The 144,179-nt window shown below is 38.5% G+C and overlaps 1 protein-coding gene and 1 long non-coding RNA gene across 6 annotated transcripts; one reads left to right on the top strand and one right to left on the bottom strand.

The window, feature by feature from the left end:
• Window positions 1–85,656: 85,656 nt before the first annotated feature.
• Window positions 85,657–88,017, bottom strand: LOC122179560. The gene is made up of 3 exons (XR_006178740.1): window positions 87,955–88,017; window positions 86,960–87,046; window positions 85,657–85,936 (listed from the first exon to the last, which is right to left on the bottom strand). It is a non-coding gene; the product is annotated as an uncharacterized LOC122179560 (long non-coding RNA).
• Window positions 88,018–93,698: 5,681 nt separating this feature from the next.
• UGT8 (UDP glycosyltransferase 8) lies at window positions 93,699–139,138 on the top strand. 5 transcript variants are annotated; one of them, XM_042870443.1, is made up of 7 exons: window positions 93,699–93,838; window positions 111,092–111,147; window positions 112,072–112,895; window positions 130,410–130,552; window positions 132,880–132,956; window positions 135,063–135,282; window positions 136,841–139,138. In XM_042870443.1, the coding sequence occupies exons 3-7, from the start codon at window positions 112,074–112,076 to the stop codon at window positions 137,190–137,192; spliced, it is 1,614 nt and encodes a 537-aa protein (XP_042726377.1). In that variant the 5' UTR covers window positions 93,699–93,838; window positions 111,092–111,147; window positions 112,072–112,073; the 3' UTR covers window positions 137,193–139,138. The 5 variants fall into 5 exon arrangements, with proteins under 5 accessions (XP_042726377.1, XP_042726376.1, XP_042726380.1 ...); XM_042870442.1 differs by lacking the exon at window positions 111,092–111,147 and having other exon boundaries at window positions 93,700–93,838; XM_042870446.1 differs by lacking the exons at window positions 93,699–93,838; window positions 111,092–111,147 and adding an exon at window positions 94,372–94,453.
• The last annotated feature ends 5,041 nt before the right edge of the window (window positions 139,139–144,179 follow it).

Here is a 144,179-nt window from a genome sequence, read left to right as displayed (position 1 = left end):
AGCCTTCTATGATGGAGTGATGGTATTGGTGGACAGGGAAGGGCAACATATGTCATTTACCTGGACTTCTGCAAAGCTTTTGGCATGGACCCTCACCACATCCGTCTTCCTAAATTGGAGAGGTATGGCTTTGAAAGATGAACTGTTTGATGGATTAATAACCGGTTGGCTGATTGCAGCCAAAGGGTTGCAATCAATGGTTCTGTGTCTGGGTGGAGGCCAGTCACAAGTGGTGTCCCTCAGGGGTCAGTCTCAGGACTGGCGCTCTTTAACATCTTTATCAGTTACACAGACGATGGTGCCGAGTGCGCCCTCAACAAGTTTGCAGATAACACCAACTGAGCAGTGCAATCAATACACTGGAGGCAAAGTAAGCCATCCAGAAGGACCTGGACAGGCTGGAGAAGTAGACCCATAAGAACCTAATGAGGCTCAACAAGGCCAGGTACAAGGCATTGCACTTGGGCCAGGGCAATCCCAGGTATTTATACAGCTGGGAGAAGAACTTGAGAGCAGCCCTGCTGAGAAGTACTTGAGGGTCCTGGTGGATGAGAAGCTGGACGTGAGCCAGCAATGCGTGCTTGCAGCCTGGAAGACCAACTATATCCTGGGCAGCATTAAAAAAGGGATGGCCAGCAAAGAGAGGGAGGTGATTGTCCCCCTCTATTGAGCTCTTGTGAGGACCCATCTGGAGTACTGCATCCAGGCCTCGGGCCCCCAGGACAAGAAATATGCTCATCCAATCTTTTGAGCTTTTGGAAGGGGTTTAGAAGAGGCCTACTAAGATGATCAGAGGGCTGGAGCACCTCTGTTATGAAGAAAGGTTGAGGGTGTTAGGCTTGTTTAGCTTGGACAAGAGAAGGCTCCAGGGAGACGTCATTGTGGCCTTCCAATACTTGAGCATATAAACAGGAGGGGGAACAACAGTTTACATGGGTGAATACTGATAGGACTGCAGTGAATGGTTTCAACTAAGACAGGGGAGATTAAGGTTAGATATTAGGAGGAAGCTTTTCACACAGACGGTTGTGATGCACTGGAACAGGTTGCCCAAGGTTGTGAATGCCCCATCCCCGGAGGCATTCAAGGCCAGGATGGATGTGGCTCTGGGCCTGGCATGGTGGTTGGCAACCCTGCACATAGCAGAGGGGTTGAAACTTGATTATCTTTGAGGTCCTTTTCAGCCCAGGCCAAAACATCTCTTCTAGTTCCTATAAGAAACTTCTGATCTTCAGTAAAAAAAAAAAAAAAAAAAGACCAAAGATGATGAAAAGCTAAGTCTGTCCATCAGAGGTGGATACCAGAGAGGTAGAGAGCATTTCTCATGTACCTGCATTAACTTACTGGTGTTTTAAGGATTTTTAATTTAATTTAAGTTAGTATTCCACTAAATACATTATCTATCTTGTTGAAGAATGCGTCAATTGGCTGTTGCTAACTTAAAGCTTTACCACATCTAGGTTAAATGCTATACTTCTACAAAACCCATAATGCCAGAGCTTGCTGGAACAATGACACTTTTACTGAGTAAAGAGTTCCCTTACTGAGTTCTTTGCACCAACTGTTAACACAAGCTGTTCTTATCTGCTCAGTTTCTGAGCCCATTCGAAAAACTCCTGCAAAACCCAGTACGCTCTCAGCATTCAATATGACATGCTCATAATTCAGGCTGATGGAAACCATTTTTTTTCTAGAAAACTCTAAAGTCTTTCTTCTTGATGAGGGCAATTTCCATGCTGTATTTCAAGTTTCAACTCCCAGCAGTTTTGGCTGTAGAAGTGTTTAAATGTCACTCTCTATATAAATATGAATGCATACACATTACATACATATTTTGGTATATACTTTTACCCCTCGGTTTCATCAGATTCAAGAACAGCTGAACTGCCTTTGCTCAGAGTTTCCAGGCAAAATAAAAACACAGATAGTTTCAGGCAGAGGCAAGGCAGAACATTTGAGACTCAGAAAATTCAGGAAGTAATTAAACCTGAGAGACAAACAGCAATCTTAACTATTGTTTAGTTATTTCTTCTGCCATGTCCAAGAGGCAATGAAAAGCTTTCCCTTTTCAACACTTACATAAACATGGCAATGTTTATACGCTTTTTCAAAACGGTGTGAAAGAAAAATATTTTTGTAGATTAATTTTAGAAATAGCACATCATGTTTACATCATAATATACACTTCTGAAACCTATAGCACGCATATTACCTAAACTGTAATCTATATCCAGTCTCAAATATTCAATTTTAAATATATATAACTCTCCTTTAAAAACTGCTATGCAGTTACAATCTTTTTTTGCATTATTTTTGTTTCCTGTGATCTTCCTTTTATCCAAGCATTAACAATGAAGCAAGAGCTTTATTTGCAATGTAATGTCATACATCTACTGCACACTTTAAACAGGAAGCAGGAAAACATTTACTTTTAAATACTCCAAAAGACAACCTTTCTCAGCAGAATAGTTTCTATACTTCTTTGTGTACACACAATATGTATAAATATCTCCATGCTTCTTTAATTATTTTACAGTATCGTTTCAATTAGATTTACATTGTGTTCAGTGTGTTTTGTTCTAAGTCATAGCAGTTCTAAGCATTTACTCTTAAATTCTTCAGTCCTAGATGACATAAGTGATACGTATATTTTGTACTAGCTCATCAAACAAGAACACACTCGGGATGAAAAAAGGAAACAAGCCTTTGACTTGGTACACATGCAGATCTGGTTACTTGAGAAAGGCAATCATGACTGTAAGTGAAGTGCTTGGGTTGGAACTCAGACTTCTTATAAAATATTCAAATGACTGAAACAATGACCCCTAAGGAATGGCAAAGAAGAAGCAAAAACACTTGAGCAGATGAGGAACAACTTAAATCTCCAAAAAAAGTATAATGCAAATAATAGAACAATAAGAAGTACAAGAGTAAGAGGGAAAGAGGCACTGTGTGGTAGAAAAGAGATGACATTAAAACATTTGCAAAATCTCATGAAGACTTCAAGAGGAAAACCTCCTTTGACTTAGGTAGGAAAGGTTTCTTTCCTACCAGGACCATTGCACTGAAACACTGCCTTCTGCAGCAAATGTCCCTTGCTAGGACCATTTTTTTTTCCCTAAGCTAAGCTTATCTGGCTGTCAAGTTTGTAATCTATCACTGAATGTCTTATTGATTAGTTCCTACATCATTCAGCACTGAAAGCAGCACAGGACCGTGTTACACATCGCTCTCCTGCAAATTGGCAGAATGCAAGGAAAAGGTGAAAGAAGTGCAGCAGGTTACTGCAATACAGATCTGTAACAGGTCTGTCATAGAAGCAGTTACTTCCCAGCATACCTACATTAGTTTATCTTAGAATTTAGAGAGACTTTTTGATGGGGAGCAAATAAGACCAGAAAGAAATGGATGAACCTTTTAGACTACCCCCATACCTCAAAAGTGATGACAACAAATGCATAAAAGTATAGCCATGCAGGTGTTTGCAGACCAGTCTGGAGATCACAATAGATTAATTCAGTTTCTTGCCTTTTGAAAAATAAAATATTTTCATGAGAACTTTTTTCCATGGCAAATTTGAACTTTGTCATTTGTTTGCTACAACATCATCTGGAGGAGAGAACCATACAGATGTTATTTTCACTTTATGGCCTTCTCTAGGAACTAAATGCTACATCCATTTTACATGCTGACAGAGAATAAGAACAGTCTCATTGAGGTCAAGATTGTGAAAGTTACTAAACTGGACATGGTAACAGAATGACCATACAATCTATCACAATTTGACCCTGACAGTACCTTGATTCTTACTAAACACTAATCCAGATAAATGCACTGAACTTAAACACGTATCTCTTCAAACCAGGGTCAAATCAGCCTTTTGATTACTGAAAAATGAATGAAACCCCTTGAAAGCATGGGCTGTAAACACCTGCCAGTGACTGCAGAATAATGGATATATAGATGGAAGTAGAGCCTCTGCTTCACCTGCAGGTGCAGCAGATTGCTGTGTAGCTGAAAATGGTTGCAGGTCTCATCATACCAGCATACAGCAGCTTGCACTTGTGGCAGGGCTGGGGACTGTGGCCAGGGTGGGTCTTGGTACTCCCAGGGCCTCAGAACTATGGCTTGAGTAGGCAAACATCAAAGGCAGGAGTGCTTACCACTAGCACTGTGTATGTCTTTTGGTTTAGACTGCTCACATCAACAGGAATGCATATAGGACAGTAGAAACAAAAAAAAAAAGATTTTTGCTAACTGGATTTTACTCCCTGCTGTCAATATTTCATACAAGGAGCCCAATCACAGGGTACACATAAAAGGAGACTGTTCATTTGCCTTAGCTACTCCTGCATGAAGAGCCAGCTGTAGGGAGCAAGTGCCAGAATAATGTTCTTGGTTAGCAGCAGCCTAGATGGCAGTGCTTTCCCTTTTTGTGTTTGAAAATCTCTTTGTATAAGAAGGGAATGGCATGGGAAGTAACATCAATGTCTAGTGACTGCTTTGGCCACAGATACCTGAGGTACCTCTGCTCTCAGCACGATGAAATCTGGAGGTTTATTACCATGCCTCAATTTAATACCGTGGATTGCCTTTTCCTTTTACTATTCAGCTATTTCAGTTTGTCTTGACAGAAAACACTGCTACAAAGTTTGACAGTAGTATATGGTTAGCAGGAATAACTTCAATTTGTGTGCAGTGCTAGACACCACACAGCTGTGCTAGCAAAGCTATGTACTGTGCAAACATATCTGGCAGCACACAACTTGCAGACAGAGTACTAGATGCTGCTCTAATTCACAGAGTTTTCTGATGCTCTGTACAAGTGCAAAGATATCTGGTCTTCATTGTTATCCAGTAATAAAGTTCCTTCCCCATATTTGTCAATTTGCTGAAGATGTCTGGATCATTTCATTCAATAGAATTTATTTCCTCTTTCAGAACAAAAGCATTTCGCAAAGAAAGTGGTCAGATAAATAAAGTTATTTAAAAAAAATAGATATTTTTTTCTTCTATTTCATTTCAAGGATACTCTCTTCCTCTCTCCTGTCACCTAAGGAATATAATAGATCCTACTTCTGGACACAACCATACTTTGGTGTTTTTCTCCAAGTATGTTTATGCAGTCATAGATCAGAGCATAGGTGGAAGCAGGACGCTGCACTACATGCAGTGTGGGCCAAAAGTGAGAGAAAGCCACAGAAGGGCTGGGCTGCACCACCGGTGGGTATGCATATAATTCAACAGTTTAGTCATAAACAAACTTTAAGCCTCCAGCCTAATTTTTCTATGTTATAAATTAATAATGCAGTTTTTCTTATTTGTTTTGTGTTTGTATGGCAAGTTCTCAGTTCTTAAATGTTTCACTTACTTTGCCAGAATATTAAATGCTTTCACATCCTATGCTTCTTGTTTGCCTCCTTCCATTTTCAATATGCCCTTTAATTTTCTTGCTATCTTTTAGAAAGAGTTACATACACAGACAGACAAATGACTTAAAAGAACATTGCTTCATTTTTTGAAAAATAACAGAGCATAACTCTGTTGCCTATCTTACTGTAATAAACAAGAGCTGACAGAGAGATCCAACCCCACATGATTATTCCTGGTGACTAGAAACCACCTGGGAGTAGGAAGAAAAGCAGTTTCATTCTCTCCAGAGGTTTTGGAGAAAGAGAGGTGTTTTTCCACCTCCACTGGCTACAGAAAGGAGAAAAATCTCCAACTGCTGCACACTAAGTTCTCATCTTCTGAGTCATTTGAAATAATTTCAGCTTGAAATCCACCATTTTGAACATACTGCTGTTTTTGCTAAAACTTTACTAAAACTTCGAAATCTTTTGATTGAAAACAAGGAATTTCTCTGTATTATTTCAATTTCAGCTGCAACAAATAAATGCTTGAAAATTCTTGGTTAGTTAAAACTAAGTCAATAATGGTAGAGGAGAGCAGTTCCTGTGGCATCACCAGAGTTGGTGGTGTTGTTCCCACACACATCACTGTCTACATGAATTCCCTGTACAGTACAGGTGAAGATCTGGAAGCACTCGTTCAGCCATACTAAAACAAGAAGAGATAGATTAATAATTGAAAGTTCAGGACACCTTGTAAATACTGACTGCTCAGAGGTACGCACCCTGCTTGCTTCACTGTCTGCAAATTTCTAACACAAAGGCAAGCTTAGTCCTACCTATATTAGTGATGTTGATTTCTGTTTACTTGGAGATACGATTGTGTATTCTATTTTCAAGATTTTTTGAATCTTTTCTTATTAGTGAAAAAGAGCACAAGCTACACTTTCAATAAAATCAGCTACAGCAATAACCAGTGACAAATGGTAAAGAATAGCTCCTTACTAATTACATTTTAGCCCTAGAGCTCATTAACATGAAGCTGATATTCATAAAGCTCTCTTTTTGATTTGCCTTTACCATTAGCTGAACACACTCTAGTATAGATCAAAAATAAAAGTGCTAATAATGTTTTCTAATTAACATAAAGTGGTAATGTACCCAAAGAGTTTTTGATGATGCCTTGAAATAAAACAAAATATATTCATGATCTCAAATAAGTTGAGCAATAATGATAGAATGTCAACAGTATTATTTAAATAACTCCATTATTCCATTACTTGTAGCGCTCCGTTAGCCAGTCCAGTTCTTTCTTATAGGTAAGCGGTTGGAAAGAAACCAATGTTTCTGCAGTTCTAATTGGACAGGCAGGTACCTGTGAGGTAATTGTTGCAGTGCCATGTCCAGATCAAACACTCATCCCTATGTTGCAGAATACAGATTCTGTAGCAGTGGTTCCCTTGCAGTTAATTTTTTGATGCATTGGTATGAAGAGTGAAATAAAGAGAAAGCAGACTCCTGGAGAGTTCCTTCCTCTGTCGATTTAACAGATCCTTCACGTTAGTGCTGCTTCTTTTGCATTCAGTAAGAACTGCTACATGCAAACAGTAGGATAATGACCTGAATCACAATTTTACCTGTGAAAAGGGGAGGCAGGCATTCAGGAGGCATTCAGCTAAGCCTCATAAAGCTTAATTGCTTGGGGAAAAGTTAGAAATAACAACTTGGCTTACTGAGTCTTCAAATTTCTAGCAGAGTCTGTGGTCACTTTGAGAGTTCAGGAAACATCAGCGTAAGCAAAACTGGAACACATTACCACTTGTGTCTGAGCAAAATCAGAAATCAAGCAGGGAATAAGAAGGATGTGATTTCCTCAGAAGTTGTCATAATTTGGAAGTCAAAATACAGATTCTCAGCACAGGTAGAATTTACATTGGATCAAATTATTTTTTCGGTTTGAATGGAGTTTCATTGATGTGTAACATGAGGTTATTTGTGCCATTGATATTAGGCCCTCATAAGTTTCTTAATTACTCATATCTGAGTAACACTCTTAACCAAGTCAACCAGCTTGGTTATAACATCCTCATTTTGGAACCTTTCAATGAGACTTATTCTCCTGAAAACAAAACCATACAAGCAGCAACTACGTGCAGCAGAAGTTTCTTGCAAAGCATACGAGGCTAGAGACAGAGCTTACTGAAAATATGCTTCTCAGCTATGAAACCTTGCATTACAGCTGAAAATGAACGTTTCTCAAAGTCATAACTTCAGCATACTACAATAAACAGAAATAACTGCCATACTTGTAACAGTACCAAAACATTATCCCATGCATCACAAAGGAAAGCACAGCCATGACAGCAGGGCAGAAAGGTCCTAGGCTGCAGCAAGTGAGGGTTTGCTCAAATGCAGCAGCCATGGGCATAGAAATAAAAGAAAGAAGCTGCTTATCTTCAGAAGATGTCAGATAGGCAAGGATCTCCAACAAGTCACCCTTCCCTCCACTGCAAACCCTTAAATGAGGTCTAGGAAGGGGTGGATCCTGGCCCCATCCCTTCTGGTCACTCAGCATGCATGCAGCTGAGCTCTCCTGGGTAGGCCCTGCCTTCCCACCAGGTCTCAATCACTGGTTCAGGCCCTGACTTAGCATTTCTGCTACACATTCACCCTTTCTTACCGACTGGAAGAAAAAAATTCTGCATTTGAACTAACAGCATTTAGAATATGTTCAATCCAGAAACATAATAATGCGCATTCAAATCATTATTGAAGTGATACACAGATAGGAATACATTTTTGTACACATGCAATAATTATGTATGAGTGAGCTCCAATTAAAAAGCAAAGGAATACTGTACGTATGATAACATTTCATGCTGAAGCTGAGGCTTGTTGGTATATTCACCCACAGATTACCAGGCTACTACTGCTTGATTACATCAGCAACTCAGGGTCACACAGAACAAGCTCACTCACGTGTAATTTTTTAAAACTTTTTTTTTCCCCCTAGAGAGATACAACTGAAAGACGTCATCAGTGTGAGAATTTTAGATATAATCATGCCAAATCAGCAAGACTGGAGATAGATGAGGGAAAGAGATATCTCCACAACAGCACAAGAACTAAACATATGAGATCAGTGTAAAAAATAGACTGGAATTGCGTGTTAAAACTAACAAGATTCTAACATACAATTGCTTCAGAGATGTGCTTCTCTATCCAATGATGTGCTAGGAATTGTTCTTCCATATACTGTGCACTACAGCTGAAAAGTGATTTTCTTTTTTTCAGATGACAGCTGCTGTATATTCAGCTATGCTCAAAAATTACCTAGAACAATGCTTTCAAAAGCAGATCTCATCAACCTTTTACTGCAGTATTTTCACATGCAGCAGGCTAGGCACTAACTTTCTGAATTGTGATTTCAGAGAAGATTGCTAAACCTTCAGTTATTCTACACAGTTGCCTCTTGAAATAATCTTCACAGACTGGCAAACAAGCCTCACTTAACCAACAGTGCCAACTGACACTATCATCTTCGCTTTGAGAATAGCCTTTGCTAGTGTAACTGTTGTTGCAGATCCATAAAATCACTCAGAAAACACACAAATACTGAACAAGTCTCATCTCTGAAAACTTAGCAACTTGGAAAGAATCACAATATATAGTAAGCCATGAAGTGCAGTAACAACACAAGGCTTACTGCAGACTGATTTGGATAGTTTGTTAAAACTGACTGGTAAGTATGCCAAGTATTTTTCCCAGCATTTGACAAGCAGACAAGGTACACATTTCTTCATACATACTTAGAGTGTTTTTCTCATCAAGCAGGACATTCTGCTCTGAGTTTCAGCAATTGCCTTGTGTAAATCATAGATAGTTCTTACAGACCTAATGATAGTGTTTTAAATACGCAGGCTGGGGCTGAAAACACCTTCTCTTAGCTCATCTGCTATGGAGAGATTAAAGGAGCTGACATTTGTGAGCAGGAAGATAAAGCTGAAAGTCAACAGAAACAGATCAAAACATGCATCAGCAAATTATACAATGATAAATGTGTTTTCTTCATGCATACTGCTTTATTCTTTGTCCAGAACTGCAGATTTGTATGAGATATCAGGGTAATTTTTATAGCAAAACTGACTTGGGAGGAATATGGCACTAGCAATCACATACTAGTCTGTAAGTGCATGAAAAAAACAAAACTTTCTCTCCTTAATAAAATCATCTCTATTAGACAGCCAACCATTAGGACACAAAGCATCAAGCTAAATATACAAAAAAAAGAAGGTTAGCTAATAAGTTATCCATAAATAAACTTTCTGCACCACTGACAGCCAGTAAAAAAGCTCTCCCATAGACAGCCCAGGGAGGTCAGAAGCCAAGCAAGAAAACAGCAGAGGAGAACATGAAGTTATCTTCCTAAACAATTGGCATTGGCTCACTAAAAGTATTCTCAAAGTATTTTGAAACACATATATTAATATATATATATTTAATACAACAAAATGTTCTTTATTATCATTTCAAAGACTGATTTGCCTCAGTAAAATATTTTTAACTAATAGCATCTTTACTTTGAAATGGATTTTTGCAGTCTGCTTTGGTGGCTGATAGGCTCTTAGGTGTGTCTATTTGTTTTCTGTTTGCTTCTTACTTGCTCACACTAAAAGTTTCTCTTCCATTTATACACTTTTTATTAAACCAACAGTTTCAAAGCTCTGGGAGGTTAAGGATTACAAAAGTGAGCCAAAATGTGTGTGTTATGGGATGGGTTCTGGTCAAATACAAAAGTGTTCCATTTCAGGACATTTTCTTCCGTTTCAGCTGTGTTTCTCTTCAAATTTGTGCACTACAGAATGCTGAATTACTTTAAAAAACTGTAGGTTTCAAGATGGTCTCCATATTCTTAGAGAAAGAAGTTCAACAGAACTGCGTTAATCTGTTATTTCCTTATTTTCCTTGCTTCTAAGGTACCAGCTTTATTTCTCCTTGCATAACTATTGACATATTCTAACTCATGGAGTTTAGTGATGATTTTTGTGGGAGGTCCTGTGGTTTTGTATTCAGCTGCCAACTCTTTAAAGAAAAGCACACCTTGGGTTTTCATGTCATCGGTCAGGAGACATGCTTTGCAATCATCTGCTTCTAGAAAATGCTAAGCTTACAACAAGCATTATGGGGACATGAACAAACAAGTGGTTTAACGATGATTAAACATAGTGAGGAGAGGTGGGCACAAAATAAAAAATAAAAAAAATGAGAGAAACTAACAGAAGTGTGGTATTTATTTGAATAAAGTCAATGTATGGGAAGAGTTTAACATTTGTTTTAATACCATTCTAATCCTAGTTTTACCACAGAATCCATGAATTCTGGATGCATCACAGTTTTCGGGGGTGAAATATCCATCTTTGAAAAGTATTCAGAAGTCTCTTGAAAGTAGTTAAGAAACAGCTATAATTATTTATGGACAGGCTAAATATTTTATCACATATGAAACACATGATAAACAAAAACCAAGAGACTGCACAAGCTAGCTACTAAAATGTCACTTGAGAAACTAATACAGAAAGTGACTGTATGATGAAGCCTAGTGAAACCTGCATTCCACCTATACACTCATAGAAGGATGACCTCTACCAAATCCTTAACATTTTACGTATTTGGAGTTGGGACTGACAACTGTAAGCAGTCTGTAACAATAACCATCAATTAACAGAAAAGATTCAAGTTCGAGTTTAGGAGGGAATGCAAATGTTATTTCTACCCTGAATATATTTTGAAGTGTTTCCACTTGTTAATGGAAACTAGCATAAAGTACAATGCTTTCTGCTGGATAAAACACAGAAGTCATGATCTCTGACACTGAGTGTGCAACTTAAAAGCCAAATGTTTCAGCAGAATCCAAGTACTTTTATATAGGCTAAATATAAAACTGGTCTTGAGTTCAGTTATACCATTCACATGTACAGAGCTGGCATGCTATAAATGCTTTTAGAATGAAAACCCACTGAAGTCAGCATCAATATTACCATTGGTAACCAGTGAGGTTAGGTTAAAATTCCCCTGAAAAATACACACCTGCTTTTCTTTTGCCATCTTGTCATACTCTGATTAAATATTACTGCACTTAACAGAACACACCAGAATTTTAAATTGGTATCCTTGAGTGGTAAAATTTGTGTTTATAAAATTGCTGAACTGACAGATGTTCTAAAAATGTGATAAATAATAAATTAGTTCTATTTTGTTAACAGATCAGATGAATTAATTAAAATGCCCTAGGCTTTTAGAAATTCTTATGTATTTTGCATAATCTCTTTGGATGTGTTTTAGCAAATTAATAAATGTATGTTCACAGTGTCTTTTCTCCTGTGTCTAAAAAATTACTTATCTGTCAAACTCAGTAGTGGGAGAGAAAAGTGTTATTATCCTCAGTAGTGTTATATGGAGGACAAGATGTATTGAGAAGCTAAATGTCTGCTTGAAAACTCTACTGCGGATGAATTTGAGTTCACTCTTTCTAAGCTGCAAACCAACCAGCCAGAAACCACTTGTAACTGGAATCTATATAGCCCTCCAGAATTCTAGAGATCATTAGAGAGTGTGTAGCATCTTGACCAGAACACTAGGTTAATAAGATGGTAATCACAGCGTGGCCAGAAGTCCTGAAGTGAGTAAACACGGTTTCAGCAGATCACGAAAATGTACCCTAGGCTTACAGCAAGCCTGAGCAAACAGCAGGTCTGGGTCTCACAGATCCCAAACTCATCACAGAATTCCTACATCAACCTAACTCACCTATTTATTTCTTAGATTTAAAGACTTCTCATTTAATTTTGAATAAATACAGATGGTACTTAATTACACTTGGAACTTTCGTTACTGCCACTTACAGAACTGCCACTGTAGCCATACGATTAAAAACAGGGAATACTTTGATCTTGATATATTTCCTTTAAATGTCATTTATTAATTGATGGCATTTAAACATTACAACAACTCATTAAAAATACCTTTCATATTTTAATACACTTCATAAAAACATAAACTACTGCAGGTGTATCTCAAAATTTCTTGAGAAATCTGACGGCATGCGCAAAGCACTTAAGAACAAATTATCTGGCTTAATGAGATCGCTACTGAGGAGCTCCCAGTGTACCATTTTTAATAATTTTTTTTTTCTCTCACTACTGCAAGAAAAAAACAATTAATTTCCCTATTTCCTCTGGGAGGCTTTGTGTATTTACTCTTTCATCATTTTCTTCTTGAACTCCTTCTAACTCTCTTCTGCTGTTATGTAATGAAAACCTTTTATGTTCCAGAACTGTACAGTATCAGACATCATACAATTCACATTACCAGAAAAAGAATCTAGTAAGCAAACAGTACTGCAGTGCCATGTAAGAAATAAGTGTCCATTTTATTTGTACAGCATTACAAAAAAAAGATTCTGAAAAGGCATAATTCCAAGTTGTGAAGCTTATCTCCACACTCTTTTTTCTCTTACATGGCTCTCTTATACAGTGATTTGCACTAGATGCATATATTTCTCCTCACTGTCTAACTTCCTCTGTAATAATTTCTGTAGAAAAATCTCATGTTGATAATGAAGCTATTTTTGGACTCTGGCAATAAAAATCAGTGGTTTAAGGAGAAAAAGGACATGTATGCACTGTGTTGAGATCTATGTCAAGACCATACATTTATCTGCATACCTCCTGGGCAACATCATGTCACTAGATTTCTATAGCTCCTAAATATGATATTCATAGGTTAGCTAAAAATCTGACTGTTCTAAGTCTGCTGGCATTATCATTCTTGCTTAAAGACAGAAAAAATCCTTGCTACCTAAAGAAGGATTTCAGTACAGGAATTGTGATTTTAACTTTAAATATATAAACAGAAATAAAAGCTGAGTAATATGGGATTTGACTGAGGTCTCTTTAATATAAATTTTAATCCATACATAGGCAGTTCACAAATAGAAGGATAAATCCCTTAAAATAGTATTAATAATCTGTCCATTAAAATAGGTCCTTCTCTACTTTTCAAACTTAATTATCAGACATTCCTTATTAGTTAAATGTCATTCTCACAGATGATAAATCTCTCCATTGCCTGATATACCGGCTAAGCAGAGATATGTTACTTTCACATTCCAGACTTCAAAAGTAACTGTTTTCTACCAGTTAGGTCATCCAGAATCTGTTCAAAGCTTCTCACAGTCCAGTATGGCAATGGCATAATACATCTAACAAACTGTTCCTTCATTTTGTCTAAAGTACTTAGAATTTGATCTGTGAAATGCATGCACGTGCTGCTTTCTTCTCTATGGCAAAGAATTCAACTGGATGAAACCAGTTGGACATGCAGCCATTTCAGCCAGAACTCTGATACAGTCTTCAATTTTTTCTCTTTGCAAAATAAATGTCTAATCTCCATGGAGAGAAGATGTATTATACATATTTTTCCTGTTATAAAAGGAATTTAACAATTCAAACTCTGTGCACATGCACAGTCTGAGTGAGATGGATCTCCTGTTAGGATAAAACTCTACAGTTCTTCATGCTTTTAAATACAGCGAAAAGAAACTGACTTGAAGTTTAAATAACTCTAATTCTCAGTTAGTAACAGAAATCAGCAATTAGGCTCAGGAGATAAATATTCTGGGGAGTTCAGAAAGCCCTAACCTATTGTTTGTGAAATATATCTACACAGGCAAAGAAAAATTTCCAATGGTGATACTAGAAGGTGAATTTCAGACATAGATTGAAATATTACATGTTCTGAATGCACTTATTCTAAGAATTTAATAGGAAAATTTCTACATTATGAATATGGTCACCTTCCTCTTTAAGGAGAATCATTAGAATTGTGGGCTAGTGAGTGTGGTGAAGATGGGCTGACGGTTGAACTAGATGATACTTGATGTCTTTTCTGACTTTGCAGATTCTATGACCACTACTCCAAATACTGATCATTATTGTTCTTGATGAGGCTCTGAAAAGTTGAAACACTAAAAGCTTATTTGTGAAAAGAATCTAATGCTCAGAATGGCTATTTTCTAACATCAGATATAGTGGCTTACCATTTTTTCTTCGTAAAAGCCATTAACATTGTGTGCATGTCTTTGTATATGCATATGGTTATTGTGACCATTTCTATTGTTGAGCTGGAACATCCTCTACAGTTTGCTGTAAAATGTTACATCTTAAGCATGAAAAGTTCTGCAGCACTTCATTATCAGAAACCACTTTAAAGCATGGATGTTCAGTTCATTTCATAAGACACAAATTTAGTTCTGTCACTACCGGCACAGAATTTATCTCACATAAGCGTTTTATATCATCTAGTATTGAAAAATACATCCAGGACTACAGCTTGATATTTGTGAAAACTGCTTGATATGTCAGCAGAGTCTTGGCAGTGACCAGTACACCTACCCATAAGTAGTATGAACTAACACTTCTGTAGCCAAAGAAAAATATAAACTGTTTAGAAAGGTGTGATCCCCCTCCAAGAGGCATCACACACTCCCACGAAAATCCAATAATAAAAAATTAAGTAGTCACAAGGTTTGACTTTATTTATTTTTAACAGTGAAAACACAACAATTTGTTAAAGCACTTTACCTGTGACTGACAGATCACAGCACTACCATCAGACAACAGCAGCTGGCTGATGCCAAGAAATCCCATAGGAATTACTGTCATTCTCCAGAGAATGACAGCATTAATAGCTTGAAAAGAGATTAGGCAGAAGAGCTGACACAAAGAATTGAAGATCCAACAATTAATTGAAAGCTATCTATTTCTTGTAAGTTTGACAGAGGTTGAATTTGTTCCACTTTATCTTGTGGCTACCATACTAACTTGGAGACTTTAAGAGGTAAAGCTGAAAAATACTTTGCTTGCAGAATAACGGTATAAAAAGTCATAGACTAGGAAAACCAACCTCTAGAGAAATGTAACAAAGCATGTTGTCAGCACACTCCCACAAAAAGGAAAAAAAAAACAAGTAATGCTTTAAATTTTTGTTTTAAATTTAGACTTTAAAGAAACATCAATATTTTATGGGAATTTAGTTTTTGAAAACAGTCTAGAAAACTGCAAATAATGGATTGATCTGAAAATCCCATTTGTTCACGGTGGAAGAGAAGGCATTTTTCTTTCTAACTCACTTCCTAGTACGTTCTTTTCCTTCTTTCCCACTACCTCCCTGCAACTCTCTCCCTCCACCATCTCCTCCACCTATTTTTTAATTTTTTTTTTTTTTTTTGGCACTGCATGTAATATCAGGGAAAAATAACTAATTTTAGGGATGAAACAAGGTTCGTACATCTTATAAACAAGTCTCATGGAAAAAGTGTTAGCAAACCCGATGTGGACATTAAAGTCTCATTTATGGCTTTACACTTCAGCAGCATAGCATGCATTACTTTGTGGCTATAACTTTAAAAGATGATAGAAAAGACTGTGTTTCAAGATTATGCTTCAAGATGATGCAAGATAAAAAGATAGCTAGAAATGCAGATCATAGAATGGCCAGGGTTGGAAGGAACCTCATGGATCATGAATCTCCAACCCCCCTGCCACATGCAGGGTCACCAACCTCCCCATTTAATACTGGACCAGGCTGCCCAGGGCCCCATCCAACCTGGCCTTGAACACCTCCAGCAATGGAGCATCCACAACCTCTCTGGGCAGCCTGTTCCAGCACCTCCCCACTCTCTGTAAAGAACTTCCCCCTGACATCCAACCTAAATCTTCCCTCCTTCAACTTAAAACCATTTCCCCTGTTATCTACCCTCTCAAAGAGTTGATTCTCCTCCTGTTTGTAGGCTCCCTTTAGGTACTGAAGGGCTGCAATGAATTCACCCTGCAGCCTTCTCTTCTCCAGGCTGAAGAAGTCCAGCTCCCTCAGCCAGTCTTCATAGGGGAGGTGCTCCAGTCCTCTGACCATCTTTGTGGCTCTCCTCTGGACCCTCTCCAACAGCTCCGTGTCTTTCTTGTACTGAGGGCCCCAGACCTGGACACAGTACTCCAGATGGAGACTCACAAGAACTGAGTAGTGAGGGACAATCACCTCCCTGTCCCTGCTGACCACCCCTCTTTTAATGAGCCCAGGAGCCCATATATACGAGAAGAGCAGTAAGAAGGTGCATAGCAGTCCTAACAACCTTGTTCCTGCGTGCAGCAGGAACATGACCATTACTGGCACATGATTTTGGAAATTTGCAGTGTGTTCAAGAATCCTGTGAGCCCTTTCTTTAGCTGTCTATATGCGCACATAAACTAAACCAATTACGTTAACAAGGGAGGTATTGGTGAGACAGTAACATCTAAAGTTTCTTCATTTTCATTAATGAATTCTGAAAATTATCAGTATTTAATTTTTACACTATGATATCTTTAATATATTCTTGTTATCTCCCTTCTGCATTTCTATTTCCTCCCTCTTTCAAATTTTGATTATGGGTGCAATTTGTAAATTTGCTGTGAATATCATTTATACATCACTCCTGTGATTTACAATTGCTGCACTTTACTGTATTTATTAATGACAAGCTCATAAATCAACATGGATCAAATTGCTCTATTTCACATAGGTGCCAGTGTTCTCCATGCTAATTCCATTTAGCAAGTCTAAGTTGTTACACAAAAAGCTTTGAACGTATTTGTTTCTATTTTTAAATGCGTCATAGTTTGCAATGTGAGACTAATAAAAAAGAGAAAAGGATGACTGTGGGTTTTAAGGGTGAGATGGCAACTCTGTCTACTGCCTGGATATGAACTAGTTGGTAAATACTTCCTAACAGCAAATTTTATTTATTAGCATATAACGCCTTTAAGGACTTATTCTAATTATATACCACCCACAGCTGAGCTGAAGTCTGAACTTCATTGTCCTTCCAAAACTTCCAAATATTCATTTATATTCCTCAGGCTTCAACTAATTCTATAATTATTGATACCAATCAGTGAAGCTGTTGCTGTCTGTTACACTTCAAAAAGCTCATTATTATCATGTGCAGCAGAGGCATTTTTTAGCTTAGTTAGTCTAGATGCTGAAGTTTAAAATCTTTTAATATCCCCTAAATTTAATATTACACCTACTAGTAGTCATCAAGGAGCCATTCAAAACAGGCTTCAGAGGAGATAGCACAGGAAGAAGTTCTAGTTTTTTCTTCTTCAGTACCATAAGCCTTGGCCAAGAGAGAAGACAGAATGTCCTGAAAATAGAAACAACCAGATCTTCTGGTTAAGTACAAAAGCTTCTGTTCTCTTGCCTACTTTAGGCTGCAGAAACAAACTCACGAATTACTTTGAAAATTATATGAGGAGATGCTGAAGAGGTGAAAATAAGTTGGTCTCTTCACTGTCAGACATGCCAACCCTTCAGATATTAGAACCTATCATTAACCTCAATTATTTTCCTTTCGTATTTGAATAAAGTAAGTAGTGATTCAGTCACTGCAACCTGTGACCACAAGGAGGAAATAGCCTACTCTAGTTCCCCAAAGCCCTCATAAATTCACCATTACCATCCCTGGTGATACAACTTTCTCATCACACTTTCCTGATGGCTCAACAAAATCATTTTCCCACTGACATTTATAAAACGACTAAAAAAAAAAAAAAATCACAAATAAAGTTTAATTTCTAACATGCCAAATTTTGCCTATCTTAGGTGCTTTTTTCCCCCCAGTTCCTCAGTGTTATTACTCCTAATATTTATCCTTTCTTGTATTTAATCTTGTATAGCAAACGCAAGAAAAGACTGCTATTAATTAGCCAAGAGACCTATTGCTCAATTGAAATCGTTACACCAAAACGAACAAAAAAATACATTATTTGCTTAATATTCAGCACAGATTTCAAGACTCCTATTTCAGAACACATGAAAATACAGTTATTAGAGATAAAACTGGATTCACTTGATAAATGTTAGCTCATATACGGGCTTTGATTGATTAAAGAAATAAAGCAGAATTTGCTAATATTAGTTTGCATAGCAATATAAGCATTTTAGAATATAAATAGGCACTTATAAAGTGCCTGAAGACACATTGACGCATTCAAAATAATGTTAGTTTTAATTATGACACACTAGGGGATGCAGAAGAATTGGAAATAGAAAAACGTTTTAGTTGCTACATCTCCTACACAGACAGAAAGGAAGGACTCACAGTATGGGATTTAGTCAGAATTGTTCTTTAAAGGAAACACAAAGACAACAAGTTAGCTCAGACAGACCTACTTCTCCAGGTCCTTGCATTATTATTCTTTCTTTCTTTTATGTAATTGCGTATCAATGATTTTATTATGTACACAGGCCTGACAGCTTTAGATTTATCTGACAGCTCTTTTTTTCTAATTTCTAAAGATTGCTCTGGAATGTTCTAAGTGTTGCAAGACCTATTGAAGTAAATGTTAACAGCACAGGGCCAACTGCTTCAAAACTGTTGCATGAGAATTGCCTAGATTTAAGACAAATTAAAAAGAAACATCTTTTCATAATCTTCCCCATAAAAAAAGTGGGAGCGCGCATTTGTAACACCGTTCCATGTCTCTAAAAAGACCCAGTTCTGGAATAGTTTTTTTCTGGATACTTAAAACAATTTTGTGTGGGTTTTTTTTTTTGTTTTTTTTTTTTTTGTTTTTTTTTTGTTTTTTTTTTTTTGTTTTTTTTTTTTTAAATAATGCTGCCGTGACTTGAAAGAAGCATGAAGCAATATTGTAGTCAGACAAACTATAGTAAGTTTCCCATTTTGGATGCTGATGGGTGGATTCATACCTTTGAATCCAGAGGGACACAAACAATACATCATTCTTTGCCAAGCAGCTGGAAAAGTCATTAAATCCCAACAAAGCCTTGGCTAAATAATCATCTATTCCTCTGACTGTCCAATCATGTACTCAGTGAACCATAATTTATCCCTGTTAGGCCCTAAGCTCTCTGGGACAGTAATTCTTGGATATCAAATGGTTAGGACATGCTCCACAGCAGCAGAGCAGGAACCCCACAAACCAAGCAGGGATCACAGAAGATTTGATGGGCTCAGCTGCCAGCTCAGTGGTTTCACTGCAAGAAAGAGCACTCAGTGCTGCAGTCATTGTAGAATGATCAGCTTGCTCAGAACTGAGCAGCAGCTCTGTCAGTCATCACAAGGTGTAAGAGGGCCACAGAGCAAGGGAATCTTTGCTATAAACAATTTGTAGACCTGATCATCTCTGCTGCTTGCTTAGCCTTTTAGGTAAATGATAAAGTCATATTGTTCAAGGGTTGGCTGACGTTTTGAAGGAATTTACCTCCAGAGTGTTGCTGAAACAGTAGCTGAATATAGCTCTGATATGTTCACAGTCTTCTGGATGAAGTTACTACCATACGCATATAACATTGCTGCAGACCAAAGCTGGCTGAAGAGCTCTGCTTTAAAACACCGCCTCACTTTGTTGGTTTTGCAAGTTTTGTGAGATTAAAATGACAGCTGAGGTTTCTGGGTTTATTATCTGTTACATTTAATGTTTACATATTTATATCATACTTAAATCACTAAGAATTGTGAAGAACATTCCAACAATTACACTAGCACTTCATTTTTCATTTTTTTTTCTTCTGAGTAGTAGATTGTTTGCTTTTGAAAAAGTGCCTGATTTCATAAGTCTCAAGTCAATACATCAAAACTGATTTTTATTTTTACTTTTTTGTGTGTGTTCTCTTTCAAACTCAGCTGTTCCCAAGTAGAACAAAGATATCATTTTCTACTTTTACTGTGGAAGAAGCCCCCTGGAGTGAGTCTATTAGAAATTGTGGGTATTTTTAATTGCTATATTTTGATGGAATTTTTGAAGTGCAAAAGTCCATGGAGATTGTCATCAATGTAACAAAACTGTCTGGGAAGACTAAGAAGGGAAAGTGTTTCTAAACACTCCAATTGCAAAGTTTTTTTGTTTTTTTTTTTAATAGCAGTTTATAATTTTAACCATCCTCAGATGAGGGAATGCCTAGAGAAGAAACAGAAGCCTAACAGATACTTATTATTTCTTGCCAAATTAATGGTGTTATCAGCCTACCTTGTCATAAGATTTGAGTGTATTTTTGTTACAAACACTCTGCAAAAATGTTACTTTGTCTAGATTCTTTCCACTTCACTCAGTAAAATCATTTTCTTGATGGATTTTCAAATAAAGGGAGACGGGAGATATTGGAATCAAAAGTGCAAGAATTGGAAATATTGCAGAAATTTACATTATTGGCTTTATACAAAGTACTTCAATAACAACTGCAGTTTAATAGCAAAATTCTGCCTGTGGAAGTACATAAAGGTGGTATCTATACTTGTTCAAAAGACAAATTTGAAGCTTGTTTACCTTCTGTGAGGGATATGACATCATCTCTTCTCACCATATATTTTATAATCATATTTGCATAGTATAACATATGGCCATGGTGATTTATAAAAAAGAGATAACTAAAAACCACAGGTAATCAGTACCCAACAGTTACATCATGACTTCAGCAGTTACCTGGAAACCACCCATGAAAACATCTGCGCAGAAGTACAATGAACAAGTCATGTAAAAATTATATTTCAGTCTCCCCTAATTAGACTCTATCAGAGTCTCATCTCTTTTGCGGAATATAATAAAGTGTCAGCAGCCAAAGTGTTATTCTGTTTGACAGAACCTGTTGGTTGGTTGTTTTTTTTTCCCAGTGCATTTGGAAAAAGGCTTAGCCAAAAAAAAAAAAAAGGCTTAGATCAGATCAAGTAACTGCAGTTCCTGTGACATTAAATGAGAACAGAGAAGCGTGCTCGTGCTGTGTGCCCTTCCCTGGGGGTACAGACCATTCCTGCAGAACCTGGACTTCCCAGGAATGGAAGGAAAACAGGCGATGCAAAGCCACACCAACTGCATGGATATCAATTAACCTGTTGTCCTAGGTCTAGCTTTCTGATTACTTCTCCAACACTCCAGTCAACACCTTTTCAGACGTGGAGATCCTAGACAGATAGTTTAAGAAAATACTTCTGCCTGTGGATTGTTCTGCCACTATATCCTGTTTGTTGCCATAATAATCCTTCTTCCAAATCCAGAGATTCCAGCACATTTTTTTAAAAGCTACTGAACATTCCAATAAATGTGAGTGGTTCAAAGTTCTTTGTTTTGTCAGCAATTCAAGTTACTCAAGACCTAACGCCCAGGCCTCGCTGAAGCACAGATCAAATGTGGTTGCAAGCAGAGATGCAACAGTGAACGCCTGTAGGGCAGGTTCTCCTTTCACGTACTCTGTACTGGTAAGAGTAGGGAGGCTAGGCCACAAAGAAATGGTGGAAATAAGATAATAACATCTGACTTCACACATATAAATCTCAGGCTGTATTTATGACAAATTACTTCACCTGAAGTAAATATATTAGAAATCATACTGTGCACAAAATAGCCTGTGTCTACTCCACAAACGTTGTCTTCATACTATGAAGTGTACGGTGGAGAAGGGAAAAGAAGCTAATTAGCACATCATGAAAGGCTCAAATGCAGCCCACAAAATGAAAGTTAAGTGCATAACCCTGATTAAAGCAGAACAAAATTCAAAGGGCCATTATGCACTTCATACTCCCTTTTCTTAGTTTGTTTGACTATGTCAGTACTCCGGCTTGTGGCAGTATCTGCCATTGGGAAAAGTAACTGTAGTACTGCACTGCTCCCATCTGACACAAGAGATGTGACTACAGGTCGTAATCCTACAGAGGGCTGACACTATGAAAAAGTTGAATCTGGAGAATTTTGTATTTTCTTCTGTGAAATTCAGAAGGGAATTTGCTTAATAGGAATTCAGCAGCACTGTTGTATTGTAGATAGGAGTGCTGAATTAAGACAGGAGGTACAAAATCTGCAACATTAATTTAATTTATAAACTACTTATTAAAGAACAATATGAAATTACAACCAGGATGAGAGACTTCTGTAGGATTTGTAAGACACAGACTTGAGTAAGTTTTGAAGCTATTATTCCCACGTGAATAAAATATGTAAGAATTGCTGTGGAATGAAGGGTCTAAGTTGTATGCTGTTCCTCTGTCTTCACACAGTCTTTCACATCAACCACCTTATAAAACCAGCCAGAGAACTGCAAGGACACTTATTATCCAAACTGCTAATGTTGCTACATTTCCAAATGTTTAAATTTTAAGGCAGTTCAGTGCCCCCCTGTCCAGAAACAGATATTTAACAAAAGCTAAGATTTTAAAGCTCCAAATCCTAGGTTCTAAAAACTGAATTCCCACTTGACTTATTACATTAGTGGCATATGTGAAAATAGCATTATGAGACAAGAGGGAGGCAAACATCTAGGATTTCTCTTGTGGTCTTTGAGAGGTGATGATTTGAAAATACATTTAATTTACGCTGCTCTCTGCTGCCCTTGAGGAATACAGGACACACTGTCTGCATTTTTAGTGCTTTCTTTACTACTCCCATAAGCTTTTGTGCTGCTTTTAGATTGTTCTTGCTGTAGAATATAAGTACGCGTGGCAGAGAATGATGGCCTACGCTTGTTTGCCTTCTATATGTCTGCCTCAGGTAAAATTGTTATTACTTATCCACAATACAGAATTTACCATGTAAATTTTGTCAAGACAACAGAAGAATCTTATTATAAAGCTAACAAAACTGTTACATATTCATGTTTAACTTGTTGCATATGGTTTTACCTCCTTCCTCCCTCCCATCTATAGGTTTTCAGGGTGGTTTTTTTTTTTTTTTTTTTTTTGCCCCTGATCCAGGCCTTTCCTTTCCCCTTATTACAAACACTGGACTCAAACTGGGATGTACAAACCAAGAAACTAAAATGATTAGTCAGTTGTGAACTAATACCTTGATATAGGTACCTTGAAAGGTATTGCCTATGTGCCTATCTACATGCCTCCCTTAAACTGAGGAGGATGCCATTTTCATTGCATTCTCCAATTTATTTTCCTCTTTAGATGAAAAGCAAATGTGATGTGTTCAGAGTAATGATTATCGCAGCACCTGCATTCTCACCAATAAAGACCACTGGGTTATGTTATGTGGCTTAGTTATTCTAGGTATACCAGAGGCTTATTGGGTCTGAATGCTGAATAACTGCTTCTCTCCTGCAACTATTACAGCACAAAAGCACCTTAGCAGCTTTTCTTCTTCTGGAGGCAGATCCCTTTCATTTCTACAGAAAATGAAAGTACTTCTCAATTTTGTATAATCGCTCTTGTACCCACGTGAACAGATATAACCCTTTTTTTTTTTTGGCCTACCATTACCACAGTATTACATCTCTGAAATCAGACTAATCAACCTAATAAGGATTTTGTAGCAAGTACTTCATGGCTAAGCAAACTAAATAGATAGCAGTCTGCACAGACTTCACTCACAGCATAAGCACTAAGGCTGTAAAAATGGCTGATGTAGCACAGCAGAACAGGATCTCTAAGGATTTTAGTAGCAATTTCAGTATAATGCCAAACAGCATAAAATACTATGTGATTCAGAGTGTTCCTTCGATAGTGGAAGTGATAATTAATGAAAGCAGTTATTATGGAGGAACAGAGCCAGCTTCATTTGCATCAACACTACTCTGCCAAACTCTTTATATTTGCTATAATTCATAATTTCCAGGATATTTTGGAGTCCCTTTGCACAAACACTGTGAAGGACACAAAAAAAAAATAATGATTTACAATATTTCTCACAGCCTGAAAAATGAAGTAAAACCAGTGTTAACCAAGTTTGAATAAAAGTAGTGTGCCTAAGAAAATATTCATTAAGTGTCATATTGAGAAAGAAACAGTGAAAGACCCCCTGAAATTTTGTTCTGGTATGATTGTTATGTTCTATTTCGCACAAAATGACTCAAAATAGTTGATGTAAAGCTACTGAAGATACATCCAAAACATTGCATCAACTTTTCACTTTCTTGGAATTGCATATCAAAGTTAGTTAAATCATTAATCCTTCACATATAAGAAAATGCGTGAAACATCTGCTGGCAGCACACTGAAACCTACAGCTTTCATTTTATTCGCTAATAAAAGAAAAGATACTGAAGTCTAGTTCAAAAATCAAGTAAGATTAGTTAGCCTGTCCTATTAGCATCAGTGGATTTCTTTTTTCCCCCCCCAGCAGATTCCTAATATGTAAAAGATTCAAAAACCAATGAGCACGCTTAAGTCTTCTACATGCATTTTCTTTTCTTTCGCCATCTTCAGTGGTATGTACCAGATGCCCTCCTTCCTCTGAAGTGATCAAATACAAAATGAAGATTTACAGTGTTGCCAGAACTAGACAAGCAATTTTTCAAAAGATATAAGCAAACTTTGAAGATATTCTCTAAGTACATATCTATAAAGAGTAAATCTATTTTGCAATGCATAGAAGATGCACAATGCACAAGGTATACTGACAGAAGTGCTCCTTACAGAACACTTAAAAACATTTTTAAGCATTACCTAACAATCTCAAATTCTAGTGCTTTTAGTTTGTTTTGTTCTAAGCTTCAGCAGCCACTAGAATGGAAAGCAGGCCTGATTTGTTGCTGTTGCAGAAGGAAATTCAGCTTGAGATAAAAGATTTGTCAATTTATATCTTCTCTCCACATACACAGTGAAATGGAGTGATATTGCTATTTATGCATGGAAGTTGGGATTAATTGAAGCGTTCTTTCTTCAAATTTCAGCTTTCTGGATTGCTAATCTGAAATTAATTACCATCTGTACAAGAAGGAGTGAAAGGGTTAAGAAATTATTTCCAAACCACATCAAATTAAATATCCTGTGCACAATCTGTTGAATGATACTCTATGAGGTTTTGACTGAAAGGAATAGAACGCCTTGAACTGGGCATAGAAATTTATCAGCAAGCATGATAAGATAATCATTTAAATGATCATTTCAAGTTTAAATATGTTACTGTCAGGTAACAGGTACACACTGAGAACTGTTACTCTGACAGAAAGCAGAAGAAAGACAGCAACTAGTATGCATCCACCTAAAATTATCTGCCAGAAAGCTTCATCTAGAAGCAATCTGTCTTATGGTTTCTCATTCTTTTCCCTTGCAGAATCACAGAACCTTAGGGGCTCTAAGGGACCTCTGGAGATCATCTAGTTCAATCCCTCTGTCTAAAGCAGGCTCCTGGAGTAGGCTGCATCCTTAAGAGAATGTTTGGGGTATATCTTTTCCTTATTAAGGCTAGAACAAATAAATTTGCTAAGGCTGAGATACCAAAGCAGACGTAAGTGTTCTTGAAAGGCATAGTAAGTTCATCCGTGCCTACATCAAACACAGTGTTTCCTCACCAGTTGCATGCCATTTCTTTTCAGATCAAGCATCACAAACAGTTTCTGTTTACTGTAGAAACCTGAGTAGATTTCAAAAAATGAACAAAAGTGATACAAGTACTGGGCCAACAGAGAAGAATTTAAAAAACACGTGCTTGGGAAGTGACCTTTCACTAGATAGCTGCTATTTTTCCACATGGTTCTTTCTACAGAGGTACATTTACAATCAAAATCCCTTCAGCAGAAGCAGATGAGATCAAGTGCTGACAGCTCAAGATATTATAATAATAATTAATGTTCATGAAGGCAAATTGGAAATCTGATTTCCCTCTTTAACTGTATGTTTCTATATTGAGTTGCTATCTAGCTCACAATTCTAAATAATTTGTAGGATGTCTGCAGTTATTTTTAAAACTGAAGGATTTAAACTTTTTACATTAAGAGAAATATACAATCCCTCCCAACCATCTACAAAATCACTACAAATTGCCAATCCTCAACAAGCATCCAAGGACAAATTGAAGATCTTAGAGTCAGGGGCACAAAAACCATGAGAAACTTCAGTCCTTTCATTGGAATTTGTACAGAAAAGATTTTCACTGTTATTGTTAAGTGCTGAGTCAAGTGTCTAAGGAGAGGGTGAACAGTAGTCTTGAATGATACTCCATGCAATAAAAACTAGTAAAGAGTTGAGGAAGGAAAATACCTCCTAACATAGGTGAGGTGTTGCATAACCAATGAATATAAAGAGGTTATAATTACAAAATAAACAAGAGAGTTTGGCAAAGCAGGTTATAAAAACAAAAAGAGAATAGATAGACTGCTTACCTACACCCTGGGCTTACTACAAAACTCCAGAAGAGGAATCTCCAGAAGAGATCCTTCCCTACTGGTAGTCAGCTCTTAAATGGGATCTAAGAGAGGTGGAGCCAGGCTCCACCCCTTCCAGCAGCACAGGAGAATTGCCTTCACCTGTGCTCCCAAGGTTGACTCATTGCTTGCCTCAGGTGATCAATCAGAAGTTCAGGCAGTGATTCAGCAGTTCCCATACAGGTGTATAGTCCTAGCAACAATTACAAAACCTTAATGTTTTAGTTGACTTCACTTTACTATGCAATTTAAATCCCTGTATTTTCTCTTTTTGTTTGGAAAATTAACTGGCTTCACTAGACTGCTTTAAAGACTAGCAAAGATGCATAAAAATTTAGACAACCTTCAAGACTAAATGCATACATAGTTAGCAGACAGGATCCAAAAATCACTAGCATCAGTAATGCACGTGGATGATCTTGGATGAAGAGAGAAAGCACAAATGGTGAAGGACTTCTCTTTCACAGACTGCAAATTTGCTACAACACATGCACTTCCCTCTCCCCCACTCATAAATACAATGTTCTTCATGTAGATACTCTATCAGTTGGCAACCCTATCCGTGGCAGGGAGGTGGGAACACAACGATCCACGTCATTCTATGATTCTATACTTTCTTTTCTAGAAAAATAAAAAAGAATTGTGGAAACTACTAGGGAAAAATGTTACTTTTCAATCACTCAGACATGATTTTAGAAAACAGGGTCAAATATTGGTGAGGACCAATGTATGTGAGATGTATGTATGTGAGATGTAAAAACAATGTATGTATGTGAGATGTAAAAACAACAACCTCCACCAAACAAACCCAAGATTGTTATCTGAATTCTTTTATAACTGCCTGACCTGCATGAATTGAGAATAAGAAAGACTACATACAAAACATCAGACGCAGTATGACTGGGTTATCTGGCTGCCTGTGTTTCATTCCCAGCCCTAGCTCCACCTGGTTGAACTACCTGAGTCCCATGTTGAACTCTCACACTCTTTTAGGATGCTAGAGGATGTCCATCAACTGAGAATGGAGTGATGAAGAAATGCCAAAAAGAACAGTTAGAGCTAGGACCTACCCTTCAAAGTTGATTAAACAATTAATTCAGTAATAGCATCTAATGTCTGTCTTCATACAGGCATTTTATCTCTGAGTATCTCATAAAATTAGGCACTTCTTCAGTGTCAGTGCTTTGTCAGCACTCTGCAATCTTCTCCCCTTCAGTCTCAAATCACTTTGAATATTCCCAGGAGAACTTGCCTGATTGGAAGGCAAGGGCATATATACACATCTCAGGCAAACAGACTGCTGGAAAAAGCTAAAGAAGCTACAAAATGTTACAAAAAACAGAATACACATTGAAGTAAGGACATAAGTCAAACCCCTTCACACGTGACTGCAGAATTAAAATACTCAGTTCTGGTTTTCCTTCCTTCCCTGCCCCAACAACTGATTTCCTGTACAAAACATCACTGCTTGATAGAAGGCTTCCTTAAGACTCCTCGAGCACATTTTTATCAAAACTCTATTGCAAGTTGGTAATAGAAGATTTTTAAACATAAATCTATCACATTTCAAGTGAGCACACAAACCATTGTGCCAGTGGGAGTAAGGAAGATTCAATGCCCACCATCTTATGTTTCACTGATCACTAGCTACAGAAACAAAGCTTTATATTCTTTATTACATTTAATATATTTATAATGTAATTATTGTATACATTACAAGAAAGCATTTTTTCATGGGCTTTGTGTACACATCAGTTTTGGATCACATTTACTTCATATCAGTGAGCAGAGTATGGTCATCAAAAAACTACATTTGTGTTAAAGGGTTCAAAGCTACTATTCCAGAATCCCAAGTATACATACTTTAAACTCTATTCCCTTTATAAAATGTTATTTAAAATCACCAGATTTATCTCATCTACTATTTCATACTGTGAACATGGCTAGGTTGTTTTAACATGCCTTTCTAATTCTTCTCTGGTATGGCTGTGAAGAATCTCAGTCAGAATTAGTGGGCACACAACAGCATCTGACTGCAACAGGCTCATTTCTACTGAAGTCAGGTAAGTTTTAGTAAGAGAAGAGGCAAGTCTGCATGTTGTAAACTTGACTGCACACATCCTTTGTCAAATAAACACATCTTTCTACGTTTATGTTACTTCTCTTTGTAGTATTTCAAAAGACCTCCTCGATTTCACACATTAAAAGGAAGAAATAACACATACAATCTGAAAGAGAATTTCAAATGACTTTGCAGTACACAAAAAAAAAAAAAAAAGAAAAGAAAAGCAAAGACTGCTTCCCTACACCAAATTTGCTTTGACAATAAGTTGGTGAATTCTGCAAGCTACTGCTTTACCGTAGCACCAGAAATAATGACAAGAATGTTTATGAGTCTTTAACTCGTTGCAATCTTATTCCTATCTGCAAACAGGCTTAAAAACTTAATATGCTTAATACTGCTCTGTCTTCTTGCAAAAAGGCATGTAAAAGCAATGGAGCAATACATCCAGATGTTCCAATCAGCGTTTTCAATTTACTTCTGTTCATAAACCAAGTGTGAGTTGGAGTTGACTCACACATCATTATATGAGACTTTTTCTTGCTTTTACATATGACCTATTCTATGCAGATTTGCATCACATAAAGAATACTTTGCCAAGACGGTTACTCACAACATCAAAAATTCAAAATCAGTAATTTGGGCCTTTTATTTTTGTTTTCTTTTTACATACAGTGAGTACTGAGAAAGCAATGTAACTAGGCTTTTAGAGTAGCATGCAGTCAATTAATCATGTTTTTATTCTAGCAAATTGCCCTTTTTTTCTCCACTGAGAATTCTGCTGTATAACCAAGATGTTATAATTGCAATATAATCAAAAGAGTAAGGCAAAGTGTATAACCAAGATGTTATAATTGCAATATAATCAAAAGAGTAAGGCAAAGCAAACAGGGATCACAAAAGAGAATAAGTAGAAGAGCTTACCCTTGGGTTGAGCTCACTAGAAGATATCAAAGAGAAGGATCTCCAGAAGAGATCCTTCCCCTCTGGTAGCCAGCTCTTAAATAGGTCCAGGAGGGGTGGAGCCAGGCTCCACCCCTTCCGGTAGCACAGGTGAATTGCCTTCACCTGTGCTCCTCTGGCTGACTCATGGCTCACCTCAGGTGATCAATCAGAGGTTCAGGCCGTGACTCAGCAGTTGCCATACATCTGCCTAATTCTGTCTACCATCCTGCATTTGGACTTGGGGCAAAGAAAGCTTTCGAGATGATGACTAGACTTCTCCATCTCAGCCTATGATTAGGCATAACCTATTTTACATATTTACAACTTATGCAAAATCAGCATGTGCAGATTTTAAGTATGTAAAACTTCCTATGAGGTATTACAGAAATAATATAACATATATATCTATGGATTATATTATATTAGAAATGATAAAATAATATAATATATTGTGTGAGAACGAGGGCGTGTCACCTGAGGAGAAAACAGGAATGCTGTCCAGACTTGAAGAGAGGGAAATAGGAAAGCCAAGGCACCGATGGAACTGAACTTGGTGAGAGATGTTAAAAACAGCAAAAAGGGATTCTATAGGTATGTTGGCCAGATGAGGCAAGGCAAAAGAGAGTGTATCTCCTTTGGTAAATGAGAAAGGAGAACTGGCTGTGACAGATACGGAGAAGGCTGAGGTACTAAGTGAGTTCTTTGCCTTGGTCTTCATTGGCAGCCGGGATTCTTGCATTTCTCACAATGCTGAAGATCGCATCCCTGAGCCTCTAAGTGGGAACTGAGGAGTAAATCCCCCTCCCCCCCCCGCCGTAAGAGCAGAGCATGTCTGAGACCACCTCATGAGACTGAATGTATACAAGTCTATGGGGCCACATGAGATACATCCCAGGGTCCTAAAGGAGCTGGCTGATGTGGTTGCTGAGCCACTCTCCATCATATTTAAAAAGTCATGGCTTTGGGTGAACTCCCCAGGGACTGAGAAAAAGGAAACATTGCTCCCATTTACTAGAAAGGAAGGAAGGAGGACCCAGGGAACTACAGACTGGTGAACTCCACCTCTGTGCCTGTGAAGATCGTGGAAAAGATCATCCTAGAAGACATGTTAAGGCACATGAAGGATGAGCGGGTGATCTGAGACAGCTAGCACAGCTTTAACAAGGGAAGGTTGTGCCTAATCAATCTGGTGGCCTTCTAAGATGGAGCGACGACATCGGTGGACAAAGGGAAGGTGACCAATGTCACCTACCTGGAGTTAAGCAAAGCCTTTGACATGGTCCCCCACCACATCCTTCTCTCTAAATTGGAGAGACACGAATTTGAGGAGTGGATAATTTGGTGGATAAGGAACTGGTTGGAAGACTGTAGTCAGAGCATTGTGTTGAATGGCACTATGTTCAGTTGGAGGCCAGAGATGAATGATATCCCACAGGGGTCTGTCTTGGGACCTATGCTCTTCAACATCTTCATCAATGATATCGATGACAGGCTTGCCTGCACCCTCAGCAAATTTGCTGATGACACCAAGATGAGTTGTGCAGTGGACATGTTAGAAGGAAGGTCAACCAGAGGGACCTCAACAAACTTGAAAGGTGGGCCTGTGTGAACCTAATGAGGTTCAAGATAGCAAAGTGCAGGGTGTTGTGCTTTTGTGTCAGAATAATCCCAGATACATATACAGACTGGGGGAAGAAGAAAAGAAATTGAGAAAGACCTGGGAGTCCTGGTGGGTGAAAAACTGAACATGAGCCACCAGTGTGCTCTTGCAGATTGGAAAGCAAATGGTATCCTGGGCTCCATCACAAGAGAGGTGGCCAGCAGGGACAGGGAGGTGATTGTCCCTCTCTAATCTGCCCTCGTGAGGTCCCATCTAGAGTAATGCACCCAGGCCTGGGGCACCCAATACAGGAACAATGTGGAGCTGCTGGAAAGGGCCCAGAGGAGGGCCACAAAAATAAACAGAGGGCTGGAACACCTCTTCTACAGAGACAGTTTGAGGAGCTGGGCTTGCTCTGCCTGGGGAAGAGAAGGCTGCAAGGAGACCTCATTGCTGCCTTCCAGTATTTAAAAGATTATAACTGGAGGGGAATCAATTTTTAAGAAGGGTAGACAGTGATAGGACAAGTGGAAGTAGTTTTAAGCTCAAGGAGGGAAAGTTTAGATTGGATGTCAGGGGCAAGATTTTTACAGAGAAAATGGTGAGGTGCTGGAACAGGCTGCCCAGAGAGGCTGCCAATGCTCCATCCCTGGAGGTGTTCAAGATCAGGTTGAATGGGGCCCTGGGCAACCTGGTCTAGTACCGGCACTGGAAGTTGGTGACCCTGCCTGTAGCAGGGGTGTTGGAACTTGATGATGCTTGGGGTCCCTTCCAACCCAAGACATTCTATGATTCAGTGATTATAGGACTCAAGACCAGCAGCGAAGCAGTGGCTGAAAGTAGGAGGTGAAAAGCTCGAAGTAATGACTAAATTTGCCTTTTCTTGATCTTGACAGCATCTTGACTCGTTTGAGAATGAATCTATCCTCTCATTAAAGTTTAGAGATGCTCTGGGAAGGTACATTTTCACAAGACATTTCTGACTAACTGACATTAACCTAATTCCTCAAATTCTTGATGAGCTTTCATAGTTGCACTCCGACTTCTGACCAACATTGTTAACTGTCTGCATTTTGCTGTCTGCAAATATGTTGCTTCTTTGGTGGGCACTGATGTAGCAGGGAAAGGGAGTGAGGGGGAGAGCAGAGTCTGCAATATGTACTACTGGCATTTAAAAGCAACTCCCAAACCAGAAAAACAAAGGGGATGGAACTGCATCCAGGCCATCTGGGGATCAGAGAGAAAACAAATTCATTGTGTGAGAAAAAATAATTTTCAGAAGCAGTTCTGTGTGTTAGAATCAAAGGGACTGGTAAACTAAAGCCATTCCACAGTGATTAAATATATTTGCAGTTATATATAATGCAATTACATTTCCAAGTTTTGATTGTGCCAGCAGATCTCTCTGCATCACAGAGAATTCTGATAGAAAATATACATGGCTTTGTTCAAATATTAATGGTGTTTCTTTACAGATACTTCTATGCATAGGTAATATTATGTCACATGTATATCAATAACTGTAATTTAATCCATACAGTCACAGACCCCTTATTTACTGTGAGATGCATGTGACATGGTTTTGGGTGCTAGATAAAATATAAAACTTCCTATGTTACCTCACAGCTTGCAGTAGCCTTAGAGAATGTCCACAGTCTTCTCTGATAACAATTTTGAGCTTTCCATGCCTGAGATAAAGGCACCTTTATTTGTGTGGTCAGCCCCTCTGATATTTGCCTAGACTTCAAAAGAGTCACAGTTTTTGAGGATGAGAAGCTATAGGTAGCCTACAAAGGCTCTTTTTCTTTTGGAATAGATGGAACATTCCCCCGATGTGAATTCAGAAGTGAACTATCTTTCTAAATCCCTTGCTTCTCACTTTTATTTAGGCTGTCACTTGGATATTGAAGTAATCGAACAAAGTGCGGGGGTGAAACTTCAGTCTATACAATTAATGTGTCAGATTCTTTCTTTCTAAAACAGTGCAACTACAGTTAGCAAAAACATATTGCTTGGTGGCAAACACAGCATAGAGAAACATTTAGAAAGCTCGCAGATACACTGAGTATATTTTTACTGTTGATTACAGATACCTGGGTTGAAAGGTACCAGGTAGCTTGCCCAAATGGGGTTTGGCTCACTAAAGAAATTTCAAGGAACTACAATGAGTTAAACCTCTACACTTATGAAGTATATATCATGAGTCTTTTTCTTCATTGCTGTTGTCTGTTTCTTATAATGTTTGGCACATAAAAGCCAAGATTTTATGCCTGGAACAAAACTTAAAAGAAAAAACAATACAAGACCAAACAATCTTAATTAAAATGGCTGGCGTATTCTACACTAAGACATGAACCTTCTTACCACAATACATAGCCTGAATGAGCTGCTCAGAATCCCAAGGATTTCATACAGTGAAACAAAACACTGTGAGGGATTTCAGTACAACAAAAATATTATACTTTCTGGCTTTTCGTCTTGATTTGGGATTTTCTTGTTCAAAATGTGGCAGTACTATAACAGGCAGCCAGGTTTTCCAGTCAACTCTTTATGCAGAACCTCACATGGACCTAATTATCACGAAGAGGTAAAATAATCAAAACCCTATCTAAACCCAGGAAGTAGCTGCCACATCTTTTAGCTGCCACCCAGGTCCCTTTCCCTTTCCTAAACATGTTTTCTTTTCACAGACCACTGTCTGGAAAAATAACCTACATGAAGCACTCAAAAACGAGTAATGAGGGATACAAGCACTGACCAAGGAAAAGAGAATAATGTCATAAAACACTAAGCCAACTCTTGTGTTTTACGAGACTCAACTTCATTGGCACTCATCCAGCATTTTCCTTACAAAAGATGAATCTTATTCACAGCATTACAGTTGCTTCGTGTATGCTGAAAAAAACAAAGGATGCTGAACAAAAAGTTTATTCCATTAGCCTTTGTACCAAACAGAATGAATCACATTTACTTTAACGTACCTGAATCAGAGTTTATATCAAGGCACACATATATTAGTAAATTGTTTTTATTCCTATACACTCCAACGACAGCAGACATGTAGCCTGGTCAACTTTGTTCAGTATTTTATTGGTGTAAATCTAGAGTAATTTCACAAATATTCAAGCACTAGCACAGTCTGGTCCCTGAGGTCAGAACAGCAAAGATTTATGAAGAGCTTTTCTTCTGCGTACTGAAAGAGCAGCTAAGTCTTCTTACTCTCATAGTTCCATCCCATATAAGATTTGAAGCAAAACATCAAGTAGAAAATTAAATAGGTTTTGTTCCTGACACAGATGGCCTTTTGACCACAGCATGTACAAGATTTAAAGCAACTTTGTCTTTGGAAGTAAGCACAGCATAGCTAGGATTTTCTTGGAAAACTGCAGTTAAATAATAGGATCAAAACTACGTAAGGTATTTAAGGAACAGGATACTGTCCTTTTCTATCACAGATACGAGCCGGATCCAAAATGGATTTGAAAAGCAGTTGTTTTATTTTCTCGCACTTTCAATCTTGCATTTGTATTCCTGTTACGAAACTGCAACTCTTTATTTCTTGTACCTGATAGAGCATTCTGGGCTCAATGATCCATTAATTCTAGTTCTGCAAACACTTTCCATAGCAAACCACAAAGCAACTATGCTTTTTTTTTTCTTTTCTTTTTTTTTTAATTCTGCAAAGGAAAACTAAAAGCAAGAGAACTCTTAATGGGGTGCAGTTGGTTTTGATTTCCAAAACAAAGCTGAGAAGAAACATGACCACTTTCTGTGAATAACTCACTACGGAAACCACATGAAGAAGCCTGGAGAACAAAAAAAAGCAGACACAAGGAGAAATAATTTTTAAATGGCCATTATTATATTGAGGCTAGAAATGAGAAAAGTTTACCTCATTTAATCTGTGACACTCTGTATTAAGATTTCACAGTGATTCACTGGAGCTTGGGGAACAAAGAAGTCAGCCCATTAGGTACTAATCAACTCACACGGCAATGTTGCATGCTGTGAGATGAATTTAACCTTAATAATAATAATAATAATAATAATAATAATAATAATAAAATTATTATAAATTATAATAATAAAAATAATAATAACCTAATTCATAATATCTCTGTTGGTCCTCTATCTTACATTTCTCATTTGGGATTTTCCCTGTGATTGATTCAGCTATCTGATGAATCTCTGTTTTAAAATCTGTATTAAAAACTGTTTACAGTAATAAACTTTGATAGCTGTTTTCTTGTTGTATGCATTGTATCACATTTTTTCTTGATCTGACTTAGTTTTAAAGAATATGCTACTGCAAATGTGATCTTCAGGAAATAAACTGCATGACATAATAAAGAAAAGAATACTGTTCTTCAGTTCTTAAGGAAAATAAATGAAAGGTCAACTCCTAAATCAGTAATATCCTCCCTTGATTTTCAGTTTTCACAGTGATAAGATGAAGAAAATTCACTACATTATTTGATTTCCGTATGAAAATGTTGCAATGATTACCTAAGTGGACACGAAAAAAAAAAAAAAAAAAAAAAAAGGGAAAAAAAAGCAAAAGAAAAAGAAAAAAGAAAAAAAGAAAAAAAAAAAAAAAAGAAAAAAAAGGAAAAGGAAAAAGAAAAAAAAAAGAAAGACAAAGGAAAAAATGACATGCCTGGTAACTATTCTAAAAACAGAGCATGTGGACACAGAATCAAATAACTTAAAATTTTCCTTCTGGAATGATGCAGGACTTAACCATGATTATTTTTAATATTTTTTTAATATTATTTTTATATTATATTATTTTTATTTTTCACTACTGTGAAGTTGTATACCCATAACGTCTATGTACAACATCACACTACAATGATTTCTCTGTTTTAAAAGACAGGCTATCCAGGAATTGAAATTACATTATATGTACGATATGTTTCATAAATAGAAAGAAGAATAGATCGCTGAATGAAAACAAGTTTTCTTCGAAGTAAGCCTTAAATAGAAGAAATCAAGATTGTTTTTGCTCTCCATTTTCTACATCAGTGTACCCACTTACTTTTACCAAGTGACGTCTCAGCAAGGGAACAAGGTATTTGGCAGCTGACAACCTTCTGATATCTTTCATAAAATACATGATAGCAGCCTTTTAAATTTGCTTCTTTCCCAGCTTGTTTACTTTCACGTATTTTGCAGACTATCAAAGGTATTTAGCAGGTAATAAAAAATCCTGAATTGTTATTTTTAAACCTGAAGCTTACGCTAAAGTACGTTGGATATCAAAAACATAATCCTACAGCAAATTATTTAATCAACAAAATTGAAAAAAAAATATAGGAAATACAGTCAGGTCATTTTAAATGGCAGCAGATTTCTCATGAGAACAATTAAAATTATAAAGCATCAGGTCTTCATTTTACAATAACATTTTTTAGATTATACGTTTACGTATTTATTTCACTGGGGTTTACTTCAACAACTGTAAAATACTGACATCTTCAGGTGGAACAGCTACTGAAGTATGTAAATAATTGAATGAACTGAATATAAAACAAATTAGCAAGAATTCTTTAAATAGGAAAATTTCTTACATACTTTTAAAAATCTAAATCTTTTCCACTTTGAATGAGATGCATCTATTTCTATATACACTTAAACATTAGTGTTATAAAAATGCCTTTAGCCTTTTCAATGTGTTCTGAATAATGTTGTAATTGATGCAAAAAAGGGTGTGAAAAAAAAACTAGATATAAAATATCCTAGAATTTTTTTTTTTTTAATCAAAGAGTTATTTCTGATAATTTTTCAGAGAAGTTACTTTTTTATGGAAAAAATCCCCAACAAGCCAAGGATAGTTTTCCTTTAATTTCTTATTTGGTTTCTATTGGACATTTTTAATCTTGTGCTCTCTGAATATTAGGATGAGATTGAAATCAATTATGCAGAGTAATTCTGGATATCAACTGGTGATAAATAAAATCTGGCATTGAGGTACCGTTGTTTTCTTCAGTTTTGTGGTGTTTGTTGGAGTTCAATGCCAGAAGGGATAGCTCATATATTCTCTAAACTACTATTAATTTTTCATAAACCTGACTGACTGCAATCTCATGCTGGCTCCTCATCACTTAGATTGACTGCTGAAAGATATCTAACTCCTCTAGAAAAAAATCCATATGGTCTAATGTTACCTTAAGAAGAACTGTAGCAAAATCATAGAAAGAATCATGGTTTGAGTTGGATGGGACTTCTAAGATCATCTAGTTCCAGCTCCCTGCTGCAGACATGCAGACAGGAACATCTCTGAGTCGTCCATCCATCAAAGCCATTTTTCTCCAATTTAGCGATCAGGATGTCCTACGGGACAGCATCAAACACTTTACACAAGTCCAAGTAGATGATGTCAGTTGCTCTTCCTTTATCCACTGATGTTGCAAACAATCTCTAAAGTCTCAGCCTACTTGGAAAAAAATGTGTTTCATTCCAAAATTCCTATTTGTCCAGCAGCAGAGATTTCAGTACATCCACGCAAATTTTAATATTTTTGACAGATCTTTTTGTAGATGTGGCACTTAGGGACATGGTTGGTGGGCGTGATGGTGGTGGATAGATGGTTGGAGCATTTGATCATAGAGGTCTTTTCCAACCTTAACGATTTTATGACAGTGAGAGTACACAGGTGCTTATCTGATGCTTCTGGCATCAGACATTATTGATAGGAAAAAATAGGTTTTTCGTAATAAGGACTTTGAGTGAATTTCATTCTGGATTTTAAGGTATTAATTATATAAGAAAGTACATTAGAGATGGCTCTCATATAAGTAGTAGATGACTAAAGAAAACCTGTTCAAGAAGATCAAGAAAAGTTAACTTATGTCTTCTGGTCATTACGGCCCAACAGATTAAACAAATTCTGGTATTCCTTCTACTTTTTCCCTTTTGCAAAAATTAATGCTTGGAATTTCTTTCTTATTTTTCAGATATTTTTACTTTATAATATTAAAATGAAAAATAATACATAGTATCAGAAACAAGACTACACAGATTATAGACTATTCCCATCAGAGAGTTCAGCATCCACCAGAGGGTGGTGGTTAGCAGAGCACAGCAGTCTGTAAGGGGATACCTGAGACAGGAAGACACCACGAAAGAAGGACGGTTCCTGTGCAGAAGCAGTTAATGTGATATGGTGGGGCTTGCTTGAACAAACACTGCTCAAATTAATAAACCTCTTTAAAACTTATAACAGCTGTTGCTTTCTCCCTGCCGACAAATCAAGAGACCCATCGGCTTTCTTGTTTAGATGGTGTGACTCCTCATAATGAGGTCAGTGACCCCACAGATTCAGGTCACCTTTTAAAGCACTGGTTTGTTTGCACAGCATACCAGCTTCAGTGTTTCAGGAAGGTTCTGAATTCACACAACAAAAATGAATGATCATGAAGATAGCATGTGAAGATTCATCTGCTTATTTTTCAAAAGTTGACTATATAATAATCACTGACTATATAAAAACATTTCTGATCATTCATACTTCTCTGAATGTTTTACTTCCAATTTTAAATGTGCCAGATGGAAGGAGAAAAAAACAATGCAACTATTTTCACATCTGGAGTCAGTTTCACGCAAACATTTCAGAGCTCGGTTGTATGGTAGGACAACATGTTACAAGAGTACTAGTGTTATTTAGGGCTTGGAAGAAGGTCAGAAAAAAAGTCAAGTGCAAACTGTGACTGCTTGCAAAATTTATATGTAAACAGGTTTGGGCATATAAGCGTATATGCAACACAGTAAATCGCACTGCTGAGGATTCAGCAGAGATGCACCCTTCCTAATCCTCAGTGTTGTAACAACAACGAAAGCAACAATGGACTGATACATTATTAAATGCCAATTACAATTAGATGATAATGGTTACTGTGAGTTGTAAATTATCTTATGAGACCTTACGGTTTAGCAATACATGAAGGATAAGATTTAACTACCAATGCAAGAAGAGTATGCCAAAATGTTGGGCAATCTTAGTGTAAGTCAAGGGGGAAAGGTAACTTTTCTGCTCAGACAGATATTCTTCCTAATTTCAAAATGATTTTAAAATGTTCATGAATGCACAAACTATAAAAACCAGTCTTGGACAAAGCTCAACTACCACATGACTACAAAAAAGGCCTGCAATTCTTCAAGGCCTGCAAATTTATTTTCATAGTAGTACTGTACATCCTGACTCACTATTTTGTGTACTATACAATCACAGAACAAGACAGTATCACTCACTCTTTCTTGCTAGAGGGATGATAACACACCATTGCCCTCCAGAGGTCTTCCACAAGTTGCAACTGCCTCAACTGCAAGGTCCTGTAAGGACTTTTGCTGACAAATGGTATCAAGTGACCTGCAATTTTGTGCCTCAATATGCATAACTTAACATACCACCTCTCTTTCTGCACTTATATGAACAGTTGTTCATCATGTTTGCATTTTAACAAGGGACAATTTGTAAGAATATAGTGGCAATGACTACCATGAGTCATCACAGATACATCCCAAATTACCATTTATCACTAATACAGAAGACAATTTATTGTTTCAACAGTGGTATTCCTTCTCAGGAATGGCAGCACAAAGCACCCCCTGCTTGAATTAGCCTGACAGCATGGTCTACCACTGGGTAGAGTCTGTGATCCTATATTACAGTTGCTGATGAAAAAAGTTAGTTAAAAAATGAGGTTTTTCTGAATGAAATTTAACAGAAGTACTCAAGGCTAGATATTGACAAAAGGGGAACAAGAGGGGACATTGAGGGGAAATGGCCTCAAGTTGTGCCAGGGTAAGTTTAGGTTGGGTATTAAGAAAAGCTTCTTTACAGAAAGGGTTGTTAAGCACTGGAATAGGCTCCCCAGGGAAGTGGTTGAGTCACCATCCCTGGATGTGTTTAAAAACCATTTGGATGTGGTGCTCAGGAACATGATTAGTGGACTGTTATTGTTTTATCAGAGTCAGTTTTTCTTCTGGTACACATATGGGATGTAACCACCGGGCTTTATTGTGCCTACACAGTCTCTACAAACACCAAACCCAATACCATAGGAACTGAGAATGAACCAGCTATTTTAGTAGGAAATTTTCCACTAAAGCACAAGGATGTAGAAAAACATCATGGACACTGTAACATCCCTCTGTCAAACAGTCAATTATACTTTCCAGACTTTTTGTAAACATTCTGTTCTTCATCATCACTAATGAAGTAGAAACAAGTGACATGCAGTAGGCATTTTAAAAGAGACGCACAGCCCTATTAACTTAAATCTGCTCATTTAAAGGTCATATATACAACAAGATTGGGAGAAAAAAGATAGCATGAGAAAGTAAGGTTTAATTCATGTGGATGTTCCTGAGCTGTGAAAGTGCAATAATGATTTCAAACAACATATTTGACTCTGTCTGGAGTTTGAAATTTTAATCTCAATCTCTACACTATTTGTTCCCCACTGAGAAGTTTGCTTCATTCATAGCTACATAGCAGGAGTCCCACTTTAGATTGCGTAGTGCCAGTTCTGGCTAGACACTAGAGTTACTGTTCAGTGGTATGACATTTCTACTCTGCAGTAATAGAATGCAATCTCTACCTGAGAAACAGGAATCTTGAATGAGCAATAAACTCTGCTTTGGTCAGCTGGCAGACTTTCAGCATACAGGCAGGTTCCCTGTTTGTTGGGTGGAGGGGTTGACATTCCTCCAGCCTGTGTTTGCTAATAGCTGTGATAATTACAGCCTTTTGCTCTGTATGCAAGGGTAACCTAACTTGATCACACTGTCAATTGCTCTTATCCTCAATCTCATCATTCCCATCTATAATGTGTCATAGTTATACATCACTTTTAATTAGAAGGAAGGTACTTTAAGGGAGAGACCACATTTCTCCATGCACACTAGGGCCTCAGTTCTGATTTTTGGGTGTCACCACAATACAAATGATAATCTATATAACATAAATAACACAAAATTTAATCTCTTGTTAAAAGAGATTAATTAAATGTTTTGTTATATAGTATATCAGCAGAAACAGGTTTTTTTTTTTTCTTTTTTCTTTTTTAAGCAAATAACAATAGGCTTTTCATGACTTTTTTTTTTATTGTCAAGGGATACATAAAATATTTAATTAATCACTGACAAACTGATCAAAAAACATTCAAATCATGCAAACCATATCCAAACTGTGTTTCTTTCTCAATTACTACATAAACTTCAACTGTTAGACTAGCAGATTCTGGTCATAAAAATGACAACAAGAAATTTAAGTATAAAGTACAGGTTTTGTACCAAAAGTTTTAGAAACCTCAATGCAAGCACTTAATTCTGCATTACACCTAACTATAAACGTTCTTTAAAGGCTATTAGTAAAGTTTAGCTTTACTGGAAGTGCTACTCTTCCTGTTTACATATATCACCTAAAGAAAAAAAAAATCAAAGCAATTCCACAAGTAAAGATCTTTTTTCAAATCATCAGGATTTCTAATTTAAAAATAACTCAATTCATTGAAACTCCAAATATTTAATTTGGATGGGGAGTTGGAACAGTTGGAACATTTTCCTTCAACAAAATGCCATGGGAAAAAAAATTACACTGTCCTCACTTTGTATTCATTTCTTTGTTTTCACTCATGTATGAGCAAATCAGTGTGATGTAGCTCCACGCTGCTGCTCATATTTTCCTTGCCTGTGGAGGCATTCATGTTCTGCTTCTGATGTTCATCAAGCCACGGCCCCTCAGCTGAAAAGTGACTACCTTTATTTTCCATCTGGTTAGCTTTTAGAAGGATATGGGAAATTACCTGATCTAGCTTTCCCTGTAGCTGTACATGAGATGTTGACAAGAGCACCAATACTTATTCTTACAAGATTCAAGTATTGACTAAGGCCTGTGGAAACTTGTTCTGGCCATTCAGTGTTAATGATTGCATTATTAGGTTGAAATACTAGCCCCTGTAAACACTGCAGTCACGGAAGGCTGTGTTCAGTCTTCAAAAGGGTTTAATCAAATTGCTCAAAGTCATCACTTAGAATGTAGCTTGCTAGTTGTGCGAAGGCATAACAGACGATGCAGTAGAGAAAGTGAAAATGTACCAAGAGCGCTGGGCTTGCTGTCTCTTCTAGAAATGCACTGATACTAAAAGAAAAATATTAACTCTGAATAAATCTGTGTGCACTTATCTGATCATCTCCCTACAGATGCTGCAATTTTCAAAAGAGAGCCTAAGAAATGAACACAAAACAACCTACTATGATTGGCAGTGATTCTAGGATAGGTAATGATTCTTGGCTTGTATTTCCTCCTCTGTTCTAACAATGACTCAGACAAACAAAATAACACAGGGCACTGGCAGATCTCTAAAGCTAATTTGAGAAAAACATACATATTTTTTCATCTCTTACTGCCTCACATGACCAGAGTTACATGAAGCTTCTTTGTGAGATGTGAAGCATTTTGATGTATCTCTTTTCAGGAGCTGGCCCACACTGTTAGATGTTGCAGTGTTCTGTAACAAGAACTCACTGATAGATAGGACAATAAATACTCTTGTGTATCTGAATGTACATGGCACAACTTAAATACTGTGAAACCTGTTGAAACACCTATCTGACACATGTGAGAAACTACCTAAAAGCAGCCACAGTAATGAATTCTAAGCATTTTTTCTCATGTACTCTCAAAAGAAGCAGCTTCAGAGTCTCTCAAAATAGATCTAAAAGACACAGTTATCTTACATAATCAGTGTACAACAGAGCCAGAACCTCATTCCACACTCCTTAAAAGTTAATTATCCTTATTTCTATCAGAGCAGAAGTTTACTGGAAGACTTCTGATACCCCCAAGTGTTTTAACTTGCTAAATACAGAACATCTAAAACATTCCAAGAAACAGACTGTAAAATAGATCCACTTATTCTCACAAACAATTCTTCTCTTATGTTCTGTGGGGGTGTAGAATACTTGTAATGTTGACATTTGTAAAATCCCAAATGTATACTTTGTACCATACTAGCCTACTCTGCAAGAGTTCTCTGTATGTCCTCGGCTATTTTCAAGAAGACAAAAGCAGTAATCAGTTATCAGAATTGAAAAATTAAAGCAGGATAGGGCTGCTAAATCTGTATCTTCTACAGTACCCCAAGTAATGTGATTGTATAAGAAAACTTAGAAACAATAGTTCACACAGACTGATTTGAATTGGTTTTCAACTAAATGCAAATGAACACTAGATTAAAGTTTTGTTATAAATTTTAATAAGACTTCTTTTTATAATCCTGTAAAAAGCAGGATAATGGCCTGATGAAAAGACTCAATATGGTTGAAAAATAACACAGTGCTCTGAAACACTGGCCCTCAGTGCACTCTGGCATGACAGGACAGAAATGTGGCTTTGTACTCCTGCGCACACCTCAACTGTGCCCTGCATAAGGGCAGTGGAGGAAATGCAAAGAAATAATGTCTATGTAGGAAACTGACAAGAAGTTCTACTTCTATTCAACGTTTAATGGGTTTAAGGAAAAAAGAAAAAAAAAAATCAGTAAAGCTTTGATGACAGGATATAACCCATCATTTCTTTGAGCTTCAATGTCAGAATTTATTAAAGACCCCCTTCTTTTTTTTCCTCCACAAAAAAGAAAATGGAACAGAATAACACTTACTGTGCTATTTTGAAGAGAATGGGTAGGTCCATAATATAATCCCAATTATATTTTGCTTATACAGGCAAAAGTTAGGATGTACAAAATTTCATTTTGCCACCCTCATTAACAAATTCGTACTTTGATTAATGGGAAAACACTACATGAAAAGTGTTGCAGACAAATCTCATTTTGAATCTAGTTTTACAGATCAGTGGAAATCAAGAAGTACTGTAAAATAGGTGACTAAAAACACCAAACTTCTTAGACATCCATATCACAGCCATAATGATAATAATTAAAGACAGGTTGATTCAGATTTCATAACAAGTATGCATTTTAATTGCAAGTTATATAATTTTATGTATTCATTTTCTTCCTCCTCCTGTACTCCAAAATCACAGTCAAATTTGTAAAATATTTTCTACATTATATTCTACAATTGGACAACATATAGCATTCCTGTCTCTAATTCACACTACCATGATGTATGTGTATACATATATATAAATGTTCAAATATATCAAGCCTAACAGCTTCTTTAGAAGTAGGGTTGAATATTCTACCATAATTACAGAATCGTAGAATATCCCAAGTTGGAAGGCACACATAAGGATCACTGAGTCCAACCCTGGCTCCACAAAGGACCACCCAAACAAACAAACCCTCGGGCCCTGTCACCATCCCCAGAGAGCAGAGCTCCCTGTGAGGAACTACAGCTGCCATGAGGCTTCCCCTCAGCCTTCTCTACTCTGGGCAGAGCAAACCCAGGGGCCTCAGCACTCTTCATATGTCTTTCCCTCTAGATCCTTCGCCGTCTTCATACCCCTCTTTTGCACACTGCCTAATAGCTTTACATCCTTCTCAAACTATGGTACCCAAAACTGCTGACAGTGCTCGAGGTGAGGCTGCACAGTGCAGAGCATTACAATCCCTCCCCTCGCCTTGTGGCAGCGCTGTGCCTGATACGCCCCGGGGTACATTGACCCCTTTGGCTGCCAGGGCACATTGCTGATATTCAACTTGCCATTAATCAGAACCTCCAGATCCTTTTCCATAGGGCTGCTCTACAGTCTCTTATGCACCAGTCTGTACATACATCCAGAGTTGCCTCAGTCCAGGTGCATTTACCACTGTTAAATTTCATGTGATTGGCATTCATGCCTCTCCTCTGCTGGGTTCCCCAGACCTGGATGCATATGATGATGAAGGCTTAAAAAACACATTTTCAAATCTCGTATACATCCTTTCTATTTTAAGCAAGCTTATAGTAAAAAAAAAAACATAGTTCTGATGAGGAAGAAGTCACACGTGGTTTTCATTCACTGTGACATCAGCTTTTTATCTTGGACTGAACATTGCTTGATTATATTTGAATGTTCCAGAAAGGGGATTCTATGGATTTCCTATGATACCAGAAATGTTTTCAACAACTCATTACCACCACGGTCTGAGATACCTTTCATAGCATTCAATATTGCATTCAATATTTTCCTATAATCTACAATCCACGCTCCAGTACACCCATGTGAACTGGCCGTGCATAAAATACATCTGAGTTTACTCGTAACAAGTCAATAATTTATTGTTACAAAGAACGTGCCAGGTAAAAGGAACTTGGGGGAAAAAAAAGTTATTCATATGTCAATTTTCTTCTGCTTCTTCTGCTATTAAAACAAATGAGAGACAATAATTTTAATGTTGTCGAGTTTGTTTTTTTAAATAGTGAGTTATATGTCACTAAGGCAGGGTGAAATGGAAGGAAATGATGAAAAGGACTCAGCTACAACGCTGCACGACAAACACAACTTTGATCACTGAAGCTTCAAGTGGTTAAACTGCTCCTCAGCAGGAGTACCTCCCAAGTAAATATTTAACACAATGAAGGATTCTGTTACTGATAGCAGATACAATTTACTACAAAACAAATTTCATACCCAAAATTCACTGGGATACAATTATAGTTGCATAGCACTAACATCTACAGTACTGAGCTTATCTTTTATTTTTTTTCCTAATCCAATATTATATTCTCCAGAAATGTTAAAGAGTTGGCTTTGACCATTACACTCTGGAACAGAAGTTTTGCTTCATAAAGCATTAATTCAGGACAATGAAAGAATAGCTCCCACTTGGCACCGACATCAGAACTCCTGGATAAGGATTACCAATTACCTATGTGCAGAATGTTTTCCAAGATTCAGCTTGAATAGGGGCAAGAAAAAGATAAATAATTGAACACTGCTTTTTATCTAGAGAGCTGCTTGGTTAACAGAAACTCAGCAGCTTCAAAGCTGTTATCTATTGCAACGGTAGCAGATCTCATCTTGGACGGTGCTCAGTCTCTTGACATTCCCCAATGTTTTTGTTTTTATTTTTTAACTATTACAACTTTTGTGCAAATTGAACTCTTTCCTAAGTACTGCTTTCAAATGTCTTCTATCTACCTTTTTATATAGCAAGCCCCCTCTTAAATCAAAATGACAGTGTCAGTATGATTCATTCCTTTCCATTCACAATTGACATCCCAACTAGAAGAATACAAAAGTGCTGACTAAAAAGTACACAATACACTTAAGGCCACAAAAACACACATATTCAATCAGTCAGGCATAATTAGCACAATGTTTAAATAGTTTGAATTTTGCATGCCCCTTCCCAGCACAGGAAAGTTTGTAAGCAGATCTCATAAGCTCACAGAACTACACCTTATATGATTAAAGACTGTGCACAAAAAAATAGCGTAAAAAATCCTAAAATCTGCAAGAAAATGAATTTTCTGTTTCATCTGCAGGGTACCAAACTCATCACACGTACAGAATGTGTAATTACATCCTCCCTCCCAAGTCATGTAGGAGATAGCACACTTACATATTGAAGGAACTTTACAAGTAAGACTTTTAAATTTGTTTCTTCCCTGAGAAGGCAATACATGGAAAAAGTAGTGAATATGATGAATGAACATGATTTTAGCTATAACATCAAAAGATATTTCTGAAGCTCTCAGAGATCTCAAAGCCATCTTTTGAATAATGTGCAAGCATCTGGGATGAAACTGCTCTTTTATATCTATTTGGTAGAACATACTTCCGTATTTTAAAAAGCTTGCATGCAAATATTTGAAGCTTCTGTACAAACCTGTTCTTAAGTACTGTATAAACTGGCACACATTCAACAATGTTACCAGAGATTAATACGATCATTACACATTCTTCTTCTTTCCAGAAATACAAGAAAATAGGTGTAAAATAAGAGAATAAACAGATGAAGAAAAACAAATACACAAAGGAGAGCTTTTCCAAGTTTTCTTTTTTTTTTTCTCATAATCAATTTAGGATCTGACCTGCCTTCACCAGTGATAGCTTCAGGAATAATGACTTACTCTTTCCTGGGATGTAGCTGCAGGTCATTTTTTTTTTTTTTGTCACACACAATAGTGCTTTTCAAATTTTAGGATAGCTTATTACACATTTTGTAACGCTATCAGATGATCGTGTCACCTTTTAGCTCTTTTTGTTCTTGATACATTCATAAACCAATCTTTACTCTTGAGTCGACAGTGATTCTCATGATGGTCTAGGACACTCTGCCTTCTGACATCTGCATGTGTTGACAACCTTTCTGATACTCTACCCATTACTTGTTTGTCCACATCCCAGTCTGGTATACAGACAAGCACACCCACAGAGTATGTGCAAGTTCCTGGCACTTCCAGTAGCTTTTTCCAAAGGAAGAAAAAAACATCCTGGTTAAATTCTCACTGGGAGATCTTAGTCAATAACACAAGCAGCGTTAAATATATGGTAATTTGTTTTCTTGAGTTGCAACATGTTTGACGTGTGCCATTCCTTTCTTATGACATTACCCAGATTAGGGTATTTGGTAGTGCTTGCAGATTCTGGATACTGGATGCACACCCTGGCTGCATCCCCATTCTGTTGCAATATGACTTTGCAATATACTCTTTGCTGTGACCTTGGTGCAAACCAAACAAGCGAACAGCCCTCCAGCTAGGTACTGGCAGAAGGAAAGGTAGTCTCAGGTGAGCATCAGAGCTGGCTGACCTGGCTACCAGAGTACAGGGGTTTGCCAGATAGTGTTACCAGATAAGGGCTAATAAATCCTAGTCTCTGCCTGGAGCTCCTAGTACCACTGCAAGTTGCAGCCAGGGGAGGAGGAGAAAGATTGAGGGCACCAGTGCTTTTACATGACTGTTTTAATTCTTCCTTGGATGTCCATCCTGGGTGACAGGCTGTTATTCAGAAATTGCTTAAATCTGAAGTTATTATTTGCCATCTTCACTTAGGGCTATAGCATGCTAAACTGCGAGGTGTTTGGCATAATGACTATGGTGTTTGACTGCATGCTACAGGGCACGTTTGCTCTAGTGTTTATTTCCTTAAAATCTACTTTAAAAAGGGATTTGCTATCAGAAATTGAATTGTTTGTAACAATGCAGCAGAAACAGTAGCCGATCTCACTGACTGGTCAGCAAGGTGGGTCAAAACACAAAAGATCAGAAAAACTATCTTATTTAAATCTTATACTTGCCCCTATCATAACTTGCTTAACAACGGAGCTGTCTGAGGCCAAAACAAGTCACTGCTAGTTAAGCTGTGGCTCTTGTCTGGAGATGCAGTGGTGCATCAGAACATGAGCAGTTCAATAGAAGCCACAATTTAGAAGGACACTGCTGGGTCACTGAGTCACTGTTTAGGGTCCACAAACAGCGCACTGGAGAACAACAGCAAGATCTGCTTTATTTCTTTCTACCCCTCCTAAATGTATTTTTAAAGAAATATATAGTTTCAGTCAAAGGACATCAGTGTTAAATTTGATAAGTGGACTAATAACAATGACATCCCCCAGCCCCATGAGATGACAACTAGGGTGACAGCAAAGGATATTTCCAGCAATACAGTAACTACAGAGCTCCAGAAACTGCAGCAATATAAGCAGATAGGCAGATGTCCTAGAGGAATTTTCAAATTGTTGTAGAATTGTATGTATACAGAATGCTAAAGTAGGGTTCTTCCAGGTGAACAGGCTGGAATGCCTCTCTTTTCCCCTTTGCCTCTCTTTCCCTTGATTTTATGCAGTTAGCCTCTTGCTGTGCTTATCACTGCAAAATTTCTTAATCTGGTCTTCAAGAAGCAAACAGAATCTAATAAATGATGATTAAATCAGCTCTTCAGAAAATGCAATCCTGCTAACAGAACAACAATTTATCCCATGATACAGACAAGAAAGCAACATAAAAGGATGAAGAAAATTTAAATCAAATCGCCAGATAAACATGTGGCCTACTCACATTTTTTTTGAGTTCATTTGTTCCAGCCTGGACACTGGCACAGAGTTCTCTTCCAGGACACCTACTCATTTTTTTGTATGGTGGAACTAAAGAATTAGCTCAAACTCCACTACACATAACATCTGTTTTATTCAACAGAAGAAATCTTTCATAAACAGTTATTACTGAATAGCTTAGAACTTTACTCCTACAACTACAGTCCATACTATTCTTTTTTTGTTTTGTTTAGTTTTGTTTTAAAGTTAGGTTAAAAAAAAAATAAAAATCCTTCAGCCTACTTGCTTCAGTGGGCAGCCATTTCTGGCAACTAATGTCACTAAAAGGCATTTTAAACTGCTTCAAAGAATATAACACAAACAGTTGTTAAGGGTCCATACTCTAAATCTGTCAAAATATCAAACAATATTTGTCCATGGTATTAAAAAAATTATAAATGTTGAAAATACAATCACTCTTTCTCTAAAGTCCTAATTATGTGAGTTATCTCCAATACAGACATTGTGTACTCTGGAAGACAAAGTGGAGGAGGAGGAGGTCTGCACACATTCCTATTAAAGCCCACTGTCTCAGTGGGAATGCATGCTGCTAGGACATTCTTTTGGCTTCTGAGAGTCAGCATCATCTACAGCCTACTGCAGTAAACTGCAGAAGAATGACAAGAATCTAAGCAAAAGCCTCTATGTGTGCATGTATGCACATATGGGCGCATGTTTGTAGAAATGCAAAGGCAATCAGTCTGAAACTGTTTGAGCCTGAGTTCTTCACGTATTCATGATCGATCTGTTTTTCCTAGGGGTAAAATCTGCACAGAATTAGAAAGACAGCAGTGAAGATAGCACCTTTATATCCACAGCGTGCTGGCTATGGCCTCAGGATACAGGAGACCTAAATTCAGAGACTTGCTTTCTGAGGGGATATAAATCCACTCCTCGGGGCAAGAATGATTTTTACCAACTTTCTCTAAACATATTTGGTTTGATGAAAATGCTATGTAGACAACCAGAGAACTTTAGAACGTTAGAATCGCGCTCCACTGTTTTGATCATGCGACAACCCAGCAGGCCCTGCGTAACAGAATGTGGCATGGGACCTCAGAGTTGTTTGTAAACAACTCAGCACAGACATTTTACATTAAGTGCAAGCATTGGTTCACACTCAAGGAAATAGCTTTTGCAGAATGAGGACAGGGATGCAATGCAAATGCCAAAGAGTTCTGTCCTTTCTCTCAAGCATACTACCCACCTCACTGCAAAATGAAATTCTGAAGCCAAAATAAACTTTCCCTGATACATATGGAAATATATAAGACAAAAAGAAAGGAAATCAAATCTTCCTCACAAGCACTTAATTTACATCCTGATAAGATTTGCATATTCTTGTGAAGTTTTGCTTACCCATCAGCTACATTACAGATAACCACAAAAAAACCCAGAAAGCGCTATCCATCTTCAGAGCATTAAGGGTCTCCTTGGTGCTCAGTGAAACTAGATGGAGTCCACTATGGAAAGAACATAGGAAACTGATGTAGCAAACTTTTGCCAAAGGACAAGGAAATCTCTTGGCACAGTAGACTTGATGACTGTTGTGAGCAATGGTATCTGACACACATAGGGCATCAAGTTTATGATACCTTCCCCCTATTTTTAGCTAACCACTGAGGTAGGTGTGAATCACCAAACTTGCTGTAATTGTTGACAGTAGTTAATGAAGTGGGGAGGAATAGAATTTGCAATGAATTTGTTTGACTCACAATGTTTGTTCATGACCTGAGACATCTCTGAAAGATTCTGACTATAAAAAAAAGTTATAGGATATTAAGAGTTGTCCTGTGTTTTGCTTGGTGTATGAATTGATCTAATTGCATATGAGTATGACCAAACCGCAGCTTTGCCTACAGATTTGTGTTTGTCTCTTTTCAACACTGTCACCTCCATGCCTGCTTTGAGATGCAGTTTAGTTTCTGGAACTGAACTCTGTGTTTTGCAAAACCTCAGAAAACAACACATGCTGTGCTGGAAAAGGTAAGAAAGACTTCAAGCTGAATGATGAGCAAGTTTACCATGAAGTACACCTCCCTGTATTTCTTAAGAATATACCCCATTCCAGCTATACAAACACTAGACCTTATTTCTGTTGAAAAGTCCAAGAAGTTAATAAATCAAAGATCATTACTTTTTAATCATTGCTGGTTAGGACCTAACTAGAGTCCCACCATAAATAGGCTAACAAGACATACAAGGCCTGAGCATATGTCCAAATCATTTTCAGTATGATAAACTCCGTCATCTTTTCAGTATCAATGATAAGAAATCACCCCAAATACATCAGCAATAATCTCAAGTTATCATTTGATATATTTTTTTTTTCAAATCCTGAATTGATCTTACTATGACATTAAGGAGGGCAGGAACTACAAGACTGAAACTGTTTGAATACAATCAAATCCAAACATCATAATACGCTACAGCAACCAGTGTTCTATGGCTCCTGGGTAGATGACAAAATTCAGATATTACATTGATTCAGCAACACCTGAAATACCTCTGATATTACGTAAATAATATACCATAGGCCAATATGTTCATGGCTGAACTCAGAACTGTGTTCTCCTGAAATCAGTAAAGCTGTGGCTTGTAACAGCACCCAGACATAACATCCCTAACTGCGTATTCTCATGCAACATCAAGCATGTCAGCTTGGGTGAAGAATTTTAAAGCTGAGTAAGTCATCTGTCTACCTGCAAATGAAAACTGCGGATTAATTTCCCCCCCACCATCTCTCCTGCCCCTGTCCTCCCCACCTCTACTGGCAGCCATCACAAACAGCTCAGAGTGAGTTTCAGGTAAGCTCAGCTGTGCATGTATTCTGAGTTCTGTCTTCTTCCTTGAGGCACTGTTCAGCTGAAATGAAGTAGACCAATGCTAACCAACAATTATTTCAGCCTTAGTGCATTGCACAGCCCTTGCTTTGCCTCTCCCCTAATTCTTAAGGCAACTCTCTCTCCTTTGCTGCACTTCCAGGGAGGTTTGCCATCTCTCCTCTGAGTCTTGCAGTTCCATTAGTCTTTGCCTAATGGCACCCATTCTCACTATTTGTCCTTGTCCAGCGGCAGGAATCAGAACACAAGATCAAACTAGAATGGTAAGGTTTTTTGTACTTTTCTAACACACTGCTTTCCCAGAAGTCTCTGCTGGTCCCTGTCACACTCAATAGTTGTTTTCCTCCCTCCTCAGCATTGTAACGTATTTATTATGATAGCATTATGAAGCATTCCTGCTCTCAGAGAGCATTACCTAATTTAGTCACTGGAAACTGCTGATAGTTTATTCAAATCAGCAAATTTTTATTGTTCTGTATCAGTAAGTTTGGTGTTAAGGCCCCATATTATCCACAGCATCCCTTCCTCTCACAAAGGATGGACTGTGTAGTGTTTGATTGCGTCTGGCTTTAATCAGCTACTCTGCAGCAGTGCTTACATTTCCGAGATCTCTCCTGCTGATACACAAGAAGCAGGCACAGATTTACATAATGTATTCCATCAAGTTCAACTGGATACAATAGTGTAACAAAACACAATGTAGGGTAATATGGGGATACAAAAGAGAGCCACACATCACTCAGAGGAACAATTTCAATTATTTTGGTAGTTAAAGAAAAATAATGATTGTGCATGTATGTTTTCAGGTGATGATTATGTAAAGCTAACAATATGGATAACAATTATGTAGTAAACAGCAAATACACATGCAGAATCTGAATAAATCTGTAGCTCCCAAATGCTTTTGAAGGTCAGGTCAGTGTAAATGATACATTTTCTCAGAGTAACAAAACCAGACAAGTTTATGGATGAGGGCAATCTTTCAGCACTGTAAATGTATTAGATACTTCAATAGGGGAGGACGGAAGTACAAATATCTCCAGTATGTAATACACAAAAACCTCCATTTGGCTGTGCAATATAGTTGTACCCTAACACGAGTCCTATCTAGCTGTGTAGTTAATTGAGGAACACAGAGTTTTCCACATCCACTCTTACCTTGTGACACAGCAAGGAAGTAGCTTGAGGTAGCAAAGATATTCTTTTCCCTGTGTAATCATCCACTTAGGGCAGCACAATTTGTGAAGTCCACTTTCAAATTACAATGGCAGCTAGTATGCAAAACAAGCTTTTGTTCCTCTGCAGCTGCTGTAGACATTCATTATTTGCACTAGAGGTTGTTTTTTTTATTAATAAAATTGTATTACGTAAATGACTGTAAATGATACAGTCCCCATATTCTGTAATATCTTACTAGATTAATACATTCATACACTTGTAAACTCCAATTTCCATGCAATCTGCACATCTAAGTTGTGAATTTGGCTGAATTCCTAATGCTCTGTATGAACTCTCTTAGCATATCAGAGTGAATGGGACATAATTCTTACCTTAATTTTTATTGCCCTCACTCTTATTCATGGGTCTGGAAAAAAAATAGGTGTATAGCTACTGAATCTTGCAGAGGGACACCAAACCACATTTGAAGTTCAAGTAGTTTAAAGATTGACATTATCTGCAAATTCTGAAGGTATAGCAGAAAATCTATCTATACACTGGTGTGGTAAAATTCAAGTGCAGTAAAAAAAATTCAGCAACACGAGCATTTCATTTGTCTGGAAAAAATAACACTATGAACGGATCAATCCTACCAGCATATCTTCTGTTCTGTCTATAGAAACCACACTGGGATACGTCTTTTGTCTATACTTTCATCTCAAATGTTTGGAAGATGCTCCAATAGAAAGTCTCAATTCAAGTCCCCACCATAAAAGCAAGGATATTTAATATCTTTACACATGCTTTTCAACTTTTTATAACTTTACTTGTAACTGGAATTGTTGGGATTTGTAACATCGCACTGCATGCAAGCCTGTAGGGAACAGTACTGGAAACTATGGCCTAGCAGAGAGATCACTGTAACCCATTATGTTAGGGCACACCCTATAATTAAATTTCCTTAGAAAGATCTCATGAGAGATAATCTTACCACAAAAAATGACGACAAATCACACTTGACATGCCCACTTAACAATTTCCTTTTTGTTTCTCCATTTATCAAAAAGAACTTTCGGCAGTAACATCTTGATAATAGTCATGCTACAAAGTACCAGCAAGAAATTGATTGATACCCATAGTATCAGGGAAAAATTCCAGAATCTTTTCTTATGTTTTTCCTTTATTTTCAAACACATGCTGCTTTTCCATGAACTTCCTCATTTTCTCTCCATCACTTCCCTAAGTGTACTAATGGTACAGTAGAACACCAGAGAATAAAGATGCATTACCACAAAAGAATTTTAAAGTTGCAAAGACAAAGATGAATTGCAGAGCATTAAATTTTACTTTCCTTTACCCATACACTACAGCATAGCCTCCAGTTACCAGTAGGTTCCTGGGGTTCTCCGTTTCAAGAACAATCAGTTTCACTATCTCCTCCACCTATTAGGAGATTAAACTGCAAGAAAGAGCTTATTGAAGATTGCTCTCCTGGGCTATGGTACACACAGCACATACACATTCTTAGCAAAATTTAACTTCCAAAACCTAACAAGTCTCTTCTAAGCATGTACACACCTCTCATGTTTCTGATTTTTTTTTTCAATACACTATTCCTCTATCAAATACTAAATTCTTGCTTTTCAGGATAGAAACAGTAAAGTTTAATTGTACCCCTCACAATCTTTTCAAACTTCCTTGATACTGTAGCCAAACCTATAATATCATTAGCCACGGACAGGCGAAGGTACATGGAAAAATTCAGAGCAAGTTGTTAAGAAGAAAAGCCATTATGCACTACAAAGAACGTTATGATGCAAAGCATCATGCAATTATAACAATAGGCAGCACCATCTTGTTTTTCTGTAACTGATCCTTATGATCCATGTATATTTATTATAATCTATGCAGGACACAGATCTAGATTTTTTTATATGCTTAGCATTTTTCTCTCGCTACACAGAACATCACCTTCAATAAGTGACTGCACAGAGCTCACTTATATTTAGCTTAAATGAAGAAAGGAATGGAAAACCAATTTAATTGAATAAAAGTCTTTGTTTCTGGAAACAAATTGGTTTTGAACAGCACAAAACCAAGAACTGGACAGAAGATAATAAGATTGTGAAAACATTGAATATTCGATTAATTTTAATCTGATGAGGAGTCTGTTTTAAATTCTCAGTATTCACCTAGAGTGATTAAGCAATCTTTTCAGCACAAAAATAATGAAATGAAGGAAGAAAAACCAGACATGAAGTTGGGAGGTTGCACCTCTTCTAATTCAAGACTCACATTTCCTGTTCTACTGAAAGCAGCACCCTGAAGTAAATTCCTCTGCAGTGAAGTTACAAAATAGAAGTTGGCAGTGCTTTGGTGTATTAAACTAAAAATATAAATCTAGCAAACACACTGAAGAAGTATGAAAGAACTGCAAGTTGCAGAACCTTTCAGGAAATAAAATACTATGCACTGGGGAGTACTTCACAACAGTAACACAGAATGGCACAGTACATTCAGTACATTCAATGTTTGCAATAGATCTGCAGCACATGCTATGATGGCACTGCCATTAGTCAAAAAAGGATGCTCATGATATTTGATTTCAGATCAAATTCAGAAATTTAATCAAGATTTCCCAAATACCCTAAAACCCACTTAATTTTCTTCTGCTTCTTTATTAGAAAATAAGTGCACGCTCCTCAGCCATTGGAAGATCATCACTTGACTGCTCTCAGTTTTCCTTGATGCTGTTTCATAGGATAATTTCTTGTATCCTTCCTGCTCATGCATTTTTAACAATACCTGATATATCTGCCACTGTTTCTGTTACTTTGAATCTTTAAAAAAAAAAAAAACAACCAAAAACAAAACCACAAAAAAATTCCACAGATACCTACATAAAATAAAATTAGCTGTGGAGTTAACCTTCTTTCAAGCACTTATTTCTGAATTTTAAAATATATTATATATTCCTACAGTTCTATCATTTTATTAACTAGTTAGCAAGTAAATAACATGCCCAGAACAAACATAAAAAAAAAAAACCAACATACAAATAATGACATATTACAAAATGAAGGAATGCTCATTACAGAAGGAACATTACTTTGTTTTAGGGTTCATAGGAAAGTTCCTGTAACTAACTACTTGATCAACTTTTGTGTATTTCTGATCTGTGTATTTCTTGCTACTTCAGTATGCATCATGTCTCCTGAGATGGGATGCAACAGTCACTTCACCTACCCACTGAACCAATTCCTCTTCATCACCTGTTCTTCCCATTCTGTAACGGAGATTACTTCCAGACATGGCTGCTCCCACTGGTGTCCTGCCAGTTCAACCCAAGGCATGAAAAAGAAGTACCCCTAAACTCCTTCTAATGACAAGGCAATGAAAGGAACTCAAACAGTAGGACCAGAGACCAAGGCATGAACAGGCTCCCTGTGATGCCATCATGGAAAGTGCTTTCAAAAGGGCTTCAAACGCTGTTTTGGTAGTTGCAAAAGCTGCTCTGACAAAGGTCAGCAGCCAGCTGGAAAATGCTGCTGCAAAGACATATGTCAATTAGTGCTATTTACATTTATAGCAAGGAAGGATTTAGAAGTATGCTTTCCCCTCTTGTGTCTGACACCAGACTATGTGGACCAAAAAGCCTCTCACCCCTTAACACTTCAATCCTTTGCTTCTCAACACCATTCTCAGAACAGATTCTAGAGACTCACAGAGTAGACTTTTTTTGATCTATCAAATCAACAGCCTTAAGTGACCTGTAACATCTCTAGCCACTTTGCTTTTCTAAGCTGAATTTCACTCATCCTACTGCAGTCTGCTTCTTTGAGCCCCTTCTCAATATTGGCATTGTGAAGACAGCAAAAAACAAGTATGTTACATGCACATGTCTATTGCATTGTCCAGTACAGGAAGTACTAGGAAATCTACTCTGGCTTACAGTTCCATCTCCAACTAAATGTCAGAAACATTAATGAAAAATTTACCCAATAAGAACAAAAGAAGCATCAAAAACAGTTGAATGAATCTTCACATCTAAGTTACACCATCAGTTTGCATTAAACCATTTTTTATGTTGCTAATTTACACCAACACATACCTGAAATCTACTACCACAAAAAGCCCAGCCTTTCTTGAAAATTACTCTGCATACAAAACTAGAAAGTTACCATCATGTTGTTTCTCCTTTTGCATATTACCAGGTATCAAAAGCTCTGTGAAATGTAGCACCATGCCTACTTGTTGTAGCTTCAAATACATCAAAGTTTTCTCCAGATTCTCAACAAGGCACAAGCATCAGTAACACATCTTCCCCATATCATATATTTGAGAGCAGACAAGACAGTATACAAGACAAGGTATCACGGAAGCTTAGTAGTTTAGCTACCAGATCTAAATTCTTACTGTGACTCACTGCAGAAGAAAAAAGATCAGACAATCACGTAGGACAACACTGCTCCCTGTGACAGTGGCTTAGAATTCTGAAAATTTATTTAGGAAATCCACAGAAATTTGTGGATACTCAACTAAAGAAACTTCAATTTACTACAAGAATAGCAGAGATAAACTTGAATAGCACTATAGAAAAAAAGGAAAATAACAATTATGTCTTATTCTGTCCTGGCTATAACCTGAGATAAACTACTGTCCACTTTTTAAGAACGCAAAATGTAGTTATTGTCTAGAAAATTCAGGATGCGCGTTCTCGTAAGAGGCAGGAGAACAGCACAATACATCACAGCATTTCATTTTTTCCACTGGATAAGTTAATGATCAAAACAGGACTTCATTCAAGGCAACCATACAAACTGCAAAACCCATCAGCAACATCATACAGCATATGTGTAAACAATCACGGTTTAATTAACTCACAACTCACGCCATTGATGCCAAGGGTAAGGAACACAACTCTCATTCTTGCACCTATTTTACTGTTTCAATTCTGATTTCTAGGCTGAATCCTGTAAAAAGAATAGCAAGTAGACTTGTGTCCAAAAAAAAAATTTTACTCAAGTGCAACACTGCTTTTTGAAATTGTGCCACAGGACTCACATTGGAAGTGATGTATGAAGTCTGCTAGACATATGCTGACTGCACCACAGAATGGGAAATGTCAAGTTACGTCTACTTGTTTATGTAGTACTATCACTACGCAAAAGATGCTTTGATAGCTGACAAATGTATTCCACAATTTTTAGTATATAATCCCAAAGCAAGGAGCTAGAAGGAGTCAACTCTTCTTTGAGATGACTTGAAACTAAATAACTAAAATGCTTAATGCAAGGAGCCAGCATGAAAACAACAATTTATTTTGCAGTTTCTACACTATTCTGCAATTCAGGGATGTATACTAAGTGCATTCACCACTCCACACTCAGTAGTGCTCCTTTTTATGCATGTAAGAAATGTTAGATAAGTAAATCCCATTTAAAACTACATCAAGTGTCAGTGTTGAAGTATTCCTTAGGACACTGAGTTCTGCTATGATATATACATACATATAACACATAGATTACATATTCATATAAGAATCCATTGTAACTTGTCATTCAGCAATACCCACTCTGGGCAACCTGTTACGATACTGGATAACTAGAGCCTATTAACAGATAGATGATAATTACTTTCAAAGGAAGTTGCACCCAATTTTGCACAGCATACAAAACAGTCATTGTCAGTCACTCAGGAATTCTGCAAAACAACTGTTTACTTGTAAAACTTCCCTGTTTCTAGAGAAGACACCACATAGCAGCATTATCTCTCATAAGACTGCAAAACATTAACCTCAGTATTGCCCTGCATCTAGAAAAAGGTGTATTCATGAAAAATTCTTAGTTTCTGCCTCTTTCTTTCTATGCTTAAGTTAGCATTTATAATTTAGGACATACAGTTAGTTGTAAATAAACAACCAAACTCAGATGGAAAACACTTGTACACGACAACTCAATCAATGGGTTTGAACAAAAATTTGCTATCAGAACCAGTTTAGAACCATAAACAATTGTTTGGCTTGTGGATCTAGATTTTTTCCTTAAGCATCATTTAAATAAAAAATGGCTCAAAGATACCGAACATAACAGAGATTCCTGTGTATTTATTTCACTACTTAAATTCTCGTGCACTTGAACCAGGCAGTGATATTACAGGATCAACTTCTGAGATACAAGCTGTCATGTTTTCATTTATAATAGCTGATGACATCTGAACTGGACTGTATATTTTTGCATTTGCAATATGGCAGGGATTTATATGTTGCACCGATTTAGATTTTACATGCCAAACACCAACTGAGCATAAGAAATTAAAGCGGTTAGCCAGAGAAGGGACAGACTTAATGATTATTGAAACAAAACAAAACACATACATACACAAAAAAAAGCAAGTTGGAAATAAAAGAAAAAAAGGAGGAAAGAAGAAATCAACAACGCTGTATCACCTGTATCACTTTATGTTAAATCTGTTTTTTCACTCTTCTGAAGGGCTTCGATGCTTTGTACTGTTGTAATGCTCAGGCTATCATTTTCTGAAGCACTTGAATGAACACTGAAGGACAAAGGTATCATTCTGTTTGCAACAAGGTATCCCTGAGATCTTCATTCTGTTGATTCAGTGTCTCTTCAGATCAGATGAATGACAGAAGGTGCATCTGTCAGCAACTTTGCCACTTCCTCTTTATTGCATACTCCCATGCCAATGCTAGCAGGTCTTAGCAGAACCCCTTTAAAACCCATGTCTTCACCACCAAGGCTTCAATCAGAACAAGTTATATTATTTAATGAATAACTCATTCAGATCCTAAACATACATGCTGAAGTCTATTTTCTTCAATTTTGTCTTTGAAAGAAAACTGGAAGGAAATTTACTTCCTGACATTCAGCTGCTTTATTGTTTAGATGACCGAGATTACATTTTTAAACACATTTGTTCAGTTGAGCTATGAACTAGGTTCTTCAGGGAAAAAGAATTATGCAGAACACTAAGGCTGATTAGAAGATGCCTCTTTTCATTTCTGAATTCAGAGCAGACCTGCAATGTTCTAAGAAAGACTGGTTGGAAAGATCAAAGGAGAAGGGAAGGCAATTAATTAGCAGATTGGCACTTATTCCTCTTCAAAAGAAACAGTTTGCAGCTTTTGTTGATAAGAACTACTACCACTACCATATTTTAAGGGGCTCTTAGCAAAGTACCTTAAACTGCAGAGGCATCAGTGTAAGGTTTGTGAAAGATGTCTGCATATTTTAAAATGTAAGTTGGTGAGAAATATCTGATGAGGGAAAAGCCTCAATAGTCTCATTAACAGAGATAAAGAAAAATCAGCATAGAAGGACAACATAGACTGTACTGAGCAAGAGTTTGAAATACTGAAAAAGGATATACCATGTAGCCATGTATTAACTGCTATTTTTCAGTGAAATCCAAGGAAATAACGGTACCATTCCCTTCAAAGAGAGTCTGTTACAAACTGAGCATAAAAAAAAGCCTCATACTGAAGGTCTCACTCCTGACTGGCTAAAAATGGCTATGGGTAACACAAGAAGAGCTTACCTGATTTTATGAACTCTTTAAAGAAAAGCTCCCAGTCATCCTTTACATAGAAAAGAGGCTACAAAGACAATGCATTGACTAAGCACAGGGTTTACAAAATGACAAACCAGGGTGAGATGCACAATCAAGAGACACTTAGTGAAAAATCCTGGTTGGGCTACCAAGCATCAGATGGTGGACAACGCTTACTGTCCTATCCAGCCAACAGACACTGTTGCATACTGTATGAAGGCAGTCTGATGTGGATCAATGAGCCATCGGTCATTGGTTGTGTCCCTGCTGAATGAAAACACCACAGACAGGAAAAGGTCTTGGGTGAGTTTGGTTACTCTCTCCATTACTTGGCCAGATTTGCTATTTGTAAGAAGATCATTAATTTAAAGATTATTTTGGCTCACCACAGCTTTCAAAACTGTCAGGCTGAGAAACAGCAGGCTTTTCAAGAGAAACACTGAAAAGTCCGGGTTGACATAAAATACGTTTTTGTGTTGAGCTGTCCATGAGGAAGTATATTTGACACAGGAAATCCAGCAATAAATGTGCAAATAGACAATTAATTGGTCAGTATGCAGTCACTTTTGAATTCAAATGTTACCTTCTAGTTACTGTCAAAATTAAAACAACATTGGGTTCAGAAGCCTATGCTAGAACTGTCTAGATATGAAAGCTCATATGGGCAATAAAAAATTCAGTATCCCCCTTGCATTGTAGGGTCTGTACACCTACAGGATCCATATAATTTGCATCTGTTGCTGATAGTGGTCTTTTCAGTTTAGGTATCTAGTTTAAGGATCAGTAGACAATTAACAATTGATAACCAGCTCAAATAGCTCACTTGATATCTCTGTCTCTGAGGCACACTCCTGCACTGTCAGTGTCTCAGTTCACTCTCTCAGCTACGCTGAACAATAAATCAAAACAGTGGCAGCTGCACTAACAACATCAATAAGAAAAAGCCTTCACTGCTGCCTTAACAGAAATAAATCAGCATTTATTGGCCTGGTTTCTTTTAACATTGAAATCTTACAACATGTTCTTAGAAACAAATTATTAAAAGTAGATAATGTTCCATAATGGTTGTGAATTACTGCCTAAGTGGATTTTAATAATTGAAAAGGGAAAACTTTTATCATTGCACACCAGAACACTGTCAAGAAGAAATGTTGGGGAGCTGAAATTTCCTTTAGTTTGGCTTTGTATTTTCATTTCAGTAGGATTAGAGGGAATTCTGGCTCTTTTTTTTTCTTCTAAATAAATTATTTACACTACATATTGGGCTTCTTAAAACAAATAAATCACAAAATACAAGGTAAGAAGCAAATTGGTTAAAGAAAGGAGAAAAAAAGAGAAAAAAAGAAAAAAAAGAGCACCCAGACAGTCCAAGAGAAGAATCATGAAGAAATCAAAAGGCAACAAGCGCATCAGGTCCAGAGCTCCACTCCAGGAAGTGGCAGATTGCACTGAGTGCAGTGGCTTGGAGGCCGAGGCATACGTGTGCATGTCTTCCTCCCTACTGGATGGAATCAATATTCCTCAGTCATTAGAACAGACCAGCTTTAACTTTAGTGCCATATGGCCAGAGAAAACTTTTCAGAACCAGCTTTCCCAATTGTTAATGGGAAAACATGAACTGTCCCCAGCTATACAATTTTTTCTTCTTCACCCACCAATATTTTAACGTTTGTCAACATGTATTTCCAGTCTTTCAGGTTCTTTACATCCTTTTGGAATTTTGCCAGCTCCTGCACCAGAACCCTTGTCTGAACGACTCAAATTACAGGTTATTGCCACTGGACCAGCCCCACCAGCTGCAAAACGAAAGACTTGTGTCTAAACAACTTGGTATAATCACAGGCCAGTTAAAATGCAGATATGAGAATTAAAATGCAAGCAATATTGGTGTCACTGTTCATGAAGAAAATAAACATAACTGAAAGAATGCAACTTGGTCTGATTTAAAATTCCTCTGAACGCATGCCTCACTTTGCATCTCTCATTTATTTTCTCTCTGCAAGCCACTCATTTTCTTATGAATCTTTCTGTTTCACAAGACAAGAATCATCCCTTTTAGAAAAGAAATTTAAAAAAAAAAAAAGAAAAAAGCTTGGATTAACCAGGCTTTACTAGCCTTCCTTCATGAATAAACAATGAGCTTTTCCAGAACTGCAAAAGAAATTCATTATGCACAATGAATATGTTGCTTTGTTGTCAGACAAAAAACCTAGTGCCATATCAAAGCACTTTGTTCTATGCTGCTTTTACCTAGTGCATTTTTTAAATCTTGAAATTATGGAGGGAGAAATTATCCCGGGGCCCCCCCCCCCCCACCTCCGGGCAAATGACTGAAAATTCACCACATAGCTCTCTCAAAGATTACAGTGAAACAGACTACATGTAGCACATTTGCCTGGCTGAAGCTCTTGACACTGGTGTGGATTTGATCAAAATAGGAAGGTGCTTGCTTGTTGTTTTAGCTTTGGATCTTCAAAAGAGATGTTCTCAGATTCTTCATGACCTTTTCTTAGCTGACTAAAAAGGGTGAGGCTTAAAAATGTCAGTAATTTCAGTCAATCAAATGCTTTAAAAACAAGAAGCCATACTTCATTCTGAATGTTAATATCTGTCATTAAAATGTTCCCTTTCTGCTTTCAAAATATTTCTTAGCCAATAATAGGTTTCCACTTGATTGTCTCTTTGAAAGTCTGTAGAAATGTCAAATCTAATACAACCAGAATCTCACATGCCATTTGCAAAAAATTCTTCAGAAATTCGGAATGGGGAAAGAACAGAAAAATACAGCCATCCTGTTTTATCAGAACTCCATATTGCTGTTTTCCCACCCTACAGTATCTGAGGAGCAGAAGCCATAATCCTTGTTTATGTCCTAGAGCTTGAAATACAAATGTTAAATTCAAATGACTAGATAGCAGTTCAAGTGCATTGGTGAGACTTCAGACTTCTCAAAGAATTGATCTCCTATTTCATACATTGTATTCAGTGCTCAAGATGTCTTTCCTACTGATACATTAGTACTATTAACATGCCATGCTTCACAAAACCTCTTCTTATCATAACCAAATGCTTATGACAAAGGCAATGGAGAAAAAGAAGCTAACAGACTCAGTACTGTTGAATCATTTGCGATATAACCAAAGCTATAATAAAATGTGATTCTCCAAATCACAGGGGCAAAGCACATTCATAGTGATTCTTCAGTTAATAAGCTATTTCTGGGCTATGCAGATCAAAGTTACAGTATGGTTAAAGGAGGACTGAAATAAGACTGATTAGAAATCAATCAAATCAGATTAGAGTTACTGATAGCACAAATTTTACCAGAAAAGCCACACATCAGAAAACCTGCTTTTCTCTGTTACGTTTAACTAATAACTACTTCTACAGGGAAAAAACATACAGCTTTCCTTTATTATACTTTTACACTTCCTATTTTCTAGATCCATTTAGTCATGTACGATATCTGTACCTCTTCCTTGTTTCTCCTTTTGTCCTTACATAAACATTCGAAATTTGTGAGTACTGCCTTCTTTCAGATCAGTTACTTGTGTTCCTTAGTATACCTCCATAATAAAAGCAAGCAGTTTCCCATTTTATTTGTTTGTTCGTTTTTTGATGTGGCACTAAGCTTCTTCTTAAGTAGTATGTGTAAGATATATGCTAGAGATGCATGTGGTTTTCCTATTGATTGTTTGATTTAAAGCGGCTTGCATGAGTATTACTAAAGCTCTTCAAATCACATTTATGCCAATGCCACAAATCATTTCCAAATACACTTTAAGATGTTACAATATAACCAAACATCTTTCAGTGAATATGCCATTAAAAGTTTAAGCTGATCACTTTTATTGAAAGAACACAATCACCAGCTAAAGACAGAGTGAGTCGATTACTACTCCTTTCTGTGTATCAGCTGGCATGGTCAGCTTTCCTATTCAGTATATAATTCTGAGTTTCAGAGACTAAGGACAAGAATTCTTCACTGATGTGATGCTAAGCACACCTCAGCAGGATTTGGCTAATATTTATATTCTTGCAGCATTGTTACTAGAAAATGATTCCACGTTTTTAAATATCATTATGGACTCAGACTCTATACGATCAGTAAAGAATATGAATTAGACTGCATTGTATTCAGAGGAATACAAATAAGTTTGACTTGCAGTTCTGGTAATTTAATAATTGAAGATAATAGAAGACAATCCTGACTTAAAATTCCACAACAACAAGATACAACACAAACTAGACCCATCTCAGGCTTACGTGCAAATTTATTACCATATCACATCCATTCCCCACTACCTGATCAAATGCTAAAGCAAGAAAAATGTCCCAAATAAAAGAAATAAAAGATAATTAAATAAATATACATCTACAATATATTTCAGGTGTCAGATGAAATGCCGTGAGACTGTCTTTGCATCAAAAATACAGAATACAGAATAATTTTCTTTAATGAACTATGATTTCCAAAAATGGAACTCTGTACTTATACCTACGGTTGAGTTGTTTTTAGATTGGACTTTAGAAATGCAGCTACTGCATCGTAGCTCTAATTTTCTTGTGGAGTGCAGACACCATAGCTAGCATTTAAATTGTTTTTGGCATTTTGCTTCCTTCATTTACTGTAAAGACAACACATGTTGTACATAATACAACATAATGTGCATAATATAAGGAAGAATTATCTGTTTAACAGAAATAAAATCTGAGAGAATGCTCATGGTTTCCACCTGCACAAAATATTTAGCTTTCAGCAGCATGCTGTCTATAAGGATTGAAAGGTTTGGAAATATAGCGTCTCCATAGGACTGTAAAGCAATGCTATCATTGCAATGAAAGTATTTAAGGAGCAGAAAGAGCTGCATCTGGTATTCCTAAAAATATGTAAGTCTAAAATGCATGCTATGAAAGAAAATTAATACTTCTAAAAGTATTAAAAGACATCAAAAATTGAGAAGCGTTAGAAGAAAAGCTGATATTTGTGGTGTATTCTGCATACCTGCACCATGGTTGCACTTCTTCAGTTCTCTATTTCCTGTAAACGTACACTAGATCAACTCAGTGTTATTATTCAAATAACATTTCCTTTATTTACAGTCAAAGTAGAAAGACATCAATCAGATCCTGTTGTTTTTTTTTTCTATGACTAAGTAATTATGCTGTAATTTCCCATCATTTGCGTTCTCAGACACCTTCCAGAACCAAAATAATAAATATGCTTTGTATAAGTGCAGTGCTGAAAAAAATGCTTCTTTTTTAGGGTTCAACTTTTAATTATTAAAAAGTAATATTGCCCATTTAATTACACAGAAAACAATTTCCTTTTAATTGTTGCCTTGTGACTTCACACATCCTTAATACTACATAATTGTGATCGCTGCTGATATAGATAATTTATGCATTAATCACTGATGTAGTTTCATTTAATTAATTCTACATTTTGACCACTCATGTATCTGATACTGGACTACGACAAAAATCTGTAATGTAAAACAGAGAAAATCCTATTTCAAAAAAAAAACAACAGCCTGAAGATTGGATGCAGGCTAAGAGATATTTAATACTGATATTACACTTTAGACTCTACCTTTTTATATTTCACAGTGCTTCTCACAGACTTATTTCCCTCCAACCCCCATTCCCGCTACCAGCCTCTCTATGCACAAGAAGTGTTGATATACACTTCCCAGTATCAAAGAATGAAGGAAGCATCTCATCTGCATGCAAACCTGACTTTATGTACTGTAAAACTTTTCTGTAAATTTACAAGTGTAACTATAGCTGCCAAAAACCTTTACAAACTCTTTACTCCTCTTTCATCAGTCACTGCCTATTTTGAGCCTAGTGTCATTATCTTCAGCATTTCTATTATATAGATACTACATGTTATGCTGTCTAGTACAGAAAGTGGACTGTAGCCTTGGTCTAGGCAGAAATATTGTTGCTGGATAGAAATACAACAATCAGAAGTGATTTAGCTGAATGTAGATTGAATAATTATAATGAATTCTTGCATTTCTTCATTATTTTCAAAATGCCTCCTTCTTCCTCTTACTGAGCAGTGGGAAAATTTGTTTCATAATTGCTGTAGTTTTTAAAAGGACTCTAAGCTGACAGGTATTTTAAAATCAGTTTCTTAAGTGTTCTGAATACTATTAATTCAGACAACATAGAAAAACTAGACTACATTTCATAATTCCCTGGAAGAAAGAAAATGAAATGTCGTCATGAGACCTTGAGAAGACTGACCTACAGTCTGCTGCAATGCTGAGAGCAATCACGTTACTCAGACGTTCAGATTAGGCTCTTTCTGCTGTGACAGCGCTTCCAGAGTGCATGCACGACTGAACCTTCAGAATGGATTTTTAATTTTTTCTTTTAATGTGGACCATTTTGAAACAACTAGGATTTGACTTAAGAATTCACTATGCAGCATTTTTATTTCTGTTATAAACACTAGCACTTGTGCTTGGAACAGAAGTGAAACTACATCTATAATTTCATATTAACTTGATCAACAGTGCTTTTACAGTAACTGATCAGAAATAAGGAAGCTTTCTGGATCTTAAATTGAGGTGAATAGCTCCTCACACTGGAGGAAAATAAAGCACCTTTAAATATTCCTATCTGGGATTGTATAGCAATTTCACAAGTGATATGTTATATACTCCACCTAAGTCCATTTTTCTTTACTTCCCCTAGCTAATTAGTGATTAAATACACACCCCTGATAGGGCCCAAGCTTATTCCCATGGGAGCAAACTGTGGAATGGTGACATTTATACAAAGGACTCAATGATCCTTACAGGTCCCTTCCAACTTGTGATATTCCATTATTGTTTTGTAGGACCATAATGTAATACATTGTAGATAACCTCAGAGTTGGAACAAAATTCTGGAAGTGTGACCAAGAAAAGCACACAGCCGGAACTGAAGCCTAACTCCACCAAATGTCTGAATACCAATCTCTCATTGAAACCAGTTGGTGTTATGGCTGTGAACCAATTGCGGACCCCAAAGCTATTTTTAGGACTTCCCATCTGGTTTTTCTAGATTTCACTGTAGAAAAGCACACTCCTCTTCTAGAACTTGTATCAATCTGCCAACTCCACAGAATCATACAATCACTCAGGTTGGAAAAGACCTTAAAGATCATTGAGTCCAACCATGACCTAACCATACTATCCTAACTCTAACAATGACTTCAAGTGAAACTAGATGTTCTAGACAGATATAACTACAGAAATAAAGGCAATTATAATTTTGCATAAGCATTTTTCAAATGAGAAACACTTGTATTTTGGTTAAATACAAGAAAACTTCTACTCTGATCAAAGAAGTTTACAAGCCTGTAAAGAGACACATGGCTCCTATATACAAAATTATGAGCTGTCCTTTGGATTTTCACTAATAGGTTAATTGCTGATGATGATTGTCACATGTACAATAAGTTACTTATTGAAATGTGATCTTGTATCTCACTTGGTATGTACTTATTAGTTTCTGTGCACTGACACAAGTGGAAATACAAATAATCCAGACTTAACTATTACAGAAAGTAGTATCCAAAAGAAAACGAGGTAAGTTAAAACTGTTCTAGTTTTCCTATGATGAATCATCTTTAGAATTCCCTTAATTTCTCCTCTTCCTTAAAAAGTAAAAATAATTAAAAGAAAAATACAGTGAAAAATTTAAGTTTGCTAATGAAGGCAATGCAGATCATCACAAGAAAGAAAAATGCCTTGGTACAACTGACCTGCTTCCAGTACTGTATTACTAAAACCAGTACCTTTGTACCCTTTGGTTGCTTTCTTTATTTGTTCTTCTGTGCTAAAATAACTTAGCTCTAATTGAAGCCAAACAAGTGGCTTCTCTCATGGAAGAAAACTGCAGACATACCATGCCCCCCCATTGGGAAGATACCTGGAGTGCAGCAGCAGTGTTTTATACTAGTTCATCACCTGTAAGAAACCACTATTGTAGTCTTACTCCCCTTGCTCTACTGGATCTGCAGTGCCAATGAGCTTGAAATAAAAAAATACACATAGGTAGACCTTACATACATAGCCCTGGGCTAGGAGCATGCCCCAAGTCTGTTCTGGCAGCTTAATTTTGTACAGAATTGAATCTCTTGTTTTTTAATGCTCTCCCCTCCTCCCTCCCAGCTTAATTCTAAAGGATATTTTGTAGCATCTGGGGACTCACAGAAGCACATTAACACCTTAACAGCCACTCCAGGCCTTCAGTACAGTGTACATTCCTTGACAGGATTTGTTCCTATCTTCTGATAGCAGTAGGAGGCTTTGAAATTAGTTGTACAACCTAAACAGTGTTTCCACAGGAGCAAAACAGAAAATGAAAGGTATATTATTCAGACACCAAACCTTTAAGTACAGCTTGTTCTATTAGACATACCTATCTAGCTCATCAGATCAATACAACAATTTGTTTCGAGTTTTTAGGGCCACAGAATAAAATTAAAAAAAAAAAAAAAGCCTGGCAATTACAGGTGTAACAGCAAAACAGTGCAAGCTAAAAGCACATTCACCTTTTCAGCCAAACTGCATTAAAGTGAAATGCAATTGGTGTTTCATTAATTGCCACTGACTTGCTAAAATGTAAACTGAAGCACTCGACTCCATCATCTGTATACACCTTAACCATGCCGGTCACAACACAGTCCGTATAGCTGTCAATGCAGTTCTCAACAAGCACACTATACCAACACTCCCAAGAGTTTATGCTGCTTCACTGAACTCCACCAAAAAACACCTTTCTACAGGAACAATCCTACTAAAGCAAACTTTTGGCTTTGTAAAACTCAGGTTGGACTCCTGCAAGGATCTTTGCATAATCTCCCATAAAATCTTAGCAAGTGTAAAACCTCACAGTTTTTTCAGCTTGCTCTGTAGCCAGCTCGCTCTGGCTACAACGTATCCCACGTATTTGTGTTAAGACAAAGGACTACAGATAAAGGATACAACCTTTGGCCAAATCTAGAATTCTTAGTCTCGAAAAAGCTCATGTGACATGACATGATAGGATTTGCAAGGTAACAAGGACAGGCTGTTGATTACTCGGTAGAGAAGAAATAAAAAGCAGCAGAAAAGGGGCAATGTTCTGGATTACTGACTTTTTTACTGACTAAAGAAATGCTGAACTTTTTTAAAAAACGTAAATTAAAGTAACGTAAGTGGATTGTTACTGATATCTCCTTGTTAATCTTCAAAGCTGATTTCCAAAATGTTGTATCCTAAGCACTTCCAAAACAAGACTAGATAGAAAGTGTTGTAACATTTATAAAGATGATAAAAAGTCTAGCTGAGTGAAACAGAGATCGCTTTTCCTTACTCCTTCCTCCTCTGTTTACCTACCTGTTTTTGGATTTAAGGATTCACAGAATCACAGAATTGCAGGGGATGGAAGGGACCTCAAGAGATCATTGAGTTCAACTCCTCTGCTAGAGCAGGTATCCTAAAACAGTTGGCACAGGTAGGCTCTCTTCTTCCAAAGACACAAAACACCCATCTTCATATATAGTAATAGTCAAAGATGATAGCTTGTATTTTGCTGCGATCACTGCGATAAATGAATCTGTGCTAATGCAGGAAGGTGAACTTCCACCACAGATGCTACATTCCTGTCAATAATGCATCAGCCAGGAAGGCAGGTGACTTGGACTCCCCTTGTTTCCACTGCATGGGGAGTTATGATCTGTCTCTGAGCAGCTTAATTAACATTCCTTTTCTGACCATCTCTCTATTCCTTCATCTCATTTATAGACAATTATATAAGACATAATATTAATGTGGCAAAATTATTCGATGCTTTCTCCTACTCACAACAAGAGGCAATGGGTACAAGGTAAGTTGCACTGAGAGAGATTTCATCTTTATATGTGTGTGTGTATTTATATATTAATTTATTTTTACTGTAAAAACTATCAAGCATTGTAACCACCTCCCCAGTAGAGTCTGGAATCTACATTACTGGAGGTTTTCAAGATGCAACTGGACTGGGTATTGAAGAATCTCATCAAGGTTTCTATTTCCATAAAAGGCTGGAGATGATTTTCACCTGGCATGTTCCATGATTCTCTGTGACTATAGAAATGGAAATTTTAAACACAACTTAATGCCTCTCTCTCTCCAATTCTTTGCTGGTATAACTGACTCCTTCTGTATGCCTGGGAGCAAATGTACATCTGTGGGTTCAGCACCACTAGAGTAAATCCAAGTAGACTAAGTATTCTTCAAGGAAAGGAATTTGTTTTAATAAAAAAGACTGAAAGCATCAGGACACAAATTTTGCTGTCAAAAAGACTCTTCATAAACAAGAAAAGAAAAAAAAAAAGTAGTTAAGCCATCACAAGCAGAGCAGCTGGTGTTTTAAATTGATTCCCTCTATCAATTATTTAATTTATGGTGACTCTGGTGGGGAGCTCTGAGAAACAAGAATTTGCAAGATTTTAAAGTATCCAGTCTCACTATTTTGATTGTTCATCTTCTCACTTTCTTAGTGCACCTTTAAAACTGAACTGAATTTCTGAGGAAGTTGCTAACTATCTTGTCTGCATTCAAACTCATTTGGACATCTTTCCACAGAAACGAGTTTATTAGATTAGAACAGTCTCAGATTATTACACTTCAAAAGGTAAAGAAAATGCCTTTACTGCCATAATATAGCAGTTACTGCTATGTTGCTATAAGCTGTGTCTTCTTTCTGAGAAGAGACAGAAGTGTGAGCTTTGGATCAGTAACAGCACAGGTACTTTCTTTAACAAATGTGCAAATTTAGTGCTGTGAAATCTCCCAAATCTGTAGTATGTAACAGATAAATCTACTACATCAGAAGCAAACTGAGCACAAAACCAGGCATGCAGGGCAGCAGCAGCACAATAGTCTTTATACAAACAATTGCACTAATGAAAGCAAAACAATGGTCTTAGTTATCTACAAAAGGCCTGGTAAATAGTGCCTTCAAGGGATTTTCTAATCATAACAATAATATTAATTATTTCCTATGGCTACGAATAAAATTTCAGTTTTCCTTTACTGATTAATGCATTTAAACAGAATATTTTTACCTGTACTTATTACCATTGCAATCACCATAAAATAGATTTGGATAAACCAAATACAACTGTACAATTTTTATGAATTGGCAAAGACAGCACAGAAAAAGTACTGCAATTCTTTGAGTGGCAACCATGTAACCAAAGCAACAAAAAAAATGCAATTGAAGAATAAGAAATCTGAATAAACTTTAGAAAAGTTGACAACATTCTTTTGAAAGGTAAGAAACTAGCATAGACTTGAAAGAAAATGCTGAGAGTCCTTGGTTCACATATTTGTGATTTGCATTACAAAACAGTATGTTGTCTGTTATGTTGTTAGGTGTGCTATCTGGATGTTGTCATAAGTCACAGAAACAAATACATTATATAAAATATGTAAAAAAAAATAATTCCCAAAGGATGAAAGTTTATATAATGTATTGTCGTTATTTCATAGTATTATTACTTACCAATCTTAAAGCTGTATCTTTAAGACCTCAGTGATATAAATGTCAGTATTTGGTTTATGTTAATGAATATACTTAGAGTTGTGTTCTTTACTTAATAGCCTTGCATTTAACGGATATAAACAACACATACTTATTCTATACAGCCATAGCTAGGGTGAAGTTAAGGGTTCTCAAAGCCCTGCTTGGGAGGAGCAGTCCTGTGTAAATAGAAAGTGGGCTTTTAACAGCTCATGTGATTGGTTAATGAATGACATTACAATAAGTCTACTGTTTGGAAAACCTTGAAAAGTGTAACTTCCTGGTATCTAATATGAAGCTCTCTGTGTTTAATGACAGTGAAGTCAGAAACAAGGAAGGGGTGTAACAAAGGGTTTTCAAAATAATCTAAAGAAAACAAACCCACAATCAACCCAACAATCCAAGTCCCCCAACATATTAAAATAAATAAATAGAAAAATATATTAAAATAGAATCATAAAATCACTGAATCATAGAATGGCTCGAGTTGGAATAGAGGATCATCAGGTTTCAACCTGCTGCCACAGTCAGGGCCACCAACCTCCAGATCTGCTACTAGACGAGGTGGCCCCCTATCCAGCCTGGTCTTGAACACCTCCAGGGATGAAGCGTCCACAGCCTCACTTGTTTCAACACCTCACCACTCTCAGAGTAAAGCACTTCCCCCTGACATCCAATCTAAACCTTCCCTCCTTGAGCTTAAAACCATTCCCACTTGTCCTATCACTGTCTACCCTTTTAAAAAGTTGACTCCCCTTCTGTTTATAAGCCCCTTTTAAATGTTGGAAGGCAGCAATGAGTTTTCCTCACAGCCTTCTCTTCCCCAGTCTGAACAAGCCCAGCTCCCTCAGCCTGTCTTCACAGAGGAGGTGTTCCACTTTTCTGACCATCTTTGTGGTCCTCCTCTGAACCCTCTCCAACAGCTCCACATCGTTCCTATATCAAGGGCCCCAGACTTTGATGCAGTACAAGTCTTAGATTTGGTTCTTAGATTTCAATTCTGAATTCCAGAGGAAGCAAGTTGGATCGATACATTCTTATGTTTATTCATTAGAGAGTCCTGCATGTGATTCATATTAACAGGAAGAAAAGTTAGAACGGTCACTGTAAGCCTACAGAACTTCACAGCTAACAGGAACTAAGTTGTTACTGGCATTATGCTGACACCAGACTTCCCCATCAGAGGCTGAATTTCATTCACTCCTATACTAAGCATCACAGAAAGAAAAAAAAAGAAAAATGTGTTTCTCTTTGTACATATACAAAGACAGCTGGAAAAGACTTTGTAATGATTAAAACATAAAATTTACTTTTAAAAAAAAAAAGTCAAACAAAGCTGTATCTAGATTTTAAACTAGATATTCCATGAAGCTTAGCTGCACTTTAAAGCTTTTGTGTAGTCAGCAACATGATCAGGTTTTCCATGCATACCATGTGTCTTTGGTATCTCTAAAATGTCAAGCAAGTTAATCACTGCTCTCAACAAACATTGCAGTGCTGCTCTCCTCATTGTTCAGCTGTATGCTCTAGAACTGCCTCCCCGCTCTGAATGTTGCTCAGAAGTGAGTGGGGTGATATATACCAATGGTGCACCCAGCAGGCTTGCCCTGATGCTTCATGGGCATGGCTGGAGTGTGCCCCTGCAGTCACAGAGCTGGAAGTCAGCTTCAGGTTTCCTGCTGCAATGTCTGCTCAGAAATTTGGGATTCTTCCCTTTAGACATAAAAAGGACAAACTACAGAGTTACACGGGGATTCAGAAAGGTTAGATAACTTAACTGGAAGCTCCTAGTCCCAGTACAATTTTAACTAAGCATAATGGATTTCTAAGTCATGCCTCCTTACGCTAATGCATCAATTTAGTTCAGCTATGTCAGAGTGGCAGATATGTGAGCGAGCCTGGTATGGAACCAAAAGGCATTAAAGCGTAACTAATTTGAATCTGCAATGTTACAGTTCTTGAATCATTAACACATTGGAGAAAGCTACTACAAGGTCAGACAGGCTTATATCACAGAATCACAGAATTGTAGGGGTTGGAAGGGACCTCCAGAGATCATCGAGTCCAACCCCCCTGCCAAAGCAGGTTCCCTACAGTAGGTCACACAGGTAGGCATCCAGGCAGGTCTTGAACATCTCCAGAGAAGGAGACTCCACCACCTCCCTGGGCAGCCTGTTCCAGTGCTCCGTCACCTCACTGTAAAGAAGTTCTTGCGCATGTTTGTGCAGAACTTCCTATGCTGCAGTTTCCAGCCGTTTCCTCTTGTCCTGTCTCCACGTACCACTGAAAAGAGACTGGCCTCACCACTATGGCCCCCACACCTTAGATATTTATAGACCTGGATCAGGTCCCCTCTCAGTCTTCTTTTCTCAAGGCTGAACAGACCCAGTTCACTCAGTCTTTCCTCATAGGGGAGATGCTCCAGGCCCTTCACCATCTTCGTGGCCCTCTGCTGGACTCTTTCCAAGAGATCCCTGTCTTTTTTGTACTGGGGAGCCCAGAACTGGACACAGTACTCCAGATGAGGCCTTACCAGGGCAGAGTAGAGGGGGAGGATCACCTCCCTCGACCTGCTGGCCACGCTCTTTTTAATGCACCCCAGTAAGCCATTGGCCCTTTTGGCCACAAGGGCACACTGCTGGCTCATGGCCAACCTGTCGTCCACCAGGACACCCAGGTCCCTCTCCGCAGAGCTCCTCTCCAGCAGCTCATCCACCAACCTGCATTGGTGCACGCAGTTCTTCCTCCCTAGGTGTAAGACTCTATACTTGCTTTTGTTGAACCTCATCTGGTTTCTGCCCAGCTCTCCAGCCTGTTCAGGTCTTGCTGAATGGCAGCACGGCCTTCAGGCGTGTCAGCCAATCCTCCCAACTTCGTATCATCAGCAAACTTGCTGAGGGTGGCCACTACCCCCTCATCAAGGTCATTAATAAAATCACAGAATCATAGAATCACCAAGGTTGGAAAGGACCTAAAAGATCACCCAGTCCAACCAACCACCTATTACCAATAGCTCCCACTAAACCATGTTCCTCAACACAACATCCAGCCTTTCCTTGAACACCCCCAGGCTCGGTGACTCCGCCACCTCCCTGGGCAGTCCATTCCAGTGCCTGACCACCCTTTCTGAAAAGTAATACCTCCTCACGTCCAGCTTGAATCTCCCCTGCCGTAGCTTGAAACCATTCCCACTGGTCCTATCACTAATGACACGAGAGAAGAGGCCGACCCCCAGCTCACTACAACCTCCCTTCAGGAAGTTATAGAGAGCAATGAGGTCTCCCCTGAGCCTCCTCTTCTCCAGGCTGAACATTCCCAGCTCCTTCAGCCTCTCCTCATATGGCCTGTGTTCCAGACCCCTCACCAGCTTTGTTGCCCTCCTTTGAACACGTTCCAGGACCTCAATATCTTTCTTGCAGTGAGGGGCCCCTCAGATGTTGAACAAGACCGGACCCAGCACAGACCCCTAAGGAACACCGCTGGTTACAGGCCTCCAACCAGACTCTGCACCGCCAACAACGACCCTCTGCGCTCTGCCAGTCAGCCAGTTCTCAACCCACCTCACTGTCCACTCATCTATCCCATACTTCCTCAGCTTTGTTATAAGGATGTCGTGGGGGACGCGACATCCTTATAACATATCTGTAGAACTGTGCAAAAAACAGTACCAACTTTTCTTAAAGCATTCTGGCAGTGAGAGAATTTTCTAATATCATGGAAGATTACCATTTTCTGCTTTGGTTTAAAAGATCTTTCATCGTACTCCTGACCAAGACCTCATTTTTAAAATGATAAAAACAAATTACTCCTTAAACCTCCACAGTTGAACTATGTAGTTAGGATATTATATGAAATTTCTTCCTAGGAAAAAAAAAACACATGTATTTATAGGACTCTGGATTTTTAGTTTTGATCATCTTATATTTGGAACAAACAAATGCCATTTAGCATAATAATAACCAGAATATGAAACAGTTCCATAGCTAGAACCATTTTCTAATGTTAAAGGTAGATGTTGAAAAGGTAATTCATGGAAGGTTACATAGATTTGATTGTCTAGGAAACTTGATTTCACACACTGAGTAGAAATAGAATTCCACATGAAGAGAAGACAATCTCTATTTTCAAAGCAAATTCCTTGCATTTTTCTTCTCAGCAGCTTTTTTCAATGATGCTGCAAAATTGATGGCATTTCTTCTAAACCTTGCTATGCAGAACATTTAAAATCAGCTACCTTTTATGCCTCAAATACACATGGATAAAAGCTTGGGAAAGAAGTTAATGTTTCTATGTTAATTTCAAAGCAATTCATTTGAGGCAACAACAAAAAAAAAAAAAATCAAGTGACATCAATTTAGGTCACAAAAATTTGACAAATGAAGAAACAAGAACTAGATATCCTGAGGTCTCACCCAAAGCCTTTTGAACTTACTTTATGAATTTGTTGATTTTACTTACCATTTACACAAGACAATATACACAGAAGAACATGGAGTTAGCAGTACAAGACATGTAGCTTCTAAGAAATACATTAAGAATTTCCTACTTCAACATTCCATTGCAGTAAAACTTCATTTTTTTAATAGTTAGGTAAAATCCAAATGTGAAATACTTTCAAATACATACTCCAAAGCAGTTTGTAAAATTATTTCATAGGCTACTGTTTTGTAGAGCAGTGAACCAAAAAGTCAATATAAAACCAGTAATTCTAGTTCAGTGTTGTGAACAATGTACTTACGACATAGAATTTCAGTTTCAATTGAAAAATATCCATGATATGGATCATGAACTTCTCTTACATGACAATGCAATGACTAGGAAAATGGCAACATGCTGGGAAAACAGTCTCTGCTAGAGCTAGGTTGATTTATCACATTGCTCTAATTACCTTGACTTACTCATTGTTAAGACGTTGTTTCAATTGTGGAAATTTCAGGCAGCCTCAAGCTTGGCAGACTTTAGTAAGCATGTACTATCTCAATATAAAATTAAACTTCCAAGTTTAAAAACATTCATAGAAATGCACATCAGAGGATATGCACTAGGAATATGTAATACTAGAGTTTCCCATTCATATTATACTATTAATAAATATTAATTTCTAATGAACCAAGCCACTTCACTTACAGAAGTTACATAGATTTCTTGGAAACTACCACCTGTTTTCACATTTCTCCGAAGTCATCAAGAGTTAAAAAAATAAAAAAATAGAAATTAAAAATTGCAGATGGAATTCCACAATAACTCCAGTAATTAAAGTTTTTATTTACTCCTTTGTAGACCAATAATCAGAGACGCCATCCATGCTTGAGAGGTAGGCCCATGCATACCTCATGAAGTTCAACAAAGCCAAGTGCAAGGGCTTTGGGTTGGGGCAATCTCAAGCACAAATACAGGTTGGGTGGAGAATGGCTTGAGAGAAGCCCTGAGGAGAAGGATTTGGGAGTGCTGATTGGTGAGAGGTTCAATATGAGCAGTGTGCACTTGCAGCCCAGAAGGCCAACTGTATCCTGGGTTGCATCAAAAGAAGTGTGACCAGCTCCCAGGTTGAGGGAGGTGATTCTGTCCCTCTCCTCTGCTCTTGTGAGATCCCACCTAGAGTACTGCATCCAGATCTGGAGCCTCCAACAAAAGAAGGACATGGAGCTGTTGGAGCAGGTCCAGAGGAGAGCCATGAAGGTGATCAGAGGGCTGGAGCATCTCTCCTATGGGGACAGACTGAGAGAGCTGGGGCTTTTCAGCTGGGAGAAGTCTCCAAAATGACTTTAAAGCAGCCTTCCAGTACCTGAAGGGGGCCTACAAGAAAGCTGGGGGTGACTTTTCAGAAGGGCAGATAGTGAAAGGATAAGGGGAAATGGTTTTAAACTGGAAGAAGGTATATTTAGCTGGATTAGATAGAACCCAAACTGCAACAGCTCTCTCTGTATCTTCTTCTCTGTTAGTGTAGTTGCAAAACCTGCTCAGAAGCATACAGAATTAACATTAAGGCCTATGTAAGAGCAGAACTTCTGAGGATGTTCAGAGGTGTTCAGAAATTCTTAGCATTGGAAAAAAAAATAATTCACTTCAAGCAAATCAAAGTATTTTGTGACACCAAATTATTATTATTATTATTATTTAAATCTAAAATGAATGAAAAATTGACTTTCAAATGGCAAACTAGGCAAAGATTTTCACTCACACTTCTACTCAATGTCTACTCAATTAAAGCACACAGCTTCCAGTTTTTGCTTCTGGGATAAGATCCTTTAAAAGACCAAGAGCTGTTGTCTGTTCTCCTACACACAGTCATTCCTTTAAATCTCCCATCAGGCAAGTAACGTTAATAATCAAAAAAGTAAATCAAAATTCCATTTGCTGAACTCACAAAATTTAGTATCGTAGCAAAATTCCTAATATACTTTTAAAGTGGAGTCAATTATTACCAAGTAGAGCACCCCAAACAGCGACCACATCTACCTGCACTAGGCACCATACCCACTCACTCAGCATACAAGATACAGGAGTACTGGTATCTGTAAATGCTTCCAGCAAAGCAGTCATGGGATACTCACATTGTGAGAACTCATCAGTGAATCTTAAACACACGACAATGCCTTCTTACTACTTGCTCAACTCCTCATAAGCATAGTTTGACCCATGTAAGGTGTAGCCATGCACTGTGCATCAGAAGTCACTGGTAAGGTATGCTTAATTTCATGTTTACTATGCAACTAAAAAGCACTTCAGTGACTCCTGTCTACAATTTTCAATTGCAATTTACTACACAATCACCACATTAATACCACTTACACACCATTTCATAGATGTCTCGAGGTTTATATGATTATTTCACATGTAATTACAGTTTAAAGTTTTTGAGGGTTATTTCTAATCAGCATCTGGAGTGCAGCATGGGTTGCAAAATAATTCCTGAGTCACTATCAGCATCATGTCCTTACTTGTCCCATAATGAAACCACATCTTTACAATTATCTGACTGCTCTGCTGACTTGACCTGGTTTATTCCAGCACCTTTTGCCTCTGTGCCGTCTGCTCGAGCAGAAAAGAAGTGAATGAACATCATTAGATCCTTTCTGGTGGGTAAGGCATGAATCAAGATGTTGTGATAGCTTGAAGTTTCATGCTCTGAAAATACACTATCTTTTATAACTTATGAAAACATTCATAAGATTTTTATCACGCGGTAAATAGAAACCAGCCTCTTAGTAATGTTTTTCTTTCCCTGTACTTTAAAGACAATTATCTGTGCTGCACCTTACTCAAACAGATGGAGATACCTACAGCTGTCTTACATCCTTTTTCCACACCTGTGCCTGGAAGCTTATATAGCAATATACAGTATTACTGCAGAACTTAATGAATTCTTTATGCTACTTTAAGCTACTAAGTCCTATGTTTAAATTAACACAAGCTTGCAGCCCAGAAGGCCAACTGTATCCTGGGTTGCATCAAAAGAAGTGTGACCAGCTCCCAGGTTGAGGGAGGTGATTCTGTCCCTCTCCTCTGCTCTTGTGAGATCCCACCTGGAGTACTGCATCCAGATCTGGAGCCCCCAACACAGGAAGGACATGGAGCTGTTGGAGCAGGTCCAGAGGAGGGCCATGAAGATGATCAGAGGGCTGGAGCACCTCTCCTATGATGAAAACTTGAGGGAACTGGGATTGTTTAGCTTGGAGAAGAGAAGGCTCCAGGTAGACCTTATTGCAGCCTTTGAAGATTTGAAAAGAGTTTTACCAGGACCTGTTTACCAGGATCGATAATGATAGGACAAGGGGGGATGATTTCAAACTAAGGTGGGGGGGGGCTTAGGTTAGATATTAAGAGGAAGTTTCTCACACAGAAGGTAGTGATGCGCTGAAATAGGTTGTCCAAGCAGGTTGTGGATACCCCCTCCCTGGAGGCATTCAAGGCCAGGCTGGATGTGGCTCTGGGCAGCCTGGTCTAGTGGTTGCAGGGGGGTTGAAAGTAGATTATCATTTTGGTCCTTTTCAACCCAGGCCAATCTATGATTCTCTATTTTCTTCTCTAAATACTCCAATAAGCAGGTAATAGCATACTGTAACACAAGCCTTTAATGCTTTATCTGCTAAGATGCTGCAGTTATGTATGTTCATTTTCAGTGATCTTCAGAAAACAGCTTTTTCTCAATATTTTAAATGAAATTAAAAGACAACACTAGTTCTAAAACATGGTGATGACAAGAAGGAAAGATAGAGGTAACTGGGGAGGAAGAGAGATTTTAAAGACCTGTTAGTAAGAGACAGGACTTGATTCAAGACAGAGTGCAAGGTGTGACACCATCTGATCGCCCCTGTGATTGCCAGTGGTTATGAAATTTAGCTGTTTATATGCATTTTTTTCATTTTGCTGAAAAAAATAAATATATATTTTAATTTCAGTTATATTATTAAAAAATATAGCTATACTTTTATTTTTTTATGAAATACTGTTCATTTCATTGGGCTGAAATTTATGAATAGTTTTGTTCTATGGCCAAAAAATATCAATTACTTGTGCAGATTTAATGATGCTCATACTACTGAGCCAAGGCTGTTATATGAATACAATTAATGCCAGTCTTGAATACAAGTGCTGCCAGACACAAACAAGTGCAAATCACCTTACAAATTCTTTGATGACTTGTCCTGACTTCTGTCATGGAGATGCCTAAGTCCTGTAGTATTCAGCTTCTCCTAATTCTCTGCCATCACATTTAAATTCTCCATGATTTATTGTTCATATTATTCATCGCTTCCTGGTTGTTGGTCGTATCTATCTCTTGATCCTATGGCAATTATTGCTTTTACAACAGGTGGCATAAGCTGTCTCTCTCCCACCCGCCATCCTCGCTTCTCAACAGTGCACACATTGTCCCATAAAAGCCAGCCTTCTGATACACGCCTTTTAGCTGTGGAGATCACAGTACCCTTGCATCGTGGTTACCATTTTGTTAGAACTCTGTTCTATCAAAACTATTTGTAAATCACTTTACTGGAGAGAAATAAGTAAATAAATAAGTAAACGCACGCAATCAAGTTGCTGACAGAACAAAAGCTCTGCCCCATATTGCCTTGCTGAAGACTAACCTGCTCCTAAAACAGCAATATGTGGTTCCATTGGTAGAATATCATTTCTATCTATAATACAGCAGTCATCTTGTATATTTCTTGGTAATCATTCATTTCAATGTAAGCATTAAGGAAAAATAAGCAGCACAGTGGTGGCATGCAGCCAGCTAGTTTCCAAATATGAAAGAGGCTGGAAACTGGGGAAAATGTTCTTGAGCTTCATAGTTAGCAAAGAGAAAATGAAAGAAGAATTTAGACAGAAAAGACGCCGAAACAGAAACAAAACTCTACTTTGAAAGCTCCACTCCTCCCCTTTCTTTCTTTCCATTCCAACCACTAGGTGGTGCTTTCAAAAAGAATCAAATAACAAAAAATTAAAATATACTAGTATTTTACACTGGTATACACAAAGTCAACATGCCAGTACAGAGGGAAAGTGCAGCAAATAAACTTAGAAGTGTATCCTGTATGCCTTAGGCTACCAATCACAAGTTCCTGCTTTGACAAGGCCACACTGTGGTTCTATAACAGAGAAAGGAAGTCTTAATATTCTTTGATATCAAAACAGTAATTGATATAAAAACAGAGGCTTGATGAACAAAAATGCATTAATAAAAATTCCTTATTTGCTCTCAATAAACAATATGGAGAGAAGAAAAACTGTTGCAGCCTCTGGGTAAGCAGATGTCCTCTTGAGAACATAGATGTATTACACTGAAAGTGACTCAAAGCCATCTCTTACCACCTGTCATATTCCCTCCAAGCATAACAGAAGATAACTGGGCTCAGTGGTCTGGGAAAAGACAAAAAGCTGGTGTTTGTCCTTGTGAATATATAAAAATAAAAAGAGCTTTACAATTCATTGTCATCATTTAGAACATAATCAAATAAACAGATTGAAAAGTGGCCTTCTGAAAAATGTTGCATTTTGCTTAAAGCAACCATCCAAAAATATCCCCAATCGACCTTCAAAATTGTGGCATAGAACTCATCTGGTTGGAAGATTCAAGCTATAGTGCTTTGGCTCATGCTTTAATCAGGTAATGAATAGAGCATGGCACAGAAAAATAATAATAATAATTGCAGTCTTTGCACTGTCTTATTGTTTGTTTAAGCCTGTCCAACTGAGACTTCTTGCATTATACGCCCCTGGTTGCATTCCATTTGAAACAAAGGCATATTTCAGGGAAGTACCTCTCACAAAGACGTACTGATGAACCAGAAATCAGAGTCCGGACAAATGACCATTTTACTTTAAACACAGCTCTATTGTTTCACTCTTTCTTCTGCTTGGGAATAAATGTTTCATTATTTAAAATAGAGGCTGAAAAGCAAATGGACTCCTCCCCTTTCTACAAGTAATCTCCCCCACTGCACCACAGAACTGCAATGGTTTCCATGACTCCCCTCTCCCAGTATTACTATTATTTTTTTTACTCTTGCCCTGAAATAAATTACTGTAGAGTTAAAAGAATAAGCAGCAACTTCATGCACCTGAATGACTTAGACCCACAAAACCCTTTATGTCTTGATATGTACACAGTGATTTCTGTGATCATTTGTTCATCACACAGTAGTTTCAGTGTGACCTTCTATACCACCTATACTTAACTCTTGGTCACATTTGCTGTTACCAGTGCCTTCATTTCCACTAACATAATCTTTGCTTTTTTTTGTTTGTTTTTATTTCACCTCTCTAACTGCCTCTACTGGAACAAGTTTCTTCGAAAATGCTTTTTTCACAGACATGAAATAAATCAAAGGGAGGAACCACTACTGTCTTCTCTCCAGCTTTTGCTGGGTTCAAGATCTGATCTGAGTCATCAACATATTAATTTGGTCTTGAAGTACTGTTTTTCTGGGAACCATTCTGTTTCTGTTCAATGTAAAACCCTCTGCGCTCAAATTTACAGAATAGGCCTGAGATTTTGGTAGATGTGGAGGAATATTTGTGTACCACAGCCCAAAATCCACACTCAAACAACGATGGAAAGTATACAGATCAATAGCTACTGAGATGTTCTGTATTTTGAATCTACAAATGAAAGTATACATCCAAAAAAAAATTCCTTCCACTGGTACAAAACGCAGCAGCAAGGAACATTATAGATAGATCATTATATCATTATAAACAACTGACTCTTTGGTTCATCCTCCTAGAAGCAGAGTCCAGTTTCAGGTCTGTGTTCATACTACACATGAGAACTGAGCTTGTTCCAATTTGAAGAGAGAAAGCTGGGGGGGAAACCTTAAGCTATATAAGATATATATATAAATATTATATATATATATATATATATATATCTTAAGCTATATAATGGAATGCCTTAAAGATGACTCTTTTTGGAGTACAGTGACAATATGAGAGGCAATGGAGACAAAGATCAACACAGGAAAATCTGATTTGATATCCGGGGAAAAAAAATAAATGTGAAGTTGTTGTGATGAAAGAAGTCTAACACTGGAAAAACTTTTCCGGATAGGCTGTGGAATCACCATCCTCAGAAGTGTCCAAAATGGAGGTGGAGAGGCTGTGAGCATCCAACACCAGTTTGAGCTGGTTCGAGTGGGGGCTGGACTAGATCAACTCCTGATGTTTCTTCCAAACTCAATTATTTATCAAGGATCATTGCTTTACTGGTCACAGCTACTCTAGATAACACAATCTCTAGAACTTTATTCTAAAACTTCTTCTGAGGCAACAAATTAAGCAGCAGACCTCTCATCTGCAGGAAGAAAATTATGATCTCCAAATATTCAGGCCTAGATGTAAAACACTTCTACAATGGATTTCAGTACACTTCTCCATTCATATGAATATAAAGCACGCAAAGCAAAATACATACATATCTCAGAAGAGAATCTCATAAGTTTCTCTCATTCCTAATACATTAATGGGATAACGGGAGAAACTAAACTGCAACAAGCCACCGTTACAAATATCATGTACTCTTTACACAAGCTTGGAATGAAACTAAGAAGAATCAAGTTCCCTTAGCAAAATATTCAATATATAATTCAAAGTTCCCAAGAGAGCTTTAACATAAATGCACCCAGTCACAGACAATAGCTTCAATTAAATCACTAAAGTTTCAGTCAAAGCCAGTGTCTTGCAGAAGAGCATTCATATGAGTAGGGCAACACATGAATGCATGTAACCTTATAAGACAGCATCAACAAGACTGCAGAGGAGTTAGAGGATTTCTGCTGAGAAATGCTGCAACTGCTCTTTCTCCATCACAAGTTAGGGTCCATAAGTTAGGGTCCATATCATTGTCAGCAGTCATCTATCCATTCTTCTCTTCCTGCCCAATTTTAGTTTGCTTGGTAGTTCATAAACATAGATGAGATTGCATAATAATAGACTATTTCTAAGCAGAGATAGCAGTGCTGAGTAGAATATAATTTATTCTTGTTTTGCTCAAAAAGGAACAAAGTAGAGGACAGATTTCCAGGTTCTAGATTTTAAGTCCTTCAGATGTATAAGCTAAGTTTTCACTGCATTCAAATCAAGGAAAAGAAAATGTACGCCTGTGTCTTTAGAGAAAAGGGACAAAAAAAAAAAAAAAAAAAAAAAAAAGAAACCACTGATGTAGTAGGTTTATCAAGAAGAAAACTGAAGTAATGCAGCCATCAAGATTTTTGATAACGCGATTGCAGCAATGCACAACTATGAAGAGATAGGAAAGCAAATGTAGTTTCACAAAATCTTAAGTAGTAATCAGTGCAGAAATGTAGACTCATGCTTGTCAGAAGTGATTAATGATTTTCTCCATAGGTCATAGATGCAAATAAGATATAAGCTAAGTACTTCCATGACAATTTATTTGTGGAAGACAAGGAAGAAAAAATAAGCTGCAAAGTTTTATAGAAGACAAACTTTCCCCTGCAGGAGAACAGGAGGATATCTAGGAAACAAAAGCACACAAAATATTGATTCAAAAAATGTCTCCAAAGAATTAGACCCCCTCACCTCCCTGGACAGCCTGTTCCAGGGTTCTTTTACTCTTGCTGTGAATAAGCTTTTTTCTCATATTTACATGGAATCTCCTATGTTCCAGCTTGCACTCATTGCCCCTTGTCCTATCATTGGGTGCCAGTGAGAAGACAACATAATTTAAATTGCATAGCATGTTCCAAAATAGCTAGTTATAAAAACAAGATATAATCTTACTTACACATAATTGGCACCTCTAAAACAGATTTTGATTGTGGAATTTTACACTGTGGTTGCATTTTTGACGTGAAAACAGAAGAAAACACACTGTGATGCTTGTAGCCCATAGACATGCCAAGGGAAGGGAGACTGATCACTGGTATAATATGAAAAAAGGCTTCCACAGCACTCAGAATAGAGTCTGACAGAACAATTTTTTTTACCAGGGCTGCATAAAGTTAAGAGATGGCAAGTAGCTCATAGCAAGTACTACAACATGCAAAGATGAAATAGTGACAAGGAAATTGTCTAAAGATGTGTACTGCTTGAGAAACTGAAGAACAAAAAGGACTCACCTTCTGAAAAGTCTGCTTCTCCAGGTGTAATACAAAACTGACTTCTGCTGAGCTTAAAATGGTGGATGGTGGTGACTTCAATAAAACATTCTGGAATTTTATAATAGCATTCACAGGATGAAACACAAATACACTAGTGAAGTATTTGGAATATGTGGCATGAGGATACAGCAGTGGCTACTCAAACATTGGGTAATTTCTTTTTGGTTTGTCATTAGTACACAGAGTGATTTTGGCATGTCTCCCAGTAGACTCAGTGAAGGAATTATAACAAGATTAACAGGCATTGCTAGTGAAGGCACGGAGCTGTCACAAGGAATTTAACGCTAGAAGTTACTAACTTAAAGCACTACAGAGCTGCTAAGATACACTTACAGCATTTGAAATACTACAATATATTCTTCACACTTTGTGGACTTGTATCAGTGACTATATTTTATTACCTTAGCAGTTTTGATTCATCATATTGTTCAACTGTTTTATTTTGTATATCAGTTGCTGGAAATCATTGCCCTCTACCTCTCCTGGCTTCGTGTACAAACAAGACATTGTATTTATATTAAATACCACCTGGTGCTGGAGCTTGAACTCAGGATCTTTGCCCCGTACCCTTACAAATGTCCTGACAAGAAGGTTGAAGAGCTCTATCCTGTTTATTTTCTCCCTCAACTCTCTAGTCAACAATTCAGGATTGAAACGGACCTCCTGAGTTACGACTACTATCCTACTACTGCAGGAACTCAGTACTACAAATTATTCCAAAGACTTACGAAACTCATCTTAAAAACAATATTTTTATGCCAGTTGGAAACGGTTAAAAAAAAAATTAGGGTCTTTACTAATTTATCTAGTAAAATCTATAAGCATTCAGCTAGAGCACTGTCCTAGGAGATGGAAGATGTGCTCACAGAAGTTCATTCATAGAAGTAGGACCTGAATTCTTCTCTAGAGGCTGTAAAATTGTTTAGCAAATTTTTCAGACAACTGCCGAGTGTCACCTTTAAAGACAAAGACATAAGAGCACTGAGCCCAATGCAGTTTTATTCATCTTGTTACTCAAAACTGAACAAAAACAAACAAAAAACAAACGAACAAAAAAAAAAACCTACTCACCTTCATGACCCAAAGAGGAAATGTGGAACCCCATTTGAAGGAGATGAATAAGTGTTTTGTCAGGCCTTTGCCACTCTATAATTAAGGCTATGAAAGTCCATTTATAAAACAAAACTGAACACACACATGAACACACTGTATCACACACCCCTGACGATTATCCCCTTATCAAATGACCAACTATATCTCAACTCAATTTACAACTTCCCTGAGTCGTTACTGAGACACGTTAGCTCTATTCATTACTCTTGTCTTTCAGGTGCGGAAATAAAAGCAAACAAGATGCAAACAAGTTTTTGGCTCTAGTGTTTTCTTTAGGAGGTGTGGTAAGACAACGCTCTTATTAGTGAGAAGTGTTGCAAGAACCAAAAAAAATACTGCTGGATTAATATACCGGTTTGCTCTGATACCCCCCACCCCACCCTCACCAAAAGAAAGACATTTTAGTAAAGCATATCAGAACTATTGATTATTTTATTTATGGTCATAGGCTACTAATCTTTTCTGTTTATAAAAGAAAATGACAGAAGCCACAGCCTATCATCATGTAAGACTACGTTATAACTCTATCAGCAAGCCTAACTCAAGCCTAATCAGTACTGAAGTCACATATCAAGGAAGTATAAACATAAAGCATATTCAGGTATCATTGATTTTACTCTGTTGGCATTCCGATTTGGAACTCAGTATTACAATATGCAGCTAGCATTAACCAAATGAAACTGGGTTCTGAAAAAGCAGGTTAGGAATAAAATTAGTACCAGCACCATACTTTGCTGAGTATTTAGATAGCTTTTTCCCTATTTTTAAATCATACTAGCCACCCCTTCATTTTTAACAAACTAATCAGATTAAGCCAGTCTCATCACATAGCGAGACTACAAATGTGGAGTTTCATAATATCTTCTGATACTTTAAAATGGCAAAAGGTTATACTAACAGCATCTGTTATTTGTTCTCCTGCTAAAGCTTAAAAATAAAAATATAGCTCCTACCTTCTTTTAAGGAGAGTAAGAATGGCTTCAGACGCCATTACTTGCACACGCAGTTTGGCAACCTGAAAAATAACGTCACATTTGTAAATACTAACACACTTTAACAACAACTGAAAACACACACTTCTAATCCATACAGATCGCTTGTAAGTTTACCTGAAGTAGCTTGGTAAGTGACACAACAATCATTTGGCATTTCAAACTTCAACTGATGGATACTAATAGCTTTTTAGTTTTTGGCTCTAATTTCAATTCCCAAAGAATTAAAGAAAGAAACACAAACTTCTAAGAAGTTTAGAAGTTTATGGAAAAAAAAAAACCACAATAAATAAAAATGTGTATTATTTTTAATATTATTAATATTATTATTTTTTAATACATACTTAATTTCAATTTTAGAAAAGTCACTAGGGCAACAAAAAATGGACACAAAATTTGAACACCAATCTTGCTATTATGCATTTTTTTACTATTCAAGAGGAATCTGAGTACAATGACCAAGGAACAGTATTAAAACACAAGAACGATATAAGAATTATGTATGTTTTGAGCTGACTTCAGCAAGTGATGGCTGAACATAAAACAAATGAACAAAACCCTACTCACAATCAAGAAATATTTGCACCACACCCAGCCTCTCTACCTACAATTACATTTCAGAATTAAATCCATGCTAACTTAACACTTCAAAGTGCTTAGAGATAAGCATGCAACTTAATTTTCTAAAGCTTAAGTTCTGTAAAAACACATCTCCATTTACTAGTATAAGAAAACAAAAGTCATTAGATTTTGCAAGTACAATTTCATACACATAACTTCATCAATACAAAGCTAACAAAATAATTTGATTCATGAGTGCATATGCTTTCAAAATAACACTTCTCAGTATGGGTGAGCCAAGTCCCTCTAGTTCACTGCTCAGTTTCTGACAGTAAGAAAATAGAAGCCATTTCCTGTAATAAATTTCCTTATCTCACCCCTAGAATAAATGCTTATTGTACCTCAACAATTGTAGTACAACCTGTGATTGTTGTTCATAGATGCGTAGCTAGAAATATCCTTACCCCTCCTTTCCAAATGATATTGAAGCCACCTACCTCTACAATTTCCTTTGTTAAAAAGTAAGTTCAGCTGCTTGTTCAGAACCTCCTTTCATACCTTTAATCTATTTCGATACTTGTTACAGCAAGCATCACTGGTTTTTGGATTATAGGATCTATTGAATAACAGCTGTGTATCTATCTACTTCCTTCAAAGTTTCATAAATCTTGACCATATGGTACTCAGCTTTTTCCTTTCTAAACAAGGGTTTCAGCTTCCTTAATCTCTACTCACAAGGAAACTGCTCTATCTCCTTAAACACTTAAAGTGCTCTTTCCTGTAACTTCATTAGCCAAGTTTTGTCCTTTGTAACAAAGAACATCAAAATGATATTAACAGTTTTAAAAGAATTTTCTATGAAATTGTTCTGGTGTTACTGCCAAAAAGTAAATACTCAGAACAAAATCTCCTCAGAAATTTACAGCACTGTCAGACAACAAACAGCCAATAGCCACTGCTTACCTAACTTGGTTTACAAATGATTTTTTCTTCTGCTAGTAAAGGTATTGTTTAAGGAATGAAAATGTATGTTTTGTAAACATACCGGCTGTACAGAGAGAAACTGCATCTGCATCACTGGAATTTCCACCAAATGAAAAAATGCTGGATTTGTAGCAGTTAACTAGAAATAATTATTTCAACCACTATTCAGAAATATACACAATTGCAGTAGTCACCTACAGCAGTAGAATAAACACCACTTTTGTGATTGTATCAATTATTTAGGACAATAAGGCCAACTGTTGCCTACAGTACAGGCACTCTTCCACACACTTCTGTTGTATTTATGTGCATCTCTGAAGAATGTCACAAGATGTGGCAAGTACATGTGGAAGAGATGGTTGTCTGGGAACACTGCAGTTAAATTAGACAATATGCATTTAAGATAATTAGATCCATCTGGCAAACTAGTAAAGGCAATAAAACTAAAAACCTTATTTAAATATATTGGCTGCTTATGACCTCATACCAATTAACAAGCAAAATTAGCTAAAGCTATCTTAGATGAGTTACATGGAAGGCTACACTTCTATTTTGCTTGCAGAAATCCTAAAAATATGTGCATATATAAGCAAAACAATCAAGGTACTAGGAAGAAACACCTAAAGAATTGCTTGGGAATCACCACAGTCTGGGAACCTAGGAAATTGCTTTTACCAACAGACCTGTGCAATTCGGGATACAAGCAGCAGGGACATAACCCTTGATTTAAGGCATATCTATCATCTAGTCTAATCAGCTAGATGTGAAGATAAACAAATCTGGAATTAATGATTTTCATATTCTTATAAGAAAAATTCTAGTAGAAAGAAAACAGTCTTGCAAACAGAGATCAGTGTTCTCCAGCAGCTGCACTCTTATTTTCATCCAACAAAACCAAATTCTAAACCCCTCGGAGAAACACTTCATGTCAAGATTCATTCCTTGCTTCTCATTTATTAAAAAGAACTTGAATTATGTAAATGTCCAATTTGTAAGCAAATTAAATAAACTCCTTTCTTGAGAAGAGTATAAATGTGTCCCTTTGGGTAACAATGGAAGGTTATTCAAAAACAAGAAGTGTTTATTACCAATGTAAAACTTAATGAAAATTTTAAAAGCTCCATAGTCATAGCTTTTTGTGAATGTTCACTGTTTTAATACATATGTATTTAATTTTCCTAATAAGGAATTCCCAGATTCCAAAATGTTTCTAATAGAATTTCTACATTATGTTCTAAAATTTACAGAATAACAAAAAATCCTACAAACATTCCAACAAAAATATTGGGCTGTACCTTATACTTATTGTTTCCACAGCTGGGTTGCTATAAATATGCAGTACATGACAAATACACACACAAAACTGCATTAGACTCTTTTTATTCCCCAAACAATCTGAAACTCACATCTCTTTAATGACAAAGCAAGTATATGGACATCACTAAAACGTTCATCCCAAAAAGGTCAGGGAATAAGACTGGAGCTGTCATGTACAAGACATCAATATTCCAGACTGAAATACTACTTCATCTGCTAAGATCCCATAATTTGAGTTTCCAGGAGTGCCCAATATTTCTAAAAGAGATTAAATTGTGACAGATGAAACTTGTTTTCACATGTTAATAATTATATTACAACTTATTAATTCTGGATTCAATTACTTTGTAAAATGATTGTGATGTGGAAAAGAAGAAGGTTTCACCTCAAACTGAACTGTATTTCTGTACTTAAAATTTTAATCAAAGGCAAGACAGTCTATGTTTAGTAGTTCTTAGTCTTCTATACCAGGAAAACCAATTACAGTTATTATTTGAGGTTGCTTTTCCTGGACAAGTCAAAGAAAAAACTTCATAATAGGATTAGCTGCATGCAATAAATTGAAGATTCTGCTAACAGAACATTCAAACTTGAAGTTAGTCTTCTAAGCCAGAAGTCAGCTGCTCTGAGAGTAAATATCATTGTAACATTACATACTGAGTATTTCAGTACTTCCCTTAAACAAAAAAGATTGACTTTGAAATACAAAACTGTTCAACACAACTTATGCACACAACTGGAGTCTAAGCAAAAGCAAATTTGCAGTAGTACGTAACTATAACAGGCAAAGACCAAACAATGTCATATTCTTTGATTTGAAATGCTTAGTAATGAGAGCTGGAATTCATGGGCACTATGGAATTTACAGAACATTTCCATCTGAGAAACATGACTACATCATAACAAAATAGGTTTGCAATGCTATGAAGAAACCATTAACAGTGAACACGTTAATTTTCAACAGAATGTTTTAAGTGCCCTATGCTGGTGTCTGGTCTGTTGAAGACAGGGAACAGGAAATCAGAACATCGTAAAATTAAGGAACTCTGCCTTGCTGAAACAAAAATTTTCAATATAACAGTGGTTCTGCATGCTTGATTAAGGGACCTCTAGCTTCAGATCCTGATTTGTAGAAGCTTGCCCATACTTATCCTGAAAGCCAAGTGCCACCATTATCTTGTAGCTAACATCCACTGAAACTTAATACCTCATTTAATCTTACATATCATAAGGGACATGAAATTTGAGAAAGTTTGATTATTTGTTTTATACTTGGAAACTTCAAGAGGTCTTAAGACTGTGATGAACATCATACGAAGGTGTAAGTCCCAAACAGACTGGACTAATAAACTAACCCTGCATTTTCTTTTGCAAGCCATCTTTACAAGAAAGGAGACCAGTTTAAAGCTTTTTTTTTTTTTTTTTTTTTTTTTTTTTTGTTTTTTGTTTTTTATCATGGCATTCTTTTACCTTACCTAAAAAAGGATTATAAATATATAACTTTCTTGCTTTTACTGATGAGACTTACAACTTCGCTTTTATCAAAGGACTAACTTGAACTCCTGTCAAACCAGAAGGAGTTTTTGAACCACCTTTTCCCTTAAAGGTCTTTATGAGAACCTCAATATGAAGAAAAGGCTTAGATGTGATAAGTCTATAAAACATTTTTGGACTTAGAACTTGATCAGGACAAAAGTTTTGGCTTTGAAAGGTACATGACAGATGCGGAAGCCCCATTCTCTTAAATAATACTGTTCTTCCTTTCAGCTGCAAAAATACCCTTTTGAAAAGAGTTTAAAAAACAAAACAAAACACAATACCACATCAATAATTACTGTAGAATTACCATTAGTATTTAAGCTTCGCCAGGTAATCACTTGGACACCTCCTGGTAGTTTTTTCCCCAGGATGACAGAAAACAAGAGATCAGACAGCACTACGTCACTTCAGTCAGCTTTCCCCCAACAGGGATCACGAGCAGTCGGAAGCTGAACGCGCTTTCCTGGAGGAGAAAGAAATAAGGTGTATCACTCGAGTAACTGGGATCAATTAGGCAACTGAGCTTAGCTCTAACGAACCGGGAAGTCAGGCTTGAGGAGCTCTGGAGTACTTGTGCGTTTTGATTTTAAACAAAGCCTGCTGGCAACGAAAAGGCAAACAGGCATTAGGGCAGAGCTCAGCCCTCACAGTTACGACGCGCGGAGATGAGGAGTTCTGTCTCGCGCCTCGCCAATCCTCCACGCTTCGCAGCGCGCTCCCGCCGCGCCAACGCCACGCCGCTCACGGCACCTCTGGCCCCTCAGCGCTCACCTCGCGCGGCCGCGGCCTCCCCCGCCTCCCGGCGGTGCCACCTCGGCGGCATCCCCGCCGCGCCCGAACTGATTGGCGGAGCGCGGCCGGGTGCCACCCGCCAGAGGCGGGCACAGGGCACCTGCCCCGCCGGCGGCTCGTCGCCGCGCCGGGAGCCGGGCAGTGCATGGGGCGGGAGGGCGCCCGGGGAGCGGGACAGCGGTTCTCCGTACCGGCGAGGGGCAGGGCCGAGGGGCGGCCGCTCCCTGTGCGCCCGAGGGCATCTCCGGAGGGTCGACGGCGGCGCCGGTGCATGCGTCCGGCGGGCGGGAGGGCGCCGGGTCGGCAGCGCGGTGGGGCCGAGCGGGGGCGGAGGAAAGTGATGAGAAGTTGAGGGAGGACGGAGCGAGGTGCCCTCTCCTCTCCTCGGCTCGCACCGCAGGGACAGCCCGGCAGCGCGGCAGGTGCAGCGGAGCCGGGGCGGAGGGTACAGGCGGGCCCGGCGCTCCCGGCGCCGCAGCGGAGGGGCTCCAGCGGGAGCAGGGCCTCACCTCAGGCCGGGCCGGACGGAGCCGCGCGCCCCGCTCGGCTGAAGGGGAAGAGCTGCAGCAGAGCCCCGAGCGGCGGCTCGCCCCGGTCCTCGGCTTATTACCAGAGGCAGCGACGCGGAGAAACGGCCCCCGAGGAGAGAGCGGTGAGGGGAGCTCGGGAACTGCCCGCGGGCAGCGGGAGGGACCCGGCTCCGGCGGCCCTGAGGCGGAGGGCTCGCCGCCTGGGCGGGAGGGAGGCTCTCGTGTCACCTTGCCGCTCGCTCGGTTCTCCCATCTCTCCGTTCTCGCCTCGCACCGCTGTGCTGCGAAGGGGTCTGAAGCAGGGAGAGCGGGCGGGCGGCGGGGAGAGCCGCGGGCTGGAGAGCGGAGCCGCAGGGGACGCGGCCGTGGGACGCGGCGTCCCGCAGTGGCGGGAGCGGTGAGGAAGGGACGCCGTGCCCTTGCAGGGTACCGAGAGGGTTTGAGGGCGAAAAGGAACTTCTCGTTCCCTCCGCCCGTAGGCGCTGCCCTGAGCGGGGCTCGAAGGGAGGAGATCTGATTTGGGCGCCACACCTGGGAGGCACGGCCGCGTGACGCACGGCCGCGAGGCGGGAGCGGTCCCTCACCACAGCGGGCAGCGCGGGCCGAGGCCAACCGACGGCCGCCGCGCCCGGCAGGTGTCCTCCCCGCCCGGAGCTGGAACGGGCCGCTAACGCCTGCCGCCGTCCGTGCTGTTCCGAGGCCGAGGGGACGCGCTGGGGAAAAGTTTGGAGAGCGAAGTAAGCGGCGGCGGGGCGGGCTGCGAGGGAAACGCCGCTGCTCTGCGATACCTGGGAGCGGGGCGGGGTGTGGGACTGCTCCTTTCGGGCTGTTGCCGCCGCTTATACGTTAACTAGATGGCGTGGTTTCCTGGCCATCGGTATTGCAATGAGGGACCGTCGCCGACGGGCGCCCTGAAGTTGTGTGTTATGTAAGCCTGGGGACGCCCAGCGTTTCCTTCCCTTCGCGTTACGGACCTGTGCGCGGGCGCTGTGCCTGGGACCTGTCCCGCCTGGGACCTGTGCCTCTCGCGCTTAGTTGGCGCTCAGGTTCGGAACGAGCTGCCCGGCCTGGGAGGAACAACGCCGCGTGAGTGCTGCAGAACTGCCCTGCTGCCTTTGGAGAGGAAGACAGGAGCTTAGCCTGAACTGCGCACCGAACGGGTCAGCCAAGTGACGGTATTTAGGCAGATGCTAAATGATATCTTGTCTTTACGACTTGTTTACGTACTCATTTTAGTATGACCACGAAACGGTAGGAAAGAAAATAAATAATACATGGGCTATTTTGTGTGCTCGTTGGAGTTGCCTCGGGAAGAAGAGCAGTGGATGTGTTCGGTGGAAGAGGTTCTTAAAGGACCTTTTCCCACAGCAAACTCCTTCAGAGCCGTATTTGTGTTTTTCATACTTAGGCCAGGGGACCTGATCTGGGAAATAATTCATATAATGTTGGTTGTTTCTATATTTTACAAATGGCCAGGGTTACACTTCCTATCTGGAATGGCCTGCCTGCTTTTCCAAGCAATTATCACACAAGGTCACTTATGTATTTTAGCTGAGCTAGTTTTATAGCACTGACACAACGCTGTCTGCTGTTAACCTTTACTTCACATTTCCTTGTTTTTGTTCTTCTATTTCAGCCATTGATCCAGACTGGATACTGCAGTGACTTTTTTTTTTTTTTTTTTGTAAGCTACTATTCATGCTAGAGTTCTACATTTTTTCAGATGGCTTTCATGCAGTTGTGAGCTACTCTCCTCGAAAGAGTTACCTGTGAAATGCTAGGCAGTGAGTGCCTGGCCTGAAGCACTTGCTTTGTGACCTTTGTGCAGTGTTTTGCCACTAACAGAAGCTATTTGCATGAAACAAGAAAATGATATCATTTTGTGTGTGCTAAGTCTAAGGAGGAACTTTATAAATAGCCCTCATGTTTCATGTTCTTAAAACACTGAGCAGTTGCATTGTTTTGAAATAAGATTTGGATGGGGAGACCTATGGGACTAACGAAGGGCGGAAGGAAGATTCAGAGATGGTGTTGTCTCCTGGTTCTGCCTAGGGCTGTGCTTTGCAGGAGTCTCTTCCCCACCTGTGCAAGCAGGGTGGAGGGCAGCTGCTGTACCAGGGCACTGATGACTTAGCAGTGGATCAGGTCCGTGCTCTGGTGGCACCTCCAGTCTGGTGACAACTGCTGGCTCTTGTAGTTCACCAGGTTTGGGATTAAGGCAACTTTGGATTGGTGCCCTATAATAAACAAATAATTCAGTTACTGCTGAGATACTGGAGGGAGTAGGGACTGCTGCGTTTATGAGATGCCATATTTAATGCCATATTTACCACATGTAGAACACTTGACGGATTATGCTGTAAGTCTCGTCGGCTCTTTGGAATAATAGTAATCATAATGGACTTACTCAGAGGAGTTGTACTGACATAGTAAATGAATACTAGATAGTGCTGTCAATCATGACAACATAGTCAAAGTTTGTAGTGAACTTTGCCATAATTTTCTGCCACATATAATTTGCTGCAGATGGATTTTATTGATTTCCAGCAATTTATTTAATTTCCTGGGCTAAGAAAAAAGAATTATTAGTCTTCTTCCTGTGGTAGGTGTGTTACTACATATGCAGACATTGGGTAAGAAAGTACTGTGGTAAGCCTCATCTGCAAAATGGTGTCGCTGAACATGGTTCTGTGTGGAGCCTTTTTTGTACTCGTCGGGCGTTGCGCAGAAAATGTGTTTAAGGGACCACTCCCAGCAATTCAAATATTTTTGACAATTATACTAATAACTGTATAAAAATCATATTCTGACTTCATTACTTTCTAATTGACCTCCTTGAACATGAAGTGTGTTGATTCTGGCTTCATCACCTAAACATTTTATTGCCCTACCTTTCTTCATATTTTCCATTTTGGGCTCATTAAAGACCCTTCTTTTCATGTTGATGTGTTAGTCATCTTCCTTCCTTTAGAATTGTACCAGGGACTTGCATCAGTTTACTTCATCTTGAATGAGCTCCTTATCCTTTATTTACTAGAAAAATCCAACTACAGTTTTAAAAGCTACTGAGATGTTTGTTGTAAGATCATATTGAAGAAGTGCTTATTAAATTAAATATCTCTTCTCTGCAGATCTTAACGGAAATGCTTTTATTGCTGTTTCATTATTGTAGAGTGGTATTTAAGAAGGGAATTGTTTTAGGAATGCTGATACACTAGAAGCACTTGAAATCATTTGTTCTCTTTTTCTCTTGGACTTTTTTTCCTTCAAGAGTACTTAGAATGGATTTTATTTTTTCTTAAACATACAGATCAAAGGGTTGTTTATGAATAGGTATTACCAGAAGTCTGTGTTTTTTTTCCCAAGGTTGGCTGTAATTGCATTGAATTTTCAGGCCTCGTGACATGCAAGGGTTCACGAACCCTTCACAAAATATTTCTGGTCTTTCATGGTTTGTAACATTTAGCTCAGCATGTGATATAATGCAAATATTACTTATTGGGAGAAAGTCTAAAATGTGTTGTAATTTTCTAAATAAAATCTTGGGAATGATTGCTGTTTTTTGCACCAGTTTGTTAAAAATTTTCATTGTTTTTTTTTTTTTTTTTCTGTATAATATTATAGCAAATATCTAATAGCAAATATCTAATAGAAGAAGGATTTTTAGTTACTAAAAGTCCCAGTCAGCTTTTCTTTTTGCTCTGTTATGTACTGGCACCATGATACTTATTATATTTATTTTGCTATTTATATGACAGATTTTTGCAGCAGCTCTCTATTTAGAGCCAGTATATTGAAGAAGAAGTGAGTCCTCTTGGAAGCTTTTAAAATTTTTGTTGGTTTTAACATACAATCTTATGGGTTCTTAATCCCTAGATGTGGGAAGAGATGACATAAAACCTACAGATTTATGAAATTATATGCTCATATACCTGGGACTAAAGGACACGCATACCATCCTTACTGATTTTTTTGTACTATTGGAAACAGTATATACTACATCAGTTAAAAAAAACAAAACAAACCAAAAAAACCAACCCTGTACATGCAACAATTGTGGCTGAAGGAGCTAAAGAGGAGTTGAAAGACAATGTAGGTACTTGTTTTCTAAATGGACTTGTAATAAGTCAGGTTATCTCTAGTTATTGCAATTTGTCTTCAGTAGCACAGTTGTCATGCACATAATTTTGTGTAATGGAACAAGTACAGCTTTCTTCTTCACTCTATGCTGTTCTTTCGTCCTATGAATGGATCGCTCAGCTTTATGAGAAGTGAGTGACTTTTTTCCTTCCTGCTCAGAGACCGAAGGGAGAATTTAATGAGAGGTGCTGGGCCAACTTCAGGTTCTGAACTGAGTTAGAAACGAACCCTGATGCCCTAGGGAAACAACATGCTTTTTAGAAGAAGAAAACAATTTGACGGATTCTTTAAGTGTGTTTATGAGGAGATTGTGGTGTGGATGTGGAAAGTGGAGTTCCTTAATTTAAAACAGGATTCCGCTAAGGAAATCATTTTCAACCATAAATCAACCGTAAGTCTGTAGCAAGTTGGTATTTCACACACTTGTTACACATAAGGATTGAGTGTATTGTTCCAACAACTTTCAAATATTAGATCTGTAATTCAAGGACTGGGAGAGGAGTGCGTTTTAATCAGTCCTGACATCCAAATTTGGTGATTTTTTTGTTTTTTTTTTTTCAATTTCCCAACTTGGAAGTCATTAGACTTTCACTTAAGTCAAATGAATAAGAGTAATATCTTACAAGCACCAATAAAATCAATTTATAAAATGCAGGTTATTAAACGGGGCTGTAACAATTCTCAACAAAAGCATGTCTAGTGCTTGTGTTGCTTCCTATTTCCTTAACTTCCTTCTTGGGACATCTTTGTTATCCCCCTGATTTAATGTTAGAGATTAGAGATTTTCAAATTCGGAGGAAAATCAGATATTTCTGAGTTTATGCTATGAGATGCATCAAAGAAATATGTCTGTCTGAATGAAATGTGGGTTAAAACCAGGAATTTTGGATGGAACAGTGCTGTAGATAATCCTAAAATTTACACAGTGTGTAGATGAACAGCTTGCTTTTAAGGTTGAAATCAGAAGTACAGCTAAGAAGCCTGTGTACCCCCCTCTCCCCCCCCCGACAAACTCAGTGTAGCTAGTTGTGTTTTCTGGAGCATGTAGCACTTGGGATCTACTCTTTTGTATGCAGTTGTACATTTTGCCTGTTGGCAGCACTGTTCTGGACTCATTGAGATTGTAGGTGGTAATTCATCTGGATCTCATTTATGAAAAGAAATATTCCTTCCCCCCACCACAGTTTGATTAAAATGTTATTGTCTGAGATAAAACATGGTAAAGAGTTGCAAGGAATAACAGTGCAGACATAGTAGATATGCCAAGTACATTAATGTTTCATATTCTTGGAAACTATAATGAAATATTCTTTCAGAAGAGTAATTCTTTGGTTTCTCCCTTCCTATTAGTAGCCATTACTGAGCTGCAGTAATAGTTTGTTGTATCGTTTTCAGATTAGTAAGCATCACAACTTTTTAATGGGATAGCTGTTAGAGGATACAGGTGCTGTATGCAGACAGCTAAAGGTTTATTTTGTATATTTGCTTGCAAAGTCATCAGTTTCGCTTCAACTCGTAAGTGCTGGAAATAACTTTTTTTTTGTACTAGCTTAAGTGCCAAAACATTGCAGTAGTGGTATCTTTTAAGTGCATTCTTGACTTGAAGGTTGCTACTGCTGAAGATCTTGTAAGTGGCAGCACTTGGGGTAGAGCTGCAGATAGCAACACCTCTGCAGCAATTTCACTTGGGAGAATCAAGGACTCAACCAATTGTGGTGCTTACAGAGTCAGCAGGTGCACAGAATTACAGAACTGTTGGCTGGAAGGGTTGTTAGATGTTCTTACACAAATTTCCACTCAATGCAGAATTGTTAGCAACGAATGAGAGGGTCAGCTGTGGCTTTTTCATCCAAGTTATGAATACATCTGAAGATGGAAATATCACAACCTCTCTCATAAGCTTTTATAGTATCATACTACTTTTTTAAGGGGAAAAATTTCTCTAGTGCCTGTCTCAACTTGTTAAGCTGTAGTTTGTGTCCACTGTTCCCTCCAGTAATAACTGATAGCAAAAGAGTTTGGCTGTGAAGCAAAGGAGGAACATCTGACAAGGTGGATTGGATGAGCTAGGAAAAAAAAAACCAAACCACCATTGTACCTATCAGTTTGTCACCTGATTGTGAAATGGCATTTGCATCTGCTGGTCCCAAGGGCATCTACTGAAATTGCATTTTTTTTTGGCTGTGGGCTATCGGTTGCACCGATACTCTGTGAAGTTAGCTACAGGCCATGTGAATCTTGCTGCTACTCTATACCTTGCTGTAAAATGAGATCTGAATCTCTTAAATTTTCTTCTAGGGTTCTCTTCTACTAAGCTTGTTATTCCTGAGGGACATTGCAGAACTCATTATTTAGACCACTATCTAAATAAAAGGTGTATACTAATGTGCTATAAATATGGATAAAGACTTATTGTGGAATTAGATTGTTGATTAAGTCTTGCTGACTTGAAGAATGTTTTTGCCTGCACTGGGATATTTCAGTGAGATCAAGGAAACTGAATCTTCAGAAGTGTGTTTGTATGTATGGTGTTTAATAGTCGAGCACAGAAATATCTCAAAAAAACTGAGCAAAGTGCTTCTGGAAGGTTCTCCTTGTAGAAATTGTTCCCAGCAATCAGTGGTAGGATATTGGAGATGATACTGTTTTTTTGACTGGATAGGCCAGCATGGTGTTTGGGAAGCTATTGCTCGTAGAGTCTAAAAGTCTGTAAGTGAGCTAGATGATAGTGTAAGTAGTGGGAGGACTTGCATGGAAACTCAGCGAAGCACATTTGTGTGGCAGCTTTAAGTTATGCTCTTTAACCATTCATAGCAACGTATTTTTAATTACTCTGCCCTGTGGTACTTCAGCAAGTGTGTAATTTGTCAGTTAGCTTTATTTTCATGAAAACACACTCAACTGGGGAGACTCCAAATAAATTATTGTAATCTCACTTGTTGTTGAACAGCCAATGCATTATTACCATAACTTTTAACCTATATATATATAAATAACTTGATAACTACAGCCCTGCTGTATGCTAAGAGAACATGGTGTTGTAAACCACTATCAATGTTTGTTATTACACAGTGATAGTATTAAAAAAGTTGCAGTTGCTTTCCAGAAGGGGGGCGGGGGGGGGGGAGACAATCCCATCTTCTTCAAAGCCCAGTGGCAGTGGGTAAGGATAGGTGCACGTGTGCCCATCTGGATGGTTTGTTGCTTATTTGTTTTACACTTTCTATACCTCTGTGGTCTTTGAAACTGCAGGTAATCACTGCCTTAACTCTCCGCAACTGTCAGATTTGTCTCATTTTTTTCTTTAATGTTTGCAAATTAACCAATTATACTTAATTCTTAGATCATCTTTCAGGATATTACCACTTTATTAATAAACAAAACAAAGCCAACAAAAACCCCAATCCTTATCTTCAGTCATTTTCCTTTCTGAAGGTACAATACAGTTTTAGTCCACTACTGATATTAGAAATTGGCAGGAAGTTTTTGTGTACTTAAAAGTGTGTTTATACAGCTACTGCAAAATAAAAAGCCTTGAGTCTTGTTTTTTAACTCTTGTGGGAGTGCAGTCTGTATCTCTTAAGATTTCTGGGTTGTTTTTTGTTTTCTCTCATTCCAGTAGGATTTTAAGATTAGCGGCTATGACCCTTAAATTAGAGAGAAAAGAGAGAAAAATGTACAGTACTTTCATCTTTAATCTTACTACTGAGTTGTACTAGGAGATAGTTTGGAGCAGGCTCCATAAAGCGCACGCATATCTGAAAGCAAGAAGCAGTTTAAAAAACAAAGCAAAGAAACGCCTGCCTGTAAATGCACACATTTCCAAAACAACCTAATAACATCCACTCTGGATGCTGTTGGAATACAAGTTGTTGCTGCAAGTGATCTTAAGCAGTGCAATTAATTGAGCTGAATAAAAAGGAAAACATTTTTAATAAAGTGTTTTAACTTTGAATGTTACCCGCTGCAGTAACAACTGTTCTGTAGTTTCCCTTGTGAATCTGTTTGTGTGGCTTATTAAAATGTAGTTATTTGCTATAGGATGAAGTCACAAACAGAACAAAGAAATAATTCACTTCTTCTGGATGTCATGTGATGGCGTGACCAGGGAGAGCTTGTACCAAGCCGAAGCTAGCTGAAGTGAAAGATGAAGCATCCACCCAGAGGATTATCAAAGTTGGAACAAATTCCCAATGAAGTGCTTGTTTCCAAGGATTATGTTGTTTCATACCCTGAATCTTCTTTGAGGCAAACTTCATGTTTGCATGATCGTAGCCTGTAGCCATAGGCTTTGTTACATCAAGTTTACTGCAAATGTCTGTCTCTGCCAGCTGATGTGATGCATCCCTCTTTCTTTCCCTGTGTGTGTAAGAGGATCTCTTCATTTTTCTCCAACTTAATATCTGTACTTCTTGATCGTGCAGCATGAAGCGTGTTGTGATAAGCTGTGCTATTACCAGGGCTGTTCTTGGCACACATTGTCATAGCAGGAGCACAGGGCCTTTGTTTTCGAGCCAGTGAACAGCATCTTAACCAGTACCGAGTCCTTGGGAAACACAGTGTGACTTGCTGACTTCTGTGTTCATATCCTTCCCCCCATGTCCCAACATCATTTCTGCTTGTCTTTCTTGCGCAAAACAGCTGAAGTAGGTTGAGAAACACTGCTTTTAGATTTCAGTACTTTAAAAGAAAGGTCTTCAGAACTTGAGGCAGCTCTGCCAGGAAACACATCTTTTGGTAGCAGAATACTGCATTTTCTGAGAGCTCTAAACACTTGTAAGGAAGGTAGATAGTTTGGGAGAAAACAGGAGAACGTTTTTCTCTGTCAGATGTATCTACAAGGAATATATGTGTTGTACTTTAGAAGAGGTGACTTTGTTTTGCTGAATGTAGTCAGCAGTTAATTTTCCTGGATGTTAGGGGTGAAGTAAAGATAGTGAGGAAGAGACTGTCTAACATGGAGAGCAGATGCAGATGAAATTGAGCCATCTGTGCACTGATACAATTTGCATTTGCTTGAAGGTACGTGAGATTTGGAGCACACTTTTTGTTTCTCAGCTTTCTCCTCTGTGCTTCCTTTTAGTCCTGAGGATACTGGAGGGTGCAGTGGTTTAAATAAAACATGTATACTGATGTGCTGTATTAATGGCCCATCAGCTCCACTGCCACACGTCTGTACATGCTCAGCTTTGCTCTGTTCAAACCGATGCACCCAACCTGACATAAGCTGGTCTGCTGCTGTCTCCGCTGTTTGCAGTTGTGGAGCTACATGCTGCTGCTGGCAGCCATGAGACAGGGGGCCTGCTGTGCTCTGGGCTGGTCCTGCTGTGGAGCATTTGGTTACGGGTTTGAGCCTAGGCCACCACAAGACAGGCTGGGATTTTTGTACTTGCAGCCCATGTAGGCCTGACCAAGCCTTACAAAAGAATTTGCAGTCACGTTGAATTTTAGTAAAGAGTTTATATCCAAATCAGTATTTGCAAATACTTCAGTTACTCTGAAAGTAATGCCTTCTATTTATTTCTGTGGAAACTATGAGAGGTGCAAAGAGTGCAGTAACACTTGATAGAGCAAATTCTCAGCTATAAAGCACTGTTTTTCAGCATAGTCACCACCAGTAGCTATGCATTTTTGCAAGTGATGAACAAGAGCGTGCATGCTGTGCTTGTGAAAGTGGGCATGGCCATTTGGAACATCGCTTATCTTTCACGTCGCTGTCACCACTGCTGAAAAGCACCACCCACTGCCTCACTGTGCTAACAGCCACTGGTGGGGCTCCATAAATGTTCAATAAGCATCAGTGAATGTCAGTGGGTGCCATTTTTTCCCCATGAAGGAATTCAGTGCCACACCTTTGCTTCATACGCACTTCCGTGTCAGGCACCATTCTGTCAGACTGCCACTCTGTTATACTCCTTCTTTTCCCAGCTCTCTCAGGTGAAATCATGTATTTAATTAAAAACCTAATATACAAATAAAAAGTCATTACTGAAAAGAGCTTCATAAATTGCAGAACCTGTGAAAAACCTCTTTGTAACTGTTTTGCTGCTTTCATAACTGATGCAGTAAGTCTGCGATGGATGCTTACAACAAAATGTCTATAAATCTTCCTCTCATCTGTAGCTGTGACATTCTTGCAGTCATTGAAATGTTTAAGTCATTGGGTAGGAATGTAGGAGTTCAAGAAACAGCTCAAAGCAAATGCAAAACCCCCTCCCCGTTTATGTGTGCACAATTGCTTTCTAATCATTTGCACTGATTTCTTAATTTATTCACTTGGCTGAAATAGGCACTTGTAGTTACAAGCCAAATCTTACTCCTTATCTAAAACATTGCAACACAAAGTAAGTCATAGTATGCACTTACCTCGGTAATTTGTTACAAGATCTTTGATACGAAAAACTTCAGAATACAAATGCAGAGGTTCTGCAATACTTCTTATCAGAATCTCTTCCCAGACAGTGTAGTTTGCTGTTTCAAGGCTCTGTACATCCACAGATTTCTGATGCTTTCATCTCTTCCATCAAGTGGGTTGTTGATTAGCAGTTACTTTCTTCTAATCTTAATCTGCAGTTTGCTGCCTGAAGTCAGTGTATGGGCTTTCTTTCCTTTAGGTCTTAAAGGTTTATGGCATAATGCTTCCTATCACCTACGGGAAAGGTGCTCTGCAGCAGAGTTACAGGCAAAGAACAAATTTACAGTTGCCGGCTTTAGAGGTTTAAGAATCAACTTTTAGACTGGAGAAGCAGTTTTGTCTTAGTCTCATCTGCTGCGTCTCTTTAATAGTAATCTTCCAGTGTCTGTAATAATTTGCTCATTTTCTGAAATTTGCTATTATAATTTGATCAGTAAACTTGTTCATGTTGTAGCATTTTTGTATAGCAAGTGTTGGCAATAAATTCTGATTTGCACTGGTGTTCAATCTTGAAGAAAACTGAGAGGGTCTGGAGTTTATTTTTATTTTTCATCAAAAGAGTTCTTGGAGGAAATCAGAAATAGAAGGTGATACTTATTCTCTTATTCCTTCACTCTCTTCCATAGTTTACAGAGCACGTTGCAATATTGTTTATGTGTGTGTTTACGTTTCTGTATTTTTGTCTTTAATGTCAACTGCTTGTTGCTGATAGAGCTAAGATTTGGTTTGGCTGTGTGTATTTTATTGCTGAATCATCCTGTAAGCAGCACTAGAGAACCTTTTATTTGTTTTGGAATATTTTCTTCCTCTTTCAGCTTTACACTTGAGTGTAAGTGCTTTTTCTAAGCCATTCCTTGTTATCTTGGGCATGATAAAACGCTTTGCTTACAGGGCCTTTGGTCATGCAACCAGCTACGTAGAGCTTGGTTCATTATTTGTTTAAGTGAAATGTTTACAAGCCTGCAATGGTTGGATACAATGTTTTATCTGTAAAACTGTATTTAATAACAGCGAAGGCAAACAGATTTGCACATGGAATAAGTAAACGTCAATAGGATTTTGAATAGGCAGTAATGGGCTTCAGTAAATCAGGTAACGTAAGTAATATGTCAGGTAACAACAGCCTGCTTTTTGAACTCATGAGCTACTCTGCGAAGTAGATCTGGAGCCAGTGCTCCAGTGCCTGCACAGCACGGAAGTGTTTCCTGATGGTCAGAGGGAACTGCTTGTGTTCTAGTTTGTGTCTGTTGTTTCTTATCCTGGCAGAGGGCACCACTTGGAAGATCCTGGCTTTGTCCTCTTTACACCCTCCCTTTAGATATTTATTCACACTAGTGAAATTCACCCCTAGGCCTTCTCCAGGCTGAAGAGTCTAAGCTCTCCCAGACTCTCCTCCTAGAAAAGGTACTCCAGTTCCTGGATCATCTTGGTGGTCCTTCACCAGACACTTCTCGTATGCCTGGATCTCACTCATGCAGGGGAGCCCAGAGCTGACCCCAAAGTCCGGGTGTGTTTTCATTGTGCTGAGCAGATGGGAAAGATCATCTCTGGCAAAACTCTGCCCACTGTAGCCCAGGAGAGCAGTGGCCTTCACTGTGGCAAGAGCACTTTGCCGGCTTATTTAAGATTCTTACGATTGCTATGCATTGCATTTTACTTAGTGGGGATTAGTATGAGGGCTGCTCCGAAAGTAATGCCTCCTATATTATGATATTGACCCACAATGTCAGACGTGGATGTTGCTGGTATAGCAGTAGAGATTGAACCTTCCCACATATTTTCTGTCATTGAACTCTTCCATATGGAAAAAACGACATCCATTCATATTCATCAGTGCTTGCTGAACACTTATGGAGACCAAGCTGTGAATGTTAGCACAGTGAGGCAGTGGGTGGTGCGTTTCAGCAGTGGCGGAAGGCAACCTCCCCTGTTCTGCATCTCCCAGTCTGGAAATTGGTCAGTTTTGCAACTTAAATGTGTTCAGTCACTGATCGAATACACCTCGTTTCTCTGTTCAAAAAATGCTGTTTTTCTGTCTTTTGTTCTAAATGGGTCTGATGATGTGTTATTTTGAAGAGTTCATAACATTAGAAGAAGGTTTTTATTCTTTCTAAAATACTGAATTTCATATAACAAACTGATAGTAGAGAGAGAGGATGATACTCTGAGCAAGGCTCAAGGAATAAATCTGTACATTACCTGAACTCTGGTACCAGTTTGCACTGCTTGCATGCATAAGTACATGTAAATCTCAAATTTCCCCCTTTTTGGTAATTGTACTTCTGTGATGTATCTCATTAGCTTACCACTCACACATAGGCATTTCTGTGCTAATCAGCATTTGCTCTTGGGTTTGCAGAGGTGAAAATCTAGTTGGTACGCTTGCTTTTCTAATGTGTAGTCGTATCTGTTAAATTGTAATTAGTAATTGGAAACCTTCAGGTAAGATGAGAGCAAGCAGTGGCTGGGAAGATTGTTCCTTTGCTGTCAGAGCAGCGCTGCTGCTTCATGCGAAGGGCACCTTGCTAGGCACAGGTCCTAGGCTTCTGACCTAACTGCCCAGGTGGACCTTAGCAAATCTACAGAAAGGCTAAAAGGGTCTGGAAAAAGTTACTGCCATCACATTACTCTGTCTCTGTCTACTTCATTTGCTTCTTTGGAAGTGAGGAGCATTGGGTGGTGTCAGTGAATAAGTATTACTTTTGTACAGCGTGTAGTTTTCTATGGTACATGTAAAAGTAACAGGCTCTTATGCACTTCTAAGTGTATTTATCACTAGTGCTCTGTTTGAATTGAAGTTGTGCTGCATACCGAAGTGCTTCACAGCCTCTTCAGCTTCTAGAACTGATGGTGCCAGTAAGGAACCCACTGAAAATTGCATTTCTGCCTTGAAAATGGGAGTTTCTGTGAGATTCAGAAATAGTAGGGTGTGTAGGTGGATGGTGAAAGGAACCAGAGGAAAAGTCTAAATTTTAATTAAAGGATGATTGGCATATTATTAAGGATTGGCAGAAAATCTTACCTTCAGTATGTTTGTCAGTGCTGCAACTGACATAAATTGCTGCATAAATTATTAATTTGAATGATATTGAAATCATTTTTAGAATTGAAATACAAGCATAATATTTGTTCAATTTTAATAGTGTGCATTTTAAGACTTTCCTCACATAATTCATATAAACTTAAATGTTCCTTGATTTCTTTGTTTCCGTGTCTTCCTGTATCAGGTCCTGAGTAAAACGCTGACTTCTTATCTGCATAGTCACATTTCCTGTTCTCAGTCCTGCTTTGTCCTTCTGCATGAATAGGAAAATGTGCCTTCCAAAGAACTAAGTCAGAATTTAGACCTTCTGGACAGCTGAAAGCATCCTTCTAGCAGTCTTTTCAGTAGGAGCTTGGTTTTCTGTAGTAGCTGTTAAAACTTGTGCTTTTACTTTCCTTTCAAAAACTGCATGTAGGCCATTAATTCTGTGAGAAGCCATTGGAATAGGTTTAATGTTTAACTTCTTGGTATTTCTTTAACTTCTTCCAATAGCCAAACCCTTTACAGACAGCAGTTGCTTTTACTCATCTAAAGCTGTTCCTTCAATCTCCTTTTTCTCCATACTTGTTTGTGGTTTTGGGGCTTTTTGGCTTGAGTAGTAGTGTTTTCAATTCAATAACAATTGTCTCAGCAATTTTTTAAATGAAAGAAAAAAGGGCTTTTTTCTTTTTCATTCTCAAACTTAACATATATCCTTATCCTATAAAAGGATACTGTGTGCTAGCTTAGACACCAACAGATCTTTAATGAAGGCAAATCTAGGCAAGAGGTGGAAGACTTTTTGATTTTTAAGTCTTATTAACATCTTGGAGAAATGTGTCATCTTTGGCTTTTTTTTCTCCTTACTGCAGGGACACCTGATGATTCCTATTAATATAGGATCCAGCAGCAGAAGGCAGTTACCTTTTTAGTTATTTTGGTGAGTGGTTTATTCTGGTCAAATGCAGTATAAGATTAATGCCATTGTTCCCAGTATAAAAAGGACTCTTAGTGGGTGTTTCTCTAATACTGTTGCATGTTTAGTATCTCTGTGGTTTGGCAGTTCCTGTACACGTATTTTTCTTTCTCTGTGAAAAGAGGGGTTCCATAATACATTTTGAAATGTGGTTTTTATTGGTTCTGACTAGTGAAGGTACTGTATGTCACAAAGATCTAGGGAATTGTGTCATCTGCAGTCCTTGGTTCCACAGTATGGGGAAAACTGATGTTTCATAAACTGTCAGTAATTATAGTGACATCATGTTAGCTAGCCTAGTGCTTTAGAGGACCTTTGTGAAGATTAAACCATCCCATATGTTTTCACTTAAAGCAGAGCTGTTGACTGAGGGCGGGGATGGGAAGAGATAGTGTGATATTCTAATCTTCCCAAGGAAGTGCAGCTGTAATGCCGCGTGGCTTTGGGTGGCATGCGCATGACGTAAGCTGTGGAGAACGGGCCTTGGAGCTAAGGATTGTATCTTTCTGTTTGTTAGGACGTGCTGTGCTCCAGCCTGTATCAGGTCAGGAGATCAAAGTGCACCACGGGATGCTTGCATCTGGCAGCCTGTTGGATCATGGCTTGCCTTCAGGTGCTGCTACCATTGATTTGCAATAATTTAGAAACATAAATTCTTTCTGCATTTCTCAATATGCTTACTGTTTTGTAATATCCCTCCTGTTGGCAGAAGTGGTATCTTAATATACGATGAGAATGCTTCTAGCATGAGGAGTGTAGTCAATAACGTTTTTTTTTCCAAGTTTGATTAATCACTTTTCTTGAGTGTTTCATTGATAAATGGTTTCTATTCCAAACAAAACTTACCCGGTGGGTGTTATCCTCCAGCACTGCTGATCTGCAGAGCGTGATGATGATAGTTGAGCGTGGCTTGTTTGTCTGTGGATGCCAGGCCTGTGTTCTTCACTGGTAGAGCCCCTGCAGCTCTAGCAGTCTGTGAACATGTGGGAGTGAAGCGTGGTGCTGAGTGGAGTGATTAACAGCACCCGGTCTGGGCACATCCTTCCAGTCAGGCTCCTGGAAGTCAGCTGAGCTCTGTGGAGCGCTGCACTTTTATAGAGCCACCAATGAAAGCAAAGGCCTGAACTGAGAAGTCAATTTAATGCTTTAAAAACAGCCTGGTAGGTCAGGGGTTTCTGCTGCAGATGTAACAATGAAAAAAAAATAAGTAATGCAATACTGGACTTCTGTTTTTCTTGACGTTGATGTCATCATTCATTTTTTTTGCCAAAGCTTTAATAGTTTTAAGTTTTAATCAAGGGGCAAGCTGTTTCTCATATAGAAAGTGTACTTTTTTGAAGTTGGAGAAAAATAAAGAATCGCTGTTTATTTTTATTTTGATTACTGCAGTTTGCAGAGGAGGAGCTGTTTTGGGGTAACTTCTGACACCCTCATTGAAGCAGCTTAGCAAACAACTCAATCTCATCTGATGTCAGATGAGTAATATGTGCTGCTGGTAATATTTGCGGCAAGTAATTTTCTTCCTCTTCCACTGACATATTATCTTGGTAAAATTGGGCTTTGTGCCTCAAAACAGTGAAGCTTCTTGGAGCACTTGACAGAACACTACTTCAGCCCATGGATGTGTTGGCGTTCCAGCAATCTCAGTGTGTTTCCTATGCTTCTGTTTCTTCCTGCCTGCTTGTGGGCACTGTAAGATTTTGCATCACCTCGTTGTACAGCAAGCTTTTTCACAGGAAGACAAAACAAAAGCAGATTAAGCCAGCTCTCTTTGCCCTCACAGACTTCTAAATTGAATTTGCATGCGTGCAAAGACAGCAGCTGGTGATTACTTAAAATTGGAAGGATTCTGGTGATGGTCAGTTATGTCCTAGGTAATGGCTAAGGCTTTCTGAAGATGAGTGTGGAACAGAAGTCAATTAAGAATTTCACATGACAAACATAATGCAAATAATCTGTGTGCCTTGTTGCAATTTTGCAGCTTTACTTGAACTCTGTGCATGCTTATAAATGCTTCAAAATCAAGCCACTTGTAGAAGCTGGACTAGGAAAAAAAATAGGCCATTATCAGAAAGTCCAATATTAGATTGTAGTGATACAGTTAAGATGCTCTTTTGATGAGCTGGTAACTCACATGACATTTAAAATAAATAAATAAAATTCTAAGCAATCTGTTTTAGGAGAGTTACAGGAGTAGAATCATAGAAGCCCAGAATTGTTTGAATTAAAAGGAACCCTTGAAGGTCGTCTAGTCCAATTCCCCCTCAATAAATGTGGATGCCTACAGCTAGAACAAGTTGGTCAGAGCCTGGTCCAGCCTGACCTTACAGTACACTGCAAGGAGATGATAAGGCCTGAGTAGTAGCGTCACTAGCTTCTGTACTGCTTATTTATAAAGGACACTGTGAGGGACTCTCATTTCCACATGGCTTAGGTTTGGCACAAGAAAATAGCAGATTGTTTGGTTTGGCTTGTACTCATTTCCCTATCCTAAGAGGGTTAATGTGGCTGAGGAGCATGCTGACGTTCCCTCTCCGTGCTTCTGGTAGGCTTTGCTTTCATTTGATGTACAATGTTTTGTAGGCTTTATTCGCAAGGAAAATTATTTTCTTGTCCCTCAGAAGCCTGCTACTGTCAAGAACTGCCTTTGTTTAGGATATTATTATCAGTATGGGCTAGAGTTCATGCTTAAGTGTCTGCGTAAGTGCCAGTTTAAATAGGTTTAGAATCTAGCACCTGTAAAACTGCTTCACTGGAAGCTGATGTGGATATTCATGTACATGGTTCTAATTCCCTTTTATTTCTCTTGTTCTCAAATGCAGAGTGTAATTTTTGGAAGATTAAAGCTGTTGCATTGATTCTTGGTAGCATCTCCCTGGTAGGTTTCAACTTTTGACTTCAGTGTTGGTCAGTGTTGATACTAAACAAGAAAAGCAACATCCTTGTAGTGGAAGAGTCTTTATGTGCTCAATTCTCATTGGTTTATGTGAAAACAAAACAGCAGAAAGTGTCAAGGAAATCAGAATAGAGACCTGTGGTTTGAAAGAGGACAGCCTGAAAGCTGTGGTTGGTTATCAGTAGCGCTTGCAGCAGAATTACTCATGTGTTGACAGTAGGAGGGTGGGGGTTTCAGCACAGTGAACACAAAGTGAACAATAAGAATTGTTGTTGTGGAAGTTCTAGTTAAGGATGAAAGACTGAAACATATCTATGAAATAGTCATATTCTGTGCTGAAAGGAAACGTCCTATGCATCCTTCAGATGTGAATTAGTATGGCTTTTTAGCCTTTGGGTCTTTTAGTATGGTAGTGTTCAATTCACACAGTATGTAATTGTGATTACAGTGTAGTTGTGATTTTAAATATAATCCCAGATCTTACAGGGTCTAGCTTTCTGACCTGACTTCAAGGTACTGTAGCTGTTAGATAGCATGTGTAATTCAGAAGCAATGCATGCAGTATCTTTGTGGGGGGCACTAACCTCATTCTTTTTGTCAGTTTTCCTGCCATGTTGTGCCGATGCCGTATTGTTACCTGTGCTGGAAGAGGTTTCATCTACCCTCTGTGCCAGATAGAAACAGAGAGGGAGGGAGGAAGGCAGACCTTTTGGAAAATGAACGCTACCAAACCTATTCTAAAGCCTTGTGTCACTGTTCTTCCCCATTCCAATTGCAAAGACATCTTTGAGATAGGGGATAGCCACTGAGTTAAAACATACCTTTTTTTTTTTTCTTCTTTTTTAATTTCCAGGTAAAATACCAACCTGTGTGCTGTTGATGTAATGCTCTTGTTTCTCATTTCAGCTATGAAGCCGTACACTCCAGTTTTCATCCTCCTGTGGAGCGCTGTTGGGATAGCAAGGGCTGCCAAAATTGTTGTTGTGCCGCCAATTATGTTTGAAAGCCATCTTTATATTTTCAAGACTCTGGCCTCAGCCTTGCACGACCAAGGTCACCAGACAGTGTTTCTCCTCTCTGAAGGCAGAGAGATTCCTCCATCTAATCACTATAGACTTCAGCGCTACCCAGGGATCTTTAACAGCAGCACATCAGATGACTTTCTCCAGTCCAAGATGAGGAGTATCTTCTCTGGGAGACTGACGGCCCTGGAACTGTTCGACATCCTAGACCACTATTCAAAGAACTGCGACATGATTGTTGGCAACCAAAACCTCATGCGTACCCTGAAACAGGAAAAGTTTGACCTGCTCCTGGTAGATCCCAATGAGATGTGTGGATTTGTTATAGCTCACCTTTTAGGGGTTAAGTATGCCGTCTTTTCCACTGGCCTCTGGTATCCAGCAGAAGTGGGTGCTCCAGCACCGCTCTCTTACGTTCCAGAATTTAACTCGCTACTTACAGATCGCATGAACCTATTTGAGAGGATGAAAAATACTTTTGTTTATCTTATTTCAAGATTTGGAGTCAGCTTTTTGGTTCTGCCAAAATATGAAAGGATAATGCAGAAGCACAAGGTTCTGCCAGAACGATCTATGTATGACTTGGTTCACGGATCCAGCCTGTGGATGCTTTGTACTGATATAGCACTGGAGTTTCCAAGACCAACGCTACCGAATGTCGTTTATGTGGGAGGAATCCTAACCAAACCGGCCAGCCCTCTGCCAGAAGTAAGGTTTGCTGAGCTTAAAGTAATTTCTGCAGTACCTGTTTGACCTCGTATGATGAGTGACGGTTTTAAGCAGTGGATTTCAAATGGGATCTAGTATCTTGAAATTTTAAAACTTGATTTGTTGCTGCTCAGTGGAATATGCCCTTGAAGTAACTGGAGTTGGCTTGAGGCAGGGAGAGAAACTGAGATGCAAACTCAGAATGAGACTTTTGAGGTTGCAGGAAGTATTCTTCTTTGGAGTTAAGTGCTTAATTGTACAGTAGAGGAAAAAAAGCAGTGCACACTACTTTGAAAATTACATCGTTGACTTTTAACCAAATGTGGATTAAAACATGAATGAACAGGTGAATAAGCTTATACTTAACTAAGCCCATTAATAGGTTGTGCCATCTTTAATTTCACGGTGTTCATGTTTTTATGGAGTTTGCTTCCTTTGGTTTGATAGGTAAAAATGGCTTTAAAACTAGGTGTGCGTGAATAAAATGTGTAAAGGTGATCAAATGGAGATTTTCTGAGTTGCCATAATAAACACCAGGGCTGTATTCGGGTGCAGATTTTTACAGTGCACTCATTTACCATCAGGCACCAAGTTTCAGGCTGACATAGTAATAGTGTGGTTGGATTGACTCCGGAAATCCTGACTGCATAGATTAATAATTAAGCTTGATTAATTCAGTGCACCATGTGGTCTTGATACCTGATAGCCAAGAATGCCTTTGTTCACCAGCACAATAGTGAGTGTCAATGGCAGAACAAAATTTCATAGAAAATCATGTCACTTGCACTTCTGCTTTTGTACATGAACAAATTGATCTTGAATTGGAGATGACTAGTAATAGACACTTATCACTCAGTGATAAATAGGTAGGTAGGTCTGCACCACTCAACAAAACTTGGCTGCTTCTAAAAATGTTTCATTCAGTCTTTACTTCTGTGCTTTTTGCATGAAATCTACCAGGCCAGTTTTTTCATCTTTTTTCTTTTTTTTTTTTTTTTTTCCCCTTGAAAAATAGTCTTGGAAGGCTGTTTTTTCTTCTTTACAACGTCAGTGTTCTGACCTAACAATAGGCTTTTCCATTAACTTGGAAAATATCAGACAGTTCTCTGCTTTATGCTGCAGGGTTTGTAACGCTGTACCAATTCCTTTATTTTCACCTGTCCAGCTCAGCTTTAAACGTACTTGAGCTGGATAAGAGCAAGCACTTGCCAGGGCTCTCTGAATATGCTAGAGCTTGTCTGATGATACACTATGTCTGATGTGTCCTCACAAAAACTTGTGCATGTGCTGGCTGTCTAATCTCAGCACAGATTAGGATGTTTCTGTGGGTAGCCTAACTTGCACAGGAAAGAGGAACTCTCTAATGAGAATTCAGGAGTAAGGAGCTGCTGGAGACAGCAGACAGACCTTGCAAAAAGAGTTCTGTTTTAGAATATTATGTTTCCACTTAGGGCACTGTCACTATGTCTCTTTGTAATATCACAGAGAGATACAAGTGCAGCCTGCCATGGTTTGGGGAGAAAAAGTTTAGATTATTTTTACGTGACTGTTATTTGATTGATGATGGTTCCCGTAACAGCTCGCCTGTTACTTTTGTAAGTAAACAAAACAGCACTTCTGATATACTCCACCCATGTATAAATGTTTATGTTTAGAAAGTGTCTGACTAGTCAGCATACAGACATATCCTAAGAAAACAGACTAAAGGTAGTCTTCTGCTGTCGTAACGAAGTTCAGCCATATTCTTCTCAAGAAGACCTTGCTGGCTGGATTGAATTTCTATTTGTTCATTTTCTAAATTGATATTTTCTTATTGTGTAAGAAGAAAAGTATCTTTCTGTTGCATGATGACTTTGGGTACTGTACTAACACTGCCTTTTGGTCTCCATGGATTAGTCTTCAAACAAATAGCCCAACAGTCACCAAAGCAAGTAGATATTTTCTTTTCTATAAAATGAAATGGAAGGAAATTAAAGGAATGGTTTTATTTTCCTGTTTTGCTTGACGGATATGCATATGTGTGTATGAAAATGTGTTTATATACCAGTATATACACATAAACAGAAAATAGACCTGTCCAGAAGGCTAAAAAATTTACCCTGGAATAATGAGTGTTAATCTGCTGCAGAGCTGCTTCACTTGCGGTTGCTGGCCTGAAAAGATGCTGCCTCAGGGGCTGCCTCTAAGCCGCAAGGCTGGTGCTGCTCAGAAGATGGTGGTCGTCACAAGGAGGGATGTTCGGCTGGTGACAGCTGTCTGTGTGTAGGCCTGGTCCACTTCGTTAGCTGGAAAAGTTCTAGGGAAAAAATAGCCTGTGTTTCCAAGTTGAAATTCACACACAATACAAAACCAAGTCTTCTTTATAAAACCACAGCAGGCTCTCGAGCCCTTGGGCTGCAGTGGGGAGGTGGCAAGCCTTTTCTTGCGGGCGCTGGCCTTCAGGTGAAGGGGTCCAGCCTGCTCCTGCTGGGGCCCAGTGTTCCCTGTGGAGCTCCAGGGCCCGCTACCTTGTAGTTGGGAAAAAGAAAGAAAACTTTGTTGCTCTCCTTAGCAATTATCACAATTCCTAAGTGAAACTGAAAAGCTCTAGTTTTTAACGAGGCCTCAGAAAGAAAGGGAGCAGAGTAGTAATGGAACAGTCCATTAGGAAAACAAAGGTCAGGGCCTTTTAAACAGCCACAGTATTGCTGCTGTTTGATTCTGGTGGGCACTGTAGCTGTGTTGTACAGTTGCTCAGACCTTGCACCTGGGCTTTCCCTACAATGTCTTTAAAGGAAAGCTATAAAGTTTTTAAAGTAGTACACAGGAGAAAGTACTTAATATCCATGTCATGGAAGAGGAGGGGGCCTAACTCTCTCTTTGCTCTGTTTAATCTATATTAACATTTTTATTCAGGCTTGTGGAATGATCATGTAAATCTCACAATTGCCCCCATATAGTTCATGCTGGCTTGGCTTGTGAAATACTTTTGGTACATGTAAACCAGATGCTTTTTGGAGGGTGCTAAACTGGCAGCTTTATTTACCTGAATACTTGAAGTCTAACAGGGAACATAAGGAACATAAGGGTCCTTTTGGATGGCTTTACCTTACATGTTTTGTAGGGATGCTGGCGAATGTCCAGAGTGAAGGTAGCCAAGCTTCTGGACCACTCACAGGGTAGGTGCAGAGCCAAACATGCTCCTGCTATGCTGGTACGGTGCTTGGGTACAGGCAGCTTGGAGTCCCTGTGGGAGCAATCTGTTAACTATGCACATCACACGTCATGGGGAGGAAACTGGACTTGCAGGACACGTCTTTGTTGCCGTTCAGAGATCAGAAAGCAGCATCATGCAGTTACCTCATGTAGTGGACATGAGTTTTGGTGCATGCTGAGCTCTGTAGTAATTAGAGCTGCAGTTTACCACATGTAGCTTTGGTGTGCAGTCTGCCCTGACACTTCAAAACATGAGCCTCTGATCCACCTTTTGCGTTTCCCCAAGGGAGTGCCAAAAAAAAGAAAGAAAGAAGAAAAGCAAATCTGTTAATGTGACTGTACCTATTATCAATAAATGAATAAAAACTTGCCCATGTATCGCAAAGAGTCCCAGGTTTCTATAGATAACTGTGAAGAGTGTATTTTGAATTGGTCAGGGGTAATCATAGCCTTAAAGGAAGTTGGAGACAGAACAAATATCAGGCTCAGAGGGTCATTGCTGACTTCAACTTGTCAATGCATGGTGTCACCTGAGAGTATTTTCTAGTTAGCTGACAGTGGCAATGAAAAAGTAAAAGGCTCTTTTGCCTCCTTCGTATCACACTTTTCCAGAGGGATCCTATTAAGCTGGATGAAACTGGCATTTACTGTAACACCTTTAAGAAACAACAGAAGACTTCTACTGTGGCATTTGTATCTTGTGAGTAGGTGGATACATAGTTAAGCATTAATCAGCCTGATAAGATACGTCCTTGAATAAGGGTAGAAATGAGGTGGCTCTTAGAAGCAGTAGCACTGGGAAACGCCAGCTCTGTTGTGAGGGAGGGGCAAAGGGCACTGAAAACAAGCAGGAGCTTTGCTGTAAGAAAAGACGGCGAACGTTGTTTTGGAAGACTTGTTTAAATCCATTAGTTATACAGGCACACTTGAACGTTCATTGAATCCCACAGTTTGGATATAGTTGTACTTGAAGTCATCTGTATTAGTGTTTATGGAAAAAATCACTAACTAAAATCAGGCATGCCCTCTGAAATGTGAGTTGAGCTTTTCTTTCTTCATATCTGCGCAGCTTTTAAAGTTTCATAACTTCCTCTCTGTAATATCCTGCTTTTCTGCAGTGCTGATCTTGGGGAACTTCTTTTTCACTGAATGCTGTTTACTGTTGCTATGAAAAGAGAAACAAAGGTCAGTTTGTTTTTAATTCTTTTCTACCTGAGTAGACTAAATTTACACTGCAAACGAGAATGCTCACATTTCAGAAGTAAAAGCTAACCTTTCAGCCACAGTTGTCATCAAGTAGTAATTACAGTAACTTATTTGCTCTTCTCTGTAGATCTCTTATCTAATCTTGCTATTGAGCAGATCTAGATCTATGTAACAAATTGGTGCCTTTGAACTGTCTTTGCTAAAAAGTTTCATTTTTTTCAAGTATTGCAGTCCCTTGCTTATTTAGACTGGCATTAGCTGACACAGGTATTTACTTTTAAAATTTAATGGGGCAGTAAGGAGACATTCATTACATCAGATTTTTATTTCATTTGAATTAAAGGACTTGTAAGCTCTTGCAAAGTGTAACAGTAGATTGTTGCATGTTGCATAGCACCCATCTCTTTTTTTAAGTCTGGGAGAAAAGTTCTTAGCTCCTTTTGGTAATGAATTTCTGATGATGTGAAGCAATTCTTTTAAAATGTGTATTATTATTAAGCTAGGGAGACCAGAAGCCTTTTAAGGACGTCAGAGTTTAAGGGACACTGCATAAATTCTGGACTGTACCATATAATCTGACATTTTGGCCTTGAAGTACATTTCCAAGTCCAGCTTTCTTACCATGGACTATTGAACTTCTGCTACACAAGGAAACGTAGTCTGAGGTCCTCAGAAGAGTGCCTTTTTCCTATCATGATCTCCAGTCTCAGATGCTCCAGTATTGCTAGGTTGATGAAGATTGTTCTAGCTATACTGATGCATTTCAAATTTGGAAAGAAATGTGACTCAGCATGTACCTGAATAGGAAGAGAAAGGGAAGAGGGTGCTGTGGCGATTTTGGAAATCAGTTAAGCATCTCCAGTACACTTAAGAAGGAGGTGCTCTGAGTACAGAAGCTGGCATCCAGCACTCAGATGAGCAAACATTGAGTCTCCTGAGGACGCTGGTAACAAAAGTCCACGTTTGTGGCCTTCGGTGATTCTGTGCTGTCCAGCAAAAATCAAGTTCACTTGGTTCATAGGTAGTCATATAACGTGGTTATTTCTTTAGCTCAAGTGACTGGAGTGGAGAATGCAAGGTCCAGAACTTGGGTGTTGCATAAGTCAGTTTCTGAGAGCTAAAGCATCAGAAAGTGTTTGACTATATTCTTTATTGAAAGAAAATAGTGTAAGCTATTACAATAAAAAGCTTTTCTGATCTAAAATGTTCTAATTCATTTTTGTACTGAAGTGTACGAATTAATAAAATTTACTCTGGTAATGTGCATGAGTGTCAGGTGCAAGTTTGTGAGATTAAGCTGTATGGAGGGCAAATAACGAGCTGGTTGTATTTCTCTGATCGTTTTTGCCAGACTGTTACAATTCCTAACATCATGTAGAGAAATGACAGATAAGATCTTGTTATCAAATGCACATCTTTTCTTTAGTATTTAGAATGCATCAGTTTGAATGGTGTGTTTGAATAGTTACGGGTGTTCAGAGCTGACGTTCAAGAGCTGCAAGCCTAATTATTAATGTTATTGATTTTAAAAAATAAGCCTTTGTAATCATGCCAGATTTTCTCGTCAGGTGCCTAAGTTGCTTAGAAGTTATTTAGGTAAAACATTAGGATACATTGTGCTCAGCTAATAACCTGCTTGGGCATTTATTTGCCCTGTTGCTGGTTAGGTTTAGGAGACAGCCATCCTTGAGGACAGTGGAATGTCTGAGTCTGCAGCAGGGTCACTTGTAGGGGTTGGTGACATCTGAGGCTGGAGGAGGGGCACAGTCACCCATGGTTTCATTGCCCCCAATGTTTTTTTAGCAGCTTAGAGTAGGTGATGCATAACCTCTTCAGCATTGTGGTTTCAGAAATTTTTATCTGATCTTTTGGAGAGCACTAGGAAAATTACTAATATGTCTTCAGCTTCTTGTTTTTCGTTGTCCAACTTCAGCATATTTACGACTGAAATTTCTGAGCATATTTTACATCCAAAAATAATAAAGTATTTCATAGTCTGGCTCAGTAGTCCTGACAGTGCACTCTTTTATTCCTTTCTCCAGGGAGATGAACAGGGCTGTGAAAAATTCTTTGGACAAAACCACTACTTCTTGGGAAGACTATCCGAGTTATCTTGCGTAGCCAGCGACAGGATAAGCAGTTCCTAGCTTCTGAAGACAGCAAAACACTGATCTGTGTATCACCTGTGTGATAGTTTTTTAGGTCATGAAAACACGTGGGTATCTGGCTGATGTGTCCCAGTTTATGTTCCATGCTCTGGTGCCTGTGTGCTGAGAGCTGCTGTGCCTTGGGGTGTGTGCTGGCAGCTGTGCTGCATCCTGCTGGCACTGTGAGGCCCTGAGGGATCGGAGGTCTGGAGAGAGGTGACAAGAGGGAATTGCTTAGCAAAGGCCAGTTTAATGCTTAATCCCTGTTAATGATGCTTATGCAAAGGTGGTGTTGGGGAAGTAGGTGGGGCCTTCTGAAGAGCTTCTGCATCACCCCAACCAGCTGTGATTAGGGGGGTTTTATTAAAGGGTAGGACATCCTACCACTTAAAGAGACTTGGAAGCCAGCTGATCTTAAGCCTGGTAAAGGGCTGATGACTGACTACCTATATACACACTGCCCATATGCATATATGCATATATGCATGCATATGTTTTTAAAAAGAGAGAGGGTAGGATAGAGGGAAAAACTATTCAACCTGACTGAGAAGCGAGTAACCACTTGTCATTATCAAATAAAAGCTGCAGGTTAAACTTTGCTCTCTTGCCATCCGCAGAGTACAAATGTTGTACTGGAGCAGTGGAAAACAAAATGGCTTGCCTAAATTACTTTATAATGCGGATTTATGGACGGGTTTATAGGACAATAGTTGTAATGTGAAGGCCTAGATGTAAAATTCAGCTACTTGTCAATTTTCTTATCCCTGTAGTTGTTGAAATCTAATCTGACCTAATGTCCTGTAGGTGGAGTAAGTGAAAACAGTTATCCGTATTAGAACAAAAAACAACACCCTTCTTCTTAAACAGCTTTTCTACTACATATGCAATTACTGAAATTATAGGAGGCTTGCTATAACCTTGGTTTGCATGTAATACTTCTTTTCTGTGCATGCTTACATGTTCTAGAGGATGTTGTGTTTATTTTTTAAGAGGAAAAAAGTACTGCTTCTGTGTTAGTGCCAACAGTGTTTTTAATTGGAACCCTGGATGTGAGGATGCCATTTTTGTACCTATTGCTCTGTCAGTATGCAGTCATTTTGATAACCTCTCTTGAAGGGCAGGCTTCTTGTTTTCAACTGCCTTTCTTCCATTCATTTGTAAAGCAAGGTTGCTTTCCCAGGGCGTTTGCCAAAGGCCTGGTGAGTAATGGATTTTTGACGAAGAGCATTGCATCAGGGAAGTACTTGCACAGCAGTTTCTGGTTGACCTCTAGTTTTAGGTAGACTGTGTTCTCAGAGGCTTCATTGGATATGCTGTAACTCTAGAGCAGGCAGACAAAAGACAAAGGCTTGTGGTGCTGTGTTTCTTAATGGTGTTTGGAGTCTGAAATTCATTCCTCTTCAAAGTTAAATGCCCTTAAACATTCTTTTGGTACTGATCGTCAAATGAGAAAAGGCACTAGAGGTCAAAATGCAACATTCTAGACATTGAGAAGTTTCATGAGGTGTTTTAAAACATACTTTTCAGTGTGTTTCTGATGAGGCAAACAGGCATTGTATATATACTAAACTAGTGAGAAACAGTAGGAAGACACTGAATGTGTTTCCCAGCAGGGCTGAATCTGTGCCTAATACTGTTAAAGAAGCACTTTGTTATCAGCAGAGTTCTTAGATAATATGTGCCAGTGGAGCACTTAGCACTGCTTGGAGACCTTGCAGGAAGCAGTTCAGAAGTTATGTTCTATTTTGTGACTGGGAGTGTTAGAGTAGTTTACAGACAGTAGCTCTAGACAGCAAGAAATAGAGGAATTGAGTCTGATGCTGTAACCTGAATATGCTATCTTTTATACCTCAACTATTGTTTTTGAAATTGCCTTATTCATTCTGAGATATATTAGCTTCTTATCAGCTTGGTACATGGTGCAGGTCAGCCAACAGTGTATCTAGGGAAGACAGATACAAAGCTTTGTAAATTGAGACTTTGCCAAAAAAAAAAAAAAAAAAAAAGAGAACCTTTTATATTTTTTTTTTTTTTTTTTTCATTTTTAATTTTCACAGACAGAATGAAGGGGGGGGGCGGGGGAATTTAGGGGGAGGAATAGAACTCTATAAAGTTAAACTCAGTTACATGTTCCCAGTAGAGAAGTGGGTGATGGACAGCAGCTTGTATCTGAGAAAAGAATCTGCGATTAATTAATTGAGAAGCACAGGAATGAGCTTGTTCTGCTTGGGAAGAGTGTGGCAGGTGTTAGTTGAACTGAGTCTGGTGTTACAAAACAGTGCAGATTCTGATACAATGGAACCAGCATGCTTTTAAAAGGCAGGAATTTTGCTAGCTGAAAAATAACCTTCAGCATGTTGTGGAGATGAGCCAAGGGCTGTGGCTTAGCCAGCTGGCAGCTGGATGTGTGGAGTCAGGGCACCGCGACTGTCCCGGTCACTGCAGTCTGGTGCTCGCGGCAGCGCCTCGTGTCCTCTGCTCTGCACAGGAGATACTGCAATGGGTTGTTAAGTGACAGGCGAACTGATGGCAAGTCAAGCCAAACATCAAGCTTTGCCTAAAGTCATGATGCTTCTCTGGCTTTACCCAGACGGACATATTATTTTGTAGCCTTCGAGTGATGCGACAGGACCCTGTTTGCTGAGTGACAGTAAAGGTCATATAATTTGCACATAAGAGGGCTGCTCTGAAAGCAACGTCTTGTATTTTATGATGTTGGCCCACAACGTCAGAAGCAGATGTTGGTGGTATGGCAGTAGAGGCTGAGCCTTCCCACCAGTATTCCATTCCATGTTGTTGCCATGTGACAGATTGGCAGCAGAGGGGCAGGCTGACAGTGTTGTCTAACATGGAAGTGTGCATGAAGCAAAGAGTTGTTGAATTCCTCCATGCAGAAGAAATGACGCCCACTGACATTGATGGCTGCTGAAGGTTTCTAGAGACCAGACTGTGGATGTGAGCCCAGTGAGGTGGTGGGTGGTGTGTTTCAGCAGTGGCAGTAGAGACAGTGGGTCACCTCCATTAGTGCAGTCTTTGACAGGTGCAGTGTGCAGACTCTTGTACATCGTAGGTAGGTGGGTGAAAGTGCACAGCTAATGGTGGTGATGCTGTTGAAAAATAGTGTTTTGTAGCTAAGAATTTGCTCTATCTATTTGCTCTAATTTGCTGTGCTCTTTGTATGTATTGCAGTTTCCATGGAAGCAAATAGGAGGCATTACTTCTGATGTGACCTTCATATGTGGCCTTTAACTGCCTCTGCTGATGCAGTGTTTTGTTTTTTCTTTTAATAAAATCTGAAATGAAGTTAAAATGTATTAGTAGAGTATTTAAATACTACATGTGAGAAAAATACTATTTAGAATATGTCAGAAAAGTTAAGTCACTAAAAAAACTGTGTACCTTTCTGTTCGTTTGTCATTATCTTTTTTCTAAAGTCCGCTTCAGAGAGCTATTTTATTTATTTATTTTGAAATAGATCTGGTTCTGTCTGCCCTGAGCAGCATTCTGCAGCCGAAGTTGCATAGCGCGCCTGTGCTCCCCATTGGAGGGTGGTGGTTTGCAACCATCTTCAGAGAACAGACATTTGTGCTATTGCTCATTTCAATCGAGCAGCTGAACAGGGAAAGCTTCGATTATTAAACCCGGTTATGTTTGTACTTGTGTACTTTGTTTATCTGAAGCGAAGCTCAGTATTAGGCACCACTGGTTACTGCCAGCTGGGTCCTCACTCTATAGTCACAGCTGTGCATTTAGCATCCAAGCCTGCTAAGAATAGCTAATTAGCAAACCAAACAGAACAAAGCTCACATAGTGGGGTCGGCACAATGGCATTCCTGTCTGAGAATGGTAAAAAGATTATTTTATTTGGTTTATTTATTCCCCCAACCCCCATCCCGCCTATAGGAGAGCATAAATCAATAAGTGCTTATATTCTCCCTATGCAGGCACAAGGGACAACTTAAATAAAAGACCGATCTATATGCAAAATCCCTCACCCTTCATAATGTAGTGTCTTAGAGAAATGATTGTGCACAGCCAGCTGAACTCAGAGAAGAGAACAAGGCAAGGTCGTAATAGCAGCTCCTGTGCTAAGCTCTGACTGCAGTAAATACTGTTAGCTTTGAAAAAGCAGCGGCCTGATCAGGTAGTCTGTGTGTGGTATATGTGAGTTACACAAGGGAGTGCTGTAAAAGCAAATGTGTATTGCCTGAAAGGGGTGAATTGGGCACGAGGCCAGTTGGTTAGTGTGTGAAAGCCTCCTACCTGCAGGCGGAGGGGAACAGGAAGGGAATGTTGACCAACTGCCTTTTATTTGATCTGTGCCAGCGCTGTGCTTTCTTGTGAGACCTGTAAGAGTTTAACTGCCATCTTAAAAGGGTTTAGAAAAAACATCTGATGTGGGATATAATTGAAAGTAATTTGATACCTCCTTGAACTTGTAATGTCAGAATCAGGCAATCATCATAAGGAAAACCAGAGATCTGACTCAACTGGTAGGGAACTTCAAAAGAAGGCTCACCATTACAATCCCTTTTCTGTTTTACCCAAACTGTTATAGTGCCTGACTTTCCTGATTTGCCCAAACAATACGAGTTTTATGAATGTTAACATGAGGACAGGCAGACCTGACAGGGTTTGACACAGAGTTGTAATTGGGACACGCTGAAGTGTTTTTGTACTGTAGCACGTGTTAATTTAATCACTTAAATAAAGATGGTAATCAATAAATGTATTTATTAGATGATGATTTTCTGTTGAGAATATAAAACATAAAGCTGTAGTTGGATGAGAAACAACATTCAGTTGGAAAATTTAGCTCAAAATTCAGTTCCAGAGCTGAACACTTGCTAGAATAGCTGACCAAACAAGCTTCTGGTATTTCACATGGGCTGTGCTCCCCCTCGCTCATGCTGTGGCTGTCAGAGGCACCAGTGGCCCAGGAGGAGCAGTATCCAGTGAGGCATCCCAGCTTGTCCTGGGCGTGAGCCTCTCTGCTGCCTACTGAGGAAGCCTGGGGAAAGCAGTCTGCCTCACAGAAGTTCTTTCTGTGGATCTTTCTCCAGTCCTGGATTTTTCAGCTGTTTGTATCTTCTGGGAAGTCCCAGTATGCACCTGTGTGTCTAACTTATTAGTGATCTTACCATTAGAAGCCGCAACATTTCTCTTCAGCTGGAAGTTACATAAGTGCCTGAAGGAAGTTTTTTTGAAATTTCATTCAGAACTGACTGCCTTATTTTGAGAATTGTGCTCTCAAGTTCTTCACAGTTTTGGAGTTAGAACTGGTTGGGGCTTTGATTCCTAGTACAGAATGGGTAAAACAAGGTCTGTATCTCAGAACTTCTGGTAAGTTGTTCAGATTGCCTTAGTGAAGGAAATGTCAGCAATTGCAGACGGGGCTAGGACTGAAATATTTCTTGTGCCTGATTCAGATTCAAGCTGAATTTACAGCAAATTTTAAACATCACTTAAACTGGGCAAAATGAAGTGGCTTTCATGCTGCAAGTGAGAAGCTGTAAAATGCTGCCCAAATGAAAAAACATGGTTTTTAACAAAGGGAGGTCTAGTGACTCATTCTGGCTCTATTTTCATACGGTGCATAATTAAATTAGGAAGACAGAATGTGCTGGAGGACAGGAGTGTAAGTGGATTTAAAAGAAAAAATAACTAAGTTCACAGTGGGTAAGCCTAGTTATCTGTGAAGCTATTTAGTGTACAGAGTGATGATTTCATTTAATTCCAGTGTAGGTCAGTGGTTTTTTTTATGTGACTGCCAGTCTTAAGAGCTCAGTAACTGGTGGATAACTCCATGCTTGTGTTCCTTCTCTCCGGATGAATGCAAAGCTGGTTTCTCTGGTTTCTGTTCTTGAGTTCTTGACAGTGATTGTTGGAGTGCTAGGGCTCATGTGGTCTAAGTCAATACAAAAGCAGAAAGGCAACTCAAGAATGGAGTGGCAAGATATGCTGAAATTTTAAGGGGGAAAAAGAGTTCTACTGCATCAGCATAGTTTCTTCTGTAATTTAGGTTTTGCAAGATTAGAGCTAAACAAAAGTTTTGAGCTACTAATCCTGCATTGCTTATTTCTGTGTGCTTCACAAAGCACATATTAGGAATATATATATGCGTGAATTTAGTGCATGGCTATAGTAATGGAGATGCTAAAGTATTCAGTCTCTTTCATGTGCCAAGATTGTACTCTGCTTTTTTTCTTTTCTTTTCTTTTTTTTACTCTATTACTGCTATATTTTATATGCTACATAAAGAACAGGGAAGTACAAAATTTGGTGAGCCTTGTACCGTGATGCAGCTTATTATAGCAGAACATTCAAATGATTCTGCAACCAAAGGTTTATTAACACTGCTCACTTGGATCCAGTTCTGCTAGATCTTTACCTTAGGAAATCTGTACTTAGAAAAAAGAAAAAAGTCTCGAGAAATAGTTATAGAAAGTTAAAGGAACCTGAGTCTGTAGACTCCTCCAGATCACTAACTCATGTGACTTTGCAAAGAGGGAGCATTGGTTCCCCTGTTCTCCATTTCCTCATTTTTACCCCGACTCTTGCATTTTTAGCAATGTTTAGTGATCCTATTTAATTATTGCTATGTTATGCCAGAAATTATACAAATATATGCATGGAGAACCTTTGTTCTGACAAGTCTGCAGTTTGTTTTCTGCAGCTCCTGCGCAGCGGTGATTTCAGCACCCCTCTGGGGAAGCAGATTGGAAAGGAGTTGCAGATCAGGAGGCAGGCAAGCAATTCCTCTTACTACCAGCAAGAAGTAAGGCTTAAGTAAAATGCAGGCAAATTTGAATGGAAGAACTTCTAGTTGGTGTCAAAATATGATAAACTGAGTTGAAAATCTGGATTGTTTCTAGTTTGGCTCAGAACAGTTTTGCCTCTGTCAAATTTTGTGTTTTAAAATAGAACCAAAGGACAAATTCCAAGTTCTTAAGTTTCAGATTTGAGTTGGGCAGGCATCATCCACCTCTGGTCTGGAAGCCTCCGATAGCCATGTAGATGGTTTCTCTCGGAGATGGGTCCTCACCTACTGCACTAACCTTTATCCAGTTAAACACCTGTAAAATCAGAGCTGGTTTATGGCTCTGCAGCTCAGAGCGTGGCAAACCTCACTTCACCTCCTTGCATACGCCTGGCTGTTGAAGTCAGGTGTGCTTCCTCTGAAGTTAATGGAAACTTGAATTACTTGGATCCTGCTGTGAGAGCTCACAGATGTGCATGTGTTCCCACTCTTAAGAAGTGCATCAAGAGAGGAAACACTCAAAAAGCTGCTGTTTGCACAAAAGGAAGGTATTCACATTCTGTTAGTTTTTATAATCTCACTTAAAATGGCAAACAAGTTCATTCTGTTTGAGTCTGCTGGCAGGATCTTGTCTTGCCTGTCAAAATGTGAAGTTCCCCCATGGAAAGCCTGTATCTTCATAATGTATGTACATTTATTATATGTTCTACTGAATCAAGGACATGTTTCAAAGGGAAGAATTACTAAGGTTTGGCTGTGAAATGAGCCATAATAACATAAAAATAGGTTGCCTTCCTTTTGCACAATAATAAAATACAAAAGCCTGCTTTTAGAGTGACTCTATTGCTGTGGTACAGAGTAAAGTTCATTTCTCGTTTCCCTCTTACGTAAAATTCTTCAAACTTAATAGCTATTTGCTACACATGGAGATTGTTGAATACTGTTTTGGAAATGTCAATGTGAGGAAATACTACACGCCTTCTCATGTGTACATAATGATGTGTAGTTTGAATTATGTGAATACATCACAAGGTTGTGACCTATCACAGAATTTGTAATTGAGCTCGATGGAGAGAAGTAGTAGTAGTCTTGGGAGCCATATCTGAGTTACAGCAGGCTAATTTCTATTAGAAACCACATATCTGACCAAGCCTAAGTCATGGTAGATAGGACTTTGATACTGAGTGAAAAGTGTTTCAGCAGCAGTGCCAGCAATGGTGGTTTTTGTTTTTTGGTTTTTTTTTTTTTAAGTAAACATGTTCTCAGCTGGACTTGAGCTTGGAGGAGATGATGCTTTTGAATATCAACCAATGCTCCTGAGCCCTTCTTTTCTCTCCAGGACTATATTGCACCTATTTTCCAAGCAGGTCCCTTTAAAGGCCAAAGTCAGCTCTATTGAAGTTCAGGAGACTCACCCTTGTCCTCTCATTATCCTGTACAACTGCCTCTTAATAACTGCAAACAGGTCTGCCCTTGACCTTCATATTCATGGCCAGTTCTTCCTTGTTTGCAAGTGTGATGTGCAGCAGAATGCCTCCCCTCACTGGCTTCTTGAGCCTTACGTTTGTAATGCCACAAGATAATTCAGCACAAACAAATAGTTGTGTGGAAGATACATACTAAGAAATAAATTGCATCCTGCTTATGAAGGGGAACACAAGACACATGGAGTTTCACAACAGGTAACTTTAGTTCTTGGAGTATAACATGATCATGTATTGCAGATGGTCTCATATTTGTCATTTAGAGCACAGTACATGATTGATTTTCAGAAAGACTTATCATTGAAGCCCACTTTTTTTTTTCTTCTGTTTAACTTTAAAGAGCAGATAGGAAGTAGCTCAAGATGTAAGTAGTTGAACCACTAAGCAAGTATAATATAATTATTTTTGGAGCATGCCTCAGGTCTTTAAGTAAAATTCAAGGACAAACTTGAAATAAATCACAAAACCATCTGGAAACTTCTCTGCCAAAAGTGTAGGCAATAATAAGTGATTCAGTTTCGAGGCAGGTTGCACACACTTCCCCCTCCTTTTCCCTTACTCCCCTTCCCTCTGCAGATATAGGAAAAAAATGGAGAAGAAAGGGTACTGGAAAAAAGATGAAGAAAAATGAAGCATGAATTCTAGAGAAAATGGAAATCCCTTTTTCCAGTGCACAACAGGGACTAGTGTCTAATGTATGGTTCTTTGTTATGCCTGCTGGTTTTTGTGATAGCTTTTGTGGTTTTGTGCCCAGATACGATAGCGCAGCATTGCCCCGTTGCTGTCTAGCCTGCTATTTATTGCCAGGACAAGGGGCACATTGTGAACAGGGCACTTAATTTTCCTTTTGCTCATTTCCTATTGCTGAGCAGCCTTACATTTTGATTGGATGATAATGGAGTTAAACCAATCCTGGGAAAAAATAAGGTATTGGCACGCTGCCATCTGTAAGTCAGTGGGCTAACTGTCTAGTTTCCACTGTAAACAGTTGTATTGGAAATCAGAAATTGAATTTGTTTCCACAAGCAGTGGCACGGTGGACCTTTTACATCTTTCTGTGTTTTCTTTTTGAAGACTGATGACATTGCTCTTGTATTTGAGACTTGTTTAGCTTGCAGCTCTGCTCCATCTAATGCCCTCAGATGTTTTTTCTTCTGACTCTGCAGAGAGCTGCTAGTGTTAGGTAGGTGCATCTGCTGGCTTGCGTTTTTACCAGTTACATAAACCCCACTGCCACAGAGTCAGCCCCGAGGCTCAGGTTTTGCTGTCTCCTTTGTAACTTAACTGTTACCTGTCTGCCACGCTAGCTGGGAATGTGGCTGGAATCAGTGCAGGGAGATTTTAGTACAGTGACACCTTGAAGGTGCCCAGCAGCACTTGGTGTGGGTTTGCTTGCAAGCTGGTACTACTGGCACAGGCCTTGCTTTGCTCTCCTCACAGACACAGCTGTTTTCAGATGCATCCCGCAATGGTGTCTGGCTGCTGCTCAGAGATCTGCTGGGCCTGCGTGGCCAACAGCAGCTGGATGGCCAGCGTTTCGGATGCTTGGGTCTGAAGCACAGAGCTGAGACTGAGTTCAGCGCACCAGGCAGTGCTCGCAGACCTTCGTGGTCTTTTGGAAATGTGTGTGGAATGCCTCAGAGCATGTCACAGAGCAGCTGCATTGCTGCCACCTTCCTCTCCCTCACAGCTACGAGGTGGAGATGACATTGGCACAGAGAAGTGCATCTTCAGGTACTCATGTATTAGGAGCGGACCTTCAGCAATACACACATGGGTCTGGATACTAGAACTGTATGGATATTGGTGTGTTTCTTTCCTCTTTTCTTTGCAAGTTACAGCTAGCGGAGCTCAGGCCTTGGGTAAATGCATCATCTCTGAAGGCTCCTGTACCGGCTAGGCTCAGGCCACGTCTCTGGCCTGCTGATTTCTTCAGTCCCAATGAAAATTTCACCCTTGATTTCAGCAGTAATCACAGTTGCTTGGAGGTGCTAGACTGTGCCTTTTCCTTTACACATGAAGTCTCTGTCATTGTACTGAACAGCCATTTTAGCTCCTGACTGAAAGGAGTGAGTGTCATAGCACACTCTGGCACGTCATCTCAACACTTGGGAATGATGCTCTAAGACTGCAGCAGACCTCCTCATGCCTGCTTTGCCTCCCTTTGGACTGAGGGCTGCAGCAGCCTGGTGCTGGGAGATGTTTTTTGAAGGCTCTGGCTTCTGTCAGGTTGTTTTATTATTTTTATATTAATTAAATAAAAATAACCTTTACTGTGTACTATCATCTTCTTCAATGCTGGAGATGGTATAGAGTCCCTGACTTTCTTCATTTTTTTTTCCCTGGGTTTTACTTTGGGGCTGATACTTCAAGACAGATCTACTTATATTTTGCTGTGTGAGAATACCGAGTGTTTTTTGTTGTTTTTCTTGTTTGTTTGTTTGACATGTGAATGTGCCAAATAACAGGTTAAATAATTGTCTTGGGAGGTTAGTTGTTAATACAGAAGCTAGAACAAACCTGAAAGAATTTTGATGTTCATAGTCTATACCATTTATTTTCAAACATTGCACTTAGTAATTTCCAAAATGTTTATGACTGCTGAAATTTAACCTGTGAAGTAATGAGGGACCAGAAAATGCCTGTGCTAAGCAATGCTTATTTAATGTGTCTGTTGGTTACCTGTGCTTCTAAGTGTTCTGCATAAACTTTACTTCAACAGGATCTCCAAACATGGGTTAACGGTGCTAATGAAAATGGCTTTGTCCTCGTGTCGTTTGGAGCTGGAGTGAAATACCTGTCAGAGGACGTTGCAAACAAGTTAGCACATGCTCTGGCAAGACTGCCACAGCGAGTTATTTGGAGGTAGGTGCAATGACACGTACTTGGGGTAATTGAAAGCACGGTCATTTCCTATTGGGCCATGTTTAGTATTGCATCTAATGCAGAATCTGAAATCAGCCTGGGTGGCACAGAGAACCTAACTCTTTTGAAAGATGCTCTTTGAACAGGCATGACAGTCCTCTGGCAATAAGAAAGAGCAATGATTTTGAGGCAGGATAATGTATAGGTTATATACTCCTCTACTGAATTTATATCCTAGGATTGAGGACAGTGAAAAGAGTGTAAAAGGTTGTAACATTTGTGACTTAGTTGTGTCACTTCTAATCAAGAAGCCATTCTAGGGAGTGAGTGTGTCATTCTCCTTATCTAGTCCCATGAAGGATTCAAGGCTTGCTTTCCCCTCACCCACCAGCTTTCCTACTTCCTTCCCCCCTATCTTATGCAAACATGGACTCTGATAATTGTTCCTCTTAATTGTCTTTTTCTTCAAGGAATCAGAGAAAAGATCTGCAGAAGAATGAATAAGTAATAAGATTTTTTTGTTATAGTAAAAACATTGTGAGAGGCTCTCTAAACTTAATGTGCAAATTGAGGATCAACTGTTGTTAGTCTGCTCTGCTTTACGTGCTTCATCACGTTGGAATATAATTTAGAGGAATTAATGTGAACCATTGCTCTTTGTTCCTTGTGAATACTGCAGCAGTGCTTGACTTGTAATTCATCTCAGTTGATCTTACTGCCTTTTGCATTGCACTATGCTTTTATCGTGTTTTTGCTGGATTTCTTAGTGTAGGAGGTATCCACTTTCTCTAGTAAATAAGGAATCCATTTAAATATTTTCTTGGGGATTTTTTTGAATGCAAAAGTAACAATTTCAATTGAAGCTTTCTGTTGTTTATATTTTATTTCACTAGTGCCATTCTTACCAGTGTTGTTTTTGTTGTTTCTTTTTTTGTTCTATTTTTTGTTGCTTATCCAAAAAGTCCCTCAACAGGGACCTAACTCGTATTTCTTTCTATCATAATTCCTGGGATGGGAAGATATTTAGTTGTGAGATAGGGCCTTTGGGAGAGCTGAGCAAATGGCTTTCAGTCACATCAGTGGGAATTTGAGTTCCATAATGAGACATCAAAAATATGAAATTGAGTCCAGTTTCACTTTGTCATTTTCTGCTTTTCAGATTATTGATTTCTGATCTGTGTTGGAAGTAGGGCAGCTTTTGTGCTAAAAGTTTCTGAGAATGGGAATGATGGTATTGCTTGACAGTCTTATGTCAGAATGCCAAATCAAGAAAATCCCTAGAGTTCTTAATTTTCTTCTGGTTATGTGGTACTGTTTAGCACCAAAACCAGTATGAGATTTATGGTTGACTTGCTTTTATATAAGGTCAAGAAATTTGTTCAGTTTATTTTTCAACATATGGAATATGCAGGCTTATTGCTTTACTTAATTGGGAATATCTAGATGGTTCTTTATGTAGTTACTGTTCTAGTGTTCTCTAATAACCAGAATGCTTCTTTTTTTCTGACAGCTCTCTTCTGGAACTGTCAGGAAAAGAAAAATATAAAAAATCTCTAGTCATTGTTACTTTTTTCCATCTTCTTTTTCATTTTGGAATATATTTAATTTGCATAAAAGCAGATTTGTGTATGTGGCACACAAATCAGTTTGTATTTAAAGGTTGTATTCTGTTAATTAAACTTTCCCAAGAAACTCACTCAGGTGAGCAAGACATTGTCACTAGATTTTGGGCAGTCGATTAAGTAACCAGAATGTAGCTGTTCTACTGTCTGATCCCAACTTTTCCATCGGTAGCTTCTTGCCTTGTAATCTGGACTGTCACCCTTTCCCTTGTACTAGTAATTCCTTTTAAAGTGAGATGCTGTCAGTTCTTAAGAGCTGTCGGAAACTGACCAACGGAATGGGAATGCCTTATGTTGGTAGTGGGGTTTACTTTTTGTGTGCTGATGTGCTGTTATCAGTGGAGTTACTCATGTAGTATTAATCCGTTTTCAGTAAAGAAGCAAACTCAGAGTCACAAAAGGATTATAAAGCTTTCTTCCAGTTGCAATGGTACAGCTTAGAATACGCTTTTTAAAGTAGCTGTATTGCCATTATTTAAATAGAGATCATTGCATTTTGAGCCAGATTATAAGGAAATGAATGATGAAAAAAAAAAAAAGAAATTATACCTGATTGCTTTTATAGCATTTGTTTTCTTGTAATGGTGAGTAAACAGTATCCCAGTGTAATGAGAAATCTAGATCATTTGGTTTGATTCTCTGTTTAGAGTTTGCACATTTTGGAGGTTTTGATAATGTAGCTTCAATTTGATTTTATCGCTTTAGGTTTTCAGGAAACAAACCAAGGAATCTAGGCAACAATACAAAGCTTATAGAATGGTTACCACAAAACGACCTTCTTGGTGAGTATCTGTAATTATGATGTATTGTTCATTCTCACTGAAATTCAGTTTGCTCTTCCAATAATATTTTATTTAAATAGCAGTCACAGTAAAAGAAGTCATAGAGCAAGAATATAGCATTCTTCACAATGTCTTGATGAATGAAACGTTCTTTCTGATGTTAATGCTCTTTATCTGGTGTTAACTCCATTGCTTTCTTCAGTCAGTTGCGTGGAAAGCCATAGTCATTCCCAAGTCTGTTTCACTTAATAAATGGAAATGTTTGTTGTGAAAAGACTGCATGCAGTTCAAAATAAAAAAAAACAACAATAATTATGAAAGATGAATGGGAATTTTCTAGAATTTGTTGTTTCACCAAATTGGTGACCGTAAGTGTGAACTTCTCAGTAGTGAAGAAGCTGTGGTATGGACTTAACTAGACTATTCATGGAAGAATCTCCAAACCAAACATACAAAATTTGTTCATATTACACCAAGTCTTTAGGCATGAACATACTGATTACATGTTTATTATTAATATTACTGATATATATATTTTTTAATTTTTCCAATGAAGTCCGTAACAGAAACTAGGGATGTGTTGCAAATTGATAATAATATTTCTGTTTAACTATCCTGAGATGCTCTGAGAATGGAGCAATAAAGCTTGGTCTTCCTTCATGTTTTGGTAAAGTTTATATATTAGAGTATGTGTATTTGCTTTTTCTTTCCTTTCCTCCTGTATTAAAGTGTAGCTGAATTTATTGGATCCTAGGGTCAGCAAAATACTGTTTCTGGGACACCTAGACATTCGTGCATTTGCACAATATCTGGTATAATAATGAATAATACATTAAGAATGTGTGTGTGTCAGTGTACATTCATGTCAACCAGAGTAGTCACTGTAATTAGTTATTAGGCAAATGACTTCTGAACCAAGTAGATATTTTTCATTACTAAATTGCGCTGAGGCACTCTCATTTCTCTATTGCATAGCAGTAGGGGAGTATATTGCTGTCATTATTGTCATCTCTTGCTAGCCTGAAGTAAGGCATGTAAAGCTTCAGAGAATACAACATCAGTTGTCCTGTTATTAAATAGCTTGTCTTTCATATGAATAATAAGGAAAAGCGTTCTTTCTGCCATTCATTTGTAATATTAAACAGGTAAATACCAGTTCTAGTCACCAACTGCAGTTACTCAGGAGTAGATAGTGTATTAATTACTCCATTAATAAGAGGACTGCTCTGAAAGTAGTGCCTCCTGTTCTTTGATGTTGGCCCACAATGTCAGAGGCAGATGTTGTGCTTGGCAGTAGAGGTTGAACCTTCTGACCAATATTCTGCTGTGTTTTGTTGCCATGCAACAGGTGGGAGCAGAGGGGCAATCTTAGAGGACGGTGTCTGATGTGGAAGCGTATATGTAGTAGAGATGTGGAATTCAATTCCTTCCTGCAGACAAAATGGCACCCATTTATGTTCATCGACAGTCACTGAACGTTTTTGGAGGCCAAACAATGTCTGTTAGCAAGTGAGGCTGTGGGAAATGCATTTCAGCAGTGGGGAGCAATGACATGAAAAGACAAGCCATATTCAATACAGCCATACACAGTTGTTACATCATGAAATGAAGAGCATCTCAATCAGCTAATGGACACAAACCAGCTATTGGTGGCAGTAATATTGAAGAACAGTGTTTTGTAGCTGAGAATTTGCTGTACCAAGTGTTGTTCTGCTCTTTGCATCTGTTGTAGTTTTCATGGAAATAAGGAAGCGTTACTTTTGGAGTGACGTTTGTAATTCTAGACAACTCAGACACGATAATTTTAATTCATATTGGCTGTTTCATCTCTGTTCATATATAATGAAATCACCCAATGCATTCAAAATTTCTGCAGAGTGGGTTTAAGTAGGTGGAAACTTCAGAAAAAAATTGCATTCGTTCTATCTTCCCAAACTGGAGATACAGGAATCCAATTGACGGTTGGACTAGATGATCTTGTAGGTCCTTTCCAACCTTGTGATTCTATGATTCAATGATAAATGTGTTGTAACCAATTGCTTCAATAATGCTACATCAAGGAGATGTAATATTTTGTGTGTGTGTGCGTGCTTCTTGTATTTCCAGGTCACCCTAACATTAAAGCTTTTCTTAGTCATGGCGGTTTGAACAGCATTTTTGAAACCATGTATCATGGGGTTCCAGTGGTGGGAATTCCCCTTTTTGGAGACCATTACGATACTATGACTCGAGTGCAGGCCAAAGGCATGGGAATATTGTTGAACTGGAAGACTGTCACTGAGAGTGAATTATATGAAGCACTAGAAAAAGTTATTAATGATCCCAGGTATGGAATGAGTAATTATTTCTTGCTTTTATTTTAATTCATTGTTGTGGGTTAGATACAGAGCCTTCACGCAAGGGAAAAAATGTGTGTTGGTGTTTACTTGTGTGCATGGCAGTGGCAAGACTTTGAATAGTTGTTCCCAGTTCACAGGATTACTCAAGTACGATATTTCTGTATAGATGCCAGCTTGTTGATCAGTATACCAAAGCTCACATCTCATTTGCTTTTCTGTGGCTGTGATGTTTGCCATGAGTAGAACAACAAGGTTACAGAAACAAACCTAGACTGAATGACTTTTTGCTTCAGGCCAGTATCTCTTTTTTTTGTATCTTGATTACAGTACAGTAATATATTTAGCAATCTGTTACGCTCCATAAGGAGGCCTGAGAAAAGTACACCTGTACTGTTGCAGGATGCTGCATTTGGCTTGTAGCTGAAAACATGGCGGTAGTCAAAAAGTGATTAAAAAAAAAAAAAAAAAAAAATTCTTTCTGGGCAGAAAGAAGATATCTCTAACATAGATCTTCGAGTTGGAAAGGTTATTCACATTGATTGGAACTTGCAACAAGCGGTATATGAGGACCCCAGCCTCTTTCTACAATTTTTTTTTTGTCATTCAGATGCAATACAGGCAACTTCATGAACTGGGTTTCATAACTTTTTTTAGTTTCATCAAATGAATTTACTCAGAAATACCAAAGTCTGAGGAGAGTCAGTTTAAACACTTGGGATGTGCAGACAATCTCTGGATTAAAAAGAATGACTCAGCTCGGTTCTTTTGTATGAAGTTAGTAGATGTTTTGAAGTACAATGATGACAATGTTTCTTGCTTTCATGGGAACAAAGTCTTTAAGCAGCACTTGCCTTGGAAAAGGGGAAATCTGTAAAAAATGAGCTTGTTAGCAGCAGAAGCTCAGTAAAGAGGAGTATTGCTAAAGAAATCTCAGTTGCCCCGGCTTTCTCTTGCATAGTTGTCCCCAGTAAAAAGGCAAGGTCTGCTCAAATAACCTGTTGACCCTGCAGATGGGAGATGGGAAGGAGTTTAATGTGATCCTCTGCTGGAGGTAACCCATTATGAAAAATCAGTTTTAGGCTGAACTCTGGGCCAAAGAGTTAGTATAAAACTGAGTTTCTCCGTTTGTCGTATTTCTCTAATAACTTAGTTGCATAATAGCATGAGTGGCCTGTTGGAGTATGTTGCCACTGTGAGCAGGAAGGGCAAATCCATTCACTTGGGATTAGATAGGATTCCGGCCTGAGAGCAGATGGAATGGACACTTTATCCCTTCTACTGGCCTGCTGTTGAAGGGTGGATTTCAGCCTTCAGTCACCCGTGGTTTTGTACTTTTGATAATTCTTTGTCAGTGAGCTGTAATGACAGATGTAAAGAGATTATGCCTTGTATATATTCCTCTGTATGAGGTTTAATGGGACAGTCCTGCACTAGAAGGACACCTTTTGATCTCCTGTGTGCATTTATATGTTTACAAAGACTTGCATTGCTCAGCACTGGCTACGGTTTTTACCTTATTCCATTTTCTTCATCTCTTTCATACAGCTACAGGCAACGGGCTCAGAGGCTGTCTGAAATTCACAAAGACCAACCTGGTCATCCTGTTAACCGGACTGTGTACTGGATTAACTACATCCTCCGTCACAATGGAGCGCAACATCTACGTGCTGCTGTTTACAGCATCTCTCTATATCAGTATTTCTTACTGGATATTGCCTTTGTTGTATTAGTGGGTGCTGCCTTATTTTATTATATTTTGGCCAAGCTAACAAAATTTATCCGCAAACAAAGCAAACATATTTGGTCAAATGATGAACATAGCACTGTTAATGGACATTACCAGAACGGGATACCAAATGGCAAGCATAGAAGAAATGGCCACATTAAGCATGAATAAAAGGTGAAATGAGCCAACCCCTCATGTAAAGTAATTGAGTTTTATCGCTGTAACTTAGTCTAACAAGTACTTAAAACATCAATAAGCAGTTCTAACACTCCCCTTCAGTATGTAATAATATGTGACAAAATTCTATGGAACTAAGGAACGTATTTAAAAAAAAAAATGAAAAAAAAACCAAGCACAACCTAAAACGGAAATATTTTATTCTTAATACCGATGCAGAAAGGTTATTTTGGCACTGAAGTTTTTAGAAGCCTTAATCCTCTAAAGTTATATAATGATCATATTTATGAATTTTCAGTTTTTTAAAGCTAAATGTGTGTGTCCCAAATGAGGAAAGGTCTCTTTTTATTTGCAGAGGTTTTTTTCCCTTTTATTTTTTTATTATTATATCCATCTTTAGATGAGAGAACTTAGTGCTAGCTCTGTGTTTCATATGTTGAAGGTTCAATATGTGTAAGAATGCTCTTTAAAAAAAAAAATTCCCGATGCTTGTGCAAGAAATAGGAAATTGCAAATTGAGAACACAGACGTAAAAAAAAAAAATTCTTAAAATAAGCACTGAAGAAAAATGGCAAAAATATATACTGTGTTTTCTGGTAAGCTGCATGACTCTTCTGCTCACTACCAGTGCTTTAGAGAAACGAGTACTGAGCAAGTCTACAATAAGTCTTAATTTTTAATTTATACAAAATTGTATTTGTTGCCTTTCTCTACGTATGTAATTTATGCCATGAAAATGTTAGGGAATTCTATTTCAGTTTAAATATGGCTGTGTGGGAAGTAGATTTGCATAATTAAAATAAATGAAACAAAGCAAAAAAAAAATATCCACCCCTGTGCTTAGTGCAGAAGGTTTTGTAGTGGCCTGAAGCAGGGCAGAATCAAACTGCTATTTGGGATTTAAGAAACAAACAAGAAAATGCTAAAAGTTGAATGTCTTTCCTATTAATTCTCATTATTTTTCTGTGGGTTTTTTTTGTTTTTTTCTAATTCACAATGTTGTAGCCATTCTCTTTCAATGGTTGTATTTGAGAAACTATTACTTTCTCTTAGCGTGGGCCGCGCAATCCGTATTTCCCATAGTTGCCAACGTCCCTTCTGAGACCGCGGGGCATGAGGCTGCCTGCTGGGAGGCACCAACCTCCAGCTTAAGGCTCAGCGGGAGGCACGACATGGAGTGCAGCTGAGCCAGTGCAAAGTGTGGGGCAGCTGTGCCTCCTGTCCCCAGCTCCAGACCCTCCCTGCAACAATCTCTTTCAATCACTGCAGCTGACACGGAACCCTGTGGTGATGCAGTGCTAACCCAGGGCAGGGAGGCAGGGCACCTAGTGGCAAAATCAGCGTGGCCCTGCCAAACCGGAGTTGGCAACTATCCATTTATTTCCATGTCATTCTGTTTACTTGGAATTTGCACTACACGCGTTGTGAGTGTATGCTTTATTTATTTGTAGTTCGAAATCCCACGCCTGGAAGAGGAAGGAAGGAAACCCATTTTACTTAGTGTTGTTCACTAACATGGGAAGAGTTGTGACAGTAACAGAGTGCTGAGATCATCCTCATACACAGTGATGCAATATTTCATTACCATTCCATCATGAGCCTCTATCCTATAGCAATAAATAACAGTACAGATATCTTTCTAATACGTGGTACAGTTACTTGTACTGCATTCTGAATACTTGAAGAAAATGGTGTTATAAATAAGCCTATTAGCTAGACCTTTTTACAATCTTACAGTTTGTGTCAACTAAAGGAACACAAGGAGGCGATGAATGGTGGGATGGTAGTAAGACTTCGAGTGTATGAATGACTTGGTTTAAATGTTGTTTTTTTTTTTTTTGCATTGAAGAAGGTACAAAAGCACTGACCGGATGATTAAGCGTAATTTAATCTCCACTGTGATAAAACTTAAGCAATAAACATGAATTTAATAGAGAAAATCTGTTGTTGGAAGTATATTTTTATTCACATGGATGCTATTTTGAAGTACCCAGTGCATGTATGTGTGCATATGTGAATAACTATGAAGATTTCTTGTTTTCAGTATATGCAGCGACGCATGACGTGTATTTGAAGTCAAACATTATTATCTGCAGAACTTAGATGTATTTCCTCTGGGACTCTTGCATCAATTGGAAGAGAGTGAGTGCTTACCCAGAGTTCTTCAGGTCAGTTTGCGTGTGAATTTTTCTGTGTTGTACATGTTAGATTTGTTTCCTAGGAAGCAAAACAAAAAAGCAGTGATACAAGAGATGAGATGGTTGTTTCTAAAATACTCTCTCTGAACACATTTCAATTCATTTGCATGAGGAAGAATTTCCCGCACTATCAGTTTCATTACCGAAGTCCTAGATAGGTCTAATCCACCCAAACTGTAGAAGTACCTGCTCTGTTCTAATGCACTTTCTTCTAAGCTGCAATATCATCTAGTGCTGTGGTTACGATTCGTAATACAGGAAGCTGCGTTAGAAGTAGATGGCTGATGGCAATTATTTGGGAGGAACGCTGCCATAAATGTGTCTGAGAGGAGAGTATAACTGCTGTCAAATCATTTCCTAGGGTGTGTTGAAGTCCCTGTGTGGAATGGCAGAGCTATATAATGCATAGCCCTTGCACTGCTTTCTTGAGTTTCTTGCTTTCCCAAATAGGCACTTCATAGCGTGCAGTAAGGTAATTGGGAGAAAATGAAATAAAATATTATGTGGGCAAAACCAGCAGCCAAGAAATAGCCACAATAAGCAGTGTAGCAGACATAGGTCACTTCCATAAAGGTTTTCAGAGGTGCTTGAGACTTGGGCACTCGCCATAGACCTTAATATTCTATTTTTTTACTTCCTCTGAATATCTCAACCGTTAAGGAATAAAGCAGCCTTAAAAACAAGATCATTTATTTACCATCTGCAGAAATGGGTTCTGGAGATGGTTATCATATATTCATAGTTTAAGGAAATTAATAAATGTGCCACCATTTTTTTTTCTTACTCCCTGGTTCACATGAAGGACCAAGTTTTTAATAATACTGTGTTGATTTTTTTTATATTCTTGAAAGGTACTACTTTTCATGTAACCAATTGCTTACTCAGTCTATGGCAAGGTAAGAGCTCAGCATTTGCTATAGGTAGCCTGATCTGTTACAGCAGAGACAGAGTTAAAATACTGTTACGTATCTTTATGTAAGCAAAATTACAACCCTGTTATCTCCAGGCTGCTATTTTTTCCCCTTTAATTTGTGTGGGTCTACAAGTGAGTTTATTTGTATATTAATACAATGCACATCTGTATTAGTAAGAAACAGAAGAAGAGCATTTAATTCTATTCTGAAAGCGAGCTGTGCTTCATTTTTTCTGGTGGTTTTTGAAAGACTTGAAAACCTTTAATAAATTTTGGGTGTCTTCAGTGTCTTGACAAGTGGCTCCCACCTTCCTTGCTGTACAACACTTGAGGCAGCTAGTGGCCAGCAAATATGGGATATGATTCTGCTTTCACGTGACAATTTTCAACATGCTGTAATTTTTTCCTGCAATGAAGTTACTTGTTTTTCTTTGAAAGATGTTTCTATTCATGGGAGGGGAGATGGAAGACATAGCTGATGTATACACTAAATCCAGTTCTATATAAGAAATAGTGCATTGGGATACACAGAGTGCATGTGTGCATGCTTGCAAAAAAAAAAAAAGAAAAAAAAAAAATGGGCTGTAGCTCTTTCAAATACTTCTGGGATTTCCTGGAGTAGTAAAATGCTCTTATTTCCAAGAAGGAAGGCAGCAGTTTTTATGTGAAGATTCCATTACAAGAACATGGGAGAAAAGTCTTTGAAATCACATTCCTACTCTTTGTGGTTTATGGATGTCAGGAAAAGGATGTGAAAACTACCCTGCTGCTGCACTTGGGTCTTGAAGAGCAGTACTCTTTTTTTATATTCGTAAATAGGATGGAAGGATTGGGATGAAGATCATCTGAGGGGAAGAAAGGGTAAGAGAAATGAATTTTCCTTAGAAATGTCGTGCTGGTTTTCTATCAATTGTTCCATTGCAGAGCTGTAAAGAAACTCCAGTAATGTTTTTTATTTTCTCCTGCAGCAGTGGTAGGAGAGATTTAGCTATATTCAAGAAGACTGTAACTTGACTTCCTTTCATTTGGATAATTATTTTATTCAGGAAATACAGAAACTGCATTCCAGCACATTCCTGTGTGAGGGTGAGCTTAATATTGTCAATGACAGCACAAGGTCATCCGAAGGAAGCTGTACGTGCTCCATGGACTGGCTCAGACTTAACAGCAAAAAACTCCACCCTGTATTTTTTGATACATATTCCAAATCTGCATTGTAGACAAATGGGGAGTAGGGGGAAACCACTTTGCCATAGCAAGCAAATGTTTCTGTATTTTGAGGCAGAAGAAATCCATGAGTGTTTGGTATCAGCTTTCAGTCAGAATTTCAAACAGTCGTTGTTTAAGTAGTGTTAAATGTGCAATTGTGGACTGCACACCAAGTGATGTTACTAAATCTGAGATTTTGGTAGTCTATTTAACCAACATTGTTGGTTAGTATTAAAACAGAGAAAATAGAGGAGGGAAAACCGAAAACCAACAACCATCCTTTGAGATAGCCTTTTGTCAATGATCAGTTTGGCAAATACCAGGGCTGAGAGGAAGGTTATTTTATCCTGATGAAAATTACTCCTGTCAGTTGTATAAAAGTGCTACCTCTAGTTCTTTTCTTATTTTAAACAAAACTCCTATATTTGACTTACATCACGTAAAGTAACAGGAATAAGATTGTGTCATGCATTTCTATCTTGTCTTCTCCATTACTCTGTAATGGAACAAATTGGTTACTAAAGCAAAAAACAAGAAGGGTAGTTAACTTTTTGCAAATGAGCATGTGGGTTTCTGGCAGTCAAAGTATCCAGTACTCTCTCATTAGTATCTTTAAATTGGATGTTTGCATCCCTCTGCTCAAGTGCAGGATGTTTCCATAATGGCAATTTTAACACTAACAGAACTGACTTGTGGGCAGTTCTCAGTAGAGAGCCCAAATGCACAACTGTTTCTCTATGGCTGTGTCTGGTGCAGTGCTCCCAGGCCTGACCTTGTGTCCTCTCTCCAAGAACATCAACTTTCCTCACAAAAGGAATTGCGCTGTGGCCCCTGGAGGAGACAATGTGGTGCTGGAGCTGAGGAGCTCAGTTTTCATTCCTGAGCTATGTGACATCCATAAACCACAAGTGGCTCCTTCCTGGCCACTGTCAGTTGGCTGTGCTCCTTATCCTCACGTAAGATCATCCTACTGTGATGATGCAGGAGGTGAAGAGAAAGCTACCCTTTTGTGCTTCTACTTGTGGAGGCAAGGAAAATAGATTTATCTCATTTTATTTGTGATAGGTAATTGATTTCTGCACGACAAAGTCAAGCCTTATTAGAGTACTGTGGAAATACACATTTTACTACATTCCTGCATCCTTAAGAATCATATGGGACAAGTTTAATGTCAAAATCTTATGTTCCTATAGGCTACAAAAAATATGTTACCAGTTCTCATAAAATGGAAATTACTTGGGCAGGCTGTGAGGTAGTGTAGCTGAATATGTAGGAATAGCCAGATTCTTCCTATTAGAGAAATATTTCATGTGGAAAGCAAATGGTTGAAGCAGAGATTAGCAAAGCGAGTATGTTGGTATGAACTGTTAGCTGGAAATCAGGGAGGATTCCTTATCTTATTTTACCTTACAGTGTTGCAGTGATTGGGCTGTGCAGTGTAATAATTAACCTGTGAGAAAGATAAGAAGTGTTTCATGTCTTTATCTGTTCTGGTGGTACAAGAAAATGCACAATTACAACAATTGTTCAAAACTGGGAATGATAAAGGTCATGTAGGAACTGCTGATCCAGCTTAGTAATTTGGGCACAAAGGTAAAGTATGAGAAAGGAAACTTTGAAGCAGTGGTTGGTTCAAAATTAGCTGCAACTAGTGAGTAAAACAAGCTTCAGCATACATCTTTATGTATGCATCAGCCCAGTGCCCAGGGATAAACATACACAATTAAACTGATGAGTTTCTCTGATCCCTTGGTTTTGGGCTACTTTCAACACATAGAATGGGCAAAAGACAGTTTGTGGAATATTCAAAGAGAGGAGTGGAAGACATCCAGCCTGAGGAAAAACAAGAGGATGAAAAAAGATCGTTACCTGATTTGTACTACCCCAGCATGAAGCTGGAGTAACCACTGCCACAACAGAACTGTAACATTACAAAGGTGATGTATTAAAAGGATCTAAAACGAGACGGGGAAGCAAAACTGAACTGACGTACATGCCTTTCCCAATGACAACTCAGGAAAACTAAAGAGCATCCCATTTAAAAATGATTCAAGAAGATAAAATGCTATGTTGCATAATATGTAATTAAGCTATTGCCATGCTGTCTGTTAATACAAGGCTTCGGCAAGAGCCGTGAGTGTTGTAGATAACATGGTCAGTAAACACACTGAGATTCTTGCTGAGGTTAGAAGGTGGCAGATTTCCCTATCTGCTCAAGACTTAAGAAGAGCAACAGTGAGGCAGAACTGGGAAATAAGTTCCCACTTTGTCCCTTTCCTTAGCGTCTCAGGTATCTCTTACTTGGAAGACAAATAATTAGCTTTGGCCTATGAACTTTCAGTTATGGGCTGAATCTGGAGTGATGGTGTATCAGAATTTAAAAACCATTAATTGGACTTGGTTTGACAAGTTTGGCCTAAATAATAAACACACATAGAGTGAAGGAAGAAGTGATAGATCTCTGCTTTAGATGCACAAGTTCTTTTATAGTATGGGTTTTCTGTTATCTGTACTTTTCATAGCACTGCTAAAACTTAATGGTCATTCCCAAAATTCATTGTGAATGTTCAGTGAATTCCTCTCACAGCTACACAGAAGGAAAACGTTACCATCTTTCAAAACACAAAGAACTTGTTTACTTCTGGAAACTAAATATTACAT

Source organism: Lagopus leucura, unplaced genomic scaffold, assembly GCF_019238085.1.
Source record: "Lagopus leucura isolate 7727_CA_CO unplaced genomic scaffold, USGS_WTPT01 Super-Scaffold_100004, whole genome shotgun sequence".
NCBI lineage: Eukaryota > Metazoa > Chordata > Aves > Galliformes > Phasianidae > Lagopus > Lagopus leucura.
This window is presented reverse-complemented; position numbering and strand designations above follow the sequence as displayed.

Bases quoted from the DNA above. Each gene is read 5' to 3' on its own strand.
- UGT8 (XM_042870443.1), top strand. From the start codon at position 112,074: ATGAAGCCGTACACTCCAGTTTTCATCCTCCTGTGGAGCGCTGTTGGG. The intron at 112,896-130,409 runs GTAAGGTTTGCT...TTACTTCAACAG, and splicing joins CGGCCAGCCCTCTGCCAGAA to GATCTCCAAACATGGGTTAA. The intron at 135,283-136,840 runs GTATGGAATGAG...TCTTTCATACAG, and splicing joins AAAGTTATTAATGATCCCAG to CTACAGGCAACGGGCTCAGA.